Raw genomic sequence first — 123,397 nt, 5'->3', positions numbered from 1 at the left:
GGCAGAGACACAGGCAGAGGGAGAAGCAGGCTCCATGCAGAGAGGCCCGATGTGGGACTGCCATCCAGGGTCTCCAGGATCACACCCTGGGCTGCAGGCAGCGCTAAACTGCTGCGCCACCGGGGCTGCCCTCAATTAATTTTTTTATTTTGAGAAAATTGTAGACTCATATGCAGTTATGAGGAATGATCTTGTATACATTTTACCCAGTTTTCCCCAATGATGATGTCTTGCCAGTGTCACAATTAGAATATTTTCATTACTACATTCAGGATACAGAACATTTCCATCACAAGTATTCCTCATGTTCTTCTTTTATCTACACTACTATTTAACTCCTGGCAAACACGAATCTGTGTTCTATAAATGGAACGACACAACGTGTAAACTTTTGGAATTTTTTTTTCCTCAACATAATTTTCTGGAGACTCATCCAGGTTGTTGCCTGTAACAACAGTTCATTTCTTTTTGTTGATGAATAGTATTCCATGGTAAGGATGTAACACATTTTGTTTATCCATTCTCCCACTGAAGAATAAGTTATTTCCAGTTTTCAGATATTTTGAATCAAACTGCTACAAATATTTGTACACTGGCTTTTTCTACATGAGCATAAGTTTTCATTTATCAGGAATAAATGCCAAAGAGTATACAATTGTTGGTTCATACGGTGCTTGCATGTTTAGTTTTTTTTTTTTTTAAAGACTGCTAAACTGCTCTCCAGAGTAGTTGTGCCATTTTACATTCCCACCAGCAATATATCTATGAATGATCTAATGTCTCTGCATCCTTGCCAACATTTGGCATTGTCACTATTTTTTATTTTAGACATTCTAATAGTAGTATTTTGTTGTGACTTTAATTTGTATTTCCCTAATGGCTAATGATGTTGAATATTTTTCATGTGCTTATTTTCAATCTAAATATCCTCTTCAATAAAACATCTGTTCATGTATTTTTCCTGTTTTCTAATTGTGTTTTTTTTTAATGTTCAGTCTTTAGAATTCTTTAAGTATTTTAAGTAATTGTCCTTTGTCAGACACATTGTTATACACAGTTTCTTCCACTCTATTGCTTGTATTTTCATCCTCTTAACAAGGTTTCTTGAAGAGCAAATGTTTGTAATTGTGATAAAGTCCAGTTTATCTACTATTCCTTTCATGGATCATGCCTTTATCCTAAGAAGTCTTTGGCTAGTCCTAGATTCCGAGGAGTTTCTCCCACATTTTTCTCTATGTTTTGAAACTTTGGTCATGATTTTTTGGTTTTGCTTTTCTCCAGCACCATTTGTTCAAAAGTTTATGTTTCCTCCATTTAATTGCCTTTATACCTTTGTCAAAAAACAGTTGGGCATAAATCCCTATCAAATTTTTCACAGAACTAGAAGAGATAATCCTTAACTTTGTATGAAACCACAAAAGATCCCAAATAGCCAAAGCAATCTTGAAAAAGAAGAACAAAACTGGAGGTATTACAATATCAGATTTCAAGATATACTATGAAGCTGTAGTAATCAAACCAGTATGGTCCTGGCACAAAAATATGTTAGATGAATAGAATAGAAAACCTAGAAATAAATCCATGGTTATATGGACAATTAATCTATAACAAAGGAGGCAAGAACATGTGATGAGAAAGTCTCTTCAACAAATGATGTTGGGAAAACTGCACAACTACATGCAAAAGAATGATACTGCACCACTTTCTTACACCATACACAAAAATAAACTCAAAGTATATTAAAGACCTAAATGTGAAACTTGAAACCATAAAATTCCTAGAAGAAAACATAGGCAGTAATCCCTTTGACATTGGCTGTAAAAACATTTTTGTAGCTATGTCTCCTGAGGCAAGGGAAACAAAAGCAAAAATAAACTATTGAGACTATACCCAAATAAAAAGATTTTGCACAGTCAAAAAACCACCAACAAAACAAAACAAAAAAAACCTCTGAATGGGAGAAGATAATTGCAAATTATATATCCAATAAGGGGTAAATACCCAAAATATATGAAGAACTTACACAACACAAGAAAAACACACATAATCCAATTAAACATGAGCAGAAGACATGAACAGACATTTTTCTAAAGAAGACATGCAGATTGCCGACAAACGCATGAAAACATGCTCAACATCACTAATCATGAGGGAAATGCACATCAAAATCACAATGGGGTATCACCTAACATCTGTCAGAATGACTAATAACAAAAAACACAAGAAACAACAAGTGTTGGTAAGGATGTGGAGAAAAAGGAACCCTCTTGCACTGTTGGTGGGAATTCAAACTGGTGCAACCACTGTAGAAAATAGTTATGGAGGTTCCTCAAAAACTAAAAAAAAAAAAAAAAAAAAAAAAAAAAAAAAAATTTACCCTAAGATCCAGTAATTCCACTACTGGGTATTTACCCAAAGAAAATGAAAACACTACTTCAAAAAGATATATGCAAAAAAAAAAAAAAAAAAAAAAAAAAAGAAAGAAAGAAAGAAAAAAAAAAGATACATGTGGGGTGCTGGGTAGCTCAGTCAGTTAACTGTCTGCCTTCAGCTCTAGTCCCTGCTCAGCAGGCAGTCTATTTTTCCCTCTCCCTCTGCCCCTCTGCCCACTTGTGCTCTCTCTCTCTCTCAAATAAATAAATAAATAAAATCTTTAAAAAGATATATGTATTATCTACAATAGTCAAGACATGGAAGCAACCCACATGTCCACTGATAGATGAATGGGCAAAGAAGATGCATGTATATACAATGGAATGTTACTCAACCATAAAAATAAGAATGAAATCTTGTCATATGCAAACATATGCATGGATCTAGGGGATATAATGCCAAGTGAAATAAGTCAGAGAAAGGCAAATGCCATATGATGTCACTCGTATGTGGAATTTAAGAAACAATATAAATAAACAAAGGGAACGAGATGTACCAAAAAAGCAGACTCTTAATTATAGAGAACAAACTGATGGTTACCATAGGGCAAGTGGGAGGGGGATATGTGAAACAGGTCATGGGGATGAGCACCGAGTAACATGTAGAATTGTTGAATCACTATATTGTACGTCTGAAACTAATGTAACACTGTATTTAACTATACTGGAATTAAAAGGTAAATTAAACTTTAAAAATTATTTTAATGATCATATTTTGTTTACATCAGCCATTATAATAAAGGCTGTTTTATGCTTAAAAAAAAAAAAAAGGCCCACAAAAAGCAGTTGGTCATATTTGTATGGGCTGATTTTAGGGTTCCTTTCCATTGATCTATGTGTCTTTCTCCACCAATACCATATATTCTTGATTGTTATAATTCTATCATAAGTCTCAAAATGAATTATCCCCATTCCTCCCACTTTATTCTTTTTTTTTAATTGGTTTATTTTTATTTTATTTTTTGGAAGATTTTATTTATTTATTCATGAGAGACACAGAGAGAGAGAGGCAGAGACACAGGCAGAGGGAGAAGCAGGCTCCATGCAGGGACCCCAATGCGGGACTTGATCCAGGAACTCCACGATCATGCCCTGAGCCGAAGGCAGATAGACGCTCAATCTCTGAGCCACCCAGGTGTCCCTATTCCTCTTTTTTCCAAATAGTTTTAGTTATTCTAAATCGTTTTAGGTTTTTGCCTTTCCATATAAACTTTAAAATAATTTTGTCTAGGGGGTGCCTGACTGGCTTAGCTGGTAGAGCTTGTGACTCTTAATTTCAGGGTCGTGAGTTCAAATTGGGTGTGGAGCCTATTTAAAATTTTTTAAAAAAATAATAACATTTAAAAAAAAGATAACCTTGTTTATATCTAGAAAAATCTTGATGGAATTTTGATAGGAATTGCATTGAACGTGTATATCAATTTAGGAAGAATTGACATATTTGCTGTATTGGATCTTCCAGTCCATGAACATGGTTATGTCTCACCATTTATTTATATCTTTGACTCTTTTCATCAGCATTTTGTAGTTTTCAGCATACAAATCTATATATGTTTTGTTAGATTTATACCTAAATGTTTCTCTTTTTTGAGTGATTCTAAATGGTACTCTTTTTAATTTGTGTCCATGTGTTCATTGCAAATATATAGAAATTCAGGATGCAAAAATCAGTTGCGTGTAATGGAGTATTTGAATTCTGCTTAAGGGAAAGCATTCTGTAGCCTGACTACTCAGATTTGAATCCCATCCATAGCATTTACTAGCAGCTTAATAGTAAGTCAAGTACTCACTTTATGCCTCAGTTTCTTTATCTGTGAAAAATAATAGTACCTATGTTATGAGTTGTTAAGATATTAAATGCATTGATGATTTTAAAGCTTTTAGAGTGCCCAGCACATGGTGTTAGCTTTACTCTGTATTCTCAGATCACAGGTCAAGTAAGGGGTGGGAGGGTGATCAATTCAACCTACAATAACCCAGGCAGACTATGTATTAGCAGGGGTACAGATAAGTTGTTAAAGGAGGGGCCAAGGCGGCATTGTGGAGGAGGCAGTCTTTGAGGTGAGGCTTGTAGGTTGAGTTTAGGTTTGATTTAGCATGCTATGAGATGCTAAGGTCTGGCATTTCTTATCAAACTAAATATACACCCTAACTGTGACCTAATTTTTTTCTTTAGGGATTTACCCATGACAAATTAAGACATTTATATCACAAAAAGATTTGTATAACATTGTTTACTACAACTTTATTCATCATACTCCCAAACTGGAAATAGCCCAAGTGTTTATCAATAAGAGAATGGATATGGTATATTTATATAATGAAATGCTGCTCAGCAATTAAGATGGACAAACTGTCTTCCATGAGTAGCATAATTTGTGGCTCACAGAGTCTCAAGTCCTGACTATGAAGAAGGTGAAGATGGGCTCACTTTATTGCACAACCCAAACTAGTAGGTATTCACTTCTACTCACTCCCCATGTCCAGAAATTAGTCACATGACCACATTTAGCTTTTGCCGGGTGATCTTATGCCTAGTTAAAATTCAGGCAATCTATTAATAAAGGAAGAATGAGATACATGGCAGTCACTGTCACAATTAAATTGAAAAGCTAACAAAGATGATATAAATTTGCATTTTTAGACATTTTAAATATTTATTGCTTTTGGTTTCATAGTTTTTGTATTTTGGATTTTATAAAAAATATGTGAGAGGGTTGGCCTAAACATTTTGAGGGGGCCTTGAGAAGCTTGTCAACTTCAGGTGCTAGGCTTGTGGTGCCTAATGAATACAAGATATCTGAGGGTGATGAAGCTGCTGAGAGAGGGAAGGTGTGTCCTAGCCCCCATCCTACACGAGAAGGTAGCCTTTCAAATGGCTTTGGGGCTAGACTCAGTATGCAAGCTGTGGGGCTAAGGGGATATAGACACTTAGACAAAGATACCAACTGATCCTTATGTAGTTGGGGAAATAGTCCATAGGGGTGGGAGAGGAGGAAGTGGGAAGGTAGGGGAAAAGTAATAACAACCAGAATGAAGCTTAGGATCAAGAAATTGGAAAGGGAAACAAAATAACATGGACAGGCACATACAATGGTAGGTTTCAGAGCAGATTATAAGAGTCATTGTGAGTCATCAATGACAATGCTGTTGTTTAAAATAAACATAATATTTAGATAGCTCTAGGCTCTGAGAGAGAAATAGAGGTTGGGTTTCATTAGCCCTGTACCAGGGGAATCTACAGTCCACTACAGTCCATAAATAAATATATATGGACTGTGACTCATGACTCGGTTCTTGGAGAAGATGAGCTCAGTGCTTTAGTCTGAGAAAGGTCCTGATGGGAATTGGAAGGAGCCCTGGGCTGGGAGGCTGGGATCTGGGTTCATGTTCTGTTTCTATCACTATTTGAGTATATCCACTCCTTTGGGAAAGGTCAGGCATACTTTGATCCCTAGATTCCCACCAACCCTAGTGCCTAGCACATAGTAAGTTCTTAGTGATTATTTGCAGAATGAATGAATTATTTGTTAAATAAATAACTAGCTGTGTATCCTTGAACTAGGACCTTTTACCAGCTCCCCCCTTTTTTTTAGATTTTATTTATTTATTTGAGAGAGAGAGAAAGAGGGATTGAGAGAGAGCAAGAAAAAGAGTGCGGATAAGTGGGGGGAGGAACAGAGGGAGAGGGACAAGCAGGCTTTCCACTGAGCAGGGAGCTTGATGAGAGTTTAGGGGCTTGATTCCAGGACTCTGAGATCATGACCTGAGCCAAAGGCAGACACTGAGCCACCTAGGCACTCCCAGGGGTCTTGACCATAAAAGGAAATAGTGGATCAAGGTGGCCTTCAGGTCCCTAGTGACCCTAAATTTTCAGAACATGAGGATGGATGTGTTTGGCTACCATCTCCCTAAAAAGTGTACATCATAGCATGCTAAATCAAGCCTAAACTCAACCTACAAGCCTCACCTCAAAGACTGCCTCCTCCACAATGCCGCCTTGGCCCCTCCTTTAACAACTTATCTGTACCTCTGCTAATATATAGTCTGCCTGGGTTATTGTAGGTTGAGTTGGTCACCCTCCCACCCCCCACTTGACCTGTGACCTGAGAATACAGAGTAAAGCTAACACCATGTGCTGGGCATTCTAAAAGCTTTAAAATCATCAATGCATTTAATATCTTAACTCATAGGTACTATTATTTTTCACAGATAAAGAAACTGAGGCATAAAGTGAGTACCTTGGCTTACTATTAAGCTGCTAGTAAATGCTATGGATGGGATTCAAATCTGAGTAGTCAGGCTACAGAGTCCTTTCTCTTAAGCAGAATTCAAATACCCTATAACACGCATCTTATAGTATGGCATGTGGTAAGTGCTCAGCAAAAATCTTGAATAAATAAATAAGCAAAAGTGGAGATCCCTGGGGGGCTCAGCAGTTTGGCGCCTGCCTTCGGCCCAGGGCATGATCCTGGAGTCCTGGGATGAGTCCCACATCGGGCACCCTGCATGGAGCCTGCTTCACCAGGGAACACTTCTTAGTCTATGGGATGAAATTCACTTTGGGGTTTTTAAAATCTGCTCTAGGTCCCTTTTGGACCAGGGTCCTGCCTGATGCCAGTCCATGTAACTGGAGACAGAATAGCTTGTCTTCTCAGCTGCCAGCCGCAATCTTGCCCCAAGGATCCACAGCACTGTCTGTGGTCTGAATCCTGGTGTTCTTGTTGGCTCCTGTGCCCCTACATTGAGGCATACCCCTCTGGACCCTGATTCTGACTATTGATCCTGAACCTTTAGCTCCACGGTCACAGCCAACCATGGCCCCCTTGCCAGATTCCATCAACTCCCTCCCTTTCTTGATCAGCAATGCCCAGGGGCCCAGCATGCCTGTAAGCATGTGATGTCATAGACCTGAAACATCTCAGTGCCCTGATCTCTATTATTGTTGACCCTCTTCTCAGCTTCTTAAGGAGTCACAGATAAAATGAAGCAAGGACTCGAGCCAAAGAAGGCATGTGAGGGCTCTGCTATACTTGTGAAGACTCTGCTTGTCAACACTGTACTGACCTCAGAAATCATTCAGATCCCTGCCCTCGCTGAGGTTCAGGAAAGGCAAGACTTACAAAGAACATTCAGGGAAAGAAACAGGACTGGAACTCAGGTCCTGACTACCAGCCCAGTGTTCTTTCTGTTACACTAAGGATTCTGAAATCCATTTTTAGTAATGGAGACTTCCCACTGAAATTTTACATAGATCTCCATTATATAAAGCAGAATGCCTCTACTTCTTAGCCTCTCTCTCCCTGTTTCACACTTTAAGTAACTTCTTTTTTTATCATTTACTCTCAACAGTAGAGGTTAGTCAGTGAGATCCTAAACCCATGCATAAATGGCAACCACCTCCCTCCCGCCTGTTTCCATCTATCATACCTTCCACATTACATCCAGACACCTTTAAAAAACCCAGACTTGTCAGTGCCACCTTTTAGTTTAAAAACATCCATGAAAAAAAAAATCCATGCATCTATTTGGCCAACAGTAATTATTAAATGCTTTCATTGTGACAAGCAGCAGTGCAATGAACAAAACAGATAGCTCCTGCCTGCTTTGGGTGGGTGGGTGAGATAAAAAAAAATCTGTGGAAAAAAAATCTGTGGGCAATCACACAAATCCCTAAACAGGGTGTGCTGATTGAGAATAAATCAGGAGGATGGCTTGAGGCCAGAGAGATGCACAGGGGACAGTCCTGGAGAACCCTAAAGGTCCCTAAAATTATTGGTCTTTATCTTAAGAGCAAAGGGAATACAGTTGAATGGTTTGCAGCAAGATAGCAATTCTGATGCTATTTATGTTTTAATATCATGCTGGTTGCTATGGCGAGCGCAGGTAGGAGGAAGGCAGGAGAAGAAGCAGAGAGGCCAGTTAACAAGATTGTTGTAGTCCAAGTCAAAGATGATGGCAGCCTGGGCTGGAGCAGGGCAGCAGAGGTACAGCAAGAAGAGAGATTTGAGATATATTCTGGAGGCAGAAGCCACAGGGCCAGCTGATGGATTGGATATGTGGGGAGTGAGGAAAAAGGAGGAATCAAGGATGCAATGCTACTCATGGACCAGTGCAAGAGAGGTCTCTTCCCTGGGCCCCATGCTTTAGAGGCATATATTACCTCCCTCCCTGGCATGCACACCTCCTCACCACCCCCCACCCCCCCACCCCAGAGTTTAGTAAAGAAAGCTTGGTTTACTTGACACTTAGGAGCTGGTGCTCAGTGCTGACACTGCATGTCCTATACACCAAACATTCCTTTTTGGGCTTAACCTCGTTCAGGCCCCAGGGAAATACTTCACTATTCCTTTTTTTTTTTTTTTTTTTTAAGATTTTATTTATTTATTCACAAGAGACACACAGAGAGAGACACAGGCAGAGAGAGAAGCAGGCTCCATGCAGGGAGCCCAACATGGGACTCAATCCCGGATCCCCAGGATCGGGCCCTGGGCTGAAGGCAACGCTAAACCGCTGAGCCACCAGGGCTGCCCCACTTCACCATTCTTGCCTTACAACCTCAATACAAAAAAATTGTGTGTTTTACATACAATAAAACACGCACATCCAAGTACATAGATGAATTTATCCATCTGTGTAACCACCATTCCACTCAATCATGCATAGAGAGACCACTTTCATTACATCGCTATGTCTGAATTTCTGTGGCTTGTGCTGCTGCCCACATCAGGCTGGATGCTGCTGCTCTGGAGTATGGGGAGCATGTGAGTGGCGGAGCTTTTGGGTAGAGGAAGAGATAAACACATGAACAGGTCCTGTGGAATCTTTTCTCTCAAATAGCATGAGTGCATAATGAGACATCATTTCCCAGTGGAACAGAATCTATTTGCTCTTTATGTTCCAATTTGTGGTCTAGGAGGAACTCAAGAATTGCTTGGTATTTGTAACAGTTGCCCATGGCAGCTAATAAATATTTTGATTATGAAAAATTCATACTACTCTTACATTTGTTTAGATGTAAACATATGGTCTGGTTATAGCGTGTGTGAATATGATACTGATTCTTTATGGACTTAGATACTGCTTTAAGGAATGATGAAAATCACAGTATAACTGATGATAATTTATATAATGAAATGAAAAGATTTTGGATTATTTTTTGTTATAATTTGTTACATATGTTAATTTTTATAAATTTCGTTATTTTCTCCCCCACTAACCTCTCTCTGGTAACCATCTGTTTGTTCTGTATGGTTCAGAGTCTGTTTCTTGGTTTGTCTCCTTTTTTTTTTTTTTTTTGCTTTGCTCATTTGTTTTCTTAAATTCCACACATGAGTGAAATCATATGCTATTTGTCTTTCTCTGACTGCCTTATTTAACTTAGCATTTGGCTCTCTATCTCTATCCATGTTGCAATGACAACAACATTTTATGGCTGAATAATGTATACGTTATTATTTTGTGTATATAGATCACATCTTTGTATGTGTGTGTGTGTATAACTCACATCTTTTTTATCCATTCATCTATGTGTAATGTAATTCAAAGTCCAGAATTGTGATTCCTCCAGCTTTTTTTCTTTTTCATGATTGCTTGGCTATTCAAGATTGTTTGTAGTTCCATACAAATTATAGGATTGTTTGTTCTAGTCTGGTTAAAAATGCTGTTGGGGCCATAGGAAAGTTACTTAACCTCTCTGAACCTCAGATTTCTAAGATGTCAAGAATGGGGATAGCAGTACCTACCTCATAAGGCAGATGTGAGGACTAAATTATTTCATTTAATTTAGTAATTTAATTTAGGAGCTGGGCAGAGGGAAATGAGTATTATGGGTACAGAGGTTCAGTTTGGGATGATAAAAAAGTTTTGGAGATAGATAATAGTGGTGGTTTTATAACAACATATTTTTATAGGGATTCCATTAAATCTGTACATTGCTTTGAGTAGTATAGACATTTTCAAACCCATGAGCATGAAATGTCTTTCCATTTCTTTGTGTCATCTTGAATTTCTTTCATTGGTGTTTAATACTTTTCAGAGTACAGTTGTTTTACCTCTTAGGTTAAGCTTATTCCTAGGTATTTTATTAGTTTTGGTGCAATTATAAATGGGATTATTTTTTTATTTTTTCTTTCTGCAGCTTCATTATTAGCATATAGAAATGCAACAGATTCCTGTACATTGATTTTATATCCTGCAACTTTACTGAATTCATTTATCAGTTCTAGTAGTTTTTTCTGGAGTCTTTAGGGTTTTCTATATATAATATCATGTCATCTGCAAATAGTGCAAGTTTTATTTCTTCCTCATGCCTTTTATTTCTTTTTGTTGTCCAATTGGTGTAGCTAGGACTGTTGAATAAAAGTAGTAAGAGCAGACATCCTAATCTTGTTCCTGACATTAGGGAAAAAGCTCTCAGTTTAGTAACTTATTACATACGCTAAGTTTTAGAAATTTGCTTTGATATATAAATATAATTATTATGAAATACATAATTTATTATGTGTTCCCACAACAATATTTGACCATAACATATAAAAATCATGATACATTTTTTCATCTAAAATATTGCTTTAATGGGGATCCCTGGGTGGCTCAGCAGTTTAGCACCTGCCTTAGGCCCGGGATATGATCCTGAAGTCCGGGATCGAGTCCCTCATCAGGCTCCCTTCATGGAGCCTGCTTCTCCCTCTGCCTGTGTCTCTGCCTTTCTCTTTCTCCCTCTCTCTCTCATGAATAAATAAATAAAATATTAAAAAAATAAAATATTGCTTTAAGAAGCTTTTTGACAATTCCAATTACTACTGGAAAGTTTTTCCAAATTGAAATTAGTAAGTAAAAAAAAAGTCTCAAATATACAGTAATTCAACAAAGCTTATTTAATTTTGGGCTTTATTATCAATCAAAATTATTGAAAAGTCTTGATTATTACAATGTAATTAGTGATTTTGCAACAATAAAGGTAAGAACAAGTTTTATGAAATATATATATTTCTTTTTTATTTTTATTTTTTAAGATTATTTATTTATTTATTCATGAGAGACACAGAGAGAGAGAGGCAGAGACACAGGCAGAGGGAGAAGCGGGCTCCATTCAGGGAGCCCAATGTGAGAATTGATCCTGGGACTTGATCCCAGGGCTCCAGGGTCATGCCCCGCGCCGAAGGCAGGGGCTTAACCACTGAGCCATCCAGGGATCCCCTATATTTCTTTTTTTACATGTATACTACTATCTATCAAAAGAACACCATTAAATTCAGTCATCTTTGATATTTTGCCAGCTTTCAATCATAACATATCTACAACAAAAGAAGCCAGATACAAAAGAGTACACTGTCCAGTTCCATTTACATGAAGTCCTGTAATAGGGAAACTAAACAATGGTGAAGAAATTAGATGGATGATTTTGCCTGCAGGAGAGAAGGGGGAAATTGGCTGCAAATAGGCATAAGGAAACTTTCCCCTGGGACCTTCAGATCCTCCCACTCTTCAGCATCTAAAGTGCTAATACTATCTATTAACTATGGGCCTTTGAGTTGCTCATCCCAACCCCTGGGGTGCCTGCTGGTGCCTCTGTCCTAAATATTTTTAATATCTCTGCTGGTGGGGTTGGGCAAGGAAGCATGTAAGTCAGGATTCTTTCTGGGAAATATATAGTTAGAGATGACTATAAGACATCCAAGTAGAAGAAAAAAAAAGACATCCAAGTAAAAATGCCAACACAATACATATATAAATGGTTAGAAATTGACAGGTGAAGTCTGGTCTGGACATGGAGATGTTGTCTGTGTGCTGCCAGCACAAATCCAGACTCCATTAGGCTTATCATCCAGGCCCACCTATCTTAATAGCTCCATCTCCTGCTACCTCCCTGCCAGGACCCCTGCCCTCTTCCTGCTTCCTGATCATTCTGTGTTCTAGATGTGTGAGGCTGTCTGCCTGGAATGCCCTACCATATCTTCTCCACTGACTGCCTTCCTCCTCATCCTCGGAAGGACTAGGCTCTCCACTTCTTCCAGGTTAGGGTGGAGTGTGGTGGCTCTCCGGGCCCAGCAGAAGCCCTGATAAGGAGCAATTTTCCAGTAAACATTGAAGGAATGGATGATAATGCACAGTCCTGATGGTATTTGCCACAGCCCCACCCTCATTCCATAGCCTCTATACATGTTGAGCCAAACATTTTGGCAAGCTATACTTGTTTTTCTTGAAAGAATAGGCTCTTTAATAGCAAAGACCATTCCTTTCACATCACTTCTCACTCTCTCACAGCCTGAGAAAGACACACAAATGAAAAGAATGGAAGAGCTTAGTCATTTGGAATTTAATCTCAGCCTGGATTCTTAAGAGCTGAATTGCTTAACCTCTTTGAGCCTCAGATTTCTCAGGTGTCAAGGATGGGGATAGCAGTATCTACCTCATAAGGCAGATGGGAGGACTAAATGAAATAATGTATATGAAAGTGTTCAGTGTTTACCAGGAGCTGGGAAGAGAGGAATGGGGAGTTATAGGTACAGAGGTTCAATTTGGGTTCGTAAAAAAAGTTTTGAAGATAGATAATAGTGATTGTTGTACCATAATGTAAATTAGTTAATGCCACTGAGCTATATACTTAAAATATGGCTAAAATGGTAAGTTTAATGTTATGTGTATTTTACCACTAAATAAATTCATTCGTTCACTCATTCATTCACTCATTCATTTGATCATTCCAGAATGAGAGAAGCCCGACCCTTATTCCCCACACTAAAAAAGCATGTTCTCAGGCACCCAGTGGGTGATCTCTGTGTCTGAGTTTCCTCCTTCCTTCCTTCCTTCTGGATTTTTCTTCACCTGGGTTCCAGGGACTAGGCCAAGAGGCAGGATGAAGAAGAGCAGGATGGGTGTCGAGAGAGGAAGTGATTAAATGTTGAACGAGGATCTGGTGGTTGTGGGGTCAAACCGACGATGGCCCACTGGGAAAGCCTGGCTTGAGAAGCCAGGTTGCCTTTCTGCCTGGAAGGAAGAAGGATATCCTGGGGTCAGGGATGACACTAGTGTTTTCAGCCATGGGAGAGAAGTGAGACATCCAAATGAAGGAGGAAAGGCGGGTGGGAATTGCAGGATGTCCGTATTGGCCTATGCTGCAAAAATAAATGCTTCTGGGAGTAAATATTACGTAAACAAATAAGTACAGATTTTTTTTTTAAAGCCCTCAAATCCACTTTTTCCCTCTACTTTACCAAGGACAAGGGCAGCATAATAAACTGAGAAGGGAAACAAAGAGATTTTAGATTCTGGCTGCTATGGGGAAATTACAAATGAGGTCTGACGCTATTTTTGTTTCTTTTTCATTATGAAAAATACCTTGCCTGACATGGGCACCCTGCCACCATTGGGAGAACCGTGAGAATCCAGTTTGTTCCCAAAACATTGCCATGGGGAGGTGAGGTCACAAGGGAACATGGGTTTCCCCCAAGGGAGGTCTAATCAAAAATAAATAAAGGAATAAATGATAAATAAATAATGCCTTAGAAATCAGAATCAGAGCACAAAATGTAAATGTAGTTACATTTCTAGTGCTTTCACATCCTAGCTGGGTTCCCTGGGGCAAATAATTTCCCCTCTCTGCATTTTAGTTGTATTCATTTCACTAGGTGCTTCTATCTCTGATAGCCTGAGTCTAGGATGAGTCTTTTTCAAGCTCTTGAAGAGAACAGTGGGAGTTGAAGACAGGAAAGAAAATGCTGAGTTGGATGGTAGAGCTGAATATCCTAGAGCTAGAAGAGAGGTCCCTTAGCTCAGTAATTAATGAATTCATTCATTCATTCATTCATTCATTCATTTATCTATTTAGTATTCCTATCTGAGCAATACCCTGTGCCTGGTCCTTGTGTAGGGAAATGAGGACCACAAATGGGTCAGACTCAGTTCTTCCCTTCACCAAGCTTGCAGTCTAAAGGATGGAGGGGATGATACAGGGGCAAGGCAAGAGGGTGAAAGAATAATTATATCACCAGGGCTAAGGGGGCTGGAGACTGAGCATATCGGGTATGTATGGTAAGAGTGCAGAGTGTGCAAGGCTGACTCAGCTTCTAGAAGCCAGAAAAGACTTCCAGAGGATGAATACACTCAAAGAACAAGTAGAAGTTCACCAGGCAGATAAAAGGGGGAAACAGCAGAATAGTGTATGTACAAGTGACTCAGTCATTCCGATCCCAGGGGACTGATGTTCTTCCTTATAGTTCTTTAAGTAAAGACACCCGACTTTTGGAGATAGTTGGACCAGAGCTTCTCAAACCAGAGTCTGTAGACTCCTCATGGCTCATAGATTTTTAGAAGCCTAAAATGTGTCTATGAGATTTTAAAAATGTTATATTTCATTCTGGTGATATTCCACATAAATTAAAACAGTCACGCTCTCAGTTGTCTGGAAGACCATCACCTGCCACGCCACGCATTTACTTTATGCTTGTGATTGCTCTGGTGTCCAGTAGTGCTACATTAACTGTTACAATGGGAGGGAGGTGGACTTAATGTAAATGATGCCACGTGAAAGTCAAATGGGTTCTTGGAGTACTATCAAGATCAAGATTTTCCATGAGTTTGACCAGAGACGCATGATAGGAACTGCCTACAGTTACACAGTGCTATGAGTGTGCCAAACTCTAAAGAACTATGCCAAAGCTGTATGAGGCACAGTCAAGTTTCAAATAGCAATTTAATTTCAGCAAAAAAAACATCTTCTATCACATTCAATTGAAGTTTTTATTTGAATTTTATAGGTTTTATTTTATAGGTTTAATTTTATAGTTTTATTTTCCATTTGTCTTGGTTTAGAGTTGTAGAAGAACCATAAGCACAAAGAATGTATACTGAGTTTTGTTCTTATAAATATGTAAGTGGCAGGGGTGCCTGCGTGGCTTAGTTGGTTTAAGTGTCTGCCTTTGGCTTCGGTCATGATCTCAGGGTCCTGGGATCGAGCCTTACATCGGGTTCCCTGCTCAGCAGCAAGTCTGCTTCTCCCTCTACCTCTGTGATCTCTCTCTCACTCTCAAATAAATAAATAAAATCTTTTTTAAAAATATGTAAGTGGAATTAAAATAAAAATTAGTCAACTTTGGAGTGAGTCCATGAGAATTAAAAAATTTTTTTAAATTTTATTTTTAAGTTATCTCTACACCCAACATGGGACTCAAACCTACAACCCTGAGATTAGGAGTTGTATGCTCCACTGACTGAGCCAGCCAGGGGCCCATAGTCTATGAGAATTCTGAATAGTGGCCCATCCATAACTTGAGTTTGAGAAACAGTCTGCTAGCTACTTGGTGAACAATTTTCATTGTTAAAATTTTTTTCTTAGAGTCTAAAGGGAGCGTTGCCTGGGTGGCTTAGTGGTTGAGCCTCTGCTTTTGGCTCGGGTTGCGATCCTGGGGTCCCAGGATCGAGTCCCACATCGGGCTCCCTGCATGGAGCCTGCTTCTGCCTCTACCTATGTCTCTGCCTCTGCCTATGTCTCTGCCTCTCTCTCTGTGTCTCTCATGAATAAATAAATAAAATATTAAAAAAAAAAGTCTAAAGGGAGTCTTTGAAGGGGGGGGAGAATAAAGGGAGTCTTTCCTCCTACCACCTAAGATCAAAATAACTTCCAAAAAGATGAACCACAACCTATTATCATATAGTTCAAAAAAAGGTGCACAGGGCTTCTAGAAAGTAACTCCATCTCCAGAGTTTGACATATCTGACGTTTATTTTACCATTTTCACCTGTCCCCCAATATGTACTTTCAGCCAGGCTGCAGAGGTTGGTACCTTAGCAGTACTTAGTAAGCAACTTGAATAATGTCCTTAATCTCTCCAAGCACTACTTCCCTAATCTATAAAACAATTATGCTAATAAAATGTTACATATCAGGACTATTGTGAGGATTAATTGTGCATGCTTCTGGAGTACAGTAGTAACAGTTCTAATTGCCACCATTAACATTAAACACTTTTCCTACTTTATCTCACTTCATCTTCCCCAGTTTGCATGGAAATAGTTTAATATGAATTTTATAGCTCAAGAAACAGGCTTAGAGAGGTGAAAGGAATTTGTTCAAATGGCTGAATTGGGATTCAAACCTAACTCTCAGACTGGCAAATGGCCTTTGATTGTGACTATTGCCTTAAGTACTCACACTCTGCCAGCTTTTACTATAGAAATCTTTCCTGCCTTTTAACAATTCTTAACAGAATTAAGCTCTTCTCCTGTGTGCTCATACATTTTACTTAGCTTCATGGGTTGCAGGAATTTAATCTAGCTTTGTATTGTACAAAGTCAGTTTATCCAGGACATGCCCACTGGGGGTGGAGGACTGGGACAGATTGGCTAGGAACAATCAAATGTTCTCTGGCTCTGAGCCCCCACCCAGTGAAGTCACCTACATCCAGAGCCCCTTCCCAGAAAACCCCTACCACTCCTTTCCCATGGCCTGGTTCCCAGGGGCTCACTTAGGTGTTTGTTGTGTTGAATGGAATTACATGAAGCCAGGAGATTTGGGCTCCAGCCCCTGCCCTGCAACTATGGTGTCTGGTTGGACAATTCATTTGAACTCTCTGGGCCTCACTCTGTAAAATGGGGTCAGGGTGTGGGTATGTGTGGAATGCCTGGTGAAGTCCTACCCGTCTTTAACATTCTATATTTTAAAAGTTGTAGCCAGAGCATAGGTATGAGATGTATGTATGGCCAGATTAAGTTTCTTGGAGCGGGTCATCTCCTGAGACTGTCATAGTATCTCAATGAATTCTAGTAAGAAGGGGAAAAAATGGATACTGAAAATAAAGTTGACCATAGTCACATTTGCTTACCCATGCTCTTTCTGTTATTCTTAATTCATTTTTATCTATGTAGTTCATTTATACCGTTTATATTGTTGTGCCTTTAACTCTGCTAATCTTTTCTTCTATGTGTAATCTACTCTTAGTCCTACCTGGTGTCATCACAGACATCTGAGGTTTTCATTTCTTTTTTTTTTTTTAAGATTTATTTTTATTTATTTATGATAGACAGAGAAAGAGAGAGAGAGAGGGAGAGGGAGAGAGAGGCAGAGACACAGGCAGAGGGAGAAGCAGGCTCCATGCAGGGAGCCCGACGCGGGACTCGATCCCGGGACTCCAGGATCGCGCCCTGGGCTGAAGGCAGGTGCGAAACCGCTGAGCCACTCAGGGATCCCCCTGAGGTTTTCATTTCTAAAGGTTTGATTTGTGTCTTTTTTTATGTCTTCCATGCCTCTATTTAACTTTCTGAACATATGGAATAGTTGCCATTTTTTTTAATTTTTATTTATTTATGATAGTCACACAGAGAGAGAGAGAGAGGGGGGGGGGGGGGGCAGAGACATAGGCCGAGGGAGAAGCAGGCTCCATGCACCGGGAGCCCGACATGGGATTCGATCCCGGGTCTCCAGGATCGTGCCCTGGGCCAAAGGCAGGCGCCAAACCGCTGCGCCACCCAGGGATCCCAATAGTTGCCATTTTTGATGGAGAAACTGAGTTTAGAGAAGTTAAACAATTTATCAAAAGTCTTTAAAACAAAGATAGTCTGGGGCACCTGACTGGCTCAGTTGGTAGAGAGAGCACATGTAACTCTTGATCTCAGGGTTGTGGGTTTAAGACTCATGATGGGTATAGAGATTACTTGAAAAATAAAAAAGAATTAAAAAAAAAAACCACAGAAGTCTTTTATCTCTAGCACCCATGTTTTAAACCATCAAACTGTACTGTCTTTCCATATATGTGTTACTATTTTCTCATTTTTATGATAAACTATGGTGTCATTTATAATCAACATCAGTTTAGAATAGAGAGGACTGAATAATTTTATAAACTAAGGACAGAGAATGAGAGAATGTGAGGTAATATGTCAGCTACTGGGACACCTGGGTGGCTCAGTGGTTGAGGGTCTGCCTTTGGTTCGTGTGGTGATCCCAGGGTCCTGAGATAGAGTCCTGCATCAGGCTCCCTATGGGGAGCCTGCTTCTCCCTCGGCCTATGTTTCTGCCTCTCTCTCTTTGTCTGTCATGAATTAAAAAAAAAAAAAAAAAAAAAAGCTACTAAGTAAAGCTAACATTTATCAAGCACTTGCCGTAGGCCTGAAGTTTGGCTGAAAGCGCTGCATGCACTGCCTCTTTTATCTTCACATTCTACTGAGCAAACATTATCTCCATTTTACAAGTGAGGAAATCAAGGCTAAGAAAGATTTAAGTAGTTGCTCACTATCCCACAGTGAGATGGCAGCCGTAGACCATACACAGATCCTCTGACTGCTAAAGCCGTGCTACTTACTGCTCCACTGAAATGCCTGGTTTGGGAGGGTGGAAGGACAAAAACGCATAGTACAGAATCCTAGTCTCAGAGTTGAGTTTAGTGGAGGAGATAGGTGTGAAAACAGTTGCATTATATTATCCTTTTAGTCAGGATTTCCTTCTTGATTGTGACAAAACTCCAATTTGACAGAGCAGAGTATAAAGAGAATTTTTTTCCAAATATAATCATGAGCAGGACAGGAAAGCAGCTGGAATGTTTAAGACAAGCGAACCCAGAGATGGGAATCTCCTCAGGATTCTCTCACTCTCTGACTCTTGTCTCTTTCTTCCTCCCTCCTTCAATAATTTATTATAACAAATTTCAGGGGTGCCTGGCTGGCTCAGTCAGGGGGGCATATGACTCTTGATCTATGGGTCATGAGCTCAAGTTCCACACTGGACATAGAGCTTACATAAAAAAAAAAGTCAATACACAGAAAAGTTTAAAAAAATATTTGTACACACATACACAACCATTTAGGTTTTATAGTAGCTCCATTTTGTTATATTTGATGTATCATGTAACTGTCCATCCATTTCTTCTTTACTTTGCACATTGGACTTATTTTCTCAGAGTACCTTTACCCTGATAAGCAAAATGCCCATCTCAAACCTCACAGCCTTAATTCTGCAACTCCAGTTCAAATACTCCCATGGCAGGATCAAAGCTATCTAACGTAAGTTGTAGCCCTCTGGACTAACTAAGGAGAAGGTATATTGTAGTGGCAGTTCCCACCAGGACTATGTGGTGGGAAAGGGAGACAAGCAAACAAAACAGTAGAGATATGATAAGTTCTATGACAAAAGGAACAGCAGGTGGTAGTGGGAGGGCAAGGGGAGACACCTAACCCAGTTGGGATAGTCAAAATTTGGCTTCCTTCAAAGGAGGTGATTCCTGAACTGTCCTAAAGGATGTGGGTAGGTAAGCATTAGAAAAAGGCTGGCACTAAACAGATCAAGACACAAAGTAGTGAGAGAATCTGGGGAAGCATAAAGTAAGAAAAGAAAAATAATGTGACCACACATGTGTGCTCCAGTGTTGAAATACTTTGTAGCACAGGGAGAAATAAACTGGCTCTCAGAGCTGGTTGTGTGCAGGGTGTAGTCTGAAATTGGCCATTTAGGAGCATTTACACCATGGAAATCAGCAAACCTGCTTCCCTGCCCCTCTTCCCTAACCTTTGCCAGAGATGGTTAACCATTTGCCAGCACCACTGGCTTCAGGCTATAAAAACCTGAAGATGACTATTATATTTTCTCCCGATGTATTCTCGTGTAGGCTGATGTATTCTTATTATAAAAGCTTCTTTGACAAGTTCTATTTCTGGCCTTGAATTATTTTGTTTTCCCTTGAAGTTTCATTCATTCATTTCACAAACCTGCCTAAGTGGTGCCATGCTTGTTCTGGGTCCACTGAGTAACCATGACATACCTGCTGTCAGATACCCCCAGGAGCCCAGGGCCAGTACCCTTGTTCTTGTCTGGGTTTTGCAAGAATTTTACCAGGAGCTTAAGTGGACAGATTGCTATCAGGAAAAAAAGAGTCTTTAGCCCGTGAGATTGTTGTTTTTCTTTTCGAGAATAATCCATTAGTGCTCCAGGGAACCTTCAGTCTGGCTCCCACAGGAGATTACAATAGGGCTTGGCAAACTTTCCCAAGTCCATGTGTAACCATTCCCCTCTTCAAATCTCCTTTCCCCCAATGGTATGCTCAGAATGTCTTCTCTACCAATTTGATAAAATTTTTTTATCAAAGTAACCACTAAGCTATGCTAAAATAACTAGGACCTACTTCCTGCCCTTTAGGGGAGTCAGGACCCATTCATAAATATATAAAAACAGATAGAAGCAAAAATACATAAGAATAGTACTTAAATTAGAGAATCAAAAGCATGGAAGGAATTATCTGATGTGTCCATTTTGTATGTTTTCTTTTCACTCCTTTTTAAATAGTAACCTCTATGCCCAATGTATGGCTCAACCCCAAGATCAAGAGTCACATGTTCTACCGACTGAGCCAGCCAGGTGCACCTGTTTTCAGTTTCTTGGTGATGTCTTTGAAGCACTGAAGTTTTAGATTTTGATGATACCCCATTTATTTTTTCCTTTGTTGTTTTAGCTTTTCATGATATATCTCAGAAATATATATATATATATATATATATATATATTGCTTTATACAATTGCTTTTTCTTTTTAACCTTTTTTTTTTTTTTTTTTTTTTTTTTTATGGTAGTCAGAGAGAGAGAGAGAGGCAGAGACATAGGCAGAGGGAGAAGCAGGCTCCATGCACGGGAGCCCGACGTGGGATTCGATCCCGGGTCTCCAGAATCGCGCCCTGGGCCAAAGGCAGGCGCCAAACCACTGCGCCACCCAGGGATCCCTACAATTGCTTTTAAAATCAGTTTCAAAATAAAAGAGAATTACGCACCTATAATTATAAAAGTTAACATAATTACCTTTACCAGTGTTCTTTGTTTTTTTCATTTGGATTTGAATTACCATCTGGGAAGAACTTCCTTCAGCTTTTCTTTTAAGGTGGGTCTGCTAAGCAAAAAATTCTTTCAGCTCTTTTGTTTGAATTCTTTGAACTTTGAATGCTGAACATTGAATAAATGTTCATAAAGCATAATGACTACTTTGAAGTCTGTATATTAAATCTGACATCTAGGGCTTCTCATAGACATTCTCTGATCCTGCCTTTTTTTTTTTTTTTTTTTTTTTTTTTTTTTTTGTAGGGGGGCACCAGAAGGAGAGGGAAAGAGAGAATGTTAAAACAGGCTCCCTGTTGGGCATGGAGGGCTCAATGCAGGGCTCAGTGCAGACCTCAATCTCGTAACCCTGACATCATGACCTGAACTTAAATCAAGAGCCAGGTGCTTAACAACTGAACCACCCTGGCACCCCTAAGCATCTTTTGTTTTAAATTTCATTTTTAAGTGATCTGTACATCTAACACAGGGCTCAAACCCACAACCCCAAGATCAAGAGTTTCAAGCTCCATCAACTGAGCCAACCAAGTGCCCCTAAACATACTTTTTAAAAACTAAGAAGTGTAGGGGTGCCTACACTGGGTGGCTCCGTTGGTTAAGTGCCTGCCTTTGGCTTAGGTCATGATCTTGCGGTTCTGAGATCGAGGCTCTGCAAGGAGTCGGTTTCTCCCTCTCCTGTGCTCTCTCTCCCTCTCTTGCTCTCTCTCAAATAAATTAATAAAATCTTAAAAAAAAAACCTAAGAAGTGTAATATATATTCTTTATAATATGTCAAACAATGGGAGAATTAACATCTAAAGCATATGATAATCTTCCCCTACTTTCCTCTAATACCTTTACCATTCCCTTCCTATATCTTCTAACCTAATATTGATAATCCCTAATTATCAATATTAACAGTGACTGTATAACCTTCTACACCTTTCTTTTTGCTAACACAAATATACAAACCTAAAAAAGGGGTTTCTTTTTTTTCTTAACGAAAATAGTTACATGTAATACACACTACTATGCAACTTGCTTTTCACTCTTCCTGGTTGACATATATAAATTTAAATCATATTTTATTTATTTTTTTAAGACTTATTTATCTTAGAGAGAGCAGTGCACAAGCAGGGAGAGGGGCAGAGAGAATCTTCAAGCAGACTTCCTGCTGAGTGTGGAGCCCAGCATAGGGCTCAATCCCACAACCCATGAGATAATGACCTGGGCCAAAAGCAAGAGTCAGACTCTCAACCAACTGAGCTACTGAGGTACCTCTAAATTTAATTCATATTTTAAATAGCTAGCTCATATTCCATAATACATGTAAATGCACAAAAATGTACTCAATCATTTCTTTACTGTTGGACATTCAAGTTATATCCAGTATTTGTTTGTTTGTTTTTGCCACTATAAGCAATGTTGTTATAAATATCCATATATATATATAAATGTAAATGTATTAGTACCTAATATTAGTATTAGTAAATGTACTAGTAAATGTATTAGTACTATATGTATTAGTAAATGTATTAGTACCTAATGTGTATATATATACACATTAGGTACTAATACATTTACTCCAATAATATAAAGTGTTAAAAGAGAGATACTAAACCAAAAAATATATACATTTTAAATTTTAATAGATTCTTCCAGAGTACTTTATGGTGTAATTACACCTTCACCAGCAATGTGTAATGGTGTCTTATTCCTTACCCTCTAACAACAGCTGGATGCTCTCAAAAATTAAAAGAATTTTTGTCAGTCATATTTTGTAAAGGTGCATCCTATTTTTAAAAGTTTACATTTTCCTAACAACTAGTGAGTTTGAGCATCTTTTCATATATCCTGTCCATGTGCATTAACCTCTTCTGTGAATCGCCTATTCATATCTATCCATTTTTCTCTGTGGGTTGTTCATCTTGTACACATTCCACACTGTAACTAAAGTGGTCAGTAAAAGAATCAGGACTACAACCCAATCTCCCAACTTCCAACCCAGGATTTTCTCTACTGTGGTCATTTCCTGAACTATTATGTATTTTTGTTGTCATTGTTGTTGTGCTGTGTATTTGTTTTATTACATTTATGTCTCCTCTGCCATAATGTTAGTGTAACTAGTTTGTTAGTATAACTAGTTAGTGTAACAAAGTGAGCTCATACTGCTGTAGACAGAAAACCTTATTTTTTATCACCAAGTTTCTCTAACTTTCAGTGTCCTGAATAGTTTTTCTAAATAAATAAAATCTTGGACAGATCCCATTGCATTTTTTGTTTGTTTGTTTGTTTGTTTGTTTTGGTCCTCAGGTAATGAGAATTCTCCAAGTGCTTTCAAATATTAAAAAAAAGATAAAATTAGAAAGATGAGCTCTGTTTGGTTTGGAAGAAAGCAAGCATTTGTTTTGCAAACTCCATAGGCTGTATTAGGCAGCTTAGCTGCCATGACAAAATACCACAGGCTTAAACAATGGAAGTTTATTTCTTCACTGATCTGGAGGCTAGAAGTCTGAGATCCTATTGGATTAGATCCTACCCTTATTACCTTACTTAAGCTTAATTTTACCTCCCAGAGTCCCCATTTCCAAATAATACTCACATTGGAGGTTAGGTCTTCAACATATGAATTTGTGGGGAGGGGAGGAAGACAAACATTCAGTACATAACAAGGGATCCCATGGCAAAGTATTGGAATGGCCTCTAAGAGCTCAGAGTGGTCTCTAGTTGACAGCAGGAAAACAGGGACCTCAGTCCTACAATCATAAATGGCTGAATTCTGCCAATAATCAGAGCCCCAGACCTGACAAACACTTTGAATTTAGCCTGGTGAGATCCTGAACAGAGAATTCAATTATGCCATGTATAGGCTTCCAGCACACAGAAACTGAAATAAGAAACCTGTGTTGTTTTAAGCTGCTACATTTGTGGCACTTTGTTACATACTAATAGAAAATAAATATACTCTTTAAGGAAAAGAATCCAAAATTATAACGGGCCTAAAGGGGTTCATGCAAGGGAGGCGCACTGAAACACAAGCTTTGTTAGTTTCGAGGTATATCTATCCCTGGTTCCAAGGAAGGGAGAAGATGAGGAACACAGGGCATGAACTGCAGTATTATGCTGCCATGTAGGGTGGATCAGATGTCCTAAATCAATTCTTTCTCTTTGGAAGGCGTTAGCAGATCTTTTGCAGATCCCCGCCTAGAGCCTTTACCTGGACTTTGCTTAACAAGGCAAGGCCTCCCCTCTAAATTAGCTCCTGAGCTTCTAGTATTCCATCCTCTTTGTTGGAATCACAGTGCCTTCCATGTGATTCTTTGAGGGTAGGTCACTCTTAAGGAGATCCCAGTCAGCTTCCTTCTTCTCAGTCTACATCAATTCCTAGGACACGCCTGTCTTTGCCCCATGGCCAGTGGGAGAACAGTTTACTCTTAGCACAACCATCTCTCTCCTTGTCCTACAAATTTCATTTGGCCTCTCATCACAGAGGTCCTCAAGCATGTGTCAAGTTATGTCTTATGATCCCCAAACTCCAGATTCACATATCAAGCTCTCTGAGTAGTTTTTCTGGAATTCTCCTAACTCCCTTAGCTTAAGGAAGCTTAATTCAAGGACTCTGAGCTCTAGTCTGACTTACTGTGTCCTTGGGAAACTTTCCTTTCCATTCTGGGCCTTGCTTCCTGGGGTCAGTTAAATGAAGATGCTGGATCAGATTCACACATTTATTCAGTAAATGATTATTGAGCATCTACGATGTGCCTGGAACATTTCTGGGCACCGAGAGTCAGCAGAGAACAAAGCAGATGGCCTCTGAGGGCCCTTCTGGCCCTCACATTCTCTGATGCTTCTCCCTACCACTTCCCATTCACCCTCCACTCCCGATGGGCAGTCAGTCCTGGCGTCCCACATGACTGCCTTTTCCACCCCCATCGAGCATAGCCTCCTCTTGCTGCAATCGTTGATGGAACTAGGGGTGAGCCTCCTCTGAAGGCAGCATTGCTGTCCCCCTCTGCTATTGCCTATCAGTCTGGTCTGTCTGGGCTGGAAGTGCTGCCTGGCCAAATACAAAGGAAAGGTTTATTTGTAGCGATCAGGAAGTCCCCCATGACCCCTTTCCATCCACCTCTGGGACAGGAAGCCCCAGGAGGAAAAAACAAAAGATGAAACGCTGGCTGACTTCCCAGCTCCCAAGTGTTCAGCAATACTCTGGTCTGGAGGATCCCTTCTGCCCCTCAGACAGTGACCTCCCTCAGAAACTCCTTCCTTGTCATTGGGCCCCAGGCCCCCAGTTCCTTTCCAGAGAATCCAGAAGGACTTAGGTGACGTAAAAGTGGGTATAAGAAATGAAGATTGACTCTCTGGGAAAGGATGCATGATGTCTTATCCTAAGCTAAGTCTCCGCATCTGGGAGAGAGGAAGGCTGAATTCACAGAGTGGGAAAAATATTCTCGGTGGTTAAGGAAGCAAGTGAGTCACCTGCTTTGACCTTCATCTGTGCCTTCCCATGGCCAGGGAGGGTAGTTTCGGGGGGGTAGGGGGTGGGGATGGAAGAGATTTCCAAGACTCAATTTTTGCTTTCTGAGTTATTTGGGGATCCTTACCTATGACATCACCTTACATCCATCACTCTTCTCCCAACAACTTAGCTCACCTGCCTGGAAGAAAGTTAACATGAATAGGATATTCTTTTATGGGTGCCCAGGGCCTGTACTTAAAAGGACCTCATGCTAGGTTTAAGCTCTGCTGTTGCCATCGTGAAATTCACGATAATTTCTTCTTTTTTTTTTTTTTCATGATAATTTCTCAAAAAGAAGCCCATGTTTTCATTTTGTACTGGGCCCCACAAGTTGCACAACTGGTCCTGTTGTGTGCACAATTGAGAATGTCCCATGTGTTAGGTTCTAAGCCAGGTACTTGACATACTGGTATCATTCCACCCTCTAACTGTGCTGAGCTAAGGATTGTTAGCTCTCATTAACCACTGATGAAATTTAAGCTTTGGTAAATACCAAGTACAGAGTGCAGCCAGGTTTCAAACCCGAGTCTGACTCCAGGTTCATTCTGCTCCATGGTCCTGTCTACCAAAAGAAATGCTTTTACTTCCAATATATGGGAGAGCTGAGTCTGGAAAAGCAATCAGGAGAATTAGGCAGAGGTGGGATGAAGGGCTTTGACCAGAGCTAGAATTTCAAGCATAGGCACATTCACATGTCACATGCCCTCACTCACACTCCAATTCTCATGCACATGTATGTGTACATGCACACATGCACACTCACATCACTAGTCCAGAGCCTGCCTTCAGAAGCAGTTCAGTTCTATGTATCGTTACAGTGTCCTAGAGTGTCAACACCACAAGGATCCCTAGGGAAGCACATACTGTACTAATCTGATTCCTGCATTTGACAAATGAGAAAACCAAAGCTCAGAGAGGGAAGAGATGGTCTAAGTCACACACTTTACTAGTGGCAAAGCTGGGGGCCTTGTGCCAGCCTCCCAACTCTAGATCCAACAGCACAGCATAGGATGAATTTATGGGAGATAAAATGGGGCAAATACAGATGGTATCTGAGCAAAAAGGAAGTGTGATCTTGAAATTAACCAGGTTTTCTTTCCATACTGACCACTCTTCCTCTGCACCCCCAAGCAAAATTTACCCATCAGCATCTGAGAGATACTTTGCTTCTGACCCTGGCTCAGCACAGAAATCCCCACCTCCCTATCCGTATTTATAGTAATCCTATTGCTCAAGGCCCCAAAACACCTGCTTTAAGGAGTTAGCAAGGTTGATTTTTCTTTCATTCATAAGCAAAACAAAAGGAAAAGGCAAAATATAAACAGGATAAAGCATGAGGGCTTAATTACTCTATAGAAACAGGAGAGTTCCTATGAAGTAAAAAACAAAACAAAGAACTGCCAGGGACTGCCCTGGAGGAACAGGTGACTTGGGGCTGGGCCAGTTTTTGGCATTCTCTGGGCAATCTCCCAACACCAGCCCCTAAAATCAAACTGGGCTTGAGATGGGGTCATGCAGCTAAAGAGCAGAGTTTTGATCCTCTTTCATTCTGAAGACCCTTCTCCTCCCACATTTCCTCCTAGACAGATTTAGGTTCAAATTTTGACTTTGTCATTTACTAAATGTGATTTGGGGCATGTTGCACAGTCTAAGTCTCAGTTTCCTAAAGTGTAAAATGGGCATGATACTCAAACCTATGTCCAAATCTCAGGGGATTCCCAGCATGTGGGTCTTTCAGTACTAAAGCCACAGAGTCCTACCTTAGGTTGGTCATCTTAGGCTATTGGGAAGATAATGCTGATGAAGCATTTATTAAAGTGGCTGATACACCGTAATTGTTCCTACAATAATTATTATTCTTTCCTGTTACTTCAAACGTTCTTTTTATTTTTTAAAAGATTATTTATTTATTTATTTATTTATTTGTTTATTTATTTATGAGAGATACAGAGAGAGGCAGAGACATGGGCAGAGGGAGAAGCAGGCTCTTTCTAGGGAGCTGGATATGGGACTCGATCCCAGGACCCCGCGATCACGACCTGAGCCAAAGGCAGATGCTCAACCACCGAGCCACCCAGGTGTCCCTCAAATGTTCTTTTAAAAGATTTATTTATTTTAGAGAGAGGGAGAGAGAGAGAGAAAGAAAGAGAGATCACACACCGGGTAGTACATGGGATGGGGGTAGGAGCAGAGAGAGGAAGAGAATCCTCAAAGAGACTCCCTACTGAGCTTGGAGCCCTAGGCAGAGCTCCAGGCTGGGCTCAATCCCAGGACCCAGAGATCAGACCTGAGCTGAAAGCAAGAGTCTGATGCTTAACTGACATAGCCACCCAGGCACTTCCTTACTTCAAACATTTAAAGAGCACTTTCTGTTCGCCACACTTTGTGTTAAGAATTGTTAAGCTAAATTATAAACATTCATAGAGTTCATTTTATGTTTATAAAGCATTTTCATTAACCTATTTTCTCAGTTAATCTTGACAACAGGCCTACGAGGGAGCTAAAACTCAATATCCCCATTTTACAGGTAAGGTAACTGAAGCTCAGAAAGATAAATGACTTACTCAAGGTCACTGTCACTTGGCTAATAGGTGGCTATGGACTGAATGTGTCCCCCCAAATTCATATGTTGAAGTCCCAATGCCCATTGTGATGGCATTTGGAGGTGGAGACTTTGAGAGGTAATTAGGTTTAGATGAGTCCTGAGGGTAGAGCTCCTTATCAAGGATTAGTGTCCTTATAAGAATGAGACTAGAGCTCTCTCTCCCTCTCTCTGTATCATGTGAGGATGCCACAAGAAAGTGGCAATCTGCAAACCAGGAACGGGCTCTCACTGGATCTCCCAGCTCCCAGAACTGTGAGAAATCAATGTTTGTTTAAACCAGCCAGTCTACAGTGTTTTGTTACAGCAGCCTGAGCTGACTGAGACATAAATGAAGAACTAGGATACAAATGTAAGTCCCATTGCTGCAGAGCTTCACAGCATATGACAGATTTTCACAGCATATGACACTGTCTTACTACCTTTCTCCATCCTTATCCACTAAAACTACTAATACCTCCTATTTCTTCTTACCTTTGTCAAGCAGGATTCTTTGCTGCAAATGGAACCACATTTTTGCTTATTTAAACAGAAATGGAAGGGTGCCTGGGTGACTCAGTTGGTTCAACATCTGACTTTTGATTTTGGCTCAACCAAAATTCCAGGGTCCTGGGATTGAGCTCCATGTTAGGCCCCTTGCTAGGTGGAGGAGTCTGCTTGAAATTCTCTCTCTCCCTCTGCCCTCCCCCCACCACTGTGCTCTCTCTCTCTCTCTAAAATAATAAACAAATCTTTAAAACAAAACAAAGCAAAATACAGAAAAGGAATTGTTGAAGGGATATTAGGTAGCTCACAGAATCTCCTGGAGGGCCAGAGAAGCTTTCACCCCAGGGTCAACTTCCAAATTCACTACACAGAACTGGCCTAATGAACATGTGACAACCACTGCTCTAGGGAATGGGTTCCACTGCCGGCACCATCAAAATGATCAATGCCAGACCCTGGACTCTACCACTATAGCTGCTTCCTCTGCTGCTAGCTGTGGATCACACTGATTCTGTACACTCCTGCTTCTTTGCCTCACTAGCATCCAATTCAAGGTTGGCCTAAGGGTAATCTATCTGACTGGCAGGGTTTAGGTCATGTGCCATGCCTTAGTTGCAGGGATTGCTGGGAAAGCAAGTCTAGCATTTTCAGTTTCTATGATGGGAAGCTGGATCTGTCTATCTCATAAGATGAGGACTCTCCAGACATGAAAATGTCCTAAAGCTCAGCAGCCCCAATTACAACTATTTGTAATCCCTTCTCCCCTCTCTCCACACCTGTAGGCCAGCCACCTCCAAACTTCAACTTTTATTTTGTCTCAATATAACTTACTAAAGGTATCCCCAGTGTTGTGAATTCATCCAGAGTGAAGTCCAGAGTTCTTGAAGAATTTATGCTTTTACACAGATATGTTAGTTCAGGTCTCCCAAGAAGCAGAACAGAGAGGGGATTAAACATACAAGAATTTTACTCATATGACAACAGGTGTTTAAAAAATGAAAAGGGAGAGGTTGGTTGAACCATTAATCCTCCATGCAAGTCTGACCCTAAGTAAGCAGAAGGGGAGGGAAGGTTGGGTGGAAAGTATCCTAGACCACTGTGCAGTCTAAAGAAGGTTGGGCTGTCATGAAGCCAGAGTTGGCTGTCGGAGGAGTCCTTGTTCCTCAGGAATATGTCTACTTAGTCTCCCTGCTGCACAATCCTTGGCTGGTAACAGCTCAAAGGAGGTGTGATATCAGCACAAATAAGGTGGTGGACTTTACAGAGCAGTGTCTGGTGCCCTTGGTCTATTACACTCCCATAGTTGGAGATCTGCAAAGCACCTTTTCATGACCCCATACATGCTCTTTTCTCTACCTGCAGTCCCTCTTTTCTAGCTTTTTCTTTTTGGCTAACTCCTCTTGATCTTTTAAAAAAAGGTCTCAAATCTGGGTGAAGTCCTCCTTGAACTCCCTAGCCACAATACCCCCACAGCATCTTCTATCCAGGAGTCTCCTGGCAGCCACCTTGCTCTTTATAATTGTCTATTGAGATGCCTCTAGACAGAGCCCCTCTAAACTGGGAGTTATTTCTACACCCCCAGCACTTACACATCGGTACATGTTGGGGAATGAATGAGTGTTGAGATGGGACAGTTGGGTTGCCAGGGTTCTGTTCTCACTTAAGCAATTCTGACAAGGTCTACTCAACTTCTGCTTGCTCATATCCATCTCTGACCCTCTCCATTGCCACTGCTACCACCCTAGTTCTCTTCTGTCATCAAACATCTAGAATATGGCAACTGCCTTCTCACTGACCTCTTTGCACACTCTCTCCTCCAGTTCATCCTCTGCACAGCATCAAAATGATATTTTGAAAATAAAATATCCTCCAATAGCTCTATATGGAAAAAAAGGAAGTCCATACTTGTCTGAACTCTATAGCCCTTAATGATCTTTTCCCCAGGACCTGTCCAGCCCCTGTCTTGCTGTGCGGTCTCACACCCCAAGCGTTCACTGTTGTGTTGCCCATGGTTTCCCCTAATGCACTTGGCTGGTCCATGCCCTGATTTCCTTTCTTGTGCTTAGCAAGGCACCAACCCACCTTTCGAGTTTCTCTTCAAAGATTCTCCTCTGCAAAGACTTTCTAGCCTTCTTCCCAAGGAGAATTGACCAATCCCTTGTTTGTGCCCTTGTTTTCCTCCTTATCCTTTTAGCCTGGGGCCCATACTACTCCACTTTTTCTCCTCTCACTGCTTGAGTGGGAGGTCAGTGTTTTATTTGTTTCTGAGTCTATGGGGCATAGCCTAAGGCCAGCAAAGAGATTTTAGTACTTACTAAGTGCTTACAGTGACTTGGGGCATACATGAATGAATGTTTGAAGGACAGGTTAATCTGAAATAGTTGCATTTCAACTGGGATTATATATGTGTATAATGGCTTGATTTTTTTTATTTTTGTTTGTTGCTTGATTGGTTGGTTTGCTCACTTGTCCAACTCTAAACTCCTTTCTTATATTTGGAGAATTCTACACCATAAGAGTCTTGGAGAAAGACAGGTCTTGTCTCCTATTATAGAAGTAAAAAAGGCTAGAAATTTGATTTCCAGCTCTCCCTTAAAGCTAGGGTATGATTTAGACTCTATCAGTAAGTTATATTATCCTGGAACTTAGAATAAGATGCCTGTATTGCAAAGAATCAGGGATGGTGGAGAGTTTGGCAGTGGTGGGGGCAGTGTCAGGGCAGCCTAGGTTTTAGGGCAGCAAAGCCAGCAGAGTGAGTGGTGGCCTCTGGGTCCAGTGTTCAGGGCAGGGATAAAGGTGGCAGTGGTGTCCTTACTGGATTGGGCCTGTAGCATGATAGATTAGGGATGAAGTTGTACCTGCTGACTCCCTTTGTTTCTGCCGATTGTTCTAACACCTTTATTGAGATATAATTCACATACAATTCACCCATTTAAAGTAAATGATTTTCCAGAATATTCATAGATATGTGCAGCCATCACCATAGGCAATTTTAGGACATTTTTATCATCTAAAAAAGAAACCTCAAGATCTTTAAGCCCACTCCTCTTGCTTCTCCATCCCCAATCCATTCCCCAGCCCTGAGCAACCACTAATCCACTTTCTGTCTATAGATTTCCTCATTCCTTTCATATGAATAGAATCACATAGTAGGTAGTCTTTGTGACTGGCTTATTTCATTTAGCACAATTTTTTCAAGGTTTGTCTATGCTATATCTTATGTCAGTACTTCATTCTCTTTTATGACTGAATAATATTCCACTGCATTCCAGATCTTGTTCATTCAGTCATCAGTTGATGACATTTGGGCCTTTTCTACTTTTGGCCATTATGAATAATACCACTATAAACATTTGTGTACAAGTGTCTGTGTGGACGAAGGCTTTCATTGTCAGCCCACATTTTTACCCTAATTCTTCAGGCTTTTTGGTGACTCTATGAGCTATAGAAGATCATCTTAACAAATTTATTTCTTATTTAAATCAGCCAGAGTTGACTTCTATTGTTTACAACCATGAGGTTTTTACTCCTTTCCTTTGGGGCCAGGTTCTTAGCCCCAGGATAAAAGAGTTATCTTGGCTGATGTGACACATTTCCCAATTAACTTTCTACGTCTCAACTCTATATTTTAATTGTGAATATTCAAGTCCAAAGAGAGAAAGTGACTTGCCATAGGTCACACAGCCAGTCAGTGGCATACTTAGAACTAGAATTTAGGACTCTCCATCATAATTTATTTTTTTCTTTATACTAGGTTTCCTTTTACCAACTCAACAAATGTTTGTCAAGCTCTGTGGCCATAGGATACATGGAAGAAGCAGAAATATAGAGTCCAAGGACATGATTTCTATTCCCAACTTTGCCACTTCCTACCTTTGTGACCTTGGACAATTCACCCAATGTTTCTGGGCCTCAGCTAGTTCCATCCACAGAAGAGGGAAAGGATCCTGGGGGAAGAGGTTGAATTAGACAGAATCTCAAATGCCTACAGCCTCTGTAAGGTGCTACTGTGTTATTTATTCTGTTCTATTTCATTCACTTATAATTTATTCCCTTTTTTAAAAAAAGATTTTATCTATTTATTCATGAGAGACACACGGAGAGAAAAGCAGAGACACAGGCAGAGGAAGAAGCAGGCTCCATGCAGGGAGCCTGACGTGGGACTCGATCCCAGGACTCCAGGATCACGCCCTGGACCAAAGGCAGGTGTTAAACTGTTGAGCCACCCAGGGATCCCCAATTTATTGTCTTTTAATTAAAGTTTATAGCTGAAACATTTACCTGAATTAAAAATAAATTATGTTGATGTTTTACTGCTTCCATTTTGTTGCTTTTTCATTTCACATCTTTTCCATATTCCTCTTAGTTCTTATTTTGCTTTATTTTCATAATGGCGTTTCAGGTTGTATTCTTTCAATATAGACAACACTGCGCTTACTTCATTTTCACAAAAATTCCATTCTTTCCCCCTCTTTTTCTGAAACTCATGGTCCTCAATGTAGCTCTTTCTTTCCTTTTATTGAATAAGTAGCCAAGAAATATTTCACTTACAAGAAAAGGGTTTGAGAAAAATAATAGAGCAAGTACTTTGGCCAATGGCAAAATATCCTTGGCAGAACATGACAGCTAGTTGTTTGGATTAATAAATAAGACCTGAAATCTGATTTTTAATGTGAAATCCTTTGTTCTTTAAATTCAGGCAATTAATTCAGAGTGGCCCATAGGGTGTTTTCTAATTAGTTGTTGAGCTTCTATAGCCAGTGTTACTCTTCTCATAAGAAGGAGCACCAGCGCCTCCTAATGGGAGATGACAGAAGGAAAGGTGACTTCCATCTGCGACTAAACATCTGGGACTTTAACTTTTTCATTTCTTGTATACCCATCTGAAAAATGGCTCCCTCCATGAGGCAGTTCTTCTGATCCTGTGTTTTTACTTGGTCTCTCCTCTAATTGTTTATACTGTCTGATTTACTCTTCTTACACAGAGACCAGTCTTATTAGATTAAGGTCCACCCTAATAACCTCATTTTAACTTAATTACCTCTTTAAAAACTCTATCTCCAAATACAATCACATTCTGAGGTACTGGGGATTAGGACTTCAGTATATTGTTGGGTTTGGGGGGACACAATTCAGCCCATTACAGAAGCCATACGCAATAACTATATATTGTAGGTTCCATCTCTATGAAAAGACAAAATTATAAAGACAGAGAACAGATGAGTGGTTACCTGGAGTCAGGGATGGGAATAGGGAGTGATTGTGTAAGTGGGGAATGAAGGAACACAGGAATATTTTGGGGCTGTTGGAAGTGTTCTAAAATTGGATTGTGGTTTTAAGTGGGGGGTAACACCATCAGATCTACGTTTTAGTAGCATGATCCTGGGAGCACCTGGGTAGCTCAGTTAGCTAAATGTCCAACTCTTGATTTCTGTTCAGGTCATGATCTCAGGGTTGTGAGATGGAGCCCTGTGTTGGGCTCTGAGCTGGGTGTGGAGCCTGCTTGGGATTCTCTCTCTCCCTTACCCTCTCTCTCTCCCCTTCTAAAACAGAAAGAAAGAAAGAAGAAATAGAAAGAAGAAAGAAAGAAAGAAAGAAAGAAAGAAAGAAAAGAAAGAAAGAAAAGAAAGAAAGAAAGAAAGAAAGAAAGAAAGAAAGAAGAAAGAAAAGAAAGAAAGAAAGAAAGAAGAAAGAAAAGAAAGAAAGAAAATTACATCACCTTAGAACTGGTATTAAAGATGGACCATTGGGGTGCCTGGGTGGCCCAGCAGTTGAGCATCTGCCTTCGGCCCAGGGCGTGATCCTGGGGACCCAGGATCGAGTTCCGCATCTGGCTCCCTGCATGGAGCCTGCTTCTCCCTCTGCCTGTGTCTCTGCCTCTCTCTATGTGTGTCTCTCATGAATAAATAAATAAAATTTTTTTAAAAAATAAAAAAATAAAGATGGGTCATGGTGCAGATTGGAACAGAGATGAGCTGGAGAAGATGGAGATTAACATGAATTTCCTTAATAAGCAAAAAACAAGTTAAGAAAAACAGACCAATGATAAGGAGGTCCTGAAATTGGACAGGTAGGGAGAAATGAAAGGTGTAATGGAGCCATTTACTTATGGTCAGAGAAAGGGGAAATGACAATTTGAGTGAAGTTTACCCCTTGGTTTTGTTTTTACTCCAGACTCTTGGGAGAAAATATTGAAAGGTAAGATACTTCAAGTTAGTCAATCCATGGAATATTTACTAGACCAAATTTACTAGATAAACCACTGTGTATGAAGTTTATATATATAGGAATGTATGAAGCCACTCTTCAGCATCTCCAACAGCAGTACTCTGTGCAGCTCTCAAGGTTGTTTAGGACCTGTGCTTGGTCCTAACTTTTGTCCATAAAAGCACCCCCACACCCCTGCCCCATTTCTGATCACTGAGCCTTTGAAGAAAGCTGGGTTTCCCCAGTTAGCTTATCAGCAATGCTCACCGTGATAACAGACCATGTAATAGTTTGAGTGGTGGAAGGGAAGGTAGACAACACCTTCCACAAACAATATTCTGTAGATCAACAAAAGGGATTATAGAACAGAACAATATTGAATTCTATTTTATCCACCCATTGATTCATTTGGCCATTCAGTTACGAGTCAATGCATATTTACTTAGGACCTACCCTGTGCCAGCTATGACCACTCTGGGTGCTGGGAATGCAGGGATGAAAGGTCTTTAATGAAATCTCCATTCTGTGGGAACTGAATATCTACTGTATGCCCTCCTTCTGCAGATTCCAGCCTGAAGTTTCAGAGGCATCCCTACTGAGGACAGTCCAGATGGAAAATCCCCCAGAATGCCTGTCATACTTTTTTCTAAGACAAGTGTCCATCACCAACTCCCACCACTATTGCTTGGACAGATATGTTGTGAAGTTCATGGCTACGCTCGCTCCCAACCATTTCTCCACTTCCACATAGTTAATTGGCCAGAGTTGTCTTTAGTCTCCATGTTCGGTTCCTCTTCTAACTTTTTCTCACTCTTAACTCACTGCCATCTGGCTTTTGTGACTCTTGCCCTTGGGCCCATGTCAACAGAGGCCTCCTGACTGCTAAATCCAATGCCTTCCTCTCAATTGCTCCCAACACCATTTCAGGGAAGCATTTGACACTGTTGCAGACTCCTTCCTTCAAGCTCACTTCTTTTGTTTCCACACTAAACCCTCCCAGGGCTACTTCTCTCTTTCAGTTCCCTTTCTAGGCCTTTTCTTTTTTGCATGTCCCTTATCTGCTGATGTTCCTTAAGGTTCTGCCTTCAGCCCTGTCCCTTGGTGGCCCATCTAGATGTTGTAGATCCCCAATCTAATTCTGCATCTGGATATCTTATATTCTACTGTATCTCATATATATAATGGGTTCATAGAAGGAATTCAATGAGCAGTTGGAATGAATAAGAAACATCTGTCCAAGAGGAACTTGTCCATGGCTGCTCAGTATCCTGAAAAAGATATCAATAATCTGAGATAGATTTGCTTATGCGTAGACAGCAGAAGGAGAGGGAGAGAGAGAGTCTTAAGCTGGCTCCATGCATAACATGGAGCTGGACTGGGGTTTGATCTCATGACCTTGAGATCATGATCTGAGCCAAAATCAAGATGCTTAACTGACTAAGCCACCCAGAAACCCTGATAATCTGAGATTTAAAAGACCAAACACTGAGGTAAGCTGAGCAAATCAGGTTCAATCATTTAGGAATTACAGAATGGAGAATTATCAAGAGCATCTGTAATAATGTGGTGAAAGCTGAAGGTAGATGAGCCCTGGTAACTTATGGCTATGTTTAAACTAAAACTATGAGGAAATAACTGTGATTAAGCCAAAGTCAAACAGAATAGTTGTAGAGAAAGAAGCAGAGATACAGGAAAGAGACAATGAGGCAAAAAGAGCAGGTACTCCCTCCACTGTGTCTAGAATGGCTTTTGCCTCTTCTTTACTCCATACCAAAGCTGAGGCCCTTGACATTTCCTCAGGAAGTCTTCTCAACCAGCCATGCTGGGGGCCAGAGAGCAATGGTCTCTAGAGAAGGATCATTTTTCTTTCTAGCCCTGAATGCCAAGCCTCCCCCAATCCGCGCACCACCCCCCCCCCCGGCCACCTCAATCTAATAATTCAAAAATGGTGTGCTTAGGACAAAACTTCCCATAACCAATTATTTCCACTTTTACCATCCCCCTCTGGCTTTAGATAATTTTGCCATAAGCATCTTTGCCACATAACTAATTGGCTATAAGGCAATATTGGCTCAAAAGTAAAAAGTGACATTTATTGGCTTATTTATTGGTTTTATTGGTTTATTTTATTGGTTTTATCAACTGGTTGAGTTTGGTTTCATTTTTCCATTTATGCAGAACTCCCATTTTTACATTATATAAATCTTAGCCCTCATACAGTGGCACAGAGTTTTGAAACCACATTTCCCGTAGAACTTTGTATGTCTAGCAAAGGACATGTGGCAATATGCCAAGAACAAACAACAGTGTAGAAGGCTTTCACAATGCAATACAAAGTTCAATTACAGAAATGCATCCTACTCCTTGGAAACTGATACCTCTCTTAATGAAGGAAGAAACCTTAGCAAAAAACATTCAATGTCCAATGAGGAGATGAACCAACAAGCCAAAAAAAAAAAAAAAAAAAAAAAAAAAGTATAATACCATGAATGAAAGACTTTGAAGACAAATGCTTAGGTATAATCCACAAAATAAAATCAGTTATTTAGGGATGTGTGGGTGGCTGAGCAGTTGAGCATCTGCTTTCGGCTACGGTGTGATCCTGGAGTCCCAGGATCAAGTCCCACGTGGGGCTTTCCATGGGGAGCCTGCTTCTCCCTCTGCCCGTGTCTCTGCCTCTCTCTCTCTCTCTGTTTATCATGAATAAATAAATAAAATCTTTAAAAAATCAGTTATTTATGGCAGTACTGCCATGAATCTACACTATACATTTTGAATGTATTCAAATATTTTGTATTTTGCCTTAAAGTCTTTTTAAGTTCTTCACTTTTAATTATGTCCATTTTAATGAATGTCCCTCTTTTATTTTTCGTGATTTTATCTTTTATGGTGAAATTGTCTTTTGGCTAATTAAGTTATGTGGCTAAAATGCTTGCAGCAAAGATGCTTTCAGTGAAAATATGGACACACACTCCTCCAAAGCACCCTTCCAGCCCCAAAGGGGATGGGAAAAGGAAAATAATATACAAAGCAATTGCAAGATGGGAGTGTGGGTGGGATCTTTCTGCTCTTTTTCTGTGTGACTGAGGCAACAAAGGTAGCAAAGTGACCCTTTTGGTGACTGAGCTGAGAAATAAACAGGCTGAGGTGCAAGCATGGGCTGGGGGGTGTGTGTGACAGAGTGGCAGTGGGTAGGAAATAGGGGAAACAAGGGAACCAGTGTCTGAGTGCCCTCTTGGCTCACCTGCTTTGGCTTGGTAACTGAGGGGTTTAATATTGATTTTTATAGAACTGATAAGGTGTGTTAGAACAGGATGTTGTTTTGGCCTTCCCTGGATCTTTCCTCCCCAGCTGTCAAGAAGGTTGATGTGTCCTGGCCTTGATAGCTGTACATTCCACAAGACAGTCTGAACAAGGTAAGGTACCTATGTTCTCATAAAGTAGCTCTTTTTATATTGGCTTGTTGTGCATGTAAGAAGCTGTGATGACAGTACTCTGATTTCATTTCTTATATATTTCACCTAAAGTGAAAGGATACGTGCTACCTAGTCCTAGATACCTAAATCCAGTTTTCCCCACATTTATTCTGATCCCTAGGTTGGGTTAATTGCCTTTCCCAGGTTTCTATGGCACTCTGTGCTTCCTCACAGAGGAAGCTGTTTACTCCCCACAGACTAAACTCCCAGAGATGAAGAGCATGCTGTGTTCCCATTGTCACACAGGGCCTGATAGACAGGAGGCCTTGAATAATGTTTGATGAATGAATGTATGAATGATCTAATGCTAAATACCTTAGTGTTAATAAGTTCTGGATCCCCAGGACTCTGGAATGACCATTGTGGACCCCCAGCGATTTGAGGCCCCATAGCCCAGCCAGCTGGTTGTGCTCCTGAGCTGCTCCCACAGGCCCCATTTCCTGGTCAGAAGCCTGGCCTCTTTCCCCTACTTTTAGTCTGGGGGTCCTGCCTGCAGGGGTTGACTACTCTTCATGTTTTCCCCAATATTGGGTCCAGGCTAGATTTCCCATCCCATGCCTTGTCACAATCATTAGATTTTCTTATGCCAATCATTTCTGGGATGAAGTGGGGATGAAAAGGAGGAAATAGGAATGTCCGTCTTCTAACATCAACCTCTTTGAAACATGAAGGCTGAGAATCTTGATCCTATGGCTCTCACTTCTGGTATCAGCTGACACTACCATCTCCAAGTTTTGTCTGGCCTCATGTGCTTAGGAAATGCTTTAGTTGGTTTTTCTGATTCCTGGAGAACTGCTCTTGTTTTTGACATTGATGTGAAGCTTCATCTTTAAGGAAGAGGGACTGAATTCTTTTTTTCTTTTTTTAAGATTTTATTTATTTATTCAAGAGAGACACATGGAGAGAGGCAGAGACACAGGCAGAGAAGCAGGCTCCCTGCGGGGAAGCCCCATGCAGGACTCAATCCCAGGATCACCACCTGAGCCAAAGGCAGATGCTCAAACACTGAGCTACTCAGGTGCCCTCCCTCCCTCCTTCCCTTCCTTCCTCCCTCCCTTCCTGGTAGAGGTAGAAATGGTGGTACTTTTCCCTTTTGGAGATTTGCTGGTTACATTTCAAATAGGAAAGATGTTCCCAATGCCTGGAATAAGGAGTTAATTTTACATTGCAGATGCCCCAGGCACAGAACATGGCCTGTTGAGTTGGTAATTGACAAGGAATGATAGGCCCTGAGAGCTCCCCATGCTGACCCCAAACTAGGTTTCCTTTTATTAATTTTTCAGGAGAGCCACAGTTAAAAATTAAACTATAAATTTATAATTAAATCATTAAAAACAAAGACAACAAATATTCAATATAACCACTTCCTAATTATTTTACTGCCATATATGCTCTTGAGGTTATTTGTTTATTCTACATGTATTGTGGAAGTAATTGTGTGATATTGTGTGTCTCTACCTGTGTTCAGTGATGTCACTATCAGGAGTTTGAAGTCTGCTGTGATGGCAGTATACACATCACAGATGTTGTCAACCACTACAAATCAGGGCTTTTTAAATTTGGCTGTTAAACATTTATTAGTATACCACTGCGTTCTATTGTCCCATCTTTTAAAGATCATGAAATTGAGGACTAGAGACGTTAAGTGATTTGCCTACAGCCATACTGCTAGGAAGTGGTAAAGCTGGGATTCAATCCCAGGTTTTTGTTTGTTTGCTTCCTTTTTAAAAGAAAAATATATTTCCAAAGCCCACATGTCTTCCATTCAGCTCCTCTTCCCTGAGGTAGGAATGTTCAAGCTGGGTAGGCGTCTCAAGGTTAACCACTAATCTGGCTTCTAAACATCACACAACCTTTTAATACTGGTATACCTAGGGCCATGTTGGGTCAAGTATTCTATATAGTATTATCATTTGCTCCCTTTGGCATGGGGATAGCGTCAAGAATCTGGTCAATTATCTTGACTTTCTTCCCATCCCTGTGGAACAATGAAAAGAAACTTGAATTCCTATCCCAGCACTACCGTCCAACCCTGTGACCTCGAAAATTCATCTTTCCTCTCTTAAATTTCAGCAATCTACTCTATAAAATATGGACAAACACAATCCATTTGAAGGGTTGCTCTAGGGAGTAAATGAAATCTCACTCTCAAAGCACCTAATACAGTGTACCCTGTGTATAGTAATATAACCCAACTGCTATTAATTTTATTGTGTACAGGCATGGTGTGAGGGTTTTATATGTTTTCTCCATTATAACTGTGGCCATAGAGAATTCTTTGATTTTCTTCATCTGCTCTTTCTCTCAGTCTTCCACAGTTCAGTAGTCAAATGCACCACCATTTACCTAAAGATTTAGATTCCAAATCTAGGTGTTTTCTTTTCTTCCCAGCAAATGCTCTTGCTTCTATCTGAAACATTTCTCTTATCCCATCCCTTCTGGAAAGCCACCCCTAATTTCTCAATTCTGAGGGATTATAACCAGGAGTACTTCATTCCAGCTGCCATCACTCTACTAAAATTACTGGCTTATTTCTGTCTGGATCATTCACCGCTGTGTCCCCAGCATCTAAGCAGTGCCCGGAATAGGTAGGTAGTTGATAAGCATTTTTTGAATAAAGGTATGAAAGGGCAAGGATTATGTTATCAATTTACAGGTGGTAAGGCTGTGGCTCCTACGAGGAGGTATTTTGCTTTGGGTCAGGCATTAAATTGCAGACGGGAGATTTAAAACCAGGGCTCCAGAAACACCCTCCCCAGGTCCCGCGCAGGTTCCTAGTCCGCGCTTGCGTTGGCTCCTACCTACTAGCTCCGCCTACTTGAGCCGGCGCCGTCTCCGTCACTAGTTTGACCCTCGGGCGGCCGCCGTAGCGCGTCGCCTCCGTTGCTGTGGGAAACGACCCCGGACCCGGGAGAGAGGAAAGACGTTTCCCGCCGGCGGGAGCTGCGTTTGTGGTGGCGGGGCTCGCAGCTGTGCCGCACGATGGCGGACCAGCTTTATCTGGAAAATATAGACGAGTTCGTCACGGACCAGAACAAGATCGTGAGGAGCTAGGACTGGGGAATGTGGGCAGGAGACTGGAGTCCTGAGGGCGGCAGGGGCCTTGACCCCTCTGCGCTTGGCCTGGTGGGGACTGGCCGAGGGGCGACGGGTCCCCACGTCTGGTGCCCCAGGGCTCGCGAGGGCTCACGGGGGCTCGCAGGGGGAATTCCTCTGGCGCGCGCTAGTCCGCGTCGCTTGGGTTGGGCGTGCCGGGTGCTGTGCAAGGAGCAGAGGCCAAGAACAGGCGTGGAGGGAAGGGCCCTGGTAGATAACAATTCTGAGGTGTTTCTGCGTCTGTCCGATGAGGTGAAATGGTTTAAAGCCCCAAGTTGACTGTTGAAGAATTGTGCCGTGATTGGGTTAGGTGACTAGTTGTTTCACCTTTCAACCGTCAGTTTCCTCCGCTAGGAAATTTGGTATTCGTAGGCTTGACCAGCCCCCTCAGGGTTGGAATGAAAGATTGAGAAGATGAATGCGAGTGGACTTTACAACCGTGACGATTGAATGCCTGCTGTGAGCCTGGGATGTACAGTATTGCATTTAATCTTTACAGCGACCCCAAAGGGCGCCGGACGTATCCCTATACTTGAAGCAGAGGAACCACATTACTTACTTGTAGTTAGTGAAGGATAGGCAGTTTTCCAACCTAGATCTGTCTCTTTTACTAATGCTTTCGCCTCACCTATGTTCTTAATTATTGGAAACTCGGCATTTAGAATTGGAAGACTTCTAAGAGGTGAGGAGCATCCAAGGAAGTGACATTTGACAAGAGAGTTCAAGGAAGGATGGAAGGAAGACCAAGGCTTGATGCCAGTGGATTCCAGTCTAACCCCAAATACAGCATTCGTCCACTTCTTTTTTTTTTTTTAATATTTTGTTTTATTATTTATTAGAGAGAGAGGCAGAGACACAGGCAGAGAGAGAAGCAGGCTCCATGCAGGGAGCCCCACATAGGATTCGATCCCAGGTCTCCAGGATCAGGCCCTGGGCTGAAGGCGGCGCTAAACCGCTGCGCCAACCCGGGCTGCCCCCATCCACTTCTTTAATTCCCTGGCCCCTGCACCACCTGTGCCTGCTAATGTTTGCATTAGCAAACAGGCACGGCTGCAGCTTTTCCTTAGACGTTTATGTCATACACTGCAAAGTAATCTAGCTTCTGGGTGAATTTTAATAGTTATCAGTGGTGGCCACAAAAAAGGACAGTGTGAATAAAGGGTAAAACAAAGAATGTGAGGAAAATGCGAGCTTTTTCTTTGTATGTATATTCAGCCTTTCATTTTAGACTTTTGTATTAATTAGCCTGTGAAACAGACTTTTTAGTGTAAGATAAATATCTCAGTCCTACCTACCCAGATGGACTGTTCTTGGCAAAACTAGGGTGGCATCCGCTGTAATTTATAAGGCACAATCATCTGAGAGTAGGAATCTTTAGGAGCCCCTGGGACTAACCTGCACGCTGGAATCATTTAATGTTAATGTCATTAATGTTTTTTAACACTTAAAAACCAACTCCTTCTTCTTGCAGGTGACATACAAATGGCTGAGCTATACACTAGGGGTTCATGTTAACCAGGCCAAACAGTAAGTACAATTTACTACGATTTTTATTCACACTGGAGTTGTGTGTGTGTGTGTTTTGTTTGTTTTGTTTTGCTTTGTTTTAAGCTTTGCAGATAGCCTTGAGGTTAGAAATTTTTTTTTCGGGATCCCTGGGTGGTGCAGCGGTTTGGCGCCTGCCTTTGGCCCAGGGCGGGATCATGGAGACCTGGAATCGAATCCCACGTCGGGCTCCCGGTGCATGGAGCCTGCTTCTCCCTCTGCCTGTGTCTCTGCCTCTCTTTCTCTCTCTGTGTGTGTGACTATCATAAATAAAATTAAAAAAAAAAAAAAAAAAGAATTTTTTTTTCCCCTGGAAAATAGGAAAGAATACTATTTTTACTACCTTTCACTAAATTTGTATTTATTTAGGAGATAGGTGGACTTATATACAAATATGTGGTTGTATATTTGCTGGATTTATTAGTAGCCTTGGCCTCTGGTTAACATCATTTTGTTACTTCAAATTTATTAAACGGGCTACTTCTCAGATTTTGTATGCTTGTCATCTTGTATCTTCGTTACATTTTCACATGTGCTCCTTAGGCCCACATCTGGGTGTTAGTGAAGTACTTTCATAATGAGGTCAACAGGTGTACTGGGGAGGACTATTTAAATGAACTAAAATGGGAGTGTTCAGGATGATGCAGAGCATTGCCTTTCTTGAACTTTTGCTTTATCACCTTTGCTTGCTGAAACTTGTAGTTCAACTTGAGGCCAAAAGGGAAAAGGCAAGCTTTTGAATTAACTTCCAAAATTTCTTAAAAATCTTGTCTCTATCCCAAGAGGAGGAATTGGTAAATAGGCTGAGAGCATATATATTGAGTTAAATACTCATTTAGTTCAATTTATTCCTAAAGTGGTCTGATTTTTTTTTTTCCCCAATTTTTTGAGTCATGGGAGCTTTCTTTGAGTCAGGCAATGTTCCATGAATCTTAGAAAATTCCTGATAACTAGAATCGGTTGATTTGGCTTTATGTGGGCTACTTTTGACAGACCTAGAATCTGGCTTTGGCTATGATTATGCCTTCAAGACCTGAAACTCTTGGCCTAGGGATGAATTTGGACTGACCTTTATCTGAGATTTTCTGTTGCTAATGGCAGTGCTGGCCCAGACCCAAGGGTTTCAGGTAACTTTCAGAACGGACATATATGACTAATTGTTATGTTTATAGATATTTATGAAATAACTATTATTATATAAGCCTGTTGGGGCTTAAAGGTGCATATTGAGGGCTGGAGATGAAATAAAGTTGCCTGCGATTTTATAGTAGTTACTTTGCTTGTAATTTTTATAGAATTAACACACTGTCTAGCCCCTGTCTCTCAACCAACTTCATCCCATGCCTCTCTCTACCTTACTTAAACTGTAGCCATATTCATCTTTTTGTCCGTCAAATATGCCAGGCTCATTCTGACTTAGAACATTTGAACCATTCCCTCTGGAATGCTCTTCTCCCAGCTGTTCTCATCCTTCAAGTTTTAGCTCAAATGTCACACATTACTTTTTGCAACCACCCTTCTCTAATGCTTTATTTCAGGTATCCCCATCCCTTCCTCTCTGTAATATCACTCTGTTAACTACTTTCTTAATTTTTTTTGAAAAGCAGCTTTATTGTGATAAAATTCACATACTGTACAATTCACCCACTGAAAATGTATAATTCAGTAGTTTTTAGTATGTTCACAGAGTTACGCAGCCATCACTATAATTAATTGTAGAACATTTTCATCACCTCCAAAAGAAACCCTGTATCCATTAGCACGCACTTAGCATTTTCTCTCCACTCCTTTCACATCCTTCCCCCACCCTCCCAGCATTAGGCAATCACTAGTAAACTCTCTCTATAGATTTACCTATCCTGGCCATTTCATATGAATGGAATCCTGTAATATATAGTCTCGTGTCTGGTTTCTTTTGCTTAGCGTAATGTCTTCAAGGTTTGTCCATGTTGTAGCATATATCAGTACTTAATTCCTTTTTAGGGCTGAATGATATTCCATTATATGGCAAGTTAGTTTCCTAGGGCTGCCATAACAGAATGCTATGAACTGTGTGGCTTAAAACATTAGGAATTTATTATCTTACAGTTCTAGGGGCTAGAAATCTGAAATTAAGGTGTTGACAGGGCCATACTCTCTCTGAAACCTATAGAGAAGAATCCTTCATTCCTTCCTAGATTCTGGTGGTTTGCTGGCAACCTTTGGCATTCTTTGGCTTATAGCTGCATAACCCCAGTGTCTTTCTTGTTACATTGCATTCTTCCTGTGTGCCATATCTTACATGGCCATCATATAAGGATACCAGTCATTGAATTAGGAGCCCACCCTACTCCAGTATGACCTCATTTTACCTAATTACATCTGCAAAGATCCTCTTTCCAAAGAAGGCCACACTCTGGGGTACTGGTGTTTAGGATATCAACATATCTTTTTTTGGTGTGTGTGGGGGCAGGCACAGTTCAACCCATAACACACTTAAATAGTACAATGATGGACATTTGGGTTGTTTCCACATTTTGGAAATCATGAATAATACTACTATGGACATTTGTATACACGTTTTTATGTGGATATACATATTCAGTTCTCTTGGATCTATACCTATGTCTGTGTCATAGAACAGTTTGAAGAACTGCCAAGCTGTTTTTCAGAGTGGCCACACTAATTTAAAATCCCAGCAGTAGGTTATGGGTTGCAGTTTCTCCACATTCTTGCCAAGTCTTTATCATCTTTTTTGTTTTAGCCATCTCCTAGTAGGTGTGAATTGGTATCATTATGGTTTTGATTTGCATTTCCATAATGACCAATGATGTTGATCTTTTCATGTGTTTATTAGCCATTTGTGTAACTATGCCTACTCAGATCCTTTGCCTATTTTTTTCACTGAGTTGTCTTGTTAAATTGTAAAGAGTATTTTTTATATATTCTGGATGCAAGACCCTGATCAAATATGTATGTGCTGCTGAAGTGAGCACCTGATCAGATATATGATCTGCAAAAATTTTCTCCTATTCCGTGGGTTGTCTTTGCACTTTTTTTTTTTTTTTTTTGGTGAAGAAATTTAGATTTATACCCAGCTGGACTCAGTTTAGATGATCCCAATTTTGTTGGCAACATCCAAAGCATCATAATCAGGAGCCAGTTGAATATATGCTTTCTTCACTCCATCAGGCCTGATCAAGGTGTTGACCTTGGCCTCATCAATGTTGTAGAGCTTCTTGGCAGCCTGTTTGATCTGGTGCTTATTGGCCTTGACATCCACAATGAACATGAATGTGTTGTCTTTTCTTTTTCTTCATGGCTGACACAGTAGTCAAGTGGAACTCGATGGCATAGGGATCAAGCTTGTTTCTCCTGGGGGTTCTCTTTCTAGGATATTTGGGCTGCCGCTTTAGAGATGCAGTCTTGGGTCATTGGAATGTATGTGATGTGTGGATCTTTGTTTTTTGTGACTGTGCACACCTTTCAGCACTGCTTTTTTAGCTTTCAAAGCCTTGGCTTTGGCTTTGGGAGGCACAGGGGCTTCCTTCTTTGCCTTTGGCACCATCTTCGTGAAAGGGTGTCTTTGCACTTTCTTGATGGTACTTTTTGAAGCACAGAAGTTTTTATTGTTGATGAAGCCCAATTTCTTTTACCTTTTTTAAAAATATTATTTTTAAGTAAGCACTATGCCCAATGTGGGGTTTGAATTCAGGACCCCAAAATCAAGAATTGCATGCTCTACCAATTGAGCCATCCAGGTGCCCCTGTTTTATCTTTTGTTGCTTGTGCTCTGTATATAGTATGTATCTAAGAAGGCTTTGCCCAACTTAAGGTCATGAAGATTTACTTCTATGTTTATTCTAAGAGTTTTATAGTTTTAGCTCTTACAACAATAACTATCACTATATTCTAGGTTTCTCCATATCATGTGCTTGTTAACATCTTAAAAATCCTTCAGGCCTCATAATAAGAATACGCTGTAATTTTCAAATTAGGTGTTGGCTCAAGCTTATTTTATTAATTTTTATTTTTAATTTTTTTAGAGAGGGGCGGGGGAGGGGCAGAGAAAGAGGGAGAGAGAAAATCTCAAGCAGGCTCCATGCCCAGCACAGAGCCCAATGGGGAGCTCAATACCACAACCCTGAGATCATAACCTGAGCTGAAATCAAGAGGTAGGCACTTAACTGAGCCACCCAAGTGCCCCAGCTGAAGCTAATTTTAAATGAAGCCCTCAAATATAGACACTATTTCCTCCAGGAATCATTTTGTATATAGTGTAAGGAAAGGGTCCAGTTTCATTTTTTTTAGATGTGTATATCCAGTTGATCCAGAATTTTATAATCATTACTCTGACATTTTCTTGGTCTGCCTGCTTCTACTAGGGTATAAAGTGCATGAAGGTGGGGAACATGTTTATCAAATTGATCACTTTTCCACTCACTATTGCTGTGAAACAAATTATCCCAAAATTTAGCAGCTTGAAACACCCATTTTATTATGTTCATAGATTCTTTTGGTTTGGAATTTGGGCAGGGCACGGGGAAAATGGTTTATTTCTGCTCTATAATGTCTGGTCTTCAGCTGGGAAGCCTCAATGGTGGGGGGCAAATCCTCTGTGGGGATCTTTATGCACATATCTGTCGGTTGATGCTGGTTATTTGCTGGGACTTCAGCTGGGGCTATTGATCAGATATTGCATGTGTCTTTGTATATGGCCTGGGCTTCGTCAGTGGGTTTCCAGGTGGTTGGACTTCTTACATAGCAGCTCAGGACTCCAAAAGCTGATGTTCCAGTACAAGGCAGAAGCTGATTACCTTTTCTGACTACCCTCAGAAGTCAAGCAGTGTCATGTCTGCTTCATTCTTTTGGTTAAAATGAATCACTAGCCCTCCCAGATTCAAGGGGTGGGGATGGACTCCACCTCTTTATGGGAGCATATTGGATGGGAGATATTGTAGCCATCTTTGGAAAATACAGTATGCCACAATCATTGTACCTTCAGTGTCTGGCTCTTAATAAGGGCCAATAAATATTTGTTGAGTGAGTACTAAGCACTATGGTAGGTATTTTCACAAACGTGTCTCACATAATCTTTGTAACAGTCCAATATGATGGATGTTATCAACCTCTTTAACAGTTGAGAAAATTAAGACCTAAGTGTCCTGTCATCTTTTAAAATTTTATCTGTAGTGGAAGCATTTTAAGTATCATTGGTGGTACTGAGGAAGTGATTGGGCATGCAGGTGGTAACAGCTGTTTGTTGTCTTGATGAGGAGTTGGGTGGATGAGGTCTGAGAAGAGCATTCTAGGCAGAACAACAGTCATACAGAGGAGCAAGGGGAACCACAGAATGTTTCCTAAGGCTGAAAATTGTATGAATGTGGGGAATGGTGAGAGATAGAGGGGCTAGAACCAGAAGGGTCTTCCCTATCATCGTTAGGATATTGGAGTCAATCCTGAAGAGATTGGGAAAGACTGAAGACTTTGGAACAAGGATATTCAGAAAAGAATTCAGACTACCTCTCAATATCACTTACTGACTAAAAGTCATCTCAGACTTAACATTGCCTAAAACCTAACCTCTAATTTCTCCCCCAGCACCTGCTTTTTCCTGTTGCCATAAATGACAATTTTATTCTTTGAATCATTCTTGACTCCTCTTTCTCTCATTTCCCAAAATCAGCCCACCTCAAATTCTTTTTTCTTCCTTTAAATTATACCCAGAATCCGTCTACTAATTGCTGCCTCCATTGTTAATGTCCTTGTTGAGCTACCATAATCTCTAGCCCAGATTATTGCAGTAGCCTCCTAACTAGTCTCCCTGCATCCTCCCTTGCCCCTCAATAGTATATTGTCCACACAGCAGTAGGAATCCTTCTAATCATGTTATTTCTATTCTAAACCTTCTAATGACTTCCTTGCTTGAAATCCTATAAAGCCCTGCACGTCTAGCACTGGCTCTCTTTTCCCTACCAGTCTTCTTCCTCCACACTTGCCTCTTTCCTGTTCCTTCGACCTTGCTTATTTGCATATTTACTTCAGAACCTTTACATTCTTGTTCGCTGTGCCTGAACTTTCTTCCCCAGGATATCCACATTGGCGGCTCCCTCACTTCCTGCAAGGCTCTTCTGCTCATGAGGTCTTCCCTAATGACCTTATATAAAATAACAAAACTTCTCAGGCACTTTCTAATCTTCTTACCTTTGTTTTTTTCCATAGCTTTACTACTGTCTGACATTATATACTTATTTTTTTTTTTTGTTTTTCTCTTCTATGATATAAGGGTAGGAGTTTTAACTCCTTTGTTTACTGCTCTATCCTTAAGGCATAGAACATAAAGTAAAATTGTATTGATCAAATGACTTGATTTACATTTTTTTGTTTGTTTTTAAAGATTTTATTTATTCATGAGAGACATAGAGAAAGAGGCAGAGACACAGGCAGAGGGAGAAGCAGGCTTCATGCAGGAAGCCTGACATGGGACTGGATCCCAGGTCTCCAGGATCACGCCCTGGGCTGAGGGTGGCGCTAAACCGCTGAGCCACCTGGGCTGCCCTTGATTTGCGTTTTTAAAACTTCACTGTGGTGGCCTTGTAGGTAATGGGAAAGAGGCAGGGCAGAATTGACGTTTGAAATTGAAACAGTCCAGGTAAGAGGTTTGGGGCGTGGAGTCAAAAATTACTTGGGAGGAAGAACCAATGAGATTTGGAAACTCACCGGATAAGGAGAAATGCAGGTTGACCTCCCGATTTCTGGCTTGGGTGGTTTGAGCAGATGATGATGTTGACAGGATTAAATGAAAACATGGGGATGAATGAAACCAAAAGGAGAATAAGTAGTAAGGTGACCAACCATCCTGGTGTGCCTAGGACTGTCAGTTTTAGCACTAAAAGTCTATGTCTCAGAAAACCCCCAAGATCCAGGCACATCTAGATGATTGGTCTCTCTATAAATTAAAAAAAGGGAGCTGACAACAGAATTCCAGCCATATGGAAAAAGAAGTAGTCAAGTCTTTTTTTTTTTTTTTTAAGGTTTTATTTATTTATTCATGAGAATACACAGAGAGGAGAGAGAGAGAGGTCGAGACACAGGCAGAGGGAGAAGCAGGCTCCATGCAGGGAGCCTCACGTGGGACTCGATCCCGGATCCCCAGGATCAGGCCCTGGGCTGTAGGCGGCGCTAAACCGCTGAGCCACCCGGGCTGCCCAGAAGTAGTCAAGTCTATGCAGGAATGGGGCAGAAGCAGTTGGTCACTCCATGTAGAAATAATGAAATTCAGTGGGGCATGGGATCATGGAAGCTGAGAGAGTCGATGCTTCGAGAAGAGTGGTTAACAGTTGGGTTGAGTTTCCCTTGGAATTTTTGAGTTTTTAATTGTGGCAGAAGTATGAGTGGCATTTCAGACGCTCATTAAATGTTTCTTGAAGTAAAAGACACAAATGATGCATCTCTTTTATTGTTTTTGTTAAACTCTTTCCTTAAACTGTAAGTTGTTACAGGGAGCCACCTTCTGATGCTTGCTGGAACACAAGGACAAAAAGGAATGTAGGGATAATACTAAAAGCATTATTTCTACATGGAGTGGCCATTTCAGGTTTATGAATATTCTGAATACTAGGCAGTGTGAGTAAGCTGTTAAATTTTGCAGTTCTGAAATAGCACGGAGTCTGAGTGAACATAAAATTGAAATTTCAGAACTAAACACTTATATACATAGTGGTTCTTAATGTTTTAGAGCAATCCCTCTGAGAATCTACTGAAGACCCTGAACTGGCTCCCCCTGAAAAATACATATGCATTTTGCTTACAGTTTTGGGGTGGAGGGTTATAAATGGCCATATGAATCCCAGGTTAAGAGAATCACTGATCTAATACAGCCTCCTGGTTTAATACCTCAGGATTAAGAGGCCTAGAAAAATTATTTAACTTACCCAGGATCATATAATTAGTGACTGAACTTTTTCTTGATTCATTGTTGTGTCCATTGTATGTTATTGCCACTGTTTTAATGCAGATTCAGTCTCTCTTGGTTTATAATTAGATTTCTTTTATTTCAGTTGTTTGGTCACTATGCTAACTCAATACTAGTTGATCCCAACCTATATGTCCTGTCTAAAATCCATCTTCTTATAACTCTCTGTCCATGGGATCAAAAATACTCTGTAAAAAAAAAAAAAAAAAAAAATACTCTGTAAAGAATTTGATGGACTGTCAGATTTAATATATCTAACTTTTAAACCATGAATTAAAAGTTTTGAGGTAAAAACTCTTACTAATAATGACTTTTACCTTCTATTTGGAACAGGATGCTATACGATTATGTTGAAAGGAAGAGAAAGGAGAATTCAGGAGCCCAACTGCATGTAACCTATTTAGTGTCTGGCAGTCTCATTCAGAATGGACATTCCGTAAGTTGTCAGAATCTTATGATGAACTGAAATATGTTTGAGCTATTAAACTGTGTTATAAAACATAGGGGAAAAAAACAGGATTTAGTATTGTGGAAGTTTTAAGACAGCTTCAAGATGATTGTTTTGAATTTTGAGACCAAACCTAAAACTCAGAAGTTTGGGTAGTATCTTGGCTGTGATGCAGAGACAATATCATAATTATGTAGTTTTCTTAGGCAACAAGACTTTAGGAGACTGCTCTGTTATTCCTCCTTTTTCCTCTTGAAAGTATATTAGGAACAGTGATGGTTAATTTCTAGACTGTTCAGACATTAGGCCAAAAATTCAGGTGTTGAGGAAGTCCAGTTTTATTTTTAAACTGAACTTGATTTCAGTTTGAGCTTTCATTTTGGTAGGCTTATGTCTGAGTGGCTGAAGGATAGGGGTGTTGGCAAGGGGCTGAGCTAGTGCAAAGGCCAGGAACATTTTTATTCTCCTGTGTCTTTTTATAGTCTCATCTGCTATCGGGTCATCCATTAACACAAGTCACCGTTGTGTTTTCATCATCCTGACCACAAAGCTTTCTTGGGCTTACTGACTTTCTTTTAGCTACTTCCTTGTCCCTTTTAGGGGCACAGGGATCATCTTACACTCCTGTGTCTGGTTAGGCATCAGAAGCTCTGCTGATATAACTTGTTCCTTTCCCTACACCAGACTGATCCTTGGGAACTTTGATAATTTCTCCTCTCTGGCTTCCTGCCAAAAGTAAGGCACACTTCACACTTCTTCTATTCTCACTACCCCAAACCTCTACTCTGAAGGCACTTTTGCTCCCACCATCACCACCATCAGCGCCATAGAATTTAGCCCAAGGATTAGGTTTCCTTCTCAGTGATCCACTAATACATGTTTTTTGTCTTCCCTTTTGACTTTCTCTTAGAGTCCTAAGATCAGAAAATCCTGATTTTCGAAATGCTAACTGGATTTATCTTGTAGCAAGAGTCCCAAGTATTTGAGATTTAAAACTATGGCAATTTAGTAATTAATCTAGGGGATTATGGGGAATAATTATGTTATGGGGAATAGATCCTTATATTCTATGACCAGCATATTCTTTCCTTATTGGTAAGCTATTTGGCAAGCCAGATGATAATCAAGATATTTATTATAAGTGTAGACAGAATCAGATGTCGTCATATATTAGAAACACAAAATTAAGTAGATCTGATTCATTCATTCTCAGAAGTAAACCTGCCACTAGCATCCTTTCCACGCATGGCCTAGGTTTACATCTGAATGTGTTCTTTCCTTTTGTTTCCAGGATTAACTAAACCCTCTGTTTCTTTAATTAGTCAATGCCTTCAATCCAGCCATGTCAGTTCTTTTTTTCTTTTTTAAGATTTTATTTATATGTTTATTCATAAGAGACAGGAGAGAGAGAGAGAGACACAGGCAGAGGGAGAAGCAGGCTCCATGCAGGAAGCCTGATGTGGGACTCGATCCCAGGTCTCCAAGATCATGCCCTGGGCTGAAGGTGGGACTAAAGCGCTGAGCCACCCAGGCTGCCCCCATGTCAGTTCTTTACCTAGGAATCATTGTGTATTCCTTTAAAGCAGTGGTTTTTATTTTTTTTAAAGATTTTATTTATTCATGAGAGACAGAGAGAGGCAGAGACCTAGGCAAAAGGAGAAGCAGGCTCCACACAGGGAGCCTGATGTGGGACTTGATCCTGGGACTCCAGGATGACACCCTGGGCGGAAAGGAGACACTTAACTGCTGAGCCATCCAGGCGTCCCTGATTTTTATTCTTTATTTGATCGTTGATTCCTTTGAGAATCTGAAAGTACATATGTTGACATATTCATAAAATTATTGAGTGTTCACAGATCTTCTGGAACAGAGTTCAAGGTTAAGAATTTATGTTTTAAGGTAAAGTTATATATTTTCATTCTGACCCACATGACAGAGGTTCTTAATTTCAAATCCTTGGATGATCTTCAGGGTGAGGATCCCTGAAAGTGCATTAAAAAAAAAAGCATTTAAATTGTATTCCTCAGTTTTCAAAAATTTCAAAATTCCTCTCATTTTTTGAGACCATCTTTCAAATTCATGTATAACTCAATTAAAAAAAATTCTATACTATGGCTTATAGAAGGCATTCTACCAATTTAACAACATTCAAATTCTGCTTTGGTTTTTCAAATGAAATCTTAGAATCCTAATATATTAAATATATTAAGAGGAGAGTTGCTGTGGTTGAAGTAGGTGTGAGAATTTTGGAGCCTTGTACTTACCCTCCAAACAGCCCCGCAGGGCCCCTTTGTGGAACCCGGTAGAATTAATAGATCAAATGTGGATGCTTACCCTTAAAGAGAGCTCTCCTAAGGAAAGGCAGATGATTATGCATAATATCAGGTTTAGTTCTTTTCCGTCTAATTTCTTTTTTAAGTGTTATGTGTTTTTAGGAAGAAAAAGGTCTTTAAAAAAGAAAAAGGATGGATTTTTAAAAATATAAATGATTTTTATTTTCCAGTGGTCATTATTATACAAATATTTTTTTTTTTTTTTTTTTTTACATGTAGGAAGTGAAAGCCTCTTTTTAATCTCAACCCAGAGAATCTTCCAGAGAATTATCTGAAAATTTCAAGGGAATGTTTTGTTAACTTTCTTTTTGTGGTATTTAAGGTTGACAGCCTAATCCATGCTTTGTGAAAGTTCCCCATTAGCTGTTCATCTAAAGATCTTAGCCAAGATTGATTTTTATCATTACCTAGATTATTAATTCACTAGGAGTTACAAAATGGTAATGTTCTGTCATACTTTCTGAATTTATTGGCTGGAATTTTTCTATAAAGAATAACTTTCTTTCATTAAATAGCCATATTTCCCTTTCTTCCTTTAATTGCTGAAAAATGCAGAAGGCTTACCCCAACCAGGATCTGGGTTTGTGGATGCTGAACTTACTCCTGTGTCCATCTTAGAAGTAACTCACTCTTAGCAGAGCTCTACCCTAGTCTATGTTATTGAACATCAGCAAGTTGGCATTTTGACTGTCATTTTTAGGCATTTTCAGTATTCCCTGGGGCAGCATTTAGCCACACTGAACCGTCTGGGATGTCCAGATTTTCTCCTGAAGCTACCAATTTTTGTTTTTTAGGGCCTTACTTTACAAAGCTGCATAAATTTGAGTGGTTAATTCCTACTGTTCCTTTTCTCATTAGCTCTGTAATTTGTTTTTTTTGTTTTTTTTTTTTTTTTTAATTTTTATTTATTTACGATAGTCACAGAGAGAGAGAGAGAGGCAGAGACGTAGGCAGAGGGAGAAGCAGGCTCCATGCACCGGGAGCCCAATGTGGGATTCGATCCCGGGTCTCCAGGATCGTGCCCTGAGCCAAAGGCAGGCACTAAACCGCTGCGCCACCCAGGGATCCCAGCTCTGTAATTTGTATAGTTTACAGAATATGGCATTTTTTGGAATGGCTTTTGTTTTTTTAAAGAGAAAATACATTATGAAAACATACTGATATTCTCAGTTTAAATTTATAGCTATCCTTTTTTTTAATTTTCTTGATTTTATACCATTTTTTCTCTTATGTTGTAAATTTTAGTAGTTCCTAATGTTTTTCATAAATATATATTTGCTTAAGCCAAACATAAGAGATTTAGAAAAGCAAACCTATATTTCCTGATAATACGACTACTGAAAACAGTTTAAGATTTCTTTCCAATTCCTTTTGTTTGTAGAATATATCCTTCTAGGAATGCACAATCAGCCTGTGTTCTAGTCACTTGCAATAACTCTTCTCTATGGTTAAGCCACTAACTCAGTATCTAGTTAAATTTAGATCTTTTCCCACTTTCAATTTTTAGATTTCTTGCTTTTCCTTACAGGTAATAGTTTTAATAGATTTTGCTTCCCCTTCCATTATTATTGTATTTGTTTTTAATATATTCAAATATATATTCATATTACCCCCTTTTCTTAGATAAAACTTTCATTCTATATACCTTATTTTACACTTTGCTCTTTTACTTAACTGTGGATCCTGAACATCACTCCATAGCAGTTACAGAAATATTCCTCATTCCTTATTATGACCACCTGAACCTACATTGATCTGTTAGTTTTTTCAGCAGTCCCTTATTGATTAGATTGTTGAGTCACTTAAAATATTTGGCTATTACAAATAGTGCTATAATAAATATGTGTTTTGTATATTTTTGCCACTTTTAGGGTTAAATTTCCTAGGATTCCTAGGATGTATATGTATTTCATTGGGTAATTGCCAAATACCTTTCCATTTTTCATTCCCACTAGTAATATTTAGAGCCCCCTTCTCCACAAAATGCATGTTGTCATCTGTTTCAGGGTGAACTATCTGTTCATACTTTTTGCCTATTTTTCTAAAGGAATATTTTTCTCTATTTTAGAAACTCTAAACTCTTTTGTGATATGAGTTACAGATATTTCCCACTTTATCATTTGTCTTTGTATTTTGTGCTTAAAGTTTATTTTTGTCATTCAAAAGTTGTATATTAGTTTTTATGGATTATTTAATAATTTCTTATTGTTTATTATTAGGAAACTTTCCTCATTCTCCGGTTATATCAGTTTACATTTATCTGTTTATAGAAGAATCATCCATATTTTCTTATGGTATATGTATGGTTTCATTCTTTACATTTAAGTCTTTGCTTGTTTTAGAATGTATTCCAAATCTGTGAGAGACAGATCCAATTTTGGTTCTGTATGATTATATATTTATTCTCATTACATCACTTACTGAGAAGTTTTCTTTTACTCACCCTATTTGAGATGGTGTTTGTTTTTTTGTGTTTGTTTTCACAGTTCTAAAATTTAGTTTCATTCTAATATATTTATACTAATGTATGCCACTTAAGCTAGTGATAATTCATAAGTTTAGAAGTTCACAACATATTTTAAAAGCACATAGTAAATATTTATAGAAAATTTTGTAGAGGCACCTGAATGGCTCAGTTGGTTTAAACATCTGCCTTCAGCTCAGGTTGTAAAGAATGTTTATTATAATCCTTTTTTTTTTAAAAGATTTTATTTATTTATTTATTTGACAGAGAGAGAGAGCCCAAGCAGGGGGAGTGGCAGGCAGAGGGAGAGGGAGAAGCAGGCTCCCCAAGGAGCAGGGAGTTTAATGCGCCCCTTGATCCCAGACCCTGGGATCATGACCTGAACCAAAGACAGATGCTTAACCAATTGAGTCACCCAGACACCCCTACTGTAATCCTTTTAAAAGCCTTGGTCCATTTTGAAAGATCAACATTGAATTTTTAAAATTAAAAAAAAAAAAGGAAAATAATTTTTCCCCCCACAAAATACATAAGAACCACTTATTGGCATTTGCATTTTAAGTGCCCAGAATAAAATGGACTAAATTTTCAAAGGCAGTTAATAACAGCTTGTACAAGGACTGGTTTCATTTGACTTAGCACCAAGTAAAGTAAGTGTAAATATGCCATTGAAGAGTCAAGTTTCTCCTCCAGCTCTCATATTGCTCTATTCTTCTTAGCAGGCGATAGGATGTCAGCAAGCATCCTTGTTGTTCCATTAAGGAATCAAAGCATTTTCATTTTAATATGGCTACTTAGATTATACTCGCCAGTAATTTTTTTCCTTCCAGATAACACTGGATGTAACTATGCAGTTAATGTTCCAGGTGTTAACTTCTTGGATTAGGAATAAAGAACTCATTTAGCAAACTCAGTTATTTTCCTGGTCTTTTTTAACCTGTCATGTAAATCCTTTTAAGTGCTATACCTATTTACTAATTATGATTATTATATATATCAAGGGAATTTTCCCCAAGCATACTATTTCTATTTCCTGATGATAAAGTATGCTTGTTTTACTAGTGCTGTGGGTTTTCTTTTCTTTTTTTTTTTTTTTGTACTTTGTTACTCATCAAAGTAGATCTTATATTTGATTAAATAGTGAAACTAGCAAGTAGATCCTAAAGCACACATTTCTATACTGAATAACCTCTAAAAACATAAGACTACATTTTCTGTTGAAAATTCAACTTTGGTGTTTTTGCAAGAACTTATGTCAATTTCTAACATAAATCATATCCCTTGGTGCACATGTATTTTCCAAAGAAAAGTCTTAGGAAAATAAATTTTCCTATGTGCTATAATTAATACATTTTTATAGTAAACTGAAAATTCTGAATAAACTGAAGGTTTGTTTAACAAAATAAATTCAGCATATATGGCTAGATTATAAGTGTCTTAGTATGGGGGGCTGGGAGGCTCAATCAGGTGTCTGACTCTTGGTTTTGGCTGAGGTTGTGGTCTCATGGTTTGTGAGGTCGAGCCCTGTTTTGGGCTCTGTGTTAAATGAGGAGTCTGCTTGGGGTTTTTCTCCCTTTGCCTCCCCCTTCTGCTCACTTGCTTGTGCTCTTTCTCTCTCTCTTTCTCTCTCTCTCTCAAATCTTTAAAAAAAAAAAAAAAAAGTAATAGTGTAAAGGCAGCAGTGAATTTGCATCCTGTAACTACTCTGTAAATCCATTTGTTTTTTTTTTTTTTCCGGAATTTTATAGACCTAGTATCTCACAGAGCCATACACCACCATGCTAAAGATGTCCTTTTGGCATCAATTTATGCAAAAGCCTCTGATGAGATACTTTCCCCAAATGACATGGAATTTTTTTGTTTCTTTTCCAGAAAGTAAGGAAACATTATCAATCACTTAATCTTCTGAACAAATGTTAGGTTACTATCAATTGCTCTTTTAATTATGCTCTAAAGATTTTTAATTTAGACATTTCTGATGTCTTTCAGTGGCGCACTGATAGAAGATAACTGAATAAAACACACTAGATGATTTCAAAAGATGAGTCTTCATATCTGACTCATTTGGCACATCCTTAATTTCCAGATAAAATCAGTAGAAATGAAATTAATATAATTTTCAAAGAATTCATACATGCCAATCTTAGGACAAGGAGCTTCTCAATGCATGGATGAAGAGCTTCTCAGCTTTCTAGGTAAATGTGGTTATTTCTTCATGGAGTAACTACTTTCTGGTTTATTTGTTGAACTTTGTTATAGGGGCAGATCTTGTTAGTTTCTGTTCTGGAGAATGTTTCCAACACCCCTTTTGTCTGGTAGGTGATATTCCAGGACCAGCTCTGTTTGGGCTTTGTAAGCCTTCAATCTCTTGAGAACCATCTTTAATCTGTTACACTGGATGAGAGGCTCTCCAGTCAGATCACCCTTTTGGGAGGGTTGAATTTGATGTAGACTTGGTGGCTAGGTGGATGAATTTAGCAAGCAGTGAGATATTGCTTAATGACCTTACAGGGCATGTTTAGATTAATCACTCTGATAAACTATCCAGGGCTTCTACCTGTGGAAGTACCTTGGAAAACTGTCCAATAGCCAGCTACATTGGATGAGTTTTTCAGCTCATGAAGGGCCAAGCTGAGTCATGACCTTGTTTGAAATGAGCTTCTCTTGTTCAGTCGAAGTCTTGGCTAACACACCAATTTCTGTGCCCCAAATCTATTTCAGAGGGGCCCCTGCTGGAGAGGTGTTTCAGCTTGAAGTATTGGTGATATTCGATGGTACACCTTGCCCAACATCAGTGCCATCATGATCACTGTGCTCAGTAGGCCTGGGCCCCACAGATACTGGGGCTTTGGCCTCGCTGCACACTCACCCTCTTCTGTGGGCTGGCAGCACTGTGAGCTGGGGGCTGCTGTTTGGTTTTGGATTGTATTGATATGTATGTTCTGTCACTTTTCTTACCCAGATGGAGAAATTTTAAAGTAAGTTAAAAATAAGTCTGACTTTATTAAACTGTACACAGATTTTTAAAGAGGATTTTATGTATGTATGTATGTATTTAATTTAGCAGGGGTGTCCAAAGGGGGAAGGAGAGGGGTAAGCAAATTTCCTTCCCTGGCTGGATCCTAGGACTCTGAGATCATGACCTGAGTGGAAACCAAGAGTGGGACACTCAACTGACTGAGCCACGTAGGCACCCTGTACACAGATTTTTTAGGGGTACTTGATATTCCTAATTTCACATCCACGTGCAACTGAATTTATTAGCAAAGAAGCTTTAGAATCGCAAGTTGTACTACTACTTTAAACACTAATGAAGTGTTATTTCCTTACAGTGCCACAAGGTTGCGGTAGTGAGAGAAGATAAATTGGAAGGTAAGTTTCAGCGACTTAGCAAGATTTTCCTCTTATGGTATCAGTGTAGGTACAGTAAAAAATCGCCCCCTAGCATCTGCATATAATATATTTAGCTACTTAACTGAAGAGCTGAATATTCCTTTTATTAGTAGTTTCTGAAGCATGTTAAAATAGAATACCACATCTGCCTAACTTCCCATTTTAAGACCAATAGCTGCCAACATTTACAAAGTACTTTTATTACAAGATTTCAAAACTCATGTCTTTCATTGCAAAAAACTATCATGAATGCCATATGGAACACCTCATCACCTGAAAAAAGGCAGTAGTCTCTAAACATTGTATTGTGTTCCATAACGGTTTTTTAGGAAGAAAATTAAAGAATGCTTTTCTGAAGTCAGAAAGTCTTAAAATAACTTCTAAATTAAATGTATCCTCTCACTTCAAGACTATTAATGCTATGGTTCTATTATTTAAAAATCCAGTTCAAAGGATTTTTATAACAGGGTCTACATTGTCTGGACATACACCTCAAGATAAAAACTGCCCTATTGTACTTTGTATACAAAGACTCCTACCAGTGGTGTGGTTTTCTTACAAATTAACTCTGAACTACTTAATGGTGGTGATGTCCACTTTTGTCTTTCTGAATTCCCCCACAGTGGTGGCCAAAGCGAGATTTATTCATTCAGTAGATACATAATGAAGCGCATTCCCTTTCTTCATGGAATCTAACATTTGTTCTTGTAATGTTCTTTTGTGTTTTTTCTCTGCAGACTTACCTGGCTAGTAGTATTTTGCTATAGAGTTGCTTTCTCTATAGAAAAATTGAGTTATATAATTGAGTCTTCTCAAATAGAAATTACTTATTTAATTATATGCTAGAGTGTAGGATTCTTCCCTGAAAAAAAAAAAAGAACACATCAAAATCATCATCAATCATTTATTAATATTTACTGAATGTCCACTGGATGAGTGATACCCTCACAGGTGTTGTACTTAGAACTGACTCACCACCACCTACCTTGTCATGATGTCTCAGTTGTAGACAGAAGAGTTGATGTTATGCTGTGTATGTGACTCTTTGGCCTTTTAGTGCTTTTTAGACCACCACAGATTGCAAATGGTTTTAATGCAGAAGGGTTTCTTGTTAAAGTCCCCACATGCTATGAAGTTTGTGTATTAACAGACTGCTTTTCCTGTTGACTTGTAGCAGTGAAGTCCAAGCTAGCTGTGACTGCCAGCATCCATGTGTACAGCATCCAGAAAGCCATGCTAAAGGACAGTGGGCCTCTGTTCAATACCGACTATGACATCCTTAAAAGCAACTTGCAGAACTGCAGCAAGTGAGCTCCTTAATGTTCCTTGTGGGCTTCTTTACGAATTGATTTTGTAAGATGTTTACACAGTGGCTGCCTCTTAAGAGTGAATGCCAAGTCTAGTAAAACCCCATTTATCTTGCAGTAAGACACATGCCTGGTTTTATTAGTACATCATAAGGTGAAAAATAGCAGCCACAACCCATACTGAAAACCCCAATGGACTCCCCATAAATCTATTTCTCATGTATTTATCCTGTCACCGCCACCAGAAATGTTTGTTGTGTCCCCTCATTACTCCCTTACCCTAGTCTCTACTTGTCTAAATCCTACCCATTTTTCAAGAACCAGTTCAGATGTCTTTCAAAAACTATTTCTACTTTGTTATCCCTCTACCTTCCATCAAAAAACATTTGATCTTCCACAGCCAGGATCAGATCTTGTTCATCTTTTGTATTCTTTGTATCATCTTCCATAAGGAGATGGACTATATAATACACAGGCTTGTGTTGTGGCTTTGCTGCTTAATAGTCTGGTGGCTTTGGACAAATTACTTAAACTCTTTGGCTTTGGCTTTTCATTTTTAAGCTTGAGCTTTGGCTTTTTCATTTTTAAATTAGATATAATAATGCCTACTTTGTGGGGTTGTACAAGGGTTCAAGTCAGTTCCCCAGATGTATTAAGCACCTATTACTTTGATAGGTACTAAGTGAGATAATTTGAATTCATTCCACAAAGATCTGATGAGTACCTATGACATGCCACACACTATAGAGTGAATATGGCCCAATACCTGCTTATGGAACTGATGGTCCTATGGGAGACAATTACAGTATCGTGTGACAGAGCTGTAGTAGGAGTAATACCATGGGAGGATGTTTGGGGAGTATTCATCCTCCACTTTTGAGTGAGGAGGCAAAACGAAGGCTTCCTTGAGGGTGTGGCAACTAAGTGAAGCCTGAAGGCCTGAGTAGAAGTAGCTAGTTAAAGGAGAAGTAAGAATGTAAGGACAGAGCTACGAGAAAACCTGATGCTTGTGTGGGACCACAGTCATTTTCTATGGCAGAAACTTAGAGTGAGAGGTAGGAAATAATGAGGTATAAGAATGGAAGTAAGTGTCAGATTATATGCTTTGACTACTAGGATAAGGAGTTTAGACTTTATCTGAGGGTACCTCTGAAGATTTTGAAGCCAAGGGATAAAATGATCAGAATTGTATTACAGAAAGATCACTTGGGAAAAAAAAAAATCACTTGGGGGTGCCTGGGTAGCTCAGTCAGTTAAACATCTGGCTCTTGATTTTGGCTCAGGTCATGATCTCAGGGTTGTGAGATTGAGCCCTGTATTGGGCTCCATGTTTAGCAGGGAGTCTGCTTGAGATTCTTGCTCCCTCTTCTTTTGCCCCTCTCCTGCTCACACACTTGGACGTGCATGTTCTCTCTCTCTAGATAAATAAATAGAATCTTTAAAAAAAAAAATCACTTGGCTGCATTGGTGAACATAGATCAGAAGGGAATAATCAAGAGACAAAGCCATCGTTGAAAAATATTGCAGTGATTCAGAGTGGAGATGACAGTTACCTGAAGTGTAGTAGTGATGTTGAGGGTGAAGAGGTATAAAGGTTAAAGAATCATGCTGTCAAAACCTGGATATTGTAATGCTTGGGGACCAGGGGTGGGGGATGGAAGTAGGAGAGGGGTGTTCATGCTGTTAAGGGTGATGGCCACGTGTCTGACTTGGGTGTCTGCTTAGGTGATGGTGTCATCACCAAGAAAGGGAATATGTGGGGAGGAGTAGGCTTGGGAAGAGAAAGAAAATGATGAATTGGGTTTGAACATGTTGAATCTGGGAAACTTGTGGGGAGTTCAAGTGGAGATGTCCATGCAATAGTCCAGAGTTCAGGAGAGAAATTTGATGTGAAGATAGAAATTTTGGAATCAGAGAAAATAATTAATTGGGCCACAGCAGTAGATATAGTCATGCAGAGAGAATCAATAGAATGAAAGAGGGCAGAAAGTAAAACTCTAGGCCACAATTACTAGCTATATAACCTTGAGCAAATTATTTAACCTCTTGGTACCTCAGCTTCCTCATCAGTAAAATGAAGCTAACAATAGTTCCAACATCAAAGGGTTGTCAAGGAGTAAATGAATATATATAAAATACTTAGAATGGTGCTTGGCACATAGTAAGCACTATTTAAGTGATAACCGTTTTTCAAAAAATGGGCAAGAGAAGGGGAGCCTAAATGGGAGCAACCAGAGATGAGAGGAAAATCCCAAGAGTATATGGGATTCTAAAAGCAAAGGAAAGCGTTTCAAGGAGGAACTGATTGACAATATCATACCTTGCTGAGAAGCAAAGTAAAATAGGAACTGAAGGGCAACCTGGGTGGCTCAGGGGTTTAGTGCTGCCTTCAGCCCAGGGTGTGACCCTGGAGACCTGGGATCGAGTTCCACATCGGGCTCCCTGCAAGGAGCCTGCTCACTCCCTCTGCCTGTGTCTCTGCCTCTCTTTCTCTGTGTACACACTCTCATGAATAAATAAATAAAATCTTAAAAAAAAAAAAAAAGGAACTGAAGAGTCCATTGGATTTAGTGATGGCCTCGGTAAGAGAGTTTTCAGTGGAGTGACCAGATTCTGGTCAACTGAATAAATGGGAGCATGAGAAAGTGGGACAGCAAATATGAACAACTCTTTCCAGGGAATTTGTGAAATGGAGAGAAAAGAGAGGTAACTAAAAAGGAATTGAGACTAAGGGAGGATATATACATTTTTAAAGTTGAGAAGGCCTTGAACATGTATTATTAGGAAAGAGCCATAAAAGAAGAAATTGGTTGAAGCTACTGGGGAGGATGGGATAACTGATAGAACCAAGTTCTTGAGGAGAAATAGATATAGACTTCCCGAACATAGTTTCTGAACTTCCATAAGAATAGGGGTTGTGTCTGTTTTGTACCCAAAATGTTCCTAGCAAATGTTTAAGCGTTTGATAAGTAACTGTTGAGTGAATTAATGATAGACATTAGTTCTTTTTTCTACAGCTCAAAACCTTAAGTATAATAGGCATACAGATGTTTATTAAATAAGTAAATATAATTACATAGCTAAAGAATAATAATTTATAAGTGGTGTTTTTTAGGGAAGGATCCCAGGAAAAGATGAATACCCTGATATGTTTATGTAAATTATAAGATTCCAAAAATAACTTGTATTAAAATGTTGTCATGGCATATGAAGCTCTAAAAATCAGTTATTCTGTTGTACCTAATAAGTAAGCAAACAGGAATAAAGGTGACTCAAAAGTTGAAAATGAAATTTGCTCAGGGACCACTCAAGTAAACATGGCAAGTAGAAATGTAGTAATAGGAAGCACTTTAATGAAATGTTACTTAAATACTTAAAGTATCATGGGTAGAAATGTGAAGAATTTATCTCCAATAAAGAAGTTTGTATTTGGTCCTGAGAATTATGGGCCAACTGAGATCTGACTCATTGTTTTGTGTGTTCTAAGAAGTGCTATGACAGGAAGAAAGTTGAAATTTTAGAACTGAGCAGATTCTTCTGCCTTCGGACATGTTCCCAGCCTAACTTGGTCTCTTCCTTATTGCTAGTTTCTGGTCCTGACCCTAAGGTGTGGATTGTAGACCAAATGGAGAAAGAGTCTGTCTCAGGGCCAACTTTAGATGTTGACAATGAAATGAAACATTGCACTTTTCCTCGTATGTGGAAGCACTGCAAGGCTAGAGAGGAAGACTAGTGGGTGAAAGGAAATGATTTCTGTCTGTTCTTAACTCTGGTGCACAAAATATTTGTGTTAGTATGGGGTTTTCTGAAATGGACCATATAAATCAGTGGACGATTCTTGGAGCTATTCACTCTAGCTTTGGGGCTGCTCAGTCTAAAGTTACTTCTAAAATTAAATGATTTATCAGAGACTTTTTCTTAGGCTGGTTATTCTAGCAGTTAATCTTGAAGTTGTGCTTGGTTGATCTAGAAAATTACTATTACCATATAGTTTCTTTCTTAACCTCCATCTTCTCCCACTCCAAGTTGAGGTGATACGTTGGAGAGAGAAACCAGAAGCCTCACTTCCAGGGACATCAGTTATCATTCTTTCACTAGTACTTCTGTGTGCCAGGTCTTGTACTGCATACCTAAAATACAAAAGATGAATAATGAATACCCTTCCTACATCCAAGGAGCTCTCACCTACCTCCAGTAAGCTAAAGACTGGGGGAAATTAAATGTCCTTTGTTAGAAAAGTTGGAGAACTTTGCTTTAAGTACAGCTATGATTTGTGTGAAACAGGCACATCTACAATAATTATAGAAGAGATGAATGTTCCCTTTAATATGCCACTTATACCGTTCCAGATTTCTTCACTTGGCTTTGGGCATACTTGTCTGCCTCTGTTGGTATTATTAGAAATTATTAGCAAACAACAGTGAAAGGACCACCAGTCATAGGAGCCAGAGGTTCTGTTCCCAGCTTCTTCCTTGTTTTAAAGCATGATCCATTCTGGCCAGGATAGTTGCCAGGAAATTTGTTAATATTTAAAGTTAATAATTTTGGTTCAGTCAATATTTATTGTATATGTAGTCCTGTAAGTTGAAGGTCTTTAAAAACAAGAGATAACCATTTGATTTCCCGAGGATAGTGAAAATACTAATCTTTTGTTATTTTTAGTGTGTCCTTATTGTTTTGAATTAATATACTTTCTTGAGAAAAGTAAAGATACTCAAAATGGTACAGTAGAACAGTTCCAGTTCTGTTATTAACTAGACGTATAATCTAGGGCAAGTCCTTCAGTGTCTCTCCAATACTTGTTTTGTATCTAAATAAGAGTTTTGTGCAAAGTAATTTCTAAAATCCATTTTAGTTATAAAATTTTCTAATTTAATAGTATTAGAGTTAGAAAGTATTATGTGGAAGAAGCAAGACTTTGAAACTAATGTAACCTCTGTGACCTCAGATTTAGTGCCATACAGTGTGCAGCTGCAGTGCCCAGAGCTCCTGCTGAATCCTCATCTTCTGAAAAGTTTGAGCAGTCAAATCTTCAAGTACAAAGTGAGACACCAGCCAATCATGAGTTGACAACCAATGGTCACAGTCCACCTACCTCCAAACAGATTTTACAGCAGCCCAAAGGAATAATGGGAATGTTTGCCTCTAAAGCTGTTTCTAAAACCCAAGATGTCAACAAAGAAACCAAAACAGAGACTAAAGAGGTAACAAATGTAAGTCTTCTTTAAAGGTATGTCTTTGTAGCTCAAAATGGTTAACTAGAAAAGCATTATAGTTCTAGTGGTAGTAATTTAATCACATAAGGTTCTGATATATAATAATATGTTCTAGTTTTTCTACTTTAGTCTGAATCCTTTAATTCTTGATATTCTCATCTGAAATAGTCCTTTTTCTTTCAATAAAGCTTCTCCCCAAATCCCTCCATTTCTTCTATAAAATGGCCCTGTGCACATTGCAAAATTGTTGTGTACAAGCCAATTGAAATAAAGCATACAAAAATACTTGAAAATTACAAAGTTCAAGGAATTGGGTATTAGCAATACATCATTTTGGGAACATCTTATATTCTGAACTATGCCATGTATGCTTTTCTTCTTAGTATATTTAACATTCCTGTTCTGTTTTCTGAATTTTCGCTTTTTTCTTTATCTGCTTCCCTTAGTTTTTTATTATTCACTCATATAAAGTAACTTGAAGTACACCGAGTTAAGAAGTCTCATTAAAAAACTATTTAAAAATACTCCCAAAAAGCATAACTATTGTTATTACTGTTAATCCCTTCATTGTGATTTTACAACTTCCACTTTGGGAAAGGAGAGGGGAGTGGAGAGAAAACACTGTGTGCCAGTAGTTTGATCTTTGCTTAAATCCTAACAGTTCAGTGAGGAGGAGAGATCTCCATTTTGTATGTGGTGAAACTAAGTGCTAGATTTTTTGAGTGATTTGCCTGGGTATCAGATTGCTATTAAGTGGCACAACCAGCATTCAGATCCACTTGTGATTATTACAAATGTAACATTTTAGAGGTTCTCCCCTCCACCACCCACCCCTTGTGTACCATATTGCCTTTGATCTGTTTTAATTCCATAAAACTAAGTAGTTTTTAAATATACTCAAAAGTTTAGACACATTCATGGATAGTAAGTCTGTAAGAACTATGAGCAACTAAACTTTGGAGATTAACATCGGAGGCTCTGGCCTGGATTTGTTCTTAAATCTAATGCCGACACATTTTGGCATGATTATGTAGTGATTGTGCCATCATGACACTGTGCCCTGCTATTGAAGAGATTGTTTACGATTACCACTTGAAGAACAGCCTAGATACTAGAAAAAAAATCATGTGTTTTCTGCTTTTAGGTATCTTCTGTAGGCAACAAGGCACCAGGAAAAGGGAATGTGATGAGCAATTTTTTTGGAAAAGCTGCTATGAGTAAGCATATTTTTACCTTCCTTTGATTAATCCATAAATGTTAGTATAATAACATATTTGAGGTAAAAGGCACCCTGTCCAGTTTTTGCCCATCTAGTATATCATTGTAGCCTTCCTGCATCCTAACATAAATTTTCAGTCTCCTCACCAGTAGTATATTGAATGGAAATAATCCAACTGGGATCCCTGGGTGGCGCAGCGGTTTGGCGCCTGCCTTTGGCCCAGGGCGCGATCCTAGAGACCCGGGATCGAATCCCACGTCGGGCTCCCGGTGCATGGAGCCTGCTTCTCCTTCTGCCTATGTCTCTGCCTCTCTCTCTCTCTCTCTCTCTGTGTGACTATCATAAATAAATATAAAAAAAAAAAAAAAAAAAAGGAAATAATCCAACTGGAACAGTGGATTTGATTTTATGGGTGAGCTGAGTTCAGTTTAGATCTCTTGGAGGGTAGTTTACTACTCCTGTTTTGACTTTCTGCCTTGAAAAGAGAATTTGTTTCATAGAGCTTTTGAAAATGGGTGACAAAATAGAAGGGAGGCTGCTTGGTTAAACAGTACAGTGTTGAGGTTAATATCCTAGGTGGTAGGGTCAGCTTGCCTCGTGTGACCATCATTAATTATTACCCCTGTCTCCCCAGGGGGATGCAAAAACAAATCTCTTGACTTTCTATAGTTATTTTTTTGCAAATTACTCCTGGTAATGAACTAGACTTCAGTATGAATTAGAAGGGCCCAGATGGTACTGGCCGTTTGAAAATAATACTTTTTGAGAAAACAAAATTGCCTTTATTTAAATTTTTTTTAAAATAAGAATTCATATGGAAAGAACCAGTAGTCACATATTTTCATACTTCTCATACCAAGTACACATCCCCCGAGGGTATGTGGCATAATACCAGAAAGAATTCAGGAGCCGCAGGATAATTATGGCACACTCTCTTGGACCATCAGTTTTACAAAGATCTTGTGGTAAGGCATTTTGTTACATGCCTATGCAAGCAAAATTAGTCAGAATTCTCCTTTCCCATGATGGTCAAATTAGTGGTTGGAGGAGGCTTTTGGGGAGATGGTGTTTGTTTGCCGTAAAAACTATCAGAGAAGGTTTTTGTGTTCTGAAAGTATATGGAAAATTTGATACTTTCAGGTTATTGGTAAGCATGTTGTATTGCAGGCAGAGTGCACAAGGAGGGCTCCCTACTTCTGTGAAAATTGATGGTGCTAAGGTCACTGGCTTGCATGGCTGATACTGGTCCACTGAACTGAATCAGATTATGTGGTTTCTTGGTGACTTTTAGGTCCACTTTTGTTTTGTTTTTTTTGTGCCTTTGTAACCAGTGAATTTAAAAATTTTTATTTCTAAAAAAAAAAAAAATTTATTTCTAAAATATATAAGCCATGAATTTTTCCTAGTCATAAAAAAGTCAAGCCATACAGAAGTATACACTTATTTATTCATGTGTTTATTTAGGACATATTTACTGAGCAACTACTGTGTACTTGGTGCTAATATGCATGGTGATACAATGGAAAAATCTCTCCAAAGGGTGAGATCTCTGCCCTTGTCCTTAAATACTAGTAGAGACCAACAAATAAATAAAGAATAAAATACTTAATGATCGTAATTGCTAGGCAGACAATAACAATAATAGAGTGGGGAAACTGGATAAAATAAAAGATATACTTACCTAATAAAAAGAATGGCTTTAAAAAGGATCCAGGGCTCCTGGATGGCTCAGCAGTTTAGTGCCTGCCTTGGTCCCACATCAGGCTCCTTGCATGGAGCCTGCTTCTCCCTCTGCCTGTGTCTCTGCCTTTCTCTCTGTGTTTCTCATGAATAAATAATATCTAAAAAAAAAAAAAAAAAAAAAAGAATGGCTTCTAAAGTTGATTTATTGAACAGATCTTTTTTAAGGATGAATGTTTAGACTAAAACGATGAATATTGGGCAGCCCGGGTGGCTCCGCGGTTTAGCACCGCCTTCAGTCCAGGGCCTGATTCTGGAGACCCGGGATTGAGTCCCACTTCAGGCTCCCTGTGTGGAGCCTGCTCCTCCCTCTGCCTGTGTCTCTGTCTCTGTCTCTCTCTCTCTCGTGAATAAATAAATAAAATCTTTAAAAAATAATAAAAATAAAACAATATTTTTATTGTATTTGACACATGACAAGATCATTGCAATGAAAATGAAGACAGTTGGATGAAAAGAGTTGTGGGGACTTTGAAGCATTTAAAACTTAATGCTGGACAATAACAAGTGTTGGCAAGGATGTAGAGAAGTCAAACCCACATACATTGCTGTGGAGAATATAAAATGATATGCTTGCTCTAAAAACAGTATGGCAGTATTTCAAAAAGTTAAACAATTATCCAACACTTCCACTCCTACATAACTACTCAAGTGAATTAAAACTATATGTCCACACAGACACTTGTACAAAAGTGTTCATAGCAGCATTATTCATAATAGCCTAAAAGTGAAACAACCCAAAGGTCCATCATCTGATGAATGAATAAACAAAATGTGATATAACCACACAATGGAGTATTACTATTATTTATTTTAAGATTGTATTTATTAGAGAGAGAGTGAGCACGTGCATGTGTGTGCACCCAGTGGGGAGCCTGATGCAGGGCTTGATCTCAGGACCTCAAGATCACAACCTAAGCCAAAGTCGGATGCTCAACTGACTGAGCCACCCAGGTGCCCCACAATGAAATATTATTGAGCCGTAAAAAAAGGAATGAGGGCAGCCCCAGTGGCCCAGCGGTTTAGTGCCGCCTTCAGCCTGGGGTGTGATCCTGGAGACCCAGGATCGAGTCCCATGTCAGGCTCCCGCACAGGGCCTGCTTTTCCCTCTGCCTGTTTTTTTTTTTTTTTTTTTTTTTTTTCTCTCTCTCTCTCACTCTCTGTCATGAATAAATAAAATCTTAAAAAAAAAAAAAAAAGGAATGAACCCATACTATAATATGGATGAACTTTGAAACATGTGAAATGAAAGAAGCTAGACAGGAAAGGCCACATGCTATATAATTCCATTTATATAAATTTCCAGAATAGGCAAATCTTTAGAGACTGAATGTAGATTATTAGTAGATTAGTGTCATGGGCTGGGTTGGGATTGGAGAGTGACTGCTAATGGGTACAGGGTTCCTTTTTGGGGTGATGAAAATGTTCTAAAATTAGACAGTGGTGATGTTTGCACAATTAAAAACCACTGAATTTTACACTTTTTAAAAAAATTTTGCACTTTAAAAGGGTAAATTTTTTGGTATGTGAATTATCTCATTAATAAGAACTTTAATGCTTAGTATGTGAGAAAAATTACAGCTTTGATGACGAAATTAAGAGGTCATCTGTATCTTATCAAGGTGTTTCATATTTCCTTGAGTATAAGAAGGAGATGCTTTTATTTTTTATTTTTATTTTTTTTAAAGATTTTATTTATTCATGAGAGACACAGAGAAAGAGGCGCAGAGACACAGGCAGAGAGAGAAGCAGGCTCCATGCAGGGAGCCTGATGTGGGACTTGATCCCAGGTCTCCAGGATCACTCCATGGGCCAAAGGCAGTACTAAACCTCTGAGCCACCCGGGCTGCCCTAGGAGATGCTTTTTATTAGTCAAATGCTACAAATGACTTGATCATTAAGATTAAAAGAAAGAAATATGATTACATTTTCCTTAACCGTAGTCTGAGAATGTTTCAGTGAACTGCCTCTTTGCCAGCTAATTGGCCAATTGTAGTTGCATATGTGAATGAGTTGAGAGTTCCTCAAATACTGTGAAACCACAACAAAGAGTAAAAACTCTGGGTACTGAAACTGTTTGGTCACTGGTATTTTAATTAACATCAGTTTCTTGCAATTGGTAAACTCAATGCAATAGCCTCACTTTCCTTATCCCAAGAGGGAGGGAGGAAATAGTTAACAGTTTTTTGTAATTTTAAAACAACTGCTATCAATGTGATAGAAATTCTGTAACAGAATTCATTTTTTAAAAAGATTTTATTTATTTATTCATTAGAGACCCAGAGAAAGAGAGAGGCAGAGACACAGGCAGAGGGAGAATCAGGCTTCATTCAGGGAGCCCGATGCAGGACTGGATCCCAGGACTCCAGGATCATGCCCTGGGCCAAAGGCAGGTGGTAAACTGCTGAGCCACCCAGGCTGTCCCATGTAACAGAATTCAAAATGTGCATAAACTTTAAGGATATACATGCAACTTTAGAGAACTGGGTTTTTTTTGTTTTGTGTGTGTGTGTGTGTGTGTGTTTTTGTTTTGTTTTGTTTTGTTTTGTTTTTGACTATCACTTTAGTCCCTGTTCCTAACAAATTACTTGGCACATAGTAGACTATCGGGAATGATAGATTAATATTGCACGGTGAGGTTATATATCATACTGACTCGATCTCCTGGCGATGCATGTTTACTCTCGTACAATTTGGTATAAAAGTTTGAGGAGTACTGATACTTGAGAAGATCAGTTTTGAAAAGGCAGGGGAGAATGCCGTCATTCTCTGATAGATTCCACCATTCAGAATTCTTAGTAAAGTCTTCAAAAAAAATTAAATATAAACAGATTGCATGTTATACTTTTATCCATCATCTGTTCTTTCAAATACTTTATAAATTGTTATACTAAGCAGTGTATAATGGCTAAGGCTAAGGTATCAATGTTTTTTTTTTATATATATATATATATATACTATAGCTGGTTTAAGCTATTTTACAGCATATAACCAAAGCTACTTATTGAAGAACGTTAGCTGTTCCCAGCTTTGTATGAGTATTTTGTGACTTCTCTTGAAAAAAACTATTATTCATTATAGCACAAAGGCTATTCTTATATATATAATTTCTCAGATGGCTAGGCCCATCTTGCTTGCATTTCTTAGTCCTCTGCACAGCATAGTAGTTGTTTTTGTGTTTTTCAGCTTGGTGTAGAGAAAAAGGTAAGGATTTTGAGGGGTTAAAGTGACCTACATTCAAATCTTGACTCAGCCTTTTTTATCAGTGTTACCTTGGATAAGTCATGTAACTTCACATACTAATCCTTTTTAATCCTTAAAGTAATCTCATAAGTATTACTTCAGTTTTTTTTTTTTTTTTTTTTTTGTTTTTTTTTTTAGAGAAGATTGACCTTTAGGTCACTTACCCAGAGTAAAACAATTTGAATCAAACTTTTCTGATTCCAAAGTAGTCTTTTAATTATATATCATTAAGATAGTAGTGAGATAATAAGAGTATCCAGGTTTAAGAAGATAGAAAACAAGATCTTGGTATGAATTTCTGTTGTCACTATTTGAAAACTGTGCTCTTGGGACACATCTTTTATCCCTCAGACTCTTAATTTTCTCATCAAATAAATAAGAATGATGTTACCTCATAAAGTTGTATTTGCTTTTTGTAAGCCCTGCTTTTACTATTATTTGGCCTGGGGGCTGTGATATAATGAGGGATTAGCAAGAGGCAGAAATGAAAACAGTTATAGGTAGGGTGGTAGTTGGAAAGGAGAAATGTTCTCTGACTAGACCCTGAGTTCTGTTAAGACAGGACTGTTTTTTATCCCTTTAGCCTCTGCCTCTAACAAATTACTTGGCACTTAGTAGACTGTCAGAGGAATGATAGATTAATATTGCACGGTGAGGTTATATATCATCTGCTATACTGTATTTGTAGATAAACTTAAAGTCAATTTGGATTCAGAACAAGCAGTTAAAGAAGAAAAAATAGTGGAGCAACCTCCAGTGTCTGTCACTGAACCAAAGCTGGCAGTCCCTACAGGCCTGAAGAAATCCAGCAAAAAAGCAGAGCCTGTTAAGATGCAGCAGAAGGAAAAAAAAAGGTAGGAAAATTTTGTTGCCTGTAGGAGAAGAGCGTCTCTGCTGGGGGTGAGAAGGTCTGTTTGGGCTTATTGACATGCAGTTTTCAGTTGAGTACTAAATCCCACTTAATGCCTTAGGGATACAGCTGTATAACCAAAATGAAGAGAGAAGCTAAGTAGCTTATCTAGTGAAGTAGAACTGTGGAATCAGCCAGTTTAGATGATTTAGAGCCCAAAGCCAGAGTTTTGGGCCCCATCGATCTAAATTGATTGTCTTTTTTTCTTTACTTTGTTTTAAATTTGTGGACATAGCATAAGTGTGCCTGATTGTGTCTGTTTTGCACTTCAGATTGCCAAGTGAAGGGTTGCTGTTTCCAGTTAAATTTAAGAGAAAAAGTTCTTTGTTTTCTTTTTATATCAATGAGTTTATTTTTCAAGTGGTAAAATGTAATTAGAAAAGAAAATAAAAAGCACACAAGCTGTTAAAAATGGATCCAGGAATTTGAGACACTACCTCATAGTTGGTAGGAATTAGTCTGTTGAAAGAAATTCTAAAGACACTGTCAGCACTGATAGGCCCAGAAATACTTGACTTTTGTAGCAAGACTGGGGCTACTCTAGTAGAAAACATCAACAAAATGCTGAAGTTCCAAAGGGTCAAGGCTCTGTCCAGTGGGCCTTACCTCCTAGGAATATGTGATGTGGTTGGATTAAAATGTCACTATCCCATGGGAAAGGCACTCATGGTTGATGGCTATAGCCAGGTTACAGCCATTTCATTACCAAGTATGATGTTAACTGTATGTTTTTAGTAGATGCCCTTTACCAGACAGAGGCAATCCTTTTCTATTCCTAGTTTGCAGAGAGGTGTTGTATGAGTGGGTGAATTTTGACAGATGCTTTTTCTACATTTATTGAGATGATCATTTGATGTTACTGTTAAGGTGGGGAATTTACCTTAATTGGTTTTAAAATGTTAAACCAACCTTGCATTCTTGAGATAAACCTCACTTTGGTCATAATAGGTTATCCTTTTTATAAATTGTTGGATGCTATCTGCTAATATTATAAGGATATTTTTGCCACTGTATCTGTGAGGGCTACACATCAGTTATTTTCTTTTCTGATAATGTCTTTATCAGATTTCAGTATCAAAGTTATGCTAGCCTCATAAAATTAGTTGGGAGCAGTGTCCTTCTGTTTTCTGAAAGAGTATAAGATATACATTATTTTTTTTTTTCGTTAAAGGTTTGATAAAATTCACCAGTGAATCCGAGCCCAGAGTTTTCTTTGTGGGAAGGTTTATTTTATTTATTTGATTTTTAAAAATAGAGCTATTCAAATTTTCTTGTTTCTTGTTGGGTCAGTTTTGCTTATCTTTTTAAAGGAATTTATTCTAAGTTGTTGAGTTTATTGCCATAAAGTTCCTAATACAGCTTTATTCTTTGAGTATCTGTAGAATCTGTACTTATCACTACAGATTCCTTCATTTTTTCATTCCTAATATTGGCAATATATAGTTTTGTCTTCTTCTAATCAGGGTTATAAAAGGGTTTATTAAATTTATTAATCGTTAGCCCCAAAATAACAATTTTTGGCTTTAATTTTTTCTATTTTATTTCATTGATTTCTGCTCTTTGTTATTTTTTCTTACTCATTTGGCGTTTAATTTGTTTTTTTTTTCTAGCTTGAGTTAGAAAGGTAAATTGATATTTAAAGTTACATAAGAAGTAAGTTACTTGAAGATAAAAACTATGTCTCATACATATTTGAGTAGTGTGATAGAGTATCCAGAGGAGCTAACTAATGTCAAGATAGAGTCTAGGTTTTTATTATGTCATTAGAATCACCTTAAGGTCTTAAGTCTATACCTTTGCCCATATTTCTCTTTAAAATATTTATCTCCCTTTTTTATCTGATACACTTCCACTTAGCTTTCAGTTTTCAAATAAGAGTTTTGTCCCATAGCATTTTATTCATCCAGTAATATTTATCACATTGTCTCCTGTGTATTGGTTTTTATTTCTCTTGCCAGAGCTTCTTGAGAACAGTATTTTCTTCATCTTTCATCCTCGGTGTTTAGCAAAGAGCCTCTGTATACGTAGTAGCTGCTTATTTAATGCTTGTTGAATGATTGAAATGCCAATAGAAGTAAGAAGGAATTTGTAGTGATTCTTTATGAATTGGTGAGTAGCTTCTAATGATCTATATAGAGAGCTAGAAAAATGTTTAATTCTGGTCACCCCATGAAGAGACTAGGTTGTCAACAGTATATCCTTAAAAAGAATCCTTATTAGTCTACTTTGACTCTTCTGTCTTCTGGAATTAAGACCATGAGTTATGAAGCAAGACTCATAATAGCATATAAATACTCATATTTTTATTTTGTGTAACATGCTTAATTTTTCCTGAATAGTAACAGGGGGAAGCGAGTGGAGTTATCTGATGATGAAACAAAAGAAACTGAAAATATGAAGAAAAAGAGGAGAAGAATCAAACTTCCTGAGTCTGATAGCAGTGAAGATGAAGGTGAGCATTGCTATTAATTTTTGGCTAATGGGATTGTCTCAGTCAGGCTGCTATAACAAAAATACCACACACTGGATAGCTTAAATAAGACAAATTTGTTCCTCACAGTTCTGAAGACTGAGAAATCCAAAATCAAGGCACTGTCTGATGTGTAGTTCTGGATGAGGAGCTCTCTTCCTACTTTGTAGGATACCTTCTTGCCATATCTTCACGTGGTAGAGAGAGAAATCCTCTCTCTTATATGGACAGTAATCTCATTCCATTAATTACTTCCCCCACGGCCTCACCTCTAGATAACATCACTTTAAGGATTAGAGCTTCAGCATATGAATTTTGGGGAGCACAAACATTCAGTCCGTAACAGGAGTCAATTCTTATGATGCTCAGGGAGTTAAGAAGTAATTTATTATAGATCACAGTAACAGTAGCAATCCTAGTTTTGTGAGACATATAGCACCATTAAAGTCTCCATTAGCCTTTTGACCAGAACTGTCATTTTCTGGTAATGTGCCAAAATAACAAATATGAAAGAGAATAAGGATTATTATTATATATATTATCAAAGACCTTTTCTCTTTAGAAAATGAAATGGGGATATGCTTTTGGCCAACTTCATGTCAGTCTTTTAAAATGGGTAATATGGTAGGCATCAAGGGTGGAGGTGGTACAGTGGTGTTCTGCACCACATAAGTATAACTGTGCTAAGATTAAAAATCTATAGTTCATTGTTGAAAGGGAACCATAAACCCTTTCAGTTTCAGGCTGTGGGCTCTATTTTAAGATAAATAGAATAAGGACAAGATTCTTACCTGGAAAATTAATGTGCCTTTTCAAAGAATATCAAGTATTCTAATACCAAGATCTCTTCCCAAAGAGTGTAAATGTGTAAATGAAGGTGTAAAGAAAGAATAGGCTGCTATGGAGAAAGATGCCTTGGTTGAACTGATACGCCAGATGACTTCTACCCTGCTTTGAGAACAGTGATGAAAAGCTTGAGTTTCTGTAATCAGTTCTCCATGATTTTTTGCCATGCTGGGTATAAAAGATTTTGAGGGGTTAGAGAAATCTAAATCTAGTCCAAAGGAATTCAGCAAAAGGTACAAAGACAAACTGATGCTAAAAGAGATTAAAGAAGAATAACAAATATGGAAAAAAAAAACTGTTCTGCTGTTGTGGGACGAAATAAACTGGCTAGACTCTACTCTTACCAGAAACTGCTGGAAGATCTGAAAATGGCAGAGGAGGCTTCCCCAAAGCAACTCAGCAACGGTATATGTACAAATGAGTGAAAAACCAAATTGTATAAACAAATGACTGTAATGCAAAAGAGATGAACAGACCTAAGAAATTACACAAGGAAATTAAATCTGTGATAGAGGTACATCTTTGACTCTTCAATGGATTTAGATCCTAATAGCCATGCTTACATGTTGGAGGTTATAGGCTTTTTTTATTAATTTAAATTCAATTGCCAACATATAACACCCAGTGCTCATCCCATCAAGTGCCCTCCTTAGTGCATGTCACCCATGGAGTTTATGGCCTTTGATATCCTGTGAGAGGTATAGTGCCTACCAGAGCTGTGATTATTTAATGACTTTGGAATAGGTAGAAATAGGGCATTGTGAGCATCCCAGAGCGACAGTTGCTATATACTCATTGCATGTGCTTTATCAAAATGCTTTAACCAAGACTACTGAAAAGAAGATACCCAAACATGTGGATGCAACAAGAACCATCAAGAAACATTCTGACTAGTTAAGAATTATGGAGAAATGGAGGCAACTCCATGCAGATACATGGGGAAAATAATTAGGAAGTAACAGAGATATGTGCTAATTGGAATAGTCTTCCCTATTTCAACCAGGAAAAGGCCTTGGGGAAGATTCTGGAAGAGTCTTTCAAGCCAGCAGCCTAATGTACTAGAAAAGGTAAACTAGATACTTTCGTGAAAGGAGTCACCTCTAAGTCAAGGAATTACTGTGGTTAAGCACTCATTATGTACTTCTGAAATATCTCTGTAGTTCTGATCCTTAGCCCACAAAAATAGTACCTGTGGGTGATTAGAAATATGAGTGGGGCTATTAGTTTGGAAAGAAGAGAGAAGAAATGTGATAGAAGTGGATAACCCATAATAATAGATAATATAGGGACGCCTGGGTGGCTCAGTGGTTTAGCACCGCCTTTGACCCAGGGCGTGATCATGGAGTCCCGGGATCAAGTCCCGCATCGGGCTTCCTACATGGAGCCTGCTTCTCCCTCTGCCAATGTCTCTGCCTCTTTCTCTCTCTATGTCTCTCATGAATAAATAAATAAAATCTTTAAAAAATAATAAGACTATAGATGAGAGGCTCAGATTTTTTATCTAGAAAAGATAATTAGGATCTGACTAAATACATAAACCTTTGCCATTTTATTCCTGAATTGTTTGTCTCAAAGCCAATGGGCTTTTATTTTAAACCTTCACATAGTCTCTAACCTATTACCATTTTATTACCAGTATATACTATTCAGTATGCTGACTTCAGCTAGAAATTAGTAGATGAGCAACAGGAGTAAGGGAAATGGCAGAGACTTTGGAGTCAAACAGACCTGGGTTTAAATCTTACCTCTGCCACTTACTGTGTGACTTTAGGCAGATTGTTTAATTTCTCCACTTCCTTGTTTCCCTATCTCTAAATTGAGGATGTTATCGCACACTGTGTAGGTTTTTTATGAACATCAAGTAAGATACATCAACAGTGCCAGGACAGTGGTTGATATAGCAGGTTTTCTTACAGTTCACCCCACTTTTTCTATGGAGGTGTTCTGTAAGTGCTAAACAATAATAAGTCTCTTAGAAATTCTGTTCAACTTCATCTTTAACTACTCAGGGGACTTTTCCTTTGTTTCTCTTCATGGCAGTCATAGCACCTTTAGCAATTCTACGTACTCTGTTTATAAAGCAAGAGAGGCCAGACCCAGAAAGAAATCACATTAAGAGTAATGTCCACATTGCTAGAAAGAAATAGGTTTAACTGATATGTTTAAGTTTTTGCTGACATTTTCAGTTTTTGCAAATTGCTTATGGAGAATGTTAAGCAAATGACCTTCCTCTTTTTAGAGTCATATAAATAGTTTAAAAAATTTCCTAGGAACCTATGACTGATTTCCAGGAATTGTAATTATCTCTCTCTGCCATAGAACTCATTGATTAAACAGTGATTACATTGCTGGATCCCTGAAATTAGTTTTACCACAGTTCTTATTCTGCCCCGATAAAGGTTGCTTTCCTGGGGTAAGTGTTAGCATTTACCATCTGAGTACCTTTTCATCTGAAGGGCTGCAAATTCATTACAAATATTTTTAAAATACACTAATGTAAAACATTCCTTATGCTTATGTCTCTAAAAATATATCAAGGGAGAATGCCCTGATGGTAAAAACTAAAGTAGATAAACATGGGTTATAGCATATGAATGTGGCCAAATTTTTAAAAATCTTTGAATCTCAGGTAAATAAAATAATGGAAATAGTGATTTTTGTTGGGTTATTATGAAAATGAATGATTAATGTTTGTAAAGCCCAGAAGATTCTAGTTGTTTTCCCCATCCTTCCTTCCTTAAAATATTTTACTTAAAAGATTTTCTTAAAGTGAGACACAATTTGAAAAATTAAATAAAATAGAAGTTTTGTAATAGATAGTAACCTTTCCTGTCTGACTCATCTAATTGACTGATGCTTCTCTTGTCGACTTTTCTCCCATCTGCCTTCCATCTTCTGGGAATTTGTTGAAAATTCTTATTCATTACAAGTTCCTGGCTCTCTCTTTTCTCTTCCCTGTTATAGTGGGGATAGGGGTGGAGGGGCAGGTTCACAGCATTTCATTCCTTTGCCATCACCATCATTGTAATGATTCTCTTTTGGGGGATGTGGGAAGGGAGAGGGACGTTTATGCTGACTCTTCTTTGACCCAGAAGCCCCTCATCCCAAATTTAGTTCAGAAAATGATTGTTTTCCTTTATTAAAAATACTGTGTTCAGTGCCAGGGGAATTGTGGTGTCTCTGCCTCTATGGAGGTTAGAGTCAGAGGGGGAGCTAGATAAACAAACAGTTCCATACAGTGTCGTGAGAGGGGTCTTAGAGGGTGCCACTAGGATTAAGTGTTTTTGTGGTTACTGAAGTGGAAATAGAATTAAAACTAAATTTATTACTGTGAGTACTCTGGATTCCTTTTCTTTGGCTTCCTCACTGTGTAAACTTTCCTCCTGCCCCTGTAAAACATGTGACACAGTTTTCTTAATTGCTATACCTTTAGAAAAATAGAAGCTTGGTTCTGTTATTTGACTTTGCTCTTGCTTACTTGAGCTCCTGTCATGTTCTCTAGCTTCCCACAGCTGGGTTGCTAGCTGGACCACTTTCCTCATATGTTTCTGACTCTTGCTTCCCAGAGCTTATAAAGTTTTGGGGCCCATTTCATACTGAAGTGTATAATTTATTGTTTCATTCTGGCTCTTGTTGTACTTCACCTCTTTAGGTCATTTGGCCTTGAACCCTCCAGTGTCATAATTTTTAACACTGACCTAATCAGTTGGGAGAATTTCAGATCCAAGACTTGTGCTAAGAATTTGAATACAGCCAGGAGATTCAGGGAGCAGGTGAGGCTAAGCAGCTACCCAGTCTTTTTACCAGCAATTTCTTTGTGATGATTAAGCAATAGGTCAGCTGAGGATTTTCACTTCCTCTCTCATGGACTTTATACAAGACCAGTATTTCTGGAACTGTTCCGGAATGGTGGGATCCTTCTGGTGATTCTCTCTCTTCTCGGGTGATACCACTTCCAGGTCAATATTTCTTTCCTAAAAGTGTTCTTTCCTGCCAATCTCACTGTAGGAGAACAGTGTACCAAAATTACTAGAAATAATTGCCCTATACAATATTGAGCCAGTTTAAGTTGTTAGAATTATAATTGTGAATATTTCAAAGTGGTTTTTCTTCTAAAGTTTATGCTCTTAAAGTCAGCTGGGAATTTTTGATCTAACATGTTAGGTGATTGCAAATAATCTTTATATCACAGTCCCAAAGACTGTGATATAACCCGAGCATGGAATATTTGGTATAATCCGAGCATTATATCCACTTAAAGAAAATGTCTGCCCTTAATGGTGAGGCAACACAGGATAGTTGGGATAGTAAGGCTGTGGCATCAGACTGACTGAGGTTGAAAACCTCTTGCCTCAATTACAAGCTCTGTGATCTTGGCAAGTTAATTAACCTCTTTGAATCTCTTTTTACTCAACTGTAATGTGTGAATAATAATATTTGTCTCTTAGGGTTGTTGTGAGAAAAAATGAAATACAAGCGGAATACATGACACATGTACATGATCAACAGATATTTGTAAAACAACTTTATATCCTGACTTTCCTGTAAAGTAAAAAGTTTAGATAAGATGATCTCTAAGGTATATTCCAGCTTTAGTAATTCTTAATTCTCTCGTTTTCTTTGTATAAAATTAAGAAAATGTGTTTCTTTTTTTTTTTTTTTTTTAAAGATTTATCTATCTATTCCAAGGAGAGAAGGAGACAGAGAGTGAGCAGGGGAAGGGGCAGAGGGAAAGAATCTTCAGGCAGAGACCCAGAGGGAGCTCCATCCCACAACCCATGAGATCATGACCTGAGCTAAAACCAAGAGTCGGACACTTAACTGACTGAGCTACCTAGATGCCTGAAGAAAAAGTGTATTTTAAAGATATATAACTGCAGAGCCCTTGGTTGTCATGAATTACTGCTTGCAAAATGTCTTTTGTTGGATGTGGAAGTTTAAAAAGCCACTGGAGAAGGTATTGTACCACATAGTACCACAGCTCTCTCTCTTATCTAAGCTTATTTCATTATTTCAGTTATAGCAGATTCTCCTGGGGATTATGAAGCTGAGTCACCATCCCCACCTCCTCCTCCTTCTCCACCTCCTGAACCAGTGCCAAAGACTGAGCCAGAGCCTCCTTCCGTCAAGGTAAAACTGTACTGGGATGGTTGCCTTTCCATCTGTCCTTTGTCTCCCAAGGATCTGAAACTCCTTTGCTGAATCAGATGCTGCTGTACATTTCACAGATACCAGTAGAGGGCTCTTGTCTCATTTTGCTCTTCTGTAGGTACTATAGACTGGCATTCCCTCTCTTCTCACCTGAAGTGAGAGTTTGGCTAAAGGGGCAGAATCCTAGGAAGGTTGCAGAGGTCAGGCCTGGGAGTTTTGTTTTTCATGACTTCTAGCATCAGGACTGCTGTGCTACCCAACTCCTGTTGAAATTGTGCAAAATAAGGTCTTGCTTGCAACTTATATACATTTATTGCTCTTCATGAACTCTCCTGGAACAGGGCAAGGTGAGAAAAGCTGGTAACAAATGGGGAAATACAGTTTTGAATGATCTTCAACTGCACCTTGTCTGTATCTATTAGTGTAGATAATGAAGAGTTGAGGAAAGGGGTGCTAACAAGTTTTTTTTTTTTTCCCCTTTTATGACTATTAGTTTTCCTTAATTATATTAAGACTGTTATTTAAATTTTGCACTGATTTATTCATTAGCTGAAGAGAAAATGGATAAAAGACCAGTGAAGATGAAAGGAAATTGATACTAGTAATAACCTATGTGAGACTAAATTAGATGGAGGCAATGTTGCAGTGTCGAGGCTGAAATAGCAAGTATCTACAGCAAGGGGGGGATGCCTTGGAGACCTCTCATGTGGTTTAGGGGCCTTCCCTTTTGCTCCCATAATGTCTGCCACCGCCCTCCATTAAAGACCTTACCACAGTGAACTGCGGAGGTCTGTTTGTCTTATTTCTCTCCCCGACTGAGTCCTTGTCCTATTGGTCTTTTCAGCCATGGGGCCGACACTACTCAACCAAAGTTTGTTGACTGAATGAACAGTTTTGTTGTTGTTTTTTAGATTTTTGAATTTATTGATGAGAGACAACAGAGAGAGGCAGAGACATAGGAAGAGGGAGGAGAAGCAGGCTCCATGCAGAGTGCCCAATGTGGGACTCGATCCTGGGACTTCAGGATCACACCCTGAGCCAAAAGGCAGAAGCTCAACTATTGAGCACCCAGGCATCCCCAAATGAACATAGTTCTTTGCTGAATGTGCTTCTCATCTCATAAACAATTAAACATCCAGCTTGCGTGTATAAGAACAGAACTTGTCTGAGTGGTAGGACTAGTCCTGAAAGGAAATGGGTAGAGTTCCTCATTCAACTTTTTATCATCATGGAATAAATATTTGGAGAGTGATTGTTATAGATTAAAAAGCTTTTGTTATTCTTCTCTATAGATTAATTGGTTGGCTGGATGTTGTAACCTCTGATCTCCCTGTGATTTTTTTTTTTTTTTTAAAGAGCTCAAGTGGAGAAAAAAGAAAACGAAAACGGGTGCTGAAATCAAAAACCTTTGTGGATGAGGAAGGCTGCATAGGTAAGAGTTTTTGGCTCCAAATCTAGAGATAGAGCTATTACTGTAAAGAGGCTTCGTAATCTCATACAGAGCAGTGCTCCTTGAACTTGAGTGTGCACATGACTCATCCCTAAGTGAGGCCGTGCTGCTGGTCTGTGGCACACACTCTGAGTAGCAGAGTATAGAGAACACTACAACTAAAGTCAGGACGTGGGTCCTTATTTGGGCCGTATGCTATAGAAATGAGCTTTGAGATCTTGAATGAAAGTCACATCACCTCTGGTGGGGAGTTTCTTGATCTATGGAATGGATGTAAAATATCCATTTTTTATGTGTATGTGGAGTTGTGAAGATGCAGATGAAGAAACATTTAAAAACCACTTTTGGGGCACCTGGGTGGCTCGGTCGGTTGAGCGTCTGACTCTTGATTTTGGCTTAGGTCATGATCCTAGGGTCATAAGATCGAGATTGGTATCAGGTTCCCTGTTTAGCAGGGAGTCTGCTGGAGATTCTTTCCTTCTGCCCCTCCCCACACCTGCTCGTTCTCCGTGTATGTGTGTGTGTGTGTGTGTTGTGTGTGTGTCAAATCTTTAAAAAAAACACACACACACTTTCAAGGTGGAAATAGTACCAACCTAAGATGTTACAGACGTTGAGAAACTTTTTTTACAATGGTTGTTTTATACATTTGAACAGTGGAAAAGAAGCCCCACAGATGATGAGACTCTGAAGAGAGTCAAGAGTCTTCTTGGTATTTTGTCCCATTTGTTCTACAGAGGGGTTTGACTCTTCCACATCACTTCCTTTGTTTCCTGTTTGTAAGTCACAGGCTTTCTATGGTGACCTAGAGAGGTATTAGAATTTAGACTTTGAGTTATAAGTGATTCTCCAGCCATTGCTTAAGCTTATCTTACCCTTCCCTAGTTGAGCCAAGTTTCTGTGGGCCTTTCACCATGCAACCTCCAGTCCTGGTGCTGTCTTTCTCTGTTTAGAGAAGGTTGTGGGCTTAGGCTCCTGAACCTCTTATAAGTTGGCTAACTCATAATTGTAGTTTCTCCCTTCCTTTGGCACTTGCTCTCCTAAAGTATTTTTTCCCTTTCTTGATTTTCCTTTTCTGGTTCAAAACTTACATCCTAAAAAGATTGATCAACTCCAAAGAATCCACTTTTTCTAGGATATGTAGTTGTGAGAACTAGTGTGAGCTCCATCTCATTGTTCCCCCACCTCCCACCCCTCTGAAAAGGCCTGTGCTGTTTTAATCGTAGCAGATGATCAGGGAATAAAATTCCTTACATGTGGAAATTTGTCTTTTCAGTGCCAAATTTTTTGTGAGCCTGTGAATTCTGGACTTTGAGCAGGGTTGGATTTTTGGTTTTTCGTTCTGTTTGGTTTTGTCTGCTTTCAGTCTTTTGATAGTATATTCTCAGGCCTTTTTTTTTGTTTGTTTGACTATTGGTGATATTATATATATTTACTATTGAAATTCTTATTTTTCTTTTCTTTTAAATTTAAGAGGACAAAAGGCTCAGTGCCAGTTTTTTCCTCCTTCTACCCCAAAAGAAAAACGTGAGATATATCATTGTGAGCATTCACTGGGAGTTTGTGGCTAATTACCTATTGCTTTGTTCAAAACAGTACTCAAGTTTGGGCCAGGTATGGGATGTGGGCTTTTTGCACTCCTGTCTCCAGACAGGACTATAAAGAGCCTTGGATGCAACAAAGAAAACTGTGCTCACATAGCACTTTTTTTTTTTTTTTTTTTTTAAAGTTTTTAGTCCAAACTCAACCAATGAATCTTGGCTCCTGTTACCAACAAAGGAGTTGTGCTTTCCTCTCTCTGTTTGGACTATTCCAAGTGTACCGGCATAGGGGGCTTGCCCTGTCCTATGTTGGATCAGAGTTGGTATGGGGGTTTTAAAAACTGATCTTTCCCTTTTTGTGATTTTGCTGCAGGGACTAGGGATTTGAGCCCCTGAGATAAGTTTGGGGTAGACTTCTGGATGAGGTGGATTTCCAAGAGCAAAACGTTTGAATGGAGAATAATTCTGATATTACCCACATTAATTGGGTTGTCTTGTGGCAGCATAGACCAGTTGCATGTTATTCAGTTAAAATAAAATAAAAGTTCTATATCTTTAAGTTGAAATCTCCTTTGTCTTGTAATTTGAAATAACTACAGCTTTCAATATAGAAATCCTTCTTTTAGCTCTCGGTGTATACCACATGTGCTGCTTAAGAAACTTTGTCAGTGTTGCCCTCACTGGTTTTTAACAACCCCCCCGCCAAGCAATGCATTGCACAGATTGGCAATGAGACAACCAGTGGTTTCAGTAATAAGTAATGAAATAATGAGCTAATTGATTTTAGAGTTTAATATTATAGACCTGCTGCCATTTGAATACAAAATACAGCTTATGAAGGAGCAAGTCTTACGCTAACAACTACTAGTAAGTTGTTTCTTTTCTATATCTGCATGTGACTCTCATACTTTCCTAATTGAAGATACTGAGTAAATAGTAGCTCATAAGTTTGTTCCAATAATCTTTTCAATTTGTCTATAAGATGGTGGTAGTGTTCAGGGATCATAATTGCTGAACCTATAGGTATGCCATGGGAATTCCTTAAGTATCTTAGTGCAACATTTCTCAAACTTGTCTAAGTATATGCATTATTTGAGGATCTTGATAAAATCTAAATTCTGATTCAAGAGGCCCTTAGGCAGGATCTGAAATTCTGCATTTCTAGTAAACTCATGGGAGGTTCTAATGCCTCTGGTCCGTGGAGCACAGTTGAGTAATAAGGCCTTAGAATACTTGTGTGTGTGCGTGTGCGTGTGCGTGTGTGTGTGTGTGTGTGTGTGTAGCACCTCTAAGTTGACAGGAATCAACAAAATGAATTCTAGGCTCTTGAAAGTAATGACAGATCCTAAAAACTCTTAAGGAGGGAATCATTAATTATTCAACCTTAGTGGGATTAGATGGGTACAGAGAAAGGAAGCTCCACTGCCAACAGCCAGTTTACCTCTAATATGACTTTCCCATTATGAGGGGGAAAAATAGCATGGAGGGGTACTTGCCCTAAGATTACTAGGTGCATCCGTACTTTCTGTGAGGCAGTGTTACCCCATTTTACAGGGGAGGAAAGAACAGTGATTGTCAAAGTGTGGTCCCCAGACCAGCAGCACCAGCATTCCCTGAGAACGTGTTAGAAAAGTGAATTCTCAGGCAGCCCGGGTGGCTCAGCAGTTTAGTGTCCCCTTCAGCCCAGGGCCTGATCCCGGAGACCCGGGATAGAGTCCCACATCAGGCTCCCTCTGCCTTTGTCTCTACCTCTCTCTCTCTCTCTCATAAATAAATAAAATTTAAAAAAAAAGAAAAGCGAATTCTCAGTTCTATCCCTGACCTACTGAATCTGAAACTCTGGAAATACAGTCCAGCAATCTGTTTGAACAAGCCCTGTAGGTGATCCTGATGCACATCAGAAGTTTGAGAATATATAAGTGACAGACTGATACTAGTTCTTTTTTTTTTTTTTTTTTTGGCAGAAGGACACACTTTATTGAGCCCCTCAAGCCTAGTTCCAGACTGATACTAAAATGCAGACATGTTTGATTCCAAAGCCACTGCCTCTAGAACAATTTGACTTGTATCAAATTGTATATATTTTATTAAATATATTTATTATATATAATAAATAAATTTATTAAATATAAATTTATTAAATATAAATAAAAATATAAATTAAATATAAATTGTATATTTTATTAAAAAGAACAATCAATAATTGATTAGGAGCACCTGCGTGGTTCAGTTGGTTAAGTGTCTGCCTTCAACTTGGGTCATGAATCTGGGGTCTTGGGCTCGAGTTCTGCGTTGGGCTCCCTGCTTGGTGGGGAGTCTGCTCTCTCCCTCTCCCATTGCCCCTCTCCCCCCGCATGTTCTCTCTCTCTTTCAAATAAATAAAATCTTTTAAAAAAATAAATAATTGGGACACCTGGGTGGCTCAGCAGTTAAAGCATCTGCCTAGGGGATCCCTGGGTGGCTCAGCCTGCCTTTGGCCCAGGGCGGGATCCTGGAGTCCTGGGATGGAGTCCCACGTTGGGCTCCCAGCATGGAGCCTGCTTCCCCCACCTCCTGTCTCTCTCTCTCTCTCTCTCTCAGTGTGTGTGTCTATCATGAATAAATAAATAAATCTTAAAAAAAAAAAATCTGCCTTTAGCTCAGGGTGTGATCCTGGGGTCCTGGGATCGAGTCCCACATCAGGCTTCCTGCATGGAGCTGCTTTTTCTTCTGCCTGTGTCTCTGCCTTCCCGTCTCTCTCTCTCTCATATAAATAAAATCTTTATAAAAATTAATTAATTAAGTGCTTGAACCTATTATTGTTCTTTAAGTGGAAAAATACCTTTCACTTCAATTGTTTGAGCATTTATTATGCATATTAGGTTACTGTGTTCAACCAAGAGGAGATGTTTTCCCTTATTGCTTCTCTTCAACCTCTGGCTGCAGCCATTAAGGCTGAGAAAGAATTTAGAGGTTAATACAACTGGTTATACAGCTGCTGCAGCTCTCTCAAGTCACAGGAAGGTGGCATTGTACTGTTTGGTTTGTGTACCACAGTAATACTAAAGAGACCCTCATCAGTCTGACCTCATTGTTGGAAGTTATTGCTTGTGCCCTTTTCAGCTTCTTTGTACTGACTGCTCACTGATATACTTCTTTTCAAAGTTTTCCTTTGGGGAGGGGTCAGTGAATTTTATTGATGTAAGAGAAGGCAAAATATGCCTTTGGCTGATAGGGAGTTAAAAGAATTGGTAACTTTGGTTTCTCATTTTATTATTGTCCTTACTTAAAACTATCAAGTTTGTCCTATGATTGAATTTGCTTGGGGCAGTTAACTTTATGATGTAGACCACTGCTAAGTCTTGGGTCATTCAGACCTAAGAATCAAACAATTGAGTAATCTATAATTCTTTGTACTTGGGATATACAGAGTGGGTGATATCAGGATAGAACTAGCCAGGAGGGTCCATGACTGTGCGCCCAGCTAGACAGAATGGGGACTGGCATATAGAGCAGAAATTAGGGCCAGGGAAACCAGCAGTGGACATAGGCAAGCACTGTTGGCCAGGGAAGTGAAACTGAAGAAGTCAAGGCATAGAGGTAGAAGTAGAAGTAGGTATCTGAAATATAGACAGTTCCAGTGCAGAATTTAGGAAGTTAGCTAGCATAGACCAGGACCCAAATGCAGAATTTGGGCAATTAAATGATAATGGCCCATTGAAAGGCATGGGACATAGCAGTGAGACAGTTAGGATGAATGTTGGTTCTGAGGCCATGTGAGCTCAGGATTTGTACTTCCTACCTGTGGCCGGATGTGATCTCCTGGTGGGAGAAAGCTTTGGTACCAGGTGAGCACACTCGCCTTGATCAGAGGGTCTTAGGGAATCAGAGTGAATGAGACATCTCATTCTCTTAATAGTAGTGCTCTAAATGACTTGACCCATTCCTATCCCATTTTTTCCTTCTTCTGCCAGTGACTGAAAAAGTCTATGAGAGTGAATCCTGCACAGATAGTGAAGAAGAACTTAAGATGAAGACCTCCTCCATACACAGACCCTCCACTATGACTGTGAAAAAAGAACCCAAAGAAGAACGAAAGGGCCCAAAGAAAGGGACTGCTGCTCTGGGCAAAGCCAACAGACAAGTATCCATCACCGGCTTCTTCCAGAGGAAGTGAACAGCCATCTCTGTTAGTTCTGAGGTGTGGAGTGGTCAAGGGAGAAGACCAAGGCAGAGTCTCACTTACTGTGTAAGTTCATCCTGTGCCTCACCTTGCCTGTATCAAAAGACTTCTTCCATCCTGTGAGCTTTACACTGTTTCTGGTTTTAACCAAAGGGAAAGCACCTGGAAGCAAGAGGCAAAAAGAATATTTGAGAAGCTGTTATGTGTTCTAAGGACATTTTTTTAAGCACAATCTTTGACCTGTTCTGGAGAAGAATTCACTCCAAAAATAAATTATAACAGGTTTCAGAATTATCACTGAAGCTAGTTAGTTGCTCATTCACTGGGCCCTACCTACCCTGCGCCCTGAGCACTTATGGCTCAGGAAGTATTCCTCCTTGTTCCTTTGCATTCTGTGGACTTGTGTGGGTCTTCATTTATCCCTGAAGTTTACTCGACATGTTTACCACTCCCCCTGTAACCTCTTTCCCACTACCGTACTTCTGTGTGAAGCCATTTTCTGTAAGTCTTTTAAATCTTGGTTGGACTAAAGGCTGAAACAAAAATCTCCCCGTAATCCTCTAATCCTCTCTTCCTCTGTTATAAAGTACACTGACACTTGGCTACAGACCAGCTCATTGCTTGTGTTCTCCCCCTTTCACAAAAACTCTCTGGACCTTCACTTGCAATTAGTAAGTAGGGAAAAGCCTCAGGCAGAGCACAAATAGAAATTACTTAGTGTTAGCATTGACGACAGTAGAGACCTTGCCATGCTGCTGACACAGGGCATGCTTTACACTGCTCTTTGTGATCTTTGTCTCCTCCCCTCTCCCACTCTGAATACTTAGTAAAACCCAGGCAGTGAAATGGAGTAAAATTTCTCCTTATTGAGGAACCTGAATGTTCAGAAACAGCAGTTTTCCAGGAATGTAATGAGGAAGAGATAAAGCACACATTTTTATACAGATGTTGTTCATCTGTATTTGTAACCCTCCCATTTGCCTGAAAATACAGGCTGCCCAAGAAAAGATGGAGAGATTGAGTTGTTAGTAGGACTAAACAGCTAGTAAAACATTTTCATTTGTTACTTATGGAAAATAATCTATTTCAGTAATAACTTTTAAGTGATTTCCATGATGGCTGGACAGTGAGCTCAGTGGATGGAGATGGTGTGTGGTGGTGATCCTTCACAGTGAGGTCCAGGGGAAAGAACACAGGCTCAGCTGCTGGCGTGACTCACGACTAACAGATGAGGGATGTCTGACTTAGCCTGCGTATGTCGTGATGCAGTCAGCCGTCCACTGTTTAAGGTTATGATTGCAGCTGATCTTGGATTAACGTGAACATCTTTAGCAGCCATCATGCAGCTCTCCGGCCAGGCACTGTGTGAACTTGATTGAGACCAGAAGTTTGAGAGATGAGTCCTGGCATTATGTCCAGGACTTAGAAGGCAGAGGCTTTGTGTAGCAAGCAAAGGTTGACTTATTCCACAGCCTTTTCTTTTTAAAATGTGAAAGGATGGAAAGCCTGCACTTATCTTTACAAAAAACCTCTAAAGAGTGATCTCTTTTAAAATGGTTATTTTTGTCATTGCCTCTAAGTCATTTTTCTTTTTTTTTATTTTTTTATTTATTTTTTATTTATTTTTTCTAAGTCATTTTTCTAAATAAGAATGAAAAATTAAAGAAAAAACAACGGTCTGGTCTTTTTTTTTTTTTTTTAATCTGAGATCTCTAGTATAACTGAATTTTGAACTGGAAAGTTCTTGCTCATGGTTGGAGTTCCACCTTTAAAAGGATTATGAAAATCCTGTGATCACTACACCCAGTATACTGCCTTAACTCTGAGCTGTCTACAAGGCTTAGAAAGGAGTAAAGTGGTGGCCTTTTTTTTTTTCTTTTTATACAAAACTCTACCATGTTCTCCACAGGAGTTAAATAAATATGAGAAGTTGTGTTAAAACAGTGCTTCAAACTGAATGTCTGCTGAGGCTGTTACTTGACAGAACAGCAGCAGTGTGTGCAGTTATCTCAACTCTGAATAGGAACAAGGCTGGTTTTCAGTTTATATTGTTAAAACTGCACACCCATAGTTTGAGATGAACAAGTTATGTGCTGCCTTCATCATTTTTTCAACCCCATGAGAAATCTTAGTTTCAGCCAACATCATTTTTTAGTTTGTTTAGGAGAAAATATAGTCCTGATCTTGCACATTGTATTAGTTTGCCTTCATCATTTGCTAGCCATGTGACCTTGGACACATTTCTAAGCCTCGAGTTTTTTGTCAAAATAGAGCTAAAACAAATTACTATGGATTGTCAAGACTGAAGAAATGTTTATTATATGGTATAATAAGCATAAATTTGGTATACAAGTGGTAGCACATAGGTGCTCTACAAGTGGTGGCTTTCTTCCTGATGTGAAAAATGTTCAGTCAGCTACCAGCTTTCTGAAATGTTATCAAGGATATGAGCCAGATATTACACTGTTTCAAAGTCATCATTATGACTATAAATGTGATCAAAGGGAGAAGATAATTCTATTTTATGAAAAATTTTAGAGAATAGGTATTTTTCTTTTGAAAGAAGGTAAGGTTTCCTCAGCTATATTTACTATTCACGAAAACATTTATGTGTGTCTACTATGTGTCAGGCCTCTGACCTTGGCACAGGAGGCTATAGTAGTGTCCTGCACTTGTCTACAAGCTCTAGTGGAAGAGGAAAAGTCAAGCCAGTAAAATGAAATTATAACATTCTATGTAAATTCAGTGATAAATAAGCACAGGGTTCTCTGAGAGCTCAGGAGGGTGGACATTCTTTCTGGAAGAGAGAAAGCTAAGCAGATATTTTTGAAAGATGAGTAGGATTTTACCAAGCAAAGAGGAATAGAAAAGATTTTCTAGGCAGAAGAACATGGCTTTGAGGGGAAATAGACAATAGACTTGGGAATTGGGAGGAAATGTATTGAGAAATGAAGCTGGGGTCCTGCTAAGGAGTTTGGATTTTATTTGAAGACTGTGAGGGCCAATTGATGAATTTTAAGAGAAATAACATTAGAAGTTGATTCTCAGAGGGCAGCTGGCATTTTCTTTGATCTTGTATGCCATATAGTATTTCTACCTATGTGTGCATGTTATATCTTAGTTCTAGTACTATTAAAGTTTTAATGAGATTAATGAAAAATATCACTGTTAAAACGAGGCTACTTAATTCTGGCAGCCAGTGTAGACCGTTGCAGTATTTCCCTTCTCTTCCCCCATCAATGCAGATTTCTTTAGCAGAAGTCATTTCAGTTTTTTGAAATTGATTTTAAAAACTGGGTAGTTCTCTGACACACTCAAGGATGTGTGCCTCTACTCACCTCCCTGAAAGAACTGAGGAGGGGAGGGGGGATGAGTGGAACAGTTCTATTTCTTTTCTATCTTTGTTTCTCTGAGAAGACATTAGTTCTTTTACAGGAGAGAGCTGAAGAGAAGGGCCATATAAGGAAACTAAATAGTTTCTCCAGGACATGAGTAGAATGAGTGCATAATAATGTATTTGCCAGAAACGTACTCTGTGTCAAGACTCGTTTTGGTAAACTTGTCTCCTTTCATTGGTTCCGGGATCTCAGTGTGCTGTAATGCAGCTTTTTACCACCATGAAACATTCTGGGGCTGCCTCGTTTTGTTGTGAGAAGGCAGTATTGCTTTCTGAGTTATTGCCCTGGCGGCTCTGTAAATTAGCCCATGCTGTCACCATGCCCTCTCTAAAGGGTACATTGTACCCAAATGACTGCATTTAGGATTGACTCTTGCCACTCCCTGCTGCATGACACTCCTCACCACTTGTATCTGTGTCCAGTTTTTTTTGTGTTCTTAAGTGTGGGCCACCCACAGATTGCCACCCAGGCTCTTTAGCCAGAGAAACTTGGTAAGGCTTCTGGTCCAAACCCACCTTAATTCTAGAATTGCCCTTTCATTTCAAACTCTAAATATCGTCTGGCTCCCCCACACCATTCCCTCTCTTTTTTTCTCACTTGCTCTTGCCAGACTCCTTGTTTCTTGAGGCTTCTCTTTGGCTTCTCCTCCTCTTTTTTTCTTTTTTTAATACTCAAAAGTTCCTCATAGCCAGTCCTTCTTTGACTTCTTTCTTTCGGTTTTTCAGGCTTTCTTCAGGTTCTTTCACATCTTTTACTGGACTGCTCTTGAAGAATGGAAAAACCACGTTAATAGCTGCTTTGGATCATTCAAATCCAAAGTGTCAAGCAGTTGTTGAATGCTAGTTATGTTTACTCCTGAATAGCATACTTTAGAGACTGCTAGAGCTCAGAGGTTTATCATTTTGGAGTGGCAGGACATGCACCCTAAATAGCGTTATGTAGGAGTGTAGATGACACTTAGAGAAGTGATATACAAGGGACTTAATAATTCAGAAAATAACCAGGATAATCATAATGGGCAACATTTCATAGTCTTTTGTAAGAACAACAGAGCAGTTAACTCAAGTCACAGGCTGGGGAAGGTTCACCATTTGAGTGGATTTTATTTAACTGTTAGAATGTCACTCATCGGGATCCCTGGGTGGCGCAGCGGTTTAGCGCCTGCCTTTGGCCCAGGGCGCGATCCTGGAGACCCGGGATCGAATCCCACATCGGGCTCCCGGTGCATGGAGCCTGCTTCTCTCTGCCTGTGTCTCTGCCTCTCTTTCTCTCTCTGTGACTATCATAAATAAAAAAAAAAAAAAAAAAATGTCACTCATCATTTACACAGTCATGGTATAAGTAATCCATTATTAAGTGAACCTTTAGTGGAGTTATTTCTGTTCTGTCTTAAGAATGAGAATATTGATAGGAAAGAAGCAGGTACCAAGGATTATTCCCAAAGCTAATTTATGGGATATATATTGCATTAGCATAAATTCAACTCAGTTTTGTGCATGCTCAATTTTGGCATACTGGGAGAGCAGGGTGCTTTGATGGAAACTGTACAAGTTGGGAGGCAGAGAACTCTAAAGTCTAAGGTACTGACTTTAGTAAGGTACTCATTCTTCAAGAACTTGAGTCCTCATCTTTATTTGTTTATTTTAAAGAAGATTTTATATATTAGAGTGAGCATATGAGCGGGTAGAGGGAGGGGCAGGAGAGGGAGAGAGAGAATCTCAAGCAGACTGCACTGAGTGGAGCCCAACATGGGACTCGATCTCATGACCTGAACTGAAATCAAGAGTTGGACTCTCAACTGACTGAACCACCCAGGTGCCCCTACTCATCTTTACAGTGAGCTACTTACTTAAAAGGTTTTAAGGCTTTAATGAAATACTCCACAGGCAGCTCCTACTATTGGACATGTATTAAACTCACACTTTGGAGCACCTACTAGGTGTCAGGCACTGTTCAAGTATATTAAGAAGTATTAACTCTTAATGCTCATAGCAACCCTATGAAATAGGTACTTTTATTCCAGTTTTACATGAAGAAACTAAGGCAGAAAAGTTAATTAACTTGTTCAAAGTCACAGAGTTCGCAGTTAGCAGGTGACACAGAGCCAAGATACAAATCTTGACCATTTGACTTCAGTGCCTGCAGTCTCAGCCACTATGCTATCTTGCTCTTGGCTCTATATTAGTTCACACTTTGATACTGCCCAGTGATGATTGATGTTCGTTTTTATAAGTGAAAGTACAACTAGTTGTTCAGTTCCCAGATTGTGAGATGTGAAGGCGATCTTAATGTTTATCTAACTCAACCACTCATCTGCTGCTTGAGTCCTCTCTACAGTATCCCTGCCAAGTGGTCTTGAGTCTATAAACAAAGATTCCATTATGCTCAGTATACCATGCTTACTAAATTACCAAGTTAGATAAGTAGACTAATAAATGTGTTAAGAATTTAAAGAGAGGCTGGAATAAAATAAAGTTTTCTGATTAATTTTAGATCACCAGAAACTCTTCTAAATAGAGCATAGTTCTCTAAGCAATGCATTTAGTTGGTTTCAGTTTAAACCAAGAACACTGTTTTTCTTTGAAAAAAGATTGTCCAATTTTTGGCCTTGCCTTTGATTTAACCGTGTAAGACAAGAGGAAATTTGGCATTTTTTATCCTATTTAAGCAGTGCTGCAGGTTCACAGAGAAAGCCCCTGAACATTTATTGTTTACTTATTGCACTGGAGTAGGACAAGGCCGTGTTTTACATTTTGAATATCAAAACCAAGTTTGGGGTACCTGGCTGACTCAGTTGGAACAGCATGGGACGCTTGATCTCAGAGTTGTGAGTTCAAGCCCCCATGTTGGGTATAGAGATTACTTAAATAAAACTAAACAAACAAACAAAACCCCAAGTTTTTCTAAAAGATGTGTGAAGAATATATAAACATAGCATAATCATGATATTGTGTTTTATTCTATCATGGAGGGGGATGTACAGGAAGCAGAACCATTTTCCTGCAAATCATAAAGTCTGATATGTGTGTGTTTCCCTTGTATCTCTTAGTTATAGTCTGCTTTTATGTGGGGCTTTATCTTATTTCATCCTTGTGATAATCTGCAAAGTTCTTCTCTTCCCTATTTTGCCTAAAACAAGCCTTAGTTGCTTAGCTAGTATGTCCAACATCTCACAGTAAGGGAGTGAACCAGGGCTAGAACCAAAGTCTTCAGACTTGATGTCGTGTGACTTTACTGCCTCTAGTAAGAATGTATTGGTCCACTCATAAGTGTGCTTTGAAAATGTCTACTGATTTGCCTGACACCCATGATGGCAGCTGTGAAAACAGGAGAGAAGCAAATGACAAGTTCTCTGCTTTCCTGGACCAGACCATCATTGGAAAGGCAAATGTGCATGTTTATGCATTTCACAGATTTTTGTTAAAAGTTTACTGTGTCCCCAGCACTATTGTGCTAGATACTAGGGGTACAAAGATGAATTTCTTACCCTTGAGGAATTTACTATCTAGTAGAGGGAGAGATGTAGACAAGTAATTATAATGTGCTATAATACTATCATACTTTCGAGTGCTTATCAAGGGCCAAAATTTGTGCAAGATGTCTAAATCAACTTTCTCTAATCCTCACAACACTTTAATTTCCAAATGAAGTTAGGGAGTCTCAGAGAGTTACATGATTTGCCCAATAAGTGTCAACGGTAAGATATGTCTTTTTTGTCTTTTTAAAAGATTTATGTGTTCATTTAGAGTGAGAGTAGGCAGTGAGCCTGGGAAGGGGCAGAGGAAGAAGGAGAGAGAATCTCCAGTAGGCTCTGCACTGAGAGCGGTACCAACTGGGGCTCAATCCCCACGACTGTGAATTCATGACCTGAGCTAAAATCAAGAGTTGAACACTTAACCAACTGAGGCACCCAAGTGTCCCTCTTCTTTCTTTTTAAAGATTTTAAGTAATCTCTACACCCATCATGGGGCTCGAACTTAACAACCCTCAGATCGAGAATCACGTGCTCCACCACCTGAACCAGCCAGGTGTCCTGAGATGTGTGTTTAATAAATTTATAATGAAAAATTAGAGGAACTGGAATACTTGAATGATTGGGATTAGCAAACCTGTATAGGAAGCTGACTCCCTGTCAGGTGTGCAAGTGAACAAAAGGAGTAAAATGAATTACACCTTTAAAATTACTGATCTCAGATAGGGATGATCTTGCCAGTGGTTCAAGTCCCTGACTCTTGGCTATGATGCCCTGCTTCTATCTTTACGTAGGGAAAACCACACCAGTGGACTATACATTAGGCTAGAGACTGAGGCTCTCTCTCCTCTGGTTGGCCTGGAGAGCCAGAATTTGAATGCTAGGCTTTCTGACTTGAAGCCTGCATTTCCACTGTACCATGTCCTTCCTCCTCATGTAAAGGGGGGGTATGTGTCCACAACTTGGTGTGGGCCCCAGGGTGGTCTGTCTGTGACTGCCTTAGGGATTAAGGTTTCAGAGGACAAAGTGCTTAAACTGAGTTTGCCAGATGAGAAAGTGAAGGGCATCCCAGGCAGAAGGAACAAGGCATACAACATAAGAGAAAGCATGGAATGTTTAGAGATTATAAGTGGTTTGAGGAGAGGTGGAATAGTGGGCTATGAGGTCAAATAAGTGAGCAGAGGCCAGATCACAGAGGTCTTTGCTAAATAGTTTAGAGTCACTCTATAGACCATAGGAAACCACTGATGAATTTTAAGTTGTCTGAATCATACATTAGAAAAATCACATTTTGTAGCCTGAAGAAATACCTCTATGAAGGAGGTCATAAGTCAGAGCCAAGTTGCGACTACATCTTGAAATAAAGCAAGCAGAAGAAAATAATATGGAGTTGGAGTTAGTTCAGTTTTAGGCACGTGACTTCTTGATTTCCTTGGAAACTCAGGAGAGAATTGGGAGTAGCTTCAAATTTGGAATGATTAGCCTTCTGCTGGGTCATCTCATGTTTGGAAATCCTCTGGCTCTTGCCTGAGCCATGGTCCTAGTTAAACCATGGAGATGGGATTGGTTCCACAGTTCCACTAAGGATACATGTAGGCCATTCTCTGACGCACAAACACAAACTCTGATTTAGACCTGGAACTTACTGCATCTCCCTGGAATTCTTTGGGCCAAAATGACCCATAGTCCTAGAATGGTCAACTAAATTCATCCCAAGTCACATTTATTATACACTAACTCCATGCCAAGTGCTTCCATATACTTTATGTTATTTAATGCTAATAATTTTGTGAGGTGTAAATATTAGCCCAATTTTGTGAATTAGGAAATTGAGTGGCAGAGAGGCTGCCCAGCTAGCACCTGGTAGAGCTGGATTTGAGAGTCAGACTGTGAGTGGCCTATCACCATCCATTCTTGCCCTGCGTTCTTTTCCAGTGGTGTGGAGCACAGGAAGCAATATTGCCTGTCATTACTAGGGTGAAGATCAGTCACTCACTGAACAGCCATTATACTTGGGACTGGTCAGTGATATGCTTTTATTTCTATTGCTGCAAACCCCAAAGCTCACCCCTAAAGTAAGGGAAAAGCTATCCTGAATGAAGCTACATGAAGCCTCCTTACCCTTATTTAGAATTGTGTATAGCTCACCTTCCCAGCCTATAGAATCAGTGGAACAGCTAGAGACACTTGCTTTTTGCTATCAGGCAAGTGTTTGTCACTTATTGGTTTTATAGAAAGTACTTGGACTTTAAAGTTGGACAGACTGGGGATGCCTAGGTGGTTCAGTCTGTTAAGCATCCAGGTCTTGATCTCAGGATTATGAATTCAAGCCCCTCATTGGGCTCCATGCAGCGCATGGAGCATACATATATATATAAACATGAACAGACTAGAGCTCAGTACCTGTTGACTACTTTTGTGACATCTAGAAAATCACTTAACTTCTCTGAGCCTCACTTTGCTCATCTGTAAGATGAAGGTAATAGCTATCTCAAGATTGTTGTAAAGATTAGAGATTATAATAAAATGCCAGTTTATAGTGATTGGTCAGTAAATGATAACTATTATTTGCAAAGCAGTACTTTAGGCTTTAACCTATATGAGAAAAATGAGTTGTCATCATTTATTTTCAACTGTCCTTTATTAGAGGGGCCACTTTATGTTATAGACAACACATTGAAACTATCAAAACTGATGTTCTGACAAAGCAAGGAGGAGGTGCTAATGGACCCAGTGTTTTAGTGGGCTTGCTGGTGATTCTGCTCACCTGTCTGAGCTCCCCTTTGATCTCCCAGCACCCAGCCTTTCAGGTGGGTTGCTGTGTCACACCATGTGTCTTGTACTCTTCATTTCAACCATGTGTCTACTTGAAACAATTTAGAGGAAAGCCAGTGATCTTAAGTGTGCATTCTATTTCCCCACATACAGACCTCAGGGGGCGCCTTTATAAATGAAAAAATAAACAGATCTCCAGCCAGGAAGAGGCCTCTGCCTACCTCCCCCAGTGATGTATGGGGTGCTCAGGCAATAGTCACGCCTGTAGTTTGAGCCCATCTGTTTTCTCTGTTCACCTCCTGAGTACTGTCCCCTTGTGGTTTGCATCATTCCCAGAGACCAGCCAAATCCAACCCTCCTCAAGCCACTTGGTCAATAGCTGTCTTATTTAAACACACTCCCTCTCTTTGGGTGCCAGATGTGAAGTTTCAAGGCAGTAGAGGCCAGGCTGGCTAATGCTGTGACACCTGCTTTAGCAGGCAAGCCAGTCAGCTGCTACTTCTGATGATGTTGGCCCTTTTTCATGGACAGCATGAGGGTTTCACCCCACCAAGCACACACACAGGCAGCTGAGGGAGCCTCATAAATTATGGTTTTGTTTGTTTACTCAGGGCAAGCAGCGTGGTGTAGTGGAAAGAGCCCTGCACTTTGAAGCAGAAAACATTGGTTTGAGTCCTCACTGGTTATGTGATTTTTGTCTTCAGAGAACCTCTTTCTTTGTAGATCTATAAGGTATGAGATAGTGATAAATGCTATTTATGTATCTGATGTATCTGCCTATTGGCCATCTCTACCACCACGATGTAAATTTCAGGAAGTAAAGGTCTGTCTTGGCCATCATTCTCACTCCAGCACCTCAAACATGCCTAGAACATAGTAGGTTCATAGAAAATATTGAGGGGCGCCTGGGTTGTGCAGTTGATTGAGCATTCAACTCTTGGTTTTGTCTCAGGTCTACATCTTGGGGTCATGAGATCAAGCCCCATCTCTGGCTCCTTGCTCAGCAGGAGATCAACTTGAGTTTTCTCTCTCTCCCTCTGCCCCCACCACCCGATTGCTCATGTGCTCTCTCTCTCTCCCGTAAATAAATCTTAAAAAAAAAAAAAAAATATATATATATATATACACACACATATATATATATATATATATATATATATATTGAATGAGTGAGCAAACTGTAAAACTACCTTGTCCACTTACTGGCCATGTGATGCTAGAAAAGTCATGTGTCTTCTCTGGGCCTTAGTTTTGTCAGCTATAAAATGAAGGCATTAGATCTCCATTCCTGGCACTACAAGATTATAAGGATACACTCATTTAACAAATAACGTCGGGTCTCTGTGCTGGGCACTCTGCAAAGTCCTGAAAATATAGTCATGAACAAATCAGAACCAGAACCTGCCCTCATGGAGTTTTGAAAGGGAGAGGCAACCAAATAAGTAATGTATTTAAGGACCATTGTGATAATAAGCCTTACAAAGGAACTGCAGAGGGCACTGTGAGAGAATATAATTTATAGAGAGAACCTACCTATGGTAGGGGGTAGTCTGGGAGGATGTCCTAATGAAAGTGGCATTTAAGCTCAGATTTTATAAATCAGTAGGAGTTTGCTAGGGAAAAGGATTTCAAGCAGGATTTCAGGTAGAGGGAAGAGTGTATGTGGAGGCCCTGGGGAGAAGTGTGGCTGAACAGTGACCCACAGGGAGGTTATGCCCAAGATTAGGCTAGAGATGTAGACAGGGCCTGACTATTGGATACTTTGTGGCTATGGTAAGGATTTTGTCATTCTGAAGGCAAAGGGAAGCCAATAAAGGCCATTCCTATCATTATGGAGAGCTCAATAGTACAGGCAAAATGGAAGTTGGGTCCCCTCCTTATATGCCTGTCCAGTGTAGATAGGGCAGATATTACTCTATGTTGTAGATGAGGAAAGGGAGGTTAGGTGATCTTGCAAGTCAGAGGTGGAGCTTAACCTTGAAATATTGTCCACTTCTCTCAGTACTCTGCCACATTTGTAGAATTGAGAGGCTTTTTTTCCTCTCAGATCTTCCAAATGGCTAAATTTTAGACCTAAATAGTTTATAATAATAATTCTCATCTGAAAATTCAATGTCTCAAGGAACTTTTAAGCAGGTCTCATAGAGACATATTTCTTCTGAGCAATTTCTCCTGCTTGTATTTTGGGTAACTATAACCAAATCTTTGATGCATTTTTAATTTTCCTCAGGAAGGATTCCTAGGAGTAGGATTCCTGTGTCGAAGTATATAAATTCTTAAGGAACTCTTGATACATACTGCCTAATTGCCCTCCTCGCCCCCAAGGTTATAACAATTATGATGTTCATCATCAGTACATGAGAATGACTTTCTCACTGCTTTAAGCCAATCTAATTTCTTAAGAAAGCTAAATAAAGCTGAGTTTCTAGTCATTTTGTTCATTTGGAGACAGGAAATACAACTAGACTTTGACAATATTAATTGGGGGGAAAAAAGATGAAGCTATAGAGATAGTACACAAGGGAAGCAGGAAACTCCCAGAGGCCTAGAAGAAAGCTAGAAAGTACCTCCTGTGGAGTCTGGTCATTCACTGACGGGAGGCACTCTTGTGTGTGCAGTTGCTGCTGTTCAGAATTTGGTGTGGTTCCTGGAGACATAAGTAGGGTCTCTAAAGCTGAAAGAACTCTTAAAAGCATTGAGAAAGAAGAAACTTTTCCAGCAGAAGCTGAGTTGGTGGGAAGAGCAACGGTGAGTTATGACTACCAGCAGAATCAAGAGGGTATCGGCATGGGCTTTGTTAGCTCAGCGGGTGGGGACCCAGACCTGAATCGGAGATCTTGGTAGTTGTTACTCACACTTAGGCTGGTGTGATGCACCCATATCTTGATCTCCCTACAGTACTTTGTACAGAGTAGGTGCTCTGGATGTTTCAGAGCCAAGCTGAGCTTTCATTTTTCAGTTAACAGTATTTACTGTTAATTCAAATATTTAATGTGCAAGGCAGTAGAAATGAAGATTAGGACTACATGGTTCATGTCCACATAGAGTTTCCAATCTAGCGATGGTTAATTTTAAATTATAAGCAATGACAAAATACTAAGAGAAGGGGTAAGAGGGGAAAAGTGCAAGGTACCATGAAAGCATATAGCAGGGCCCCCCATGTCTAGACTATAGCCATGTTTATAGTAAGGCTATAGGATAAATTCAATGAGGACAGGGCTGTATACACCTTGTTTATTGGTGTATCTCAGTACCTGCCATATGATGGGCCTTCCATCAACATTTGATGAATGAGGGGGATCCCTGGGTGGCTCAGTGGTTGAGCGCCTGCCTTCGGCCCAGGGCATGACCCTAGAGTCCCAGGATCGAGTTCTGCATCGGGCTGGGCTCCCTGCGTGGAGCCTGCTTCTCCCTCTGCCTGTGTCTTTGCCTCTCTCTCTCTCTCATGAATAAATAAATAAAATCTTAAAAAAAAAATTTGATGAATGAATTGACAAAGGAATGAATAAGATAAACTGATATCTAAATTGATAAGCCAAGTGGAGGATGGGAATAATGTTTCATACAGAGATAAAGGCAATGTAAAGGCCTGGATTGAGACCTAGGTGGTTCAGTGGTTAAGTGGCTGCCTTTGGCTTAGGGCATGATCCTGGAGTCCCACACTGGGCTCCCTGCATGGAGCCTGCTTCTCCCTCTGTGTCTCTGCCTCTCTCTCTGTGTCTCTCATGAGTAAATAAATAAAATCTTAAAAAAAAAAAAAAAAAAAAAAGCCTGGATAGATTAACAAAGTAGTTCAGCATGGCTGAAGCAAAGTCAAGGGGGCTCAGATTATCAACATTCAAGGCTGAAGAGGTCAAAGGAAGTCAGTCCAAGGAGGGTCTTCTAAGGCATATTAGGGAGTTTGGATTTTTTTTGTAAAAGAAACAAGAAACCAAGGAAGTTATTAAGCAAAGAGGTGATATAGTCAGATGATAGAGCTAATAGTTCTTACATGGCAGCTGTATGCTATAGACTTTACATATAATATCTCTTACTTTCAGAACAACCCTGCAAGGTATATATTATCCCCAATTTTAAAGATGAGATTATGTGGCCTACCTAAAGTCAACACATCTGGGATTGAAATTGAGGACTGACTCCAAAGCCTGTGTATTCTTTCCACTAGATCCCACTGCCTCCATACTACTTGTTGCTCTTTCATTTCTTGTGGACAATGCCTTCATCTGTCTTTGGCTCCAAGAACACCATCCTTTAGCTCGGCAGGTCAATAGCTGGTTAGGACAATCCAAAACCTATAGGCTATGCCACTGCTACTGAATTTTTTGCTGTGTGTGATGGTGAGACCTTGTGGCTTCAGGTATAATTCCTTACCTATGTTACTTCCCTGTTATCCTTTTCAATCATATCTGCCCAATACAGATTTTAACACATTATACCATAACCACAGTAATATATAGTAATTCTTTGTGGAGCTTCTGCAAAAGTGCAGGCACTATCAGAAATTCATAATTTCTTTTCATCTTCATAACACTATTTTGGAGTAACTATTATTAGCCTAATTTTGACATGAAAAAATTGAGGCTAAGAGAGGTTAAATGACTTGCCCAAGATCACACAGTTAAAAAATGATAGAGGATCATGTAGAATAACTGATACTAAATTAGCTCTCCTGCCACAAACAACTATAAAATTGGATACAACATGTGAAATAATTGTTTTCAGATGTTGGACAACAGAGTAGGAATATGATCCCTAACAGAAATAAAACCAAATGTGATGTGCCTCATTATCACCCAATTTGGAGGCATTTTCTAGATTCTAATGCAGAGATTTACTAGGATGAGGAAACAAATCAGAGTTCAGGATTACTGAAGCAGCTGAAATTCGCAGGGCAGGGTTTCAGAGAGAATGAAATTGGTATAGAAAAGGAGCTCCAGAAATATGCATAGGTGTCCCCTACACGTGGATAGGTAGATAATCCATAAGGCCAAGCAGAGAACAACTACTGGAGAACTGTGAGCTAAACAACTACTACTGCATGCAGAGAACTGAGGTGTTTGAGTTATAACTAGCTGGAATATGGAGATTTCATTGAATACTCCAAGCATCCAGTAGAGCTCTCAGAAATTCCAAGCCTTGGGGTAAAGCTAATCTAGCCCTAGAACAAAGGCTGCTCTAGGTGTACCCTAACAAGTTTTAAAACTAGCCTCAAAAGGATCAGGTTTTTCCAGATCCACAACTAAATTATCTGCCTGCCAGAACAAAACCCAATATCCCATTAAGGAAGACAATAAAATCGACACCCCACAATGTAGCATCCATGGTGTCCAGCACAAAATAAAGTACTAATAGACATGCAAAGCAGGAAATGTGACTCATAGTCAAAAATAATTTAGTAGAAACCAATGTGGCATTAATATTTGGAATTAGCAGACAATGAGCTTAAATTAGTTATAAATATGTTCAAGACATTAGAGAAAAGTATAAACATGAGGAAAAGTAAGGATCTCAACAGGGAACCAAAAATTATCAAAAAAAAATTTATAGAATTAAAGCAATAGAACTTAATTTTTAAAATACAATTTTTAAAAAATTCACTGATTGGGGGCACCTGGTTGGCTCAGTCATTTAAGTCTCTGACTCTTGATTTCAGCTCTGGTCATGATCTCAGGGGCCTGGGATGGAGCCCCAGGTCAGGCTCACTCACTCAGCAGGGAATCTGCTTATCTCCTTCTCCCTCTGCCCATCCCCCATTCACATGCATGCGCTTGCTCTCTCTAAAATAAATCTTTTTAAAAAATTCACTGTTTGATCAGCAATCACAATCACAATCCCAGCAAGTTGTTTTGTGAACATGGACAAACCAATTCTAAAGTTTATGGGGGGGGGGGGGGGGGGGTAGAAAATCCAGAATAGCTAACACAATATTGAAGGAGAACAAAGTTCAAAGTCACTACCTGACTTCAAGACTTACTATAAAGCAACAATAAGACAGTGTGATGTTGGTGAAAAAATAGAAGATCAATGGAACAGCATAGAGAGCCCCAAAGTAGACCTGCATAAATATAGCCAGTTGATTATTGGCAGCAGAGCACATGCAATACGTGGAGCAAAGATAGTCTTTTCAACAAATGGTGATGAAACAACTGGACATTCATGTGGGAGAAAGAAAAGAATTTAGACACAGACCTTACACCCTTCACAAAAATTAACTCAAGATGGATCATAGACCTAAATATGAAACACAAAACTATAAACCCCCTTGAAGATAACATAGGAGAAAACCTAGATGACCTTGGGTATGGTAATTACTTTTTAACATCAAAACATCAAAACCACAATCAATGAAAGAAAAAATTGATAGACTTCATTAAAATTGAAAACTTATGGGCAGCCCCTGTGGCGTAGCAGTTTAGCGCCGCCTGCAGCCTGGGGTGTGATCCTGGAGGCCCAGGATCAAGTCCCACATCGGGCTCCCTGCATGGAGCCTGCTTCTCCCTCTGCCTGTGTCTTTGCCTCTGTGTGTGTGTGTGTGTGTCTCTCTATGAATAAATAAATAAAAATCTTTAAAAAAAAATTGAAAACTTATGCTCTGTGAAAGATGCTCTTAGGAGAATGAGAAAACAAGTCACAGACTCAGAGAAAATATTTGCAATAGATAAATCTGATATAAGACTGTTATTCGGGACACCTGGTTGGCTCAGCAGTTGAGCATCTGCCTTCGGCTCAGGGCCTGATCCCGGAGTTCCAGGATCAAGTCCCACATCGGGCTCCCCTTGAGGAGCCTGCTTCTTCCCCTGCCTATGTCTCTGCCTTCTCTCTCTCTCTTATGAATAAATAAATAAAATCTTAAAAAAAAAAAGACTTATTCAAAATATATGAAGAACTTTTAAAACTCACCAAGAAAATAACCAATTTTTTAAAAATGGGCAAAATACTTAGACATCCCACCAAAGAAAATAATACATGAAAAGATGTATTTCATGAAATTTCAATTATGTATTTCATAATTTCAAACATGAAAAGATGCTTCACATCATTTGTCATTAGGGAATTCTGGATTAAAATGACAATGAGATGAAGCACCTGGATGGCTCAGTGATTGAGTGTCTGCCTTCAGCTCAGGTTGTGATACCAGAGTCCTGGGATGGAGTCCCGTTCCCCGCCTCCCCATCAGGGTCCCAGCAGGGGAGCCTGCTTCTCCCTCTGCCTATGTCTCTGCCTCTCTCTGTGTGTCTCTCATGAATAAATAAATAAAATCTTAAAAAGAACAAAAATGAGATACCACCATACACTGATTAGAAAAGCTAAAATACAAAATACTGACAACAACAAATGCTGGCAAGGATGTGGAGCTTTAGGAACTGTCATTCATTGCTGGTGAGAATGCACAATGGTAAAGTCACTTTGGAAGATAGGCAGTTTCTTACAAAACTACATAGTCTTACCATGTGATCCAGCAATTGTGCTCTTTGATATTTACCTAAATGAGGTGAAAACTTAGGTCCACACAAAAATCTTATGTCCACACAAAAACCTGTACCTAGATGTTTAGGGCAGCTTTATTCATGAATTAAAAATTAACAGAGGGCAGCCCTGGTGGCTCAGCGGTTTAGTGCCGCCTTCAGCCCAGGGCCTGATCCTGGATACCCAGGATCGAGTCCCACGTCAGGCTCCCTGCATGGAGCCTGCTTCTCCCTCTGCCTGTGTCTCTGCCTCTGTGTGTGTGTGTGTGTGTGTGTGTGTGTGTGTGTGTGTGTCTCATGAATAAATAAATAAAATCTTTAAAACAAAAAAAATAAAAAATAAAATAAAAATTAACAGAACCGGAAAAAGATGTGGAGAAATCCACAATTTACATGGATATAGAATGATGGAGGCAGGACTTCTGGAATGGCAGATTAAAGAGCTAAAAAAAATTCTCTTTAAAAAAACAAAAATCAAAAACCTAAAGCATTAAAACTATAAAATTATCAAAAACAAAAGTGATCAAGGGCTTACAACAAATTGAGAAGCATTTATTCATGAAAAACTACCAAACCTTTGGTAAGAACAGTAGCAGTCTGTGATGTCTTAGCTTATGGCAGCTCCTGACCCTTTTACCCCACACTACCATGCCAGCTCAGCTACCACAGTAATTGTTCTACATAGAGAAACAAATCATGGAAAACTACATCTTTGTTCTGGGAAGGATCTCCCTTGATTTGAAAAACCCCATGCCCAGGGGCATTGAAAGAAAAAGTAGCAATTTCAGTGACAAAATGTACAAGGAAAGCGACAACTCAGCTAACTTGAGGTTGAGGTCCTGGCTGGACAAGCTAGAGGACAGAAATTTAGTAGGAATATATAAGGGATGATATTGTCATAGTGGGTCTTGATAAGTACCCATAGATTTCTGACGTGAACAGGAGAGCAGAGTGCTCTGACTGTCCACATAATCCTGGTAGAACTTGAGGCCATGCAGACAGAGGAACACAGTAGTGCCCAACAGAAAGTAGAAACTGTGGCAGCCTTGTAAATTGCCTGAAATTTGAATGTACTCTTAACACACACATTAGATTTATCAGAGAGCCATTGAAGAAGGTGTTTTATGGACTCAATGTATTTGAACACATCCTCTGACCAATCATTGGCTGACTGTTTAGCAATGCAGATACAGAGGCAAGGAAGCAAGATGTAAACATAAAGACGGGGATTCCGGGGTGGCTCAGCGGTTTAGCCCATGTCTTCTGCCCGGAGCTTGATCCTGGAGTCCCGGGATCGAGTTCCGCATCAGGCACCTGCATGAAGCCTGCTTCTCTCTCTGTGTCTCTCATGAATAAATACATAAAATCTTTAGGAGGGGGGGCAACTCGGGTGGCTCAGTGGTTTAGCGCCACCTTTGGCCCAGGGTGTGATCCTGGAGACCTGGGATCAAGTCCCACGTGAGGCTCCCTGCATGGAGCCTACTTCTCTGTGTCTCTGCTCTCTCTCTCTCTGTCTTTCATGAACAAATAAAATCTTAAAAAAAAAAAAAAAAAAGACTTCAGTGACTGCACACTGCATGCTCTACAGATCTATCCAGTCAAGTTACTAAGCAACAAAAAGCAAAAACAGCTTGTAGGGGGAAAATTTCAGATTTCAGAATTGCTAGAACATTTTATCTAACAAAACCAAAACATGAGATATGCAAAGAATTGGGAAACTATGACACATATTGGGGGCAAGGAGGAGCACTCAAAACAATAATATACAAGACTTAAAAAACCTTAATCAATTTGACTTGACTGACATTTGCAAAACAGGACACTCAATAACTGCAGAATGCTTGTTCTTTTTAAGTGCACATGGATGATAACCATCTGTAATTTTTTTAAAGATTTTATTTATTCATGAGAGACACACAGAGAGAGGCACAGACACAGGCAGAGGGAGAAAATAGGCTCCATGCAGGGAGCCTGACATGGGACTTGATCCTGGGTCTCCAGGACCACACTCTGGGCTGAAGGTGGCACTAAACTGCTGAGCCACCCAGACTGTCTAACCATCTGTATTTTTATAAAATTTAACACCTATTCTTTTCTTAAAAAGTTATTTAAGTAATCCCTACACCCAGTGTGGGGCTCAAACTCACAACCCCAAGATCAAGAGCCACACCCTTCCAACTGAATCACCAGGCTTTCCCTCAACACCTATTCTTGATAAAAGAAAAGAAAAAAAAGAACTTCTCCAAACTAGAAATAGAACAAAATATCCTCCATCTGTAAAGCCAGATCTATAAAAATTCTATGGCTAAATGATACTGTATAGTGAAATACTGGACACTTTCCTACTAAGTTTAGGAACAAGGCAATTATGTCTGCTAGCATCATCAATTCTTTCAATATTATATTATTGGAGGTTCTAGCCAACGCAATAAGACAAGAAAAGTAACTAAAAGACATTCAAATAAAACCAATTTTTCGGGATCCCTGGGTGGCACAGCGGTTTGGCGCCTGCCTTTGGCCCGGGGCGCGATCCTGGAGACCCGGGATCGAATCCCACGTCGGGCTCCCTGCATGGAGCCTGCTTCTCCCTCTGCCTGTGTCTCTGCCTCTCTCTCTCTCTGTGTGACTATCATGAATAAATAAATAAAATCTTTAAAAAAAAAAAACCAATTTTTCTTTATTTTCAAAGAGTATGAATAAATAAATAGAAAAATTTAAGAAATCTACCTGAAAAAACCTACTTGAGGCAATAGGTGAATTTAGTAAAGTGACAGAATATGAGGTCAACTTATAAGAATCAATTGTATTTACATATACTAGCAATAAACAATTGGAAAATTAAAAAATTTAACACTACTTATAATAACATTGAAAACATAAACAATATGTGCGAAATCTCTACACTAAAAACTGCAAAATGACGGGCAGCCCCGGTGGCACAGTGGTTTAGTGCAGCCTGCAGCCCGGGGTGTGATCCTGGAGACCCGAGATCGAGTCCCACGTCAGGCTCCCTCCCTGCATGGAGTCTGCTTCTCCTCTGCCTGTGTCTCTGCCTCTCTCTCTTTCTGTGTCTCTCATGAATAAGTAAATAAATAAAAATCTTGAAAAAAAAACTACAAAATGCTGAAGAGATAAAGAAACTCAAAATTAATGAAAAAATATACCATGCTAACGTGTTGGAAGAACCCAATATTGTTAACTTGTCAATTTTCCCCAAATTGATCAATAGGTTCAGAGCAATACCAAATTTCTAGTCATACTTTTTAAAAAGAAACTGACAAGTTCTAAAATTTATAGGAAAATATAAAAGATCTAGAATACACAGTCTTAAAATAAAACAGGTGAAGAATTTACATTACCTGATTTCTAGGCTTACAAAAATGTTACAGTAATTAAGACATTGTGGTACAGGAATAAGGATAGAAAGTAAATCAATGGGAACAGAATAGTTAGTACAGAAATAGTGTTTAATTGATTACATCCAAAAAGCAAAAGCAATTCAATGTGGAAAGAAAAATCTGTTCAACACACAATGCTAAAAAAATTTGCTATGAAAATTTTTTCTAGATTATTTTCATGATCTTTGGGTAGGCAAAGATTTCTTAGACCACAACAGAAGGCAATAACCATAAAAGAAAAATCATTAAAATGGAATTAACAAAACTTAAAGTTTAAAGCTCCTGCTCCTCAAAAGACATCATTAATAAAATGAGTAGGAAGGTAAATATTCTCTATGTCTAAATGTTTGACAAAGGACTTCTATCTAGAATATGTAAATAACACCTACAACTCAATAGTAAGAAGACCCAATTAAAATGCAATTAAAAAAAATGTATGAGCAAAAGATATGAACATGTGTGGGTTTTTTGAAAGATTTTATTTATTTATTTGACAGAGAGCACAAGCAGGGAGAGCAGCAGGCAGAGGGAGAGGGAGAAGCAGGCTCCCTGCCTGCTGAGCAGGGAGCCTGACTTGAGACTTGATCCCAGCATGCTGGGATCATTACCCAAGCTGAAGGCAGACGCCCAATGACTGAGCCACCCAGGCACCCTGGACATGTGTTTAATATCATTATTCATCAGAAAAATGTAAATTAAAATATTGAGATATCGGGCAGCCCAGATGGCTCAGTGGTTTAGCGCCGCCTTCAGCCCAGGGCATGATCCTGGAGACCTGGGATCGAGTCCCTCGTCCGGCTCCCTGCATGGAGCCTGCTTCTCCCTCTGCCTGTGTCTCTGCCTCTCTGTCTCTCTGTGTCTTTCATGAATAAATAAATAAAATCTTTAAAAAATATATTGAGATATCACAACATGCCCACTGGAATGGTTAAAATAAAAAAGACAGGTCACATCCAATGTGGTAAGCATAGTGGAGTAAGCAAAATACATTGCTGGTGGGAGTGTAAAGTGTAGTGATGCAACCACTTTGAAAATTAGTCTGGGACTTTCTCATAAAGTTAATATGCACCTACCAAATGACCCAGCAATTCCACTTGTAAATATTTACCCAAGAAAATGAAAACATATGTCCATAGAAAGATTTATACACTAATGTCCATAGCAGCTTTATTTCAAAACTGGAAACAACCCAAATATCTATCCACAGGTAATGGATAAACAAACTGATATTCATATAATAGAAAACAATTCAACAATAAAAATGAATGAACTCTACCAAACATTTAAAGAAGATTTAATACCAATTCTTCACAAACTCTTCCAAAAATTAGAAGAGGAGAAAACACTTTTCAACTCATTTTATTTATGAGTAACTCACTGTTACTCTGAGACTAGAAACCAGACAAAGATATCGCAAGAAAAGTACAAATATCTCTCATGAATACAGATGCAAAAATTCTCAACGAAATACTACCAAACTGAATCCAGTGACATATAAAAAGGATTATTCACTCTGACCAAGTGATATTTAGCCTAGGAATGTAAGATTGGTTTAACATCTGAAAATCAGTTAATATAACATACCTAATCAGAGACATAAACCACATGATCATCTCACTAGAGTCAGAAAAAGCATTTGACAAAGTCCAACACTGTTTCTTGATTTAAAAAACTTAAAAAAGAATAGAAGGGAACCTCCCAACTTGATAAAAGGAATCTATGAAAACCCACAGTTAACATCACACTTAATAGTGAGAGACTGAAAGCTTTTCCTATACAGTCAAGAATAAGACAAGGATGTCTTACTTTTACCACTACTATTTAATATTATACTGGAAGTTCTAGCTAAGGCAATTAGGCAAGAAAAAGCAATAGCAGGAAGAAGTAAAACGAGCTCTATATTCATATGACATTATTTCCGATGTAGAAAATTGTAAGGAATCCATTAAAAAATTATTAATAAACAAGTTCAGCAAGATTTCAGGAAAAAGATCAATATACACAAACCAATTATATTCTACAGATTAGCAATGAACAATCTAAAAATGAAATTAGGGACACCTGGGTGGCTCAGTTGATTAACCATCTGCCTTCGGCTCAGGTCATGATCCCAGGGTCCTGGGATCAAGTCCCATAATGGGCTCCCTGCTCAGCAGGGAGTCTGCTTCTCCCTCTGCCCCTCCACCCTGCTTGTGTTCTCTCTCCTTAAAATGAATAAAATCTTTTAAAAAATAAAAATGAAATTAGATAATTTCATGTGGAATAGTATCACAAAGAACAGGAATAAATTTAATAAAAGACATGCAAAACTTATATTCTGAAACCCACCAAATGCTGTTGAAAGAAAGAAGACCTAAATAAATAGATGTTCCATGTTCATGAATCAAAAAACTTAATATTGTTAAATGGCAATACTCCCTACATTGATCTACAGATTTAATGTAATCTCTATCAAAATCTAAGCTGCCTTTTTTTTGTGAAATTGCCAAGCTAATTCTGAAATTCATATAGAAATGCAAGGGACCAAAAATTTTCAAAACAATCTTGAAAAGAAATATCAAAGTGGGAGGATTTATATTTCTTGATTTAAAAACTTACTACAAAGAGGTGGTCTTGAGTGGCTCAGTTGGTTGAGCATCCAGCTCTTGATTTCACCTCAGGTCATGATCTCAGGGTGTGGGAGTCTTCTTGAGATTCTCTGCCTCTTCTTCTCCCCCTCCCCCCCACTCCCATGCACATGTGCTCTCTCTCTCTCTTTCTCAAATAAATAAATTTAAAAAAAACTTAGTACAGGGGCAGCCTGGGTGGCTCAGCGGTTTAGCGCCACCTTCGGCCCAGGGCGTGATCCTGGAGGCCCGGGATTGAGTCCCACATCAGGCTCCTTGCATGGAGCCTGCTTCTCCCTCTGCCTGTGTTTCTGCCTCTCTCTCATAAATAAATAAAATCATAAATAAATAAATAAATAAATAAATAAATAAATAAATAAATAAAAACTTAGTACAAAGATATAGTAATCAGGACAGTCTGATACTGGCATAAGGATAGACATATGGATCATAGAACAGAATTGATAGTCCAGAACTAAACCCTATTTTGTATTTATGCTTAATTGATATTTGACAAGGGTGCCAAGACAATTCATGGAAAAAAAAAATAGTCTTTCCAACAAATGATGCTGGAACAATTAGGTAACCACATGCAAAGGAATAAAGATAGGCCTTTTTCTTACATTGTGCATAAAAATGAATTCAACGGGGACTAGAGGTGGGGGAAAGGGAAATTCTTTAATGAATATAGAGTTTGTTTCACAAGATAAAAAGTTCTGAAGATTGGTTGCACAACATAAAAGTACTTAACACTACTGAACTGTGTACTTTAAAATGGTTAGGATGGTACATTTTATGTTATGGATATTTTACCACAATCAAAAAAAGTTTTTAATAAAAATGTTTAATGTTTAACTAAAAATGGACCATAGACCTAAATGTAATAACTAAAGCTATAAAACTCTTTGAAGAAGACTAAGGTAAATCTTTGTGATTTGGGGTTAGACCAAGCCTTCTTAAACACCAAAAGCATAAATGACAAAAGAAAAGATAGGTAAAAAAAAAAAAAAAAAAGAAAAAAAGAAAAAAAAAGAAAAGATAGGTAAGTTGGACTTTAAAGGATGCTCTCAGGAAATGAAAAGACCTCCCACCAATGGGAGTAAATATTTGCATTTATCTGATAAGGGAATTGTATCCTCAGAATACATAAAGAACAATTGCAACTCCACAGTAAAAAGACAATAATCCCAACTGGAAAATAGGTGAAGGGTCTGAACAGACATTTCTCAAACATACAAATGGCCAAAAACATATTTAAAAAAAAGTTCAGCATCATTATTCATTAGAGAAATGCAAATGAAAATTACAATGAGAAAGCACTTTATGCCCCCTGTAATGGCTATAATAAAGAAGATAGACAATAGCAAGTGTCAGTGAGGACATGGACAAATTGGAACCCTAATACCTTGCTAGTGGGAATGTAAAATGGCACAGCCATTTTGGAAGGCAGTTCTGCAGTTTATAGTTACCATATGACCCAGAAATTCTACTCCTAGGTATATACCCAAAGAAATAAAGCATAGAAAAGTGTACACAAATGTTCATAGCAGCATTATTCATAATAGCCAAAAAGTAGAAACAACTCAAGTATCCATCAACTGATGAATAGATAAATAAAAGTGGTAGATATGTACAATGGAATATTATTCGGCTATAAAAAGATAAAGTACTGATACATACTGCAACATGGATGGACCCTATAAACATTATTCTAGGGGAAAGAAACCAGACACAGAAGACTAAGTATAATGTAAAAATGGGATGCAGAATAGACTGTAAAGATTTAGCATATATTAGTACTGCCTGGGTGAATAAATGAATTAATAAGTAAAATACCCATGCCAACTGGATTTAGAAGGTGAAAGAGACATGAAAATATGGTAAAGCTGAATTTTCTAAGCTGGGTGAGTGAGGGGCAGGTGGGAACATTACAGAGACCTGGAGACACAGGGTAGGATCTGAAGCTCTCAGGTCCCAGAGGAAAGCACAGATGTGAGAGCCATTGGCTTAGAGGTGATCAAAAAGGAGAGGTGATGGTTACATTCACCAAAGAAAGAAGTTCAGAAATAAGTCCAGGTTGCAGGTAGCTGAGCCCTCTGCCCTTGTTTCTGGAAGAGGGTGTCTAAGACCCTGGGCATTCAAGTGCCATGAAGGGTGTGTGGTACTGGGGAAAGAACTGAGGACTCAGTCAGAGGACCCAGATCATTTGCTTTAAACTCCTCCATCTTGCTGTGTGACCTCGGGCAGCTGATCTTATCTGAGGCTCTTTCTTCACCTGTAGTGGGGTATAATAATCCCAGCCCTCTTTCCCAAAACTGTTGCTGGACCAAAAGAAAGAATGCATAAGAAAGTGCTTTGTAAACCGTAAAAGACTCATCAAATGTAAGGGGTTGTTATTATTGCAGTGGGAGATGCAGAAGGCCAATAAAATGGATTTGGTTGCAGTAAGCACAGGGGTTACTTTCTGTTTCTTAAAAAAAAAGAAAAAAGGGAAAAAAACCCAGCAGCGGCAAGTACTGCCAGGTGCACAACGTAGTTTTTCCAACTTTGAGAAGCAAATAACCGAGAGGGGCCAACTGGCTCATCCCAAGAGGCCTGTCTTCACCAATAGAATCAGAAATCACGGCTCAGGGAATAGTTACAGGCAAGAGCCAGGACAGCAGGCCCTGTCCTGGCAGGGCAGGACCCAGGGGGTGTGGAGCCAACAAAGGTTGTCCACATGGCCCAAGACCTGGTCCCTGGGCCTCTGCGGCTTGGAGCTTCCTTCAGTCCCCACCCAACCAGATGTACTCCTTAGGGTTCCAGGTGGCCTGTGAATGGTGTTGCCAGCCCCCAGGCCACATTCAGGAGTATCACCTCAGGGTTAGGCAGAAAAGTGACCCTGGTTTCACCACAAAATAGGCCAGGCTGAGTGTCTATGGCTCCCCAGGTGGCCAGCCTCATTAGTGCTCAGGGCCACACTGGGCCTGCCAGGATTGTGGGCCAAGTCCAGCGCAGGAGGCGTGGGGAGGCTGGGACTCTGGGCCAATTCCAGCGCAGGAGGCGTGGGGAGGCTGCTTCCAGTTCTTTTCAGGCCCCGAGACACGTCCTTCCAATGCCTGGCTAGATGGGAGCCCCTGAAATTTGTGCCAGCCTAGACACAGTCCTCTCAAATAGTACCTTTAAGACAGCCACACTTTTCTCGAATCTTCTTGGCCAGGGCTAGAGAAGACGTTAATGACCATCTAGTCCAGCCTGCCTGCCCCTGTTTTCAGTTGAAGAACCCGAGTCCCAGAAGCAGAAACTTGCTGAAAGGTCAGATCAGGGGAGCTTCTCTGAGGCCGAACCACAGTTCTGAGAACAAAAATTGAGTCTCTGACCTCTCAGCTGCCCACCTCCTCCCTCCCCTCCTTCTTTCCCCATTACTAGTATTTTCCAGTCTCTTCTCCTTGGGGCCACTGCCCTCTCACCTCTCTGAACTTCCTGGCCAGCCCTACCGGCCTGAGGTCTCCACCTGAGGCTAAGATTCTGCTTCCCCGCCTCTGCTCTGCACTGGCCAGTTCAGAGAGCTCACCCGCTGCCCCAGGCTGCCTCAGAGATGCTCCCTAGGCAGTGGCCTGGGACATAGGGGGGTGAAGGTGAGGTCAGGAGCTACAAAAGCAAGTCCCATTCAGCCACCAATGGCTATTCATTCACTCTTCAATCCCTGAAAACTTGCTGAGGACTTAAACTCAGAGCCTTGTACAAGGCATCAAGTCACAAGCTACTACTTACCAGCTCAGCCCTGTATGCAGGTGCTCCCAGTTTGGTGGAGGTGGCACCCAAATGGGCATTTGCCACCAGGGTGATCAGCATAGGATAACAGGGCAGCACAGGGGACTCTAGAGGCCCAGAGGATGCCCCCACTACCCCCAGCCTGGGCAGTGAGAGAAGGCATTGAGCTCCAGTGCAGCTCGAGGAGACACTGCCTAAGCAAAAAGGTGGGGAAAGGCATTCCGGGAAGCCCACACTAAGATGAGAAGGTAAGCGGCATGACAGGATCAGGGAAATGGTGCTGGATGTCATGTGGCTTAAAGCATAGGCTGGGCAGGGGTGAGGGTGGGTGAGGCCGGGAGTTGGCAGGGGCCATATGTGAAGGGTGCTAAAGGCAGGTCCAACGTGTATTTTCCAACATGACCAAGCCATTAAGTCAATTCTGATGCTGTCGACCTGGAGATAGCATCCAATCCAGTGGGTCAAGGGCTCAGGCCCACAAGACTGCCCCCATCTATGCTTCTGGCCAACTGGTTATAAACTGGAAGGTCCTTCAACATGTTCCTCAGGCTCAATTAATTTGGTAGAGCAGCCACAGAACTCAGAGGAACATTTACTTCTGTTTACCAGCTTATTATAAAGGATATTATGAGGAATACAGATGAATAACTAGATAAAGAGGTACAAAAGGCAGTGTCAGGTCCAACCTTCCCTTTGCCCTCATGTTCTAGAGAGGTGCTGGGGTAGACCCAACGAGCCCACATTCTTTGTAGAGTGCTAGGCTTGCTATTTCTTTTCCTTACTAAACCTTGTCATCCTTGTGCTGGGGCCATACTAATTTTCTCTGTATTGTTCCAATTTTAGTATATGTGCTGCCAAAGCAAGCACTCCTGACTGAACCTTAGGCTTCCCATCCAGCAACAGGAAAGATGAAATCCAATCACATCTCAGGGGATTTCACCCCCTGGTGAATCAGAATCAACTATGGAACTTTGTACATGACACACACACGGGCCCCATCCCAAGATTATTAAATCATCCTTTCATTCCACAAATATTTGTGTGCATATACCACGTGCTGGATGGACACAGTTCTAGGCAGTAGGGATATGGCAATGGGCAAATCTCCTGGCCCACCTTCATGGAGTTTACACTCAGATCTCTGGAGATGGGCCCAGACATCTGTACTTAGAAAAGCTCCACTAGCGATTCCAAAGCCCGGTGTTATGGGCCTAATTGTGTCGCCCTCAAAATTCATATGTTGAGGTCCCCGTCAGTATCTCAGAATGTGATTGAACTTGGAGATAAGGTCTTTAGACAGGTAATTGAGTTCAATGAAATCACAGGATGGGCCTAATCCAATATGACTGGTGTCCTTATAAGAGGAGATTAGGACACAGAGAGGAAAGACCATGTGAAGCCACAGCCAGAAGGTGGCCATGTACAAGCCAAAGAGATGCGTCAGAAAAAAACAACCCTAACAACACTTTGATCTTGGACTTCTAGCCTCTAGAATTGTGAGGAAATGGCAGCAAATTAAGATACTCAGCCTTACTCAGGAACTACGTCTTAAAGAACTGGACAAGGATGCAGAATGCAAATGGGAAGCACATCTGGGTAGTGTGGCTAGGTAACCCAAAGCTTAGAGACATCTTTATAGGTTTTGCCTGATAGAAGTCAGTTAGCTTCGTGTGTTTCACAAAGGCATGACCCTGTTGGAAATGTGGATGCTACTGAGAAGCCTACAGAGTCCTGCTCCAAACCCTGACAGGCCTGGCACAGGCTCCTACTCATCTACAAAGAACCACATCCGCAGGAGTGACCAGCAGAACCCCAGGGTTCTTACCTCCACAAGGAGGCTCCAGTTGGGACAGGCCTTGGGAACAGCACCAAGAACCCATCCTGCCCAGAGAGACCCAGCATGGGCAAGGATCTGGCCTGAGGTCACACAGCATGATGGATACAATCCAAGCTGGAATCTCACCCCCTGCTGGTTCCAGCTGCTTTCTTCCTCAGCCCCGGCACCTCGCCCAAACCTGCTGCCACCCGCTCTGCTTTCCCACCCTCTCCTCCCCACCTCTCTGCCTCTGACTAAGGCCAGGAGCATGATTTCAGAATGATGAAACTCAGCTCCTGAGGTCACGCCGGCCTCTTTCAGTGGCTGTAATTTTGCACGGCTTCATCCCCCCCAGTAGGCTGGGGCAGCTGCCAGGCTTTTGGCACATGTCTGGGGGGAATGTGAGGATGAGACAACCAGGAGAGATCACTCAAGCTGGGTCAAGAGGAATTGTGCATTACAGATCGTCTCCTGACCCAGCACGGGTCTGGGGGACACACAGACCGATAATGCAACCTTGTGCTCCTGTCATGCCTTAACCCATCATTCTACTTAATCTTCATAGCATCCCATTTACACTCAGGCTTTCTACATCAACACCATGAAGCTGCTTGTACCTCTGTCCCCCAACCCATGCTGACTCATATCTCTGGGGACTTGCTTCTCTGCTGTTCTGTCCGGATTGTTCTTTCTCTTTTCCTGTCCTCCTTGTCTGCTCTGCCTGGCTTCTCCTACTCATCCTTTAGGACCCAGCTCTGACATCACCTTTTCTATGGAGCCTGCCCTGACTGGATAGGGAGCCCCCACTCCCAGCAGGTGGGCTTATATATTTCTCAGTGTACACTTATAATAATCTCTCTTTATGGGACACCTGGGTGGCTCAGTGGTTGAACATCTGCATTTGGTTCAGGTAGTGATCCTGGGGTCCTGGGATCGAGTCCCGCATCGGAATCCCCACAGGGAGCCTGTTTCTCTCTGCCTATATCTCTGCCTCTCTCTGTGTGTTTCTCATGAATAAAAATAAAATCTTAAAAAAAAATCTCTCCTTATGTTCATCACATTATATTTTAATTACCTGCTTACATGTCTGTCTCTTTACTCATCTCAAGAGCAGAGATGAGGTTGGGACTAGCTCCAGCCCCCAGCACAGAGTTGAGCATAGAATAAGTCAGTGAATGTGGGACACTCCACCCACTCACCACCACAAAGATAGATGAGGCAGGGATTATTATCTCCCTACTTTACAGAAAAAACCGAGTGAGTTAATATCAGAGCAGGGACTAGAATCCAGCTCTCCTGGTGCTTAGACAGTTCTCTGTCTCTGCTCCAAGGACAGCACTCATGGAACAGCCAACCAAAGGGACCCGCTGAGCCATACTAGGTGTATCAGTTTCCTATTGCTGCTATAACAAACAAATCACCACAAACTTAGTGGCTGAGAACAACATACTTATTGTCTCACAGTTCTGGATGTCAGAAGTTCAAAATGGGCCTCAGTGGGCTAAAATCAAGGTATCAGCAGGTCTGTATCCCTTTCTGGAGGCTCTAGGGGAAAATCCATTTTCTTACCTTTTCTAGCATCTAGGGGCTGCCTACATTCCTTGGATCCATCTTCAAAGCTAGCAATGGCTGGTCAAGCCTTTCTTACAGTGTTTCACTTTGGCACTCTCTTTTTTATTTCCCTCTTTAGTTTATCAGGATCTTTGTGATTACATTGGGCTCACCCAGATAATCCAGTTGACTCCTCTCAAGGTCAACTGAGCTATAACCTTAATTCCGTACGTCAGGTGATCTAACATAACCTCAGTTTTCCAGGGATTAGGAAGTGGCCATCTTTGGGAGAGGAAGAATTATTTTGCCTACCACACTGGTGGGCAAGGAAATAATAGATCTCTGAAGCATGGAATGACCAGACTTCCCAGTATGCCAGGTTCTGCCTTAAACCTGTCATCCCTAAATGATTATTGATAGTGCCCATTTCTCTCTCAAAAACATTCTGGCTTGGGCAGCCCCAGTGGCCGAGCAGTTTAGAGCCACCTTCGGCCCGGGGCGTGATCCTGGAGACCCGGGATGGAGTCCCACGTCGGGCTTCCTGCGTGGAGCCTGCTTCTCCCTCTGCCTGTGTCTCTGCCTCTCTCTTTCTTTCTTTCTTTCTTTCTTTCTTTCTTTCTTTCTTTCTTTCTTTCTTTCTTTCTTTCTTTCTTTCTGTGTCTCTCATGAATAAATAAATAAAATCTTAAAAAAAAAATTCTGGTTTATATGGTTACCCTAGTCATAGACTATTGGAACAGGAAGTCCAAGCCTACCATTTTGCAGATGAGGAAACTAAAGCATTGGGAAGGGGAGGAGCTTGCTCAATGTCACATAGCTACTGACAGAGTTGAGACTGGGATCCAGGTTTTTTGCCAGGAGGAGAAAGCCAGCTTGGTGCCCAGTTCAAGATGAAATATTTCTTTCATCAAGTCAAGAAGGCTTCCTAGAGGAAGCAGTAGGCAGTCATCAATGATAATGATAATGATTAAATATTTGCTATATTTTAGGCCCTGTTCATTAATGCTGAATGCTTTATATGTATTATCTTGTTGGGGCCTCACAAAAATCTTGGGTTATTTTATATATTTATAAAATAAGGAAAAAGAGAAATAAGGGAAAATAAAATTTGAGTGGTCAAGTGCCCAAACCAGTAAAGTCTCAAGCCCTTTTCTGTCTTATATTTAACCTAATAATCTTTCCTCTCTACCTAGAGCATTACTGGGTTGAGGAACAAAGAGGGCTGGAAGCCTTGCCTTGGAGAAGCATGGGCTTCAGGGTAGGGAGGAAGAATGCAGAGGGGCTGATGGTTTACTGAGCCTGTGAAGTGATGAGGGAAAGGATTTGAGGATGAGGTAGCTCAGACAGTTGTGTTTAATTTCCACTGAAGACTAAAAAGATGGTCGTAGCAGGAAAAATTTATTTTAAAGGGTTTAGTTATTTTTTTCCATATATGTTCAATGTAGAACATTTGGAAAATACCAGAATTAAAAGGAGATAGTAACAATTGTGATAATCCCATTCTCCCAAAGAACCACCATTAAGATTTTGGCAGATGTGGGATGCCTGGGTGGCTCAGTGGTTGAGCCTCTGCCTTTGGCTCAGGTCATGATCCTGGGGTCCTGGGAGCGAGTCCCACTTTGGGCTCCCCACAGAGAGCCTGCTTCTCCCTCTGCCTATGACTCTGCCTCTCTCTGTGGGTCTCTCATGAATAAATAAATAAAATATTTTAAAAAAAGACTGGCAAATTCCCGTACAGGGATTTCTTTTTTAATAAAATATGTCAACATGTGGAGAAGTATAGGAATAATATTATCAACACCTGTGTACTTGCTCTCTGGCTTAAAAATAAGCGATTACATATATAATTGATGTCTGGTGTACCTCTTTCCCGTTGTGTTCCCTCCCTCCCTGATCAGTGGTCCTTCTAGGCTTTTCTCTGTACATATCACTTTTACTTAGTTGATGTCTGTGTGATTTTACAATTCTGTACCAGAAGAGTTCAGGAGAGACATCATGGGGTCCTGAATGTTCCCACAGTTGGTGGGGGCCCCAATTTTTTCTTATGAAAAATAGCAAGAAGCTTTGCACTGGCCTCCCCTTCACGCCACCGTTGGTGCTAACTGCCTCAGGTGTGCAGCAGGGGATCTGATTAAGCCCTTCCCCTGCCTCCTGCTCTGCCAGTCTGACCAGCCTGTTCATCCTCTCTCCCTCTCTGTCTCCACCTCTCCCTTTTCTCCCACTCAACCTCTTCCCTTGTCATCCCTGTCTCCTCTGTCAGGCACCTCTCCTTCTCAAGGCCCCTGGCCCTCTTCTCCGTGCTGCTCAGCCAGCCCCAGCAGCTGCCCAGGTGGAGACAGCAGCCAGTGCCCAAGGCCCTGCTGTCCAGGGGCCTCAAAGCCTGCCCCCAACTTCCCCTGCTCAAGCCTGGAATTGCTCTGCTGCAGCTAACTCCTCCACTGTCAGGACTGGAAGCATGCTTAGAGGCTAGGCCCTCCACCCCCATTTCACAGCTGAGGAGATAGGCTGAGAGACGAAAACTAGTCTGCCCGACAACACTAGACAAAGTGGAACCAGAACCAGAACCCAAGGGTCCTGCCTCTTACTCCCCTGCTCTTGAGACCCTTCCTGCTATGGAGCACCCCCAAGGCTGGATCTCTCCCTGCTTCCAGAGGACTGGTGTGCTGTGAGGGTGATCAGGGGGGTTGGTGGGTGCCACTCTCCTGTCCGCAGCAAGGGAGCGCTCGTGGCAGGAGGACCACGAGCAGGGTGGGCAAAGGCCAAGCAGCTGCCATTCCGGGCCAGAGTGTGGGAGCTGGCAAGGTCTCTGAAGCCCGCTCCTTCTAGGGAGGGCGGGGTGGGGGCTCCCAGTGGAGGGGGGAGTAGACTGCGCTTTGCTCGGGGTAACATTCACAGTCTGGCACTGGGTCAACGGACTGCAGCATGTAGAAGGGGAGAAACAAACCTGTGGGTCCTGAGGAGATGCTGGCCTCTCTCCCAGTGTCCCACTTTTCTTGTTTTGGGATATCCCTTGCTCCCTTCTCTCCCCTCCTAACTATCCTCAGTCTCCATCCCCCCATCCTTTATGTGCTAGAGCTCCTTGCAGAGGGAAGGGCTCCAGGTGGTGAGATCTGAGAAGTACAGTAAGGAAGGAGACCCTTCTGATTGATGGTTTTGCGGTCATCCTGCTAAAAGTTTTAAATGTCCGCGGGAAGATTTGATCTTTGCTTAAAAGGCTGCTGTAGGATGTACAGAATCAGGGGACAAGACCGAGGCCTGGCTCCATCATTTACTAGTTGTGTGATCTTGGGCAAGTCACTAACCTCTCTAAGCCTCCATATCCTCATCTGTAAAATTGGATGGCAATAACATTTTATGTACATATTAGATAAGACAACGCAGGGCAAGGACCCAGCACGAGGTTTGGCACACACATTTAACTACAGTAAATGGCAGCTGTGTGACTCCTGCAGACACCCTGGGCTCGCACTGGGCCACTATTGCCAAGACCCTAAGTTGCACTCCACTTCTTAGACCCAGGGCTTGACCCCATGAAGGGTCAAAGATGAGGAGGATTCAGTCTCTCTAACCTGTTGAACTCAGAGCTCATAATCTTTCTGAGGAGCTAGATGCATGCACACATAGGAGCTGCAGTTCTTACTCGTGAGAGGTCAGATGTGCCAGGGTAGGGGTGTGTACACTGGGAGGGAGAACCAGGAGATATGGGGTTGAAATGCAGTTCTGGCCAGACCACATGTTTTTAAGTAAAAGCTGAAAATTCTGATGCGGATGCCAGCACCCAGCACAGGGCCAGGCCAGAGCAGCCTTCAGGGAGTAATAATGGGCAACACCTCCTGCTGCACGCAGACCCCACTTAACAGTATCCACAGAATGCCAGGGAAACTGCAAAGACCACAGTGCTGATGCCTCACCTCCAGTAATTTATATGGAGTTGGACAAGCGTCCCCAGTAGCCGCCCTGAATCTCAGGTTCCTCTCTTGTGGACAGAGGATAATACCACCCACCAGTGATCGGTACAATGAAACATCATGTACAGAGCACACTGCACAGTGCTGGCATAGAGGGCGCCAAAAAATGGTGGTGATTAGGTTTTGTCTGAACTTCATCTTCCAGACAGACTGTAAGCCCTTGGAGGGCTATGCTGGGATCTTTTTCTTTTG

General features: G+C 40.0%; 1 protein-coding gene and 1 non-coding gene across 8 annotated transcripts; one reads left to right on the top strand and one right to left on the bottom strand.

Moving 5' to 3' along the window:
• The first annotated feature begins 38,256 nt into the window (after positions 1 to 38,256).
• On the top strand, positions 38,257 to 89,299 carry POLD3 (DNA polymerase delta 3, accessory subunit). 7 transcript variants are annotated; one of them, XM_038568642.1, is made up of 12 exons: positions 38,257 to 38,454; positions 43,082 to 43,137; positions 51,443 to 51,545; positions 59,687 to 59,726; positions 60,922 to 61,054; positions 66,003 to 66,267; positions 67,415 to 67,487; positions 73,161 to 73,326; positions 75,722 to 75,834; positions 81,716 to 81,828; positions 83,206 to 83,281; positions 88,794 to 89,299. In XM_038568642.1, the coding sequence occupies exons 3-12, from the start codon at positions 51,444 to 51,446 to the stop codon at positions 88,994 to 88,996; spliced, it is 1,284 nt and encodes a 427-aa protein (XP_038424570.1). In that variant the 5' UTR covers positions 38,257 to 38,454; positions 43,082 to 43,137; position 51,443; the 3' UTR covers positions 88,997 to 89,299. The 7 variants fall into 7 exon arrangements, with proteins under 7 accessions (XP_038424570.1, XP_038424568.1, XP_038424567.1 ...); XM_038568640.1 differs by lacking the exon at positions 38,257 to 38,454 and adding an exon at positions 41,402 to 41,556; XM_038568639.1 differs by lacking the exon at positions 38,257 to 38,454 and adding an exon at positions 41,727 to 41,820.
• Positions 89,300 to 116,629: 27,330 nt separating this feature from the next.
• Positions 116,630 to 116,737, bottom strand: LOC119865082. The gene has a single exon (XR_005375943.1). It is a non-coding gene; the product is annotated as a U6 spliceosomal RNA (small nuclear RNA).
• Between the last annotated feature and the right edge of the window lie 6,660 nt (positions 116,738 to 123,397).

The sequence above is a fragment of the Canis lupus genome, chromosome 21 (genome assembly GCF_011100685.1).
Source record: "Canis lupus familiaris isolate Mischka breed German Shepherd chromosome 21, alternate assembly UU_Cfam_GSD_1.0, whole genome shotgun sequence".
NCBI classification, from domain to species: Eukaryota; Metazoa; Chordata; class Mammalia; order Carnivora; family Canidae; genus Canis; species Canis lupus.
The sequence above is the reverse complement of the archived record's forward strand: the minus strand, read 5'-3'. Positions and strand labels throughout refer to the sequence as shown.

Excerpts from the sequence above, each read along its gene's own strand:
- POLD3 (XM_038568640.1), top strand. The coding sequence starts at position 41,497 with ATGGCGGACCAGCTTTATCTGGAAAATATAGACGAGTTCGTCACGGAC. Across the intron at positions 59,727-60,921 it reads GAGAGAAGATAAATTGGAAG|CAGTGAAGTCCAAGCTAGCT; the intron begins GTAAGTTTCAGC and ends GTTGACTTGTAG. Across the intron at positions 83,282-88,793 it reads GGATGAGGAAGGCTGCATAG|TGACTGAAAAAGTCTATGAG; the intron begins GTAAGAGTTTTT and ends TTCTTCTGCCAG.